Source organism: Harpia harpyja, chromosome 1 (genome assembly GCF_026419915.1).
Source record: "Harpia harpyja isolate bHarHar1 chromosome 1, bHarHar1 primary haplotype, whole genome shotgun sequence".
NCBI lineage: Eukaryota > Metazoa > Chordata > Aves > Accipitriformes > Accipitridae > Harpia > Harpia harpyja.
Genome location: NC_068940.1, coordinates 62,571,485 through 62,715,663, shown reverse-complemented (window position 1 = coordinate 62,715,663; position 144,179 = coordinate 62,571,485). Strand labels below are relative to the sequence as shown.

General features: G+C 42.0%; 2 protein-coding genes across 5 annotated transcripts; both read right to left on the bottom strand.

The window, feature by feature from the left end:
- Positions 1-59,321: 59,321 nt before the first annotated feature.
- On the bottom strand, positions 59,322-89,699 carry TCAIM (T cell activation inhibitor, mitochondrial). 4 transcript variants are annotated; one of them, XR_008236696.1, is made up of 12 exons: positions 89,579-89,699; positions 87,145-87,220; positions 83,701-83,836; positions 82,985-83,138; positions 81,542-81,788; positions 79,839-79,961; positions 77,058-77,155; positions 74,357-74,448; positions 71,953-72,185; positions 71,204-71,335; positions 66,003-67,842; positions 59,322-62,806 (listed from the first exon to the last, which is right to left on the bottom strand). XR_008236696.1 is itself a non-coding variant. In XM_052797310.1 (11 exons), the coding sequence occupies exons 2-11, from the start codon at positions 87,171-87,173 to the stop codon at positions 67,617-67,619; spliced, it is 1,470 nt and encodes a 489-aa protein (XP_052653270.1). In that variant the 5' UTR covers positions 87,174-87,220; positions 89,579-89,699; the 3' UTR covers positions 64,581-67,616. The 4 variants fall into 4 exon arrangements, 3 of the variants coding, with proteins under 3 accessions (XP_052653270.1, XP_052653291.1, XP_052653283.1); XM_052797310.1 differs by lacking the exon at positions 59,322-62,806 and having other exon boundaries at positions 64,581-67,842; XM_052797331.1 differs by lacking the exons at positions 59,322-62,806; positions 89,579-89,699 and adding an exon at positions 89,062-89,082 and having other exon boundaries at positions 64,581-67,842.
- A 2,364-nt stretch (positions 89,700-92,063) lies between these two features.
- On the bottom strand, positions 92,064-135,835 carry TOPAZ1 (testis and ovary specific TOPAZ 1). Its single transcript, XM_052797298.1, has 20 exons — positions 134,346-135,835; positions 131,520-133,980; positions 126,248-126,315; positions 123,725-123,855; positions 121,657-121,718; positions 119,208-119,320; positions 116,255-116,340; positions 115,430-115,567; positions 110,977-111,040; positions 109,699-109,850; positions 109,386-109,478; positions 108,986-109,101; positions 107,548-107,614; positions 106,317-106,491; positions 104,696-104,796; positions 100,469-100,634; positions 99,446-99,610; positions 98,118-98,321; positions 96,819-97,002; positions 92,064-95,539 (listed from the first exon to the last, which is right to left on the bottom strand). The coding sequence occupies exons 1-20, from the start codon at positions 135,517-135,519 to the stop codon at positions 95,299-95,301; spliced, it is 5,961 nt and encodes a 1,986-aa protein (XP_052653258.1). The 5' UTR covers positions 135,520-135,835; the 3' UTR covers positions 92,064-95,298.
- Between the last annotated feature and the right edge of the window lie 8,344 nt (positions 135,836-144,179).

Here is a 144,179-nt window from a genome sequence, read left to right as displayed (position 1 = left end):
GCCGGGGAGCGAGAGGGGCTGGCACGCCCCTCCTCCCTGCCGCCCCCTGCCCCGGGCTGGCCGGGGCCGCGGCAGAACCACCGCCTGGCCTGGCCTGAAGGAGCCAAGCGGGGTGGGGAACGCCCTCCGGCGGCACCGCCGATTGCCTTTGTACCGGCAAACGGCCTCCATTTTGAGGAGCTGGAGGCGTTCGGGGCAGCCCGGGGAGGCCAAGCGTCAGCGTCCAATGGCTAGGAATAAAAATGGCAGATTCGCAGCCCGCGCCTTCCAGCGCAGGCCGTCGGGAATGCCCGCCGCGTTCCCTCCCGTCGTATGCCGCTTCTGCGTATAGCGAGTATTTATCCCTCAGGTCCGCCTGCCCAGTAACCTGGGCACTGAGCCCCCCTCCCGCCCCGCCCCGCCCCACGAGAGGGCTGCTGCACGCAGAGCTATGGCCCGAGCACAGGATTTTGGCAGCCCCACCAACCCTCAAGGCGTGCTCAGTCAGAAACGCGAAATCTCTCAGTGTCTTACTAAATCTGAAGTGAAAGCGAGGGCTAATGATTTCAGTGTATTAATCCGCATCCTCCTCCCCCGCCCCCCATTTTTCTGCAGGGGAAAGGCACAGACTGTAAAACAGTACAGAGGTTTCAAAGCAAGGAGGCCTTTGGCATTAGCGGGTCATTTCAGCCAGGCAAATCCACGCTTCAAGAGCAGTCTGAAGACAAAGCTACAGTTTATTTACAAGCGCACGTTTGGACTCGGCAGGCTCCACAGCTCTTCTAGTTAAAGACAAAATCCAGCTAGTGTACGTGTCAGTTTATGCCAACGCTTAAATGCCACCAGTATAGGCACAGTTAAGCGGGCACAGCTTATTCCAGTTTGTGACCTCTTTCAGGTCTGCTGGGAATCAACAGATGTTAGACCACTAATTTTTATTAAATCAGTGAATGAAATAGAAATTTAGCCCTTCAAGTCTGGAGGAAATTGAGTCAGAGTTACTAAATTCACTTTTTGCAAATCCATTTCCCTATTTAATCCACATTTTCATAGGGAAAACACATTTTTAAAACATTCCTTTAGTTTTAGGCCTAAATGACCCCTTCTACAACAAATTCTGCAACATGTAGTAAGAGAGACTGCCTTGAGGTAGAGACTGTCCTTATTAACATATCCTAGACACACACTTCAGAAGCTTTGTTCCCCAACACAAGCCAAAGCAGCCTCAGAGCTGGGTTAGGTTGTTATACATCTCTGCACAGAATCACAAGCCAGTTTTCAGCAACACAGGAGTAACGAAAGCTAAAGCTCCTGCGAGCTACCAGGTTACTTTCTGCACCTCGTGCGCAAATACGTAGGACAACTCTGTATGGCTGGTTCAACATGCCAAATACAAGGATGTTAAAAAGCCAAATAATTGTTATCTGAAGCTCAGTGCACGTGCTGAGTTCAGTGCAAACATCCATTTTGCTCTGCCTCCCCACACAAAAGCTGGGAAAGTGGATTCCAAAGTTCAAGCACTGTTACTACAGAGGAAATGCTGAAATGAAACCCAGAGTCTCACTCCAGCTATGTTTCCACAAAATTTAAAGGACCAAGTTCTTGGACACCTCTGTCACACCAGTAACTTGCAAACTATTTAGGTTGCATCTCCTAAATTTGCATACTTACTTGTCCTTATTCCATGACTCTTTAAAACATCACAATGAACAATAAAATAGAGCTCATACATCTATAGCCATTCACTGCAACATAAGCCTATTAAAAGTGAAATGGCTAATAAGTCCTTGAACAGATAAAAGTAGTAGTAACCATTATTAAAACAAGGGGTAACATGAGTTCTTACAAGAGCTATTTCTGTGGCTGCTATTTGTTTCTCCTCTGTTCCCTGCAGTTCATTATAATACACATTAGCCAGGGTGGGGGGTGGTAAAGGGACTGCTAACCAAAAGCTAGCACCTCAGAAGAGCCAGACACACACAGGTTGTGATGTAAATGCATGAGAACATGCTGATGTTTTAAGACAGTCTCCTCTAATTTTGTGTGCAACACGATACTATCACAAGGGCAAATCCATTTCAACTATAGCTGAATTTTATGAACAGGATCAAGTCGCATTACTCCCCCCCCCCACCCCAGGCTGATTAACCTTTAAAAAACCAGAACCACCACCCCACAAGTTTATAAGATCGTTTTTGACCAGCATAGGTTGTCATTGTTCCAGCCTTCATCCTGCACTAAAGTATCAGAAAATTCCCCCCAAAATAGGAACTACACTGTCCTCTATCTGCCCCACGTAATTACTCTTTCCTTGACAGTCACCATCTTTTACACGACAATCCCCACAAAACATCAAGCACTGTTCAGACCCCAAAATCAGTTTTTAATGCTGTCCCTTCTAATTCAAGTACAAAAGCCCAATCTGCTGTCAGTGCAAACATTTTACGGAGTTGCAAACCTCCTAATTCCACCCAGAGCAACACTATCCTCTTTGAAACTTTTCCCAATGGCTGTCTCAAAGCAAGAGCCCATAAAAAGAGTTTATTTCATCAAACTGGAAGTTGTACAAGGGGAAACAGTCCTGTGAACACCACCACATTTAATTCATTAGACTTTTCAAATGTTTTGGATTTTGACCATTTCAGGGAGAGAGGGAAGAGAAGGCATTTACCAGCCCTAGCCATGATTGATTTAAAAACAGTTTAGGCAAACAGGCAGAAGCAAGTGCAGGGCTTCCTTTCAAATTTGAAAAGAAACATATCTTGTTGTTGGCCCTCCGGTCACATTCTGTGCTGTTTTTCCTTAGGACCATCTAAACAAGACAGATGTAGCCAGTATCCAGGCAGCAGCTGAAGCCTGAGCACTAGAAAGGCACTCTGGGGTGGGGGATGGAAGGGAAAAGAGGGAGAAGAGAAGGAGGAAGCCATTTGGCTATAAAAAGGATCTTTCTTTCCTGTTGAAATGCAATGGTAAAGAGTGTCAAAATGGCTTAAGGGTGGGGAGGTCAAACATGTTTTGAGATGTTAAAAACTCTTAAGCTTTGTCAAAAAGACTGAAAAAAATCTTAAAGGTAGGTTTTTGTTCTTCCATTCAAAATACTTAGCCATCATAATAGCTGCAAGCAATTCGGAAAATTCCATTATCTGTTCACTTTTATCACAAATTAGCCAGAACTATTCAGTTAATATTTTATCCTAATGAATCTGCCACTACAAAAACACTTCTGAAAATTACTGTTTTCCAGTAATTTTCAGATGCACCGTATTTGCCAATCCTTCCTCCCTCCAGCAAGCCTCCATTTTAAAAATCAGTCACTGCTGCTTATCCAGTATGACTGACTCTGCAATAATAAGGATGCTGGAAACAGACATTAAATAGCAGTTTTATTAATGACACAGCATCAGCACAATATACCTTTAATCTGTATCCCATCCAAACTGAACACAACATAGGGGGGGTTTTGCTGCTAAACAAAAATATTTTAGGAACCCCTGGGACTGTCATATTACTTGCCATTTAAATCCAAGAATGACATTTCAGAGCTCTTCTAAACCTTATGATTCACAAAGCTAGACAACTGATAGCGCTTACAAAAAGTCAAGATGTGAGAGAAGGCTTAGTAAAGCTTGTATAGTATCTTTCGCCCTTTTCTATTTCCTCACCACAAAAATCTGGAAAAAGGAAGTATATAGCTTGCACAGTGAAACCTTATTTGCTATGGCTACAATGTCTTTAAGAAACTCCAGCTTATTTTCTAGTTTGTACTGCAGTAATACAGGAGTCTGAGTCTTTTTTTGTTGTTGTTTTTTTAAATTCAGGATAAAGAATTTAGTGATATGAAATAAGAGCCACTGGAGCACAGACTGGCACCCCAGACCCCCCCCCCCCCCCCCCTGCTGATGAGGAAGCCAGGCTCATCCTTGCTCTCTTGGGCCAGTCACTCAGGTTCTGCTCTATAAAGTTGAACAGCTCCCACAAGAGACTCCAAACCACCATCCCAGAAGTTAGACTTGAAAGTTCATTCACAGGAAATTGGATTTACACCTGCCTCATCTTTGAGAGGTACATACAATAGGGATACAACAGAGCAAAGCCATTTCTCCACCGTGATCTCCCACCCCCACACTTGAAGGGGCTGGGATAGGGGATGTAAGAAGGAGATTGCCTTCAGGAAAGGGTTTTGAGCTCTAACTTCTGAACAGATGCTGGAAAACCAGATCCTCTATCCCCATCATGGAGCTTAAGTTACACATCAAGAAATTAATTCCATTTGCTAATATAGAAGTCAGGATGTCAGGGTCCTGACAATCCCACTCAACCACTGAAGTCCTCTCATGTTCTATAAGCACCTTGTCTCTGTCTCAAGTTTCTGCATTCCACTAAAACTTGCCGCTTAGGGTGGGGATTGCACTAACTGGTATTACAGCCCTTTGGGTTATGGGTGTTACTGCTTTGCACCAGAGCTGTTCTATAGGAAAAGCCCTCCAAGAAGTGGCAAGTCAGACTTCTCTCTCACTTGGGCAGGTTTTAAGCAGGAAGCCTTTCCAGCACACCGTTGGGATTGGCTTTTTAGAGTAAGAGCCAGCCTCAGGGGTGTTCCTCAAGGCTGGTTTCATATTTGGCAGGTTGACTGGGCTGAAGAAGCCACCCTTCTCTATGTGTTCTCAGGAATAAGGCTCACTGCACGACCAGACAGACACACACACACGGCCAGCACAACACTGGACATTTATAGGAAAAGACAAGGCTGCTTACAGCAAGAAAAAGCATTTGGGAAGAAGCATAACTTTCCTCTCAATTGGGAAGTCTTCTGGAATTAAGGGTTAATTATTACAACCCCACACAATATAGGTAATACTAAAGCTGCAATATTTTAAACAACTCGTCACGTCAGCTTCACTAAAACTGCTATCAGAAACATAGTCAGAACCTCACACGACCCTCTTTCCCCAACTCTGCAGAATTCAGTATTTAATCAACATTGTTCATTTGAATTTGGTCAAAACTAAGATCAGTAGGAAATATCTTGTCAAATTTTAGGGCATAAAGGCTGAATTCCCTTGTGCCAGACATTACTTTCAGGTGCCAGCACTGTTGCCAAATTGTCTGGTCAGCTGATCTAGCAAGGACAGAAGCCCATCTTCGCCTAATATATTTTCAAGTAAAGTATAGACAGAGATGGGTCAGAAAGAGTTGAGAGTCACAGAACCAAGTAGTACACCCCTCTCTTGCTTTTCTTCCAGGGTAGAATCAGTAAACGATTAAGATTTCCATACAAAATCTCAAGTCTACAGTATGTGATATTAATACTTTCACCACAAAACCACCTGATTATTCTGAAACACAGCATCAGAAAACATCACAAGAAACTAGAAGTATTTTTAAAAAGGTCAGGACAATGAATAGCCAAGAGGTGGCAGTGTTTCTATCTGGTAAATAAGAAAAATACTAATTGTTTATAGCATTCTAGTAGGGTAGGAAGTCCAGTGGCATCCAACAGTGATACACTGCAAAGGGGCACAGATTTTAAACTGCTCCTCTCTCCCTTTCAGCTACAGCCCAGTTAAACTGAATAGCCTCTTCAGGCACTACATCCAGTTCTTGGTTAAAGCAATTGCTTTTAAGTAGCAGTAGTAGTATATTACTACAAACATCCAGACTAATAGTAACTGGATGCTTCTAGACAAGGTGGCAGCAATATTTTAGTGGTTTAGTAGGCTCCAATAAATGAAAGCATTGTAAGAGATTGTCTATGCAGGTTTGTTTTTTTAACTTGACAAAGAATTCTCAGCTTCAGAATAAAGATTTTAGCTTTTCCAATTTTACTTAGATTTACAAAAGAGGAAGAGTAACTGTATAAATCAGTACTTAAATTTCACTTTGCATTTAAGCTAGCCTAAGGAAATCCCAAGACTGCCTCACCTCTGAATTTTTAACATGGTTATTGAACACTGGAAGATGAAGTTTCAGTTCACATGTTCAGTGCAAAGGTCACAAGCTCTGCAAGACCATGATCAGAAACATTCCAGGGCAGTGTTGCTTAATTCATGGCAACAGCTTTATTTAACAAAAGCACTCAAGGAATGGTTTCCCTCCGTAACTCCATATGGGATCAAACATGAAACAAGTCAGCTTACTCCAAGAAGTGGCTTCTTTGACCACATGAGAGCTGGGTGTTTTGAGAATTTGTTTGGCTGGTTTTGTTTCTTTTTGTTTGTTTAAACTTTGATTTATAAAGGTCTTTCATATTGAAAGCATTTCTACCTAGTTGTAGTGGAAAAAGAGCCATGGTATACATATTTGGCAGGAATGTCTCCCCTGCTTGGAGGAAAACAGATACATGAAATGGGGAAAAACAACCCACACACCACGATATTCTGACTCTCACTGATTTAGGAGAGTACCTTTCAACAACAGCCATTTGCTCCTAGTGCACTGCTGGCAGCAGTTTGCCTGGGTCAGACAGGGGTCTCTGAAGAAGAGTTTCCTTTCTTAGATCACAAGTATAGTATTTTAGATCTTTTCACATCATGCTGCTCAAAAGCATGTGCTACTTCATTAGAATATGGGCATCCAAAACAAGTTACTCAATTTACAGCTGTGCAAGTCACCTTGGATTACTTCCCCGTACTTCGGCTCCTTAGGGCAAGGGACTATATAGCTGTCTGTAAAAGTATCTCTGCCACAGGAGCCAAATGGAAAATTGCCAATCTATTTCCAAAATGAGAATCCACTAATACAGGTGGCAACTATTTCTTTGCACACACCTTAGGAAAATTCATACCAGCAAGCTTTGTAGTAAAATCATAAGCCACAACATAGAATGACATAATTGTTCTCAACGCAAGGAATAAACCAAATTCTGTCAGCTCCCTGAGAACAGACAACTAAAATAGGGTTACAATGAGAGTATACTAATTATCATGGGTAGTTAGTCAGATTTCCATTCCAGGGTAAGCCATATACAAATGCACTTGAATTCTGCAAGAAGGTAACACTGTTCTCGTATGCTGAGGAATACCTGGAAGGGTAAACAAGATTTCCAAGACAGCATACCATTTCAGCGAGTCTCTCACCTGCTGATAGCATATTTGGATAGTACATAGTAATCTCAGCTGGTAGGTATCACTATTTTTTTATTTTGGTGTTTGTTTTAACATGCAACACTTCCTCTTTCCAATCTATCCCCTAGCTTATGAGAAGTGTTTCCTTTTAGGTTTCCTCCTTGGATGGCATTAAAATGAATTTAAACTTCAAACAATAAAACCACTGATGAAAATACTGTAGTCTCCTCTAGCCACAATGATACTAAGTGTCATGCACTGTGTTATTTTCAGTTGAGACCATGTTGTTTTCTGTTGCTCATACTAGAAAACTAATGTTAAAGAGTGTAAGACAGGACATCTTCAAGGCTTCCCCGTGATAATTTTAGATATAAGTCAAAATGGAAGGATACCTTGTGGACCAGTTACTCCAGAACTATATACACTATACAGCTTTCCATATTTTTTTCTGAAACAGCTGTATTGAACATTGGTGAGAATAAAACAGCAGTTCTGACAGGATACTGGTTCAATACATTATTCCTAGATTGATTAACTGTCAAGATTTATCTTTCATTTAGGAAAAAATAAGTCAGTCTTACTATGCTAGCCAAACCCTCATAAATACTATATAAAAATTATGTTTATATAGGTGTACTGACAATATATAATGAAGACAAATTAATACCAACAGAAAAAGCATATTACTAAACAGCTGAGAGGAATGAACACATGCTCCATGTTTAGACAGTGACTTGCATGAGCAAAAAAAGACGACTTAGAAGCGAGATGTTTAGTCACAAGAATGCTTTATAATGAAAAGCAGAACTATGGCTTTAACCAAAAATTCATTCAAAACATCCAAGTTATTTAATTCCCTTTCAAAGTCTCGGTTGTTAGATTTAAGGCAGAGCTGGGGAAGGATTGGACAACAGAAAGGGAACTTCAGTACTTTTTCTCCTTCTTCCCTACAGCATCTTCAGCTGCAGGGTTGTCCAATTATTTCAGCCAGCCTGGCATTGGCTTCCTTCCCCTTAGATTTGAGCCAGTTCACCCTGCTACTTGTTGCTAATTGATGTGTGAAGGGATCAGATACTGAACACCGATGGTCTCAAGGAGGCTGAAGCAGAAAGGAGGTGCAGATTTAGATGACAAGGGATACCTGTGCCAAGGCTAGTGAAGCAACCAGCTGTGTTTTGTGTAAGCCACCTTGCTTTGCCTGCATATCAAACACTATGTCACTTCCCCTTCCCCGTAAGGAATGCAACTTTCTGTGCCTGGATCCCACTTGGAGTCCCCACCATTGAGGGGCTTCATCAGCTTGAGCTGCTTCACAGCCCTGTTCTTTGCTGAATGGCGTAGGGTGGCATTAAGAATAGGTTTCAGAAGTGACATATACAAAATGAAAATGCTAACCTTGAATTGTATTTACGGGGACGTTACTTGAAAGCCATAACTTCTCTGTAAGAAACTGGTTGCCAAATGAGCCAGCTGAGCAAGTCCGCCACACAAAGTTTTTGTGGCTAGATGAGCAAATCAGAAACCAATTAAAATAAAGCTAGTAAGTAGTTTAACACCCTAAATTACTTCTGTAACTATAAAAATTATGGTCTTTTCTGTAGATAAATAAAATTCAATTGCTTGCAGCATCTAAGGACTGAGATATGAAAATGAAACTATTAACTGAAAGAATGGCTCAAGGTGATGATTTTTTTGTTCCAGTTTGTAAAAGTGAGCTTCATGGTAACACCTGTGCTTTTAAATTAAGGTTCTTCCATTTCTGCTCTCATTGTAGAAAGTTTTTGGCATTGTTGCCAAGAGACCAACATACGAACACTAGTAAATACTGTCGGTAATCACGTACTACTTGAACTCACTTCACTGACTCAGAGGCATAGGAAAAGTAATGAAAGAACTGACAAGGAAGCATTCAGGTGAAAGAAGAGCCTTTGGATCTAATCCAAGCCTGAGCGTATAGTATGCCACTACAAGCTTAAGCGGCCAGCCAAAGAACCCAACTGCTCCAGTCTTTGCAAAGACATGCTGACCTTACCTATACCCGGTCAATGCCAAAGGCTCATGGAAGGCAAAATGAATGTACACACGATGTTAATTTTAATTGCAGTGCTTCAGAACTTCCAGCAGAATCTCTCTAGTAGTTTTCTGGAAGACCTATCTTCCTAGATCATAAAGAAATTTTAATTGTAACTAGCAGCATCACATGCAATCAAAGCATACAATTGCTCCCTGAAAATACTATTTCAAGAGAAAGCCACTCAGAATGGAAGCCCCACCACCACCGCTTCAGGCTCACATGAACATTGCCTTAGAGGTTTTTCCACTTGTCTTTGGTACAAAGACAAAGAAGTTAGGCTGGCTTGACACAGCTGCTACTGTTTAGAGACTAACAGTTCAGATTCATAGGTACTTACTGAACTACTTTTTGACAAGGTGCAAAGATGGGATAACATCACCTTTGCGAGAAAGGCAATAACACAAAGATAAAATGTTTGTTTTGACAAGTCACAATTGTCTAAAACTTATCCCATCAAGTATAGCAAATTTGTATGCATCTGTATGCAGTCTGTCATTGGGAAGAGCACCTCTCAAGAGCAGCCTGAGGTTTGGAGCAGACAGCCCCCAGCAGCATGCCAGCTATGCTGAGGAAGTCAGTTCAAGACCCTCCAGGCTTGCTTCCACTCACACCAACCTGCTTAGACTGCCCACTAACCTCCATACTAACCATCCCACCACGAACCACACAGGCTAACTCAAGTAAGGGAGCCATGCGTCAGCAACAGAAAGCTCAAGGGTCATACGTTAGTTATCTCTGCTCTAGTGAGAGGCTCAGAGTCCTTGAAAAAATAAGTAATGCTAGAAAAGAGCAAGAGCTACCACGAAACAGTACTGTCAATTAAAATACACATTGTCTAGAACAGAGAAAGCAGATGACACCTTCAGTCTAAGAAAGGGCACGCTGTTACCTTTTGGGACACTGTCAGCTGCCACCATTTATAACCCTAGTCTAATTCCTAATTCTAATCTTATCAATGTTTCCATGATATTGGGGAGGGATTATTACATCCACCCCCTCACTTACAATTGTATTAAGTACAAGAGGGGAAGAAGCAAGAAGAGTATTACATATTCCTCCTGTTACCATTTTATTAAGTACAAGAGCAGCACTGGGAAGACTGGGACCTCAGTGTTCCAGTAATTCTTCTGTACTTCATCCCCTCTAATTCCCTAATGTGGTGGTAGTTTGGTTATTTCTTTCAGGGTAGAATCCACTGCAGACCACTGCCTGACATTTCCACTTCTGAATTTTTTTTGTTTTGTTTTTATTTTTTCATGAATTGTCCCTCCTATCTTCCCAAAATACTTGCCCATCCATTTAAAAGCCTTTAACAGAAGTTGACACCAAATGCATTGTGTTGGGACACCACTGCGACACTACAGGTGCTTCTACAGTAACTAGAGGGGGAAAAGTTGTATTTGCCACTTGTTTAGTCTAGTGTTCAGTCAATTCAATATGATGCAATAGATAATTTAGTTATCTGCACAATAGTTTCTATAACTTGCAAGCACTTCAGTGGGAGAATCACAATTTTCCCCTAAAAATAACCATTGTTCTCTGAAGGGAGATGGTTCTTACAACAACTTTAGCTGGCTTGCTTATCAGTCATCAGTTAAAGAAAGTCTGGCTTCCAATTTGCTCATCCAGCCACAAAAACCATGTTTAGGACACACTCAGCTGGCTCATTTGGCAACGAGTTTCTTACAAAGAAGTCATGCCTTTCTCAAGTAACATCCTTGTATGGATCAAGTATTCTTGAAATTTGAGTGACTTTGTCTAGCAGCCTGCAGACCCCCTTCACGCTCCAACTTCAATGTATTAAATCTCCAGTGCCTTTGGGCACACCATATATAGCAGTGGGGGCGGGGTGTGCTGCAGGGGGGTGAAATTTAACTCTTTCCCAGCATTGCTTTTAAAGGAAAAAGAAGGCTTGGAGGCATGATTCTTTCCATTCTCTAACAAGTTTTTCCTCAAAGTAACGGACTTGCTCTGCCTCACATACACATGCACTTACTAGAATGTTTTCAAACTATATAGTTGACTTCCAAACCATAGAAAGACACAGCAACACCAAGCTCCTAGAAGCTACCTGATTGTTATCTCTTATGCCCTCAATCACCTAGCATGGCATTACTCAAGGTTACAGAAAATCAGGAATAGTAAGTACCTCTGTCAGGCGACAGGGACCAGTTCACTGGCGATGCACAGACCGCACTACCAACCCTTACATAAGACAGCAGCATTCTTTAGTCCCTTGATGCAGCACTAGGTTGGATTACGAAGCTTAAAGGCATCCATAATGCAGACAGCTTTCAAGCTCTGCTCGCACCAAAGATTTAAGGCTAGGGATTTTTATATTGTACACGTAACTGTCTGACAGTGTGAATGGCATGAGTAACAAGAAGCACTGAAGTGAAGGGGGAGGGAAAAAGGGGAGGATTTGAAGTTTGATAGCTGACATTTTCCCCTAAATAATAGTTTGCCTTTTGTTAACCAAGAGCAGCTGAACAAAAGGCTGTATAAAATTAGTCTTCTAGCACATGCCTGCCACTGTGGACAGCAAGTACCTAAACATGCAAATGGAACTCTTAAAACCCAAGACAACATGGGACAAGGGGAAGATACAACAACAAACTCTAACATTACCAGCCAAGGATCCTGTTGAAGTTCCATTTCTGAGTCACAGGTCCCTGCCAGCCTTTTAATCCAGCCAAACACGGTATTTGGTAGTTCTGTACATTTACAATACCTTAACTAGGGAAAGGAAATATTTACAGTAGATGGTAGTTTATAACAACATCAGCTATCCACAAAATGTATGGGATGGGCATGTAATACAAGCAAACAACTAGAAAAGATAAGGTTTAGCTAACTTGACAAAATACCTTTAAATATTTTGGTTATGCATGGAGACCAACATTAAAGGGAAAATGATGCAACACAAGTTTAGCTATTACCTTTAGCTCACTAAAGGACCCTTCTTCCCCCAAAGCACTGAGATCCAAGGTCAGGCAGTTGCATTCTGACAGTCCTGGAAAGTACTGGTACCGAGCGCCTTGGGGATTACTTGTGTGATCTTAGTAAAGATTATACCATAGTAACAAACAGGAGTAAGACATAACTACGGAGGTAACAACAGGGCAACAGCCTTTGATTGGATTAATCTGTCCATTTCAGAACAAGTTTAAGATATTCCACATTTCTTTGTTCAGCAAGAGACTATTTCCACTATAGCACTGAAGACATACCTCACAGTCCCCAAAATTTTAAATATTCACCTCTGAGAAGTGAGCTGCACCCACGGCTAGTGAGACAAGTTTAGAGATTGCCTCAAGTTGCCTACCTACTCCTGGAAGGTAAGCCATTTTCTCCAAGTCAGCACCAGTGCAGAGGCATATAGTACAAAGTATGCAGAATCATAGAACAATAAGCTTCTCATTTAAAGTTTCCAGTTCAAGTCTTAGTCACTTCAAAAATATTTCACCTACATATGTAGGAAAACTGCTGACCAGACATCATCCTATCCAACAAGCTCACCATCTGAGGTTTTAGAAATGCATGTTATACACTCAAGTGAAATAACAGGAATGGAGCTCTTATTTCTTACAGCTGAACATGTAGCTATGCATTAATTCTTGTGAGGAAGTGGCAGCATTGCACACATATCCAAGAGGCAGCACAGTAGGAAAACACAGAACATATAATCGTGAGCCTCTTCTGTGGGTACCGAGTTTTACCCCTTTCCATACTAAACAGCTAGAGCATTCAAAGCTGGTCAGCATTTTTAGTTCCTAAATAAGATTATTAGCTGTGGACTCCGCAGTTGAAAATTTTGTTATTTTGTTGAGGGCTGATAAAGAGAAAGAAAAGTAGCTTAGAGTCAAAAGAACTTCAGGAAAGAAGTACTACTGCTGTATTAGCCACATAAAATTTCTCTTTTTTTGGGGGGGGGGGGGAAGAGAAGGTTGTCCAAAGTAATATTGCATAGTAAAAAAGCTTTTGAACTCCAGTTCGAAACCACTTAGCAGATAGTGTTGCTCTGATTCTTTAACATGTTTTTGTTCTACTCCTGCGACTTTCAAAACTGGTTTGGATGCACGAGCAGTCTGTTAGATAAGAGGCCCAAACCCATCCCACCCACACAGCCCTTCAACAAGCACAGCCCAGGAAAGTAGAAAACAACCCGTGGAAGGAGCTGCAGCTAAGCCCATGATGAGAACAGCTAAAACAAGGACATATGCCTAATATATTTTAGGATCAAGGACATCCATTCATTACATTAACCAATACTTGCATTGCCAGGCAGTAGTCCCATTCCCATCCAGTACTTCTACACTTTAATTAAGACTTAGAATGACAGGGTAAAAGCATTACTAAAAATTACGTACTACATAATTATGATCCGAGATTATATTTGTAACTGCTCTATTGAAAGTGCTTTACAGCTAAAGACAATAAACCCCTTCTGTGAAATCTTATCTGTGGTAACATTAGTCTTGCATTTGGTGCATTGTTCGTACAGCTTAAGATCTGTGCTCTCAACACATCACGATTCTTTGTCTGATGGAAAGACACCAACAACTTTGCAGGAAGGAAGGGAGTATGGGAGGAGAACTAAGAAGAGACAGGGTCAAGACAGTATTGAAAGAGGAATGATACCTTCTTAACTTTAAAACAGAGGAACTAGGTAGTTTTCCTCTAAGGAAACATGGTCTAGCAAAAGCATGTTTACATGCTCTGAAGATTTAGCTGAAAAGAGTAACTCCTACACATGATGCAAGATTTCATGACTAAATTGAAGCAAAAATTCAGTCAGACCCTCTCTCCAAGTTATGAGATACACTTCAAGACATCGGTTTTAGCAAAGCTGAAGTTAGAGAAAATTGTCAGTATACAATAAGACTAGTTTCATGCCTATGTATTGTATGTACATCTCCAGTCCTACCTTCTCAAGGAAGTTGTTATGACCTCTTGAGGTCTATGCTGCAGCCTGCAAGTTTCTACTATATTGATGTTGTTAGTTCTTCAAAGATGTTCTCAAAGTAAAAACAGTCCAGGAAAGTTGCCTGAACAGACAAGGCATTTCTGTTTCTTCCAATTTTTACTCACTGGAAACTATCTGAAGTCATGTTTAATTAGGCCAGTAGTGTAATGGTATCAGATTATCACCAGAAAAACAAACAACAACAAAACACCCACAAAACCCCACAAAACAAAATGCCAACAACTTTGCTGTATTTACCCTAAAATGTTGAGAGTATTTGAACATCAATCACGGCAAAGCAGGGGAAAGGAGGAAAGGTTTTGATTCTGTCCAGTATGGTATTAAAGCTGTTTTAAGCCCAGCAAAGTTTTCATTCTCTTACAAAAGAGCAGTTAAATAAAATACCTTTACATACAGGGAAGAGCCAGTAGCTAAAGGTATGCTGAGGAAGGGGCATAAAAGGAAAGTAAGGCAAAGTAATCTAAGAGGTGACCTGTTTAGCACCAGATCTGAACATTATTTGTAAGTAAAAGAAAAAAGTGTGAAATTAGAGATTATTAAAACCCACCATCATTCTAAAGATGTTAAGTCCACATCACATAGACCATGTATGAACAAAACAACTCACTGCCCTTCCTTCTTTGCCAGGAAAAATTTAAAAAGGAAAACACAAACATCAGTAACTGAATCCAAAGTGCCGTCTTCAGACTGGGCACCTGCATGTGCGTTTGATATCAGAAGAAAAAAGACACAGTAAGTACAATAAATGAAGGGTGCATCAGTATAAAGAAGTATATGCAGTTTCTTACATAGACTGGAAGTATTAATTTCTCTAGGTGATGTGCACATTGTCCTCTAAAGCTGAAACTACAGCAGCAACACAATAAAGTATTACATATTAAGACCAGCACCTCCAGAATGCACTCCTACAAGTTTTAATCATTTTGTTAGGAGGTAAAAAAACCCTAGCCAATAGAAAAACAAACAGCAAGAGCCTGCATCACATTTGTATCATGTAACGCAGTTTCATATAAATAGCCCTTGAGCAAGAGACACAGAAGTGGGGACACAGGCATATTCCCTTTTTGTTAGCCAACTGTTTTGGTGAGACATGTGGGTGGACAGCGTTAAGAGCACCATGGAGTAAAGCTCAGGGTTTGGCAGCAATGGCAAGCCATTACACAAAAGGGACCATAGCTAACCTACCCTTCCTTCCTAGCCACACTATTCCTCCTTTTCCCTCATACCAGTTCAATTTGGGCCAGATTCCTCTGCAATTCAAATAAACTTACATCAATGCTAGAAGAAGGAATAAGGGAAAAAAGTTTTCCATCAAGTTAAGCAAGATAAATTGGCTCAGAGAAGCATCTCCTGAGTGCACACAACCAAGCCTGGTGAGAACAGAGGAGGAAGCGAGATCTCCTTCTTTGAGTAGCCATGAGATGTTAAGACAGCTCACTCCCTTATTGTGAAAGGAGCTTTACCCTCCTACATTAGAGCAGCTTCGGTATAAATTCAATCAGTAAATTTAGCCAAGGTACCAGACACATAGCTTTCAGTTCAGCTGACAGTTATGTGTTTGAATGCCTTCCCCTATGCATACACAAGCCTTCAAAAGTTGCATCTTTTACAGTCTGTGAGACAATAAGGAGAAGTGTAATTTTTTTGTAGTCTAAAAAGACAATAAATGCAGGAATATATGCAACTCCAGAATTCAATATAGCAATCTAATTTTAGCCAGTCTTGTCCACACGCACCGATACCCCCATGAGCCATTTCAACTCACTGATCTGGCAAGAAACTTCTGAGTTTGTGAATTAGTCTGATCAATGAAGAATCTGACCAAAGCCAGAACTGATGCAAGCAAAAGAAAGGAACGGCATGGCTAAGGGCAAGGGGGGAAAGAACTCTTAAAATCCTTTCTTGCAGTGGGGGGAGCCATGGTGCTACAGGGTTTGCCTTGTACTCTACGAATCACTTCTAAAATGGAATCTGTAAAGCAATATGAGAACTAGGGGGTCACAGACCATTAAGTTGACTGAATTTGGCAACTCTGCTCTTTCCCTAGAAAGCATCAGAAGTCTGCTATTGAACTGTTCTGACCATCCGCCACTGTCATCACCAAGTGGTACTAAAGCATGTAGCAGCTGAGAGTTGGCATAAAGGAAACCCCACATTATTTAACTCGAGACTTGTGGCCTTTTCCACTTTCTGCAACAGCAAACTCATTTGAATTCAGGTAGTTTATCTATACAAGCCAAGTATCATACAGTTGTTCCAACATTTTCTAAGCATCTGGTTTGGTTTGCAGCCTATTATTGAGAATTCTATGAAAAGAAAAACAGAGGTGCTCAGCCTGAGAGATGAGACAATCAAGCACACTTTGACGTATCAGCATATTTGATTTAATTATGGATAGACTAAGGTAAAACCTTTTTCAAGTTTACAGTCCTGTTCTAGCAGCTTTTATGACAATAACACCGCATTACTACTGTATGGACAGAATTATCAATGTTAGAACACACATGGTCACACAGAAGAAAGTTTTCAGGGTTGCAACACAAATATTGCTACATTTGTAGAATGCTTTGAAACATCTGAGATTAAGCATTTCTCTTGCTGCCCTGATAGCATTTTACCTCGGACAGAGCAGTTCCAAGAGGTAAGCAACCAGACTGGGTTTCAACAGCAGCTCTATGACAAAAAAAGATTGGCTTTTGCTCCCCCCTCTATCCCCCCCCCGGAATAGTCTACTTGCTTTCCTTTCAGGCATCACTGTAGTTATTTGCAGGCACCAGCCACCCTGAAAGCAGTGTTCAGAGTTCCACTTTCTTTAATGTTTGCCACTATAGTAACAGTCAATATTCTCTGTTGTCAGTGACTGTATGTACTCATAGCACACAACAGGTTACTGTTGTTTTACATGAGTCAACAGCTCAACTGAGACCAGAACCAGCTCAACTAAAAAGAGACTGCTCCAGACATCCCAGTAAAGAGCTGAAATCTGCATTTCTCTGCATTGAAAGGATAAGCAACCATATTGATCTTGTCTTGGAAACGCGTATCTGTAGTCTTGTTTTGCGACTTGGAACACCCAGTAAGTAACCACCCACAGTGCTATTTCCCTCCTCACTTGAGGGAGTCTCAAAATGGGGGTGGAAGGAGGGAGAGTTATGGGGAATGGACAGTGCTTCCCAGGAGGAGGGGTGGAAAGACCAGAGAGGAACAGAACCAAAAGTAACAAGTGAAGTAGTGATGTTGGAAGGACAGGAGTTATGTTGTAGGTATAGAGGTAGAAAATAAGGGAGCCAGCTGCTTTGGCCCAGAAAAGCCCCAGGGACAGGGTCAAACTCCTTATAACTGATCTCAAACAGGGTGGATACATTCTGGGGAAGGAGAACTCCACATTTGAGGGAACTACTATTCTAGCAGCTTACAGATGAGATCTGCCTGTGCTCAAACTTACCTGCATGACATTAGTCTGAGGGAATATCCTGCTCTGTCACCAGCTTTTCCCACTTACATACTGAGCAGAACCAGAGTTTATAACTACTAATATTAAGCTTCCATTCCAGCCTTGCATTTTAGGTTAGTTTTTACACTATTAGACAGCCAAAAAAAGTACTTAGTGCATCACTTAAGTACTCTCTTGGAAGGCTGCCTTTCTATTATCGTTCATTTTATGAGGCTGTAAATAGCATTCTTAGAATTAAACAAGCAATAACCCTCACAGTTTTGCAGCCACCCTTTCTCAAAAAAATTGTACACCTCGCCCACATTTTTAGTGGAAGTGAGAAAGATTTACAGTATAAACTGTTCCCAACAGTCATAGTATCTCTCAAACATTTCCCCTTGACTGAGTAATAGATACTTGCAAATGCTGATCAGGCACACCCACATTAAGGAACCACCAAAACTCACTAATCAAGAACAGCAGTAGATCATTAATTTGCAGAATAAAAGCCTTTCTCAACAGGAGCTGAAGCTTGAAAATGCTCACTTGTTTTAAAGCAATTTCTAGGTCTACAGGACGCAAGGACACCCAAAACTAATCCTAAGAGACATGTACTCTTTTCAATGCACACTGCTGAAAATAAAATTAGTTATGCAAAATAAATTAACAAGCTTTTTTAGAAGTCACTTCTAGAAAAACTGTATAGTTTAAGCAAGGCTAGAATGTCTTTTTTCCCTTTGCAATTTAAGCTTTTAAGTCTACAAAATCCCTTGGAGCTCCTGTCCCAGCTACTCTTCACCAAGTGGTGGAGAATACATCTGCTTTAGAAGCTGGATATTCTACGCTACGACCAACACCCCTCTGCTGTTTCATTTTACACACTTCAACAAGAAGTTCTGTCATACTGATAACACAAGAACTAGAAGCTTTTTAGCCCATACCACAAGTCCAAAGTTATACTCCAAAATGAATGCAGAAACATAGCTTTTTTTAGCCTATTAAGAATACCATGCTTCATTTCATTCTGGCATTCAGTATTACGTATGTTCTTTAGAAAGCCCACTAGCAGGAAGATACTTAGATACCACAAAAAACTGTAAGCAGCCCAACTGCCTTAAGATTGCTGGGGTTTTTTTTGTTTGTTTCGTTTTTATTTGGTTTTTTAAACTTCCTTGCCCCTCAAGCACACCCCACCCCCAAAAGTAATTAAGGTTTTTCTTTTTCCACAAAATTCATCCTTTGTCCTGACGATAGCAACTTTAAGAAACAGAAAAAGCTCTTCCAGAGCTTTCTAGAAAACTATTTCAGAGGTTCAACAGCATTGGAGGAGATAGGAAAAGAAGACAAAGGCATCACCACACTTCACTAGGCTAAACGCCTTCATCTATCAGTTAAGCAAGCATCCCACAGAAAACTCAGTACTATCCTGTCCTCAGGCAGGTCTTTCCCCTGAAGCGGCTTGTTGTGCTGTGGGATTTCATACTGGGAGGAAACTACCTCCAACACTGAAGTTACTGGAAAATTCCAGCAAAATCCCCCGCATTGACCCCCCAGAGCAGAAAGGGGGGGAAACAGCAGACGGCCATTTTCCAGTTCCAGATGAAAATCAAGTTTCAAACTATCACAGCAAGAAACTATGTCCCAATGAAACTTAAGACACTTCCAGCACATTTTGAAGAAGCCACAGCCTCTTTTAGATCTGTGAAACAATACTTAGGATCATCAGAAACAAAACTTGTGAGCAAAGCTTTTAAAATGAAGACTATGTAAAGCAAGTTCCCATTTTTGTGTGGGTAAAGCTCTCGTTTGCACCAGAGAGGCAGCTAAAATGCTACCCAAAAAACAGGAGACGTAGCTGGTATAGGCAAGGGTGAATGAACATCTTTGCCAACTTTCTGACTACCTTTAATAAAAAGGTCCTTTGCTCATTAGTTATCTGCCTTCCCTATTTATTCGTTTGTTGTTTTGGTTTGGGGTTTTTTTTTTTTTTTTCTTTCTTCGACATGTTACATGCCGAACACGGTACAAAACAGACTCCATGAAGTAATTTTAACTCTGCATTAGAAACATTAGGAGCTTGGGGGACTCCAGACTTCTCTCGCTTGCATCTCCACGGTCCCGCCACCCCTCGGTACGCGCCCGACAAGCTCCCTCAGAAAGGCAGCGCCCGCAGCAGCCCCACGCCCATGCCGCACGCCGCGTTACCGCCTTCCCGCCGCGCACGGGCAGCCCGAGGCTGCGACGACCGCCTCCCGGGACAGCGGCTCCCGCACCTCGCAGCGGCACACGCACACCCCCTGCTCACCTCCTTCTCCTCCTCCTCCCGGGCGGCGGCGCGGAGCGGTGCCCGGAGGGAGCGGGGCGCCCGGCGGCGCCGCCGCCGCCACCCCCCCCCCCTCCCCCGGCCCGTTAACAGCTCCCGCCGCCCCCCCCCCCCCGGCCCCCGAGCCCCGCGGGCCGGCCAAGACCCGAGGGCCCCCGCGGGCGGAGGAAGCGCCGCGGCCGCTCCCCGCCGCCGCCCGCCCCTCAGGGCCGGCCCGCCCGCCGCGAGGGTGCGAGGCCGGCGGGGGCCCTCTGGCGCCGGCGAGGGGCGGGAGCGCGGCCGCCCCCTCCCGCGCCGCGCCGCGCTCTGGCTCACCTCGTCGTCGTGGTGCTGGCAGTAGCTGGCCCGGTCGGGGAAGACGGAGAGGATGTTGTAGGGCGAGGCGGGGAAGGGCGGGCTGAGGGCGAGCGGCGCGGCGGGGCCGGCGGCGGCGGAGCCGGCGGCGGCGGCGAAGCGCTCGATGAAGTGGTCCTTGGTGAGGCGGACGCGCTGGTGCGCCCGCACGCAGTTGTCGCACAGGTGCTCCTGGCAGTCGAGGCAGCGGGAGCTGGCGGCGTTGCCCTCGTCGCAGGAGCTGCAGCGGGGCTCGCCCTGCCGGCTGTGGGGCCGCCGCAGCAGGAGCGCCGCCGAGCCGCCGCCGCCGCCCGAGGAGGAGGAGGAGGAGGACGTCGAGGAGGGCGCGGCCGAGGCGGCGGCGGCGGCGGGCGAGGAGCCGGCGGCGCGGTGCGGCGGCGGCGGCGGGCGGCCGTGGTGGCGGCTGTTGCCGCCGCCGCCCCCCGCTCCCGCGCCGGAGCCGGCGGCGGGGCCGGCCCCGGCGGCGCGGCCGTTCTTCTGCTCGTCGGCGGCGGCGGCCACGACGACGACGTCCAGCAGGTTGCTGAGGAGGAAGTTGGAGGAGGGCAGCGCGTCCATGCCCGAGGGCTCCGAGATCACCACCTTCTGGTCGCAGATGGGGCAGCGCAGCTTGAGCGCGTCCCCCGCGCCGGGGTGCCGCTGCGCCTCCAGGCACTGGCGGCAGAAGGCGTGCAGGCAGGGCAGGACGTGGAGCCGCCGCGGCGGGCCCCCGCAGGAGGAGCCGCCGCCGCCGCCCCCGGAGGAGCTGGAGGTCTGCGAGGAGGACGAGGAGGTGGAGGAGTTGGAGGAGAGGGGAGCCGGCGAGCCGCACATCTCCTTGCACAGGGGGCAGATCTGGAAGTCGGACTCGGGAAATGAAGCCATTTGCGATGGGCCTGACTCCCCGATGGGGCGGGGAGGGGGGTAAAAAAAAAGCCAAAAAAAAAAAAGTATCTCCCCTCCCTCACAAAAAAAAAAAGCCAACGGCAAGAAAAACGGGGGGGGGGGTGAAACACAGGAGGCGGGGGGCGTTTGGAGCAGCGTGGGGAGAAGGTAGTTCTGCAAGCGGCTTACAAGCAAGCTGGCATCGATCAGTCGTTTTGCCAAGTGGGATCGATTGGCCGGTTTTGCAAATACGGTGTCATCGATCCGACGGTCTGCAGGGAGCTGGATCCTCGCCTCGTACCTCGCTGCTGCCGCTGCCGGGCGGGGGGGGGGGGAGGGGGGCGTATTTTTGGTATCAAGGTGTAGCTGTCCCGTTCTCTCTCAGCAAATGGATCCTCTCTTCCCTCACATGTACTTAACCCCCGATCCCCCGTTGCATTAGACAAATTGTATCGATTCCCAGACGGGTCAATACCTCACACAGTCTTCTCATTTCCCCCTTGGGTCAGCAGTTTGACAACGTGGTTTGGTTACTTGTCTTCTTCCTAAACAGAAAGTGCATGGGCGCCAATCGCCCGATCCCCACCGCATCCAGCGGGGACCGGACTTCTGTCCGCCGGGGCTCGGCTCCGGTTCCCACGGCCGCAGGACGGGGTCGGGGTGCCGGGGCGGCAGTGCAAGTCCCTCTTGGCCGGGCGGGGAGCAGCAGGGCTTTAACTCAAGTTTCTCTCTTTCTTCTTGGGGCGTTGGGTTTTTTCTTCTTTTCCTTTAAACCTGTGCTTGTCGGGGGGGAAGGGGAAATTTCGTTTCAGTTCCCCCCTCCACTTTTGCAATCCAGAGCAGCTCTAGGAGAGAGAGAGGCACTGAAACACAGTGGCCAGGCAGACTTCTCCGGCTCCAGTCCTCCCCCGCCGACGCCTGCTCCACCACCGCATGACTGGGGGGTGGGGATGGAGGGCGGCGTTGGTGCCCACCCCACCGGCAGAGACTCGCGCTGGCGGGACGCAGAGGAGAAGGAGGAGGTGGGAAGGGAAGGGAAGAAGAAAAGGGCTCCGGGGACGGCTAAGAGCAGCAGTCCCCTCTCGGAGTCCCGGCTCCCGGCGGACGCCTTCCTTTCAGCGGGGCTCCCCGCGGAGGGCAGCGCCGAGCCCGCAGCGGCCCCGCCACACGCGGTGCCCGGCGGCTCTCCCGGCCGGCGGCGGGCCGGTCAGCGCCGCGGGCTCGGCGCGGCTCGCACACGCTGCGGCGGCCGCGGCCGGGCAGAGGAGCAGCGGCAGGTCCCCGCCGGCCGCCCTGAATTATTCATGGGGGGTGTATTATATTCGCTCGCACAAATTGGAGCCGCTGTGCAATGCTATCCGAGAGCGCTACGCTCGCTCGCCCCCTCCTCCTCCTCCTCTCCGGTTCTCGCTCGCTCTGAGCCCCTGCAGCGCCTAGGATCACATTTCCTTTGTCATCTCGCCTCTTCGCGTGGTGTTTTATTGAGAAAACAAAAATAATATAAAACCCGAAGAGGGGGAGGGAGGAGGGGAGAAAAAGCAGCAAAAACCAAGACGCCCGCCTCCCCCACGATCTGCCGAGCCGGAGCCCACCGGCCCCCGGGGGGTGAATTAGCAGGAATTACTCACTGATGCGGCAGCACCATCCCGGGCGGCGTGGGATCCGGGGAGAGCCATCGCGCCGGGCGCCTTCCCCCTGCCTGGCGGGGTGCGGAGGGGCAGAGCCGGGCGGCCCGGCCCTCGGACGGGGCGGAGGGGGGGGAAGGAAGGGAGCTCGCTCGCTCGCTCAGGGCGCGGGGCAGCGCATGGCCCGCCTCGGCGTGGCCCGCAGGGCTGGCGGCGGCGCTAGCTCCGGCCCCGCTGCGGCCGCCGGCACTAGGGCGGCGCGGCGTGCGGGAGCCTTTTAAGCTCCGACGGCGCGGGCTGACTTCCGCCCGGCTGCGGGGGGCGGCCGGGGGGCGGCGGCGGCGGGCAGGAAACATTCGCCCTCCTCCTGCCCGACCTGCCCCCATCCGCCCGCACCCGGCCCCCGGTTCTGTGATATCGCCGTTTTCGGCGCCGGCGGCTCCCCCCGCCCCGCTGTGGTTGGACGCGCGGCGGCCGCGGCGATCACCAGCCCCCCCCCCGCCCCCCCCCCCCCGCCCCTCGCCCTGCTCCGGCGTGAGATGCGAGCGGGGAAGGAGCGGGGGCTGCGGGGCCGTTCTTTGAAAGCATCGGGGCGTTAATGCAGCTTTAACCGTGCAGTGCAGCCGCTCGATGGATTGTTTTCTTACGCCCAGGCTCGGGGTGAGCGCCGGCTCCTTTCCGCGCCGTTGCGGTCGCTGCCGGGTCTGCCGTGCCCGGGAGGGCGAGCCCGAGCCTTGCTGCTAGCCAGGGGCAGACGTTTCCTCTCCCGTAAACTGACGCGATGAAGTTAGCAAAAATTAGCCGCGATGCCATTTGCACTGCTGCGAGACCAAACCTGGAGGAAAAAACGCAACAACTATTTCGTTTGAATGAAACGCCTCGCAACCAGCAACGGCTAAAAGGAAAGTTTCGGCTGCAGCACGGCTGAGCGGCCACCCTCTTCTTTCAGCGGGGCTTGTCCTAGCAAGGGAGGATGCATGGCATTTTACCCTCAACGAGGGGACTGGAAATGCTGGAAAGTTTTTTTAGAACGTGAAACTGGCTTGGGGATGGGAAAGCCAAAAAAAAAAAAAAATAGGAAAAGGAATAAAAATAGGAAAAGATATGGACAGATTTGTGAACGAAAGCATCTGTAAATAAGCAAAATAAACTCAAAACAAGTTAGTCTTAAGTAACGATCGTGAATTTTCAGAAACACCACAGAAAAGGAAAACTGGCTATTAAAATACATTGAATGATGTTCCTCCTCTGTTTAGGCCTTAGACATACAAGTAACTAATGCTATTTAGGCCTTAGACGCACCAATAACGCTAATTTAAATTGTCTACTTAAAAATAAAAATGTCTTCTGTCTTCTGCTGACAGGTACTACACACGGCGATGAGCCATGCCCGTGAGGATCTCCCGCCAAAAGCCCTTCAGAGAACTGAGAAACTCAGGAGCACTAACGTCCTTATGCAAGACCAAGCCATGGGAATTGCTGGTGAAGTCCGTGGGGCAACTAACATGCATTAAGTTGTAAACAACCATGAATATTTATTATGCCCCTCAGTAGTATATTCAGCTGAGAACTTGCCTTATGTATCACTAAAGGATTTGGTTCGGGGGCTGTGTTCTTTATATTACATATCCATATGTTCACATCTGAGCGTGCAGGTGAAACCCACCACAGCTTTGACTAGCAGAGGTTAAAAAATCATCGAGCCTTGCCTCAGCTCTGTTTGGTTGTCCTGTGGTTGCCGCAGAGGGTTACGATGCTGCGGAGGTTGTCCTTTTCCAGATGAAGCCAGTTAGCTGCGAAGAACAGTAACTCCCCGAACAACAAACGCGGGGTTGATCTGTTTGGGTTTCCCAGATAACACTTTCCACTAGCTCCCTCAGTAGAAACCATCATCTTTTGCGTTCAGAAGTATTTTAATTGGGCAGAAATTCCCAGATGCATGTCTCCAGGCATATCTGACACCCCTGCCTTCCTCAGTGACAGCTGTTTGCTTTCCAGCGAAGAAAGAAGAGGGGGAATTCTGCGCGTCCACGCTTCAAATGGCTCTAACGGGTTCACGAGGCTACCTATACGCTGTGGAAGGTCCTTTTTGCTGACAGGATCCACTGTATTTGTGCCAAAGCTCCCGAACCTCGTTTACAGCTTACACCCTCCCTGAGCTTGTAAAAGGCTATAAGCAATTCACTGTCCCTGAACAGTGGGTCCTTATTCCCCAGCTGTCATCCTTGTATTTGAGCACCTCTGTCTTTCTAAATCAAAGAAGTCCTCCTTTTCTTCTTCCTCCACCACCGCCAAAGGAATGCAACATTTTGAGGCTTCCTCTGATTATGGATGGCTTTCCGTCTTCGTTACCAGAAACGCTGAAATAAAGCTAAAGGGAATATGCCGATATTATACTCTGTTCTGAAATATTAGCTGCTGCAGCACTTGTGTGCTCAACTACACAGCAGATAGCACCGTGCATTCTTCTGCTTAGTGCATTGACTCGATGGGTTTTGATCCAATTAACTTGTTCTGCTACAAAAAAACCTCAGCTATCCTCAGATAGAGCAAGGCCTCAATATATTTCATTTGTTTTCTAAGCCGGCAAACACGTGGGTGAGAAACAGCGTGAGGGTGATAGGTAACGTACGAGAGGCTTCTGGTTCCTCCATAGACAGCAGGATGAGAACTTATTTTTGTGATTTTTCCCTGGGAAGCTAGTGCTTCACATTTACCCTTTTTGTTTCTTAAAAACAAAAGAACAATAGCTATCCTGGTTAGCAGGGCTATTGTCCCTCTGTGCCAAATAAATGAAATCTCACTGCTTACGTGAGCGTCTAAAGCATTTCTCTGCATTCTGCTCATTCTCCTTTGTGTTGCTCTGCTGAGGTTTCTCGCGTTTATTCCCTTCTCTCCAGTGTTTTTCACACCCATTTCTCTCATCTTTCTTGTGTCCTCCATTCATACGCTGTTGCTGGTCTGAATTTGAAACGGTGTCATTTGTACTAAAGGCAAGCCCATCATTTAAACTGTGTTGAAATCATAACTGTGTCAAGATCACATCAGAACTGTGTTAAAACATTAACCGTTAAAACATTCTAACAATGCTAAAATCCATGCATGACTGGCCAGATCTTCAGAGACACCTAACAAGCATCAAAATAGCTCTGAAAATACGGGCCAACTTCCACCCAGTTGGAAAATCTCTATTTGGCAACATTTGTCTGTCCTTGACTAACTGCCCAGACACTGCAGCTAAAGTATGCATTAAAAATACATTTTTTTTTCCCTTTTCCCCTTATATTTCAGTGGAAAATAGGACATCGGGGCAGAAGACTGCACCTGAGTCATTCTCTAGCATCTGCTTCCAATGTCGGGATGTGCTTTCCACTGTCTGTACTTGGAAGCTTCGTTTGCTTGAAGGAAAGCATCTGCTTTCCACCAGCAGCATGACAGGACAAACAGAATGGTGTTCCTGCCAAAAGCAATACAGCTGGAAAAGCCAGGGGTCTGGAGGTTAAAAGCTTTGTTAAATAGAACCAGGTACAGTAATTGTGGGTTTGGGGATATTTTACTGTAATTTTAGAGGCAAACATTCACATAAGGATCTCTGCCCTATACCACCTGCGTGAAATGGTCCAGCAGCCAGACACTGTTTGCCCTGCTATGTTGAGCGCTAAGGCAGTGTGCAAGCTCAAAGCTCGGCAGGGCTTGTGAACAGAAGTCGTTGAGTAGCTGGTACAGGTCCCTGAACATGCACTGGTAATAATAAACCTGTAGGACTGAACTTCTGTCGTCTTTGTTGCTGTTTTACGCCTAAGGACCCAGAAAACATTTCCATTTCTAGTATTGCTATACCAAAGAGGTCCACGGATGTAAAAAGCCAAGACAGTGGTTCATCTCTTCAAGTTCTGCATAGTATTTTCTAGGGATTATAAAGACCTAAAACTCTCCCTGTCCTGGTGCACCTGAGAATCCCCTTCCTTCTTTATTTGTTAGCAAAGAGGCAAGAGACACAGCATTGCATCCTGCTTGGATCTTTGCCTCCCATGCTCAAGAATTCTACTAGTAAATCAATGTACGAAGGGAACATTTCCAACAGGTCTATCCACAAGGAAAGGCTTCAGCAAGACCTTGATGCTGGTGTAGTCTTTAGGGATTTCACATTTGTCAAATAGTGCCAGATAAATGCTGTTGTTTTTTAGCTCACTGTTAGCAACTTATTCATTACACTCAGAGGAATATCCGTCTTTTTTTTTGGCTTTTACCATGACTGTATTCCATGGACAACTGTGCCGCGTAAGTCCAGCCACTTTAGCCCTGATTTGTGCTTTTTTTTTTTCTTTCTTCATTTTTCCTCTTGCGAGCACAAACTTCTAAATTTGCCTCAGATTCCAAATTTGCCATGCCTGCTCTTGCATACTGACTCTCGCTCAACCGTATATCTGTCATTGGATCCATTAGTAAGTACAGTAGTAAGTTCAACTTTCTGCATGTGTTGCTGAGCCTCCTGTATGGTATGTTGGATCTTGAGCAGGGTGGAGGGTTGGGGAGCAAAGTAAGTGTTGTCCCCATGGTATAAATCATTGGGAACTGGCTTGTTCAGCATATTAATTCAAGCTCTTGACACCCCCTCCTCCAGCCATCCATCTCCCCTACAACAGGGTCACCTTGAGTTTAAAGATGTGCTTGTTAGGATATGATGGGATCCAGAGGGGAACAGAGACAGCCTCCCCTATACACGTGTGCAAGTGAATTCTATAGATCTTGTTGGTGTGCATCTTTGCATCTCTCCGCCCTTCAAGGGCTGGCTTTGGGAAGCAGGGATCTTGCACTCAAACAGCTGACATTACTTTTAACCCCAGAGACGTGACTAGGTTTAGGGATTGATCCTCTACTCTCCACTCCCAGAGAGAAGTAAACCCCTACTGTCTTGCCTTACAGCACTGAGCTCTGTAAGTAACTGATGCAAAAGTGTCATTTTCACTGCTATTGATAGAGTCCCCCAGAGCACCTTTATGCTTAAGCCTTGCTCTAGCTCTCCTGCTACTTGGTATGCATCTGAGAGGAAACTAAATGACCTTTCTTTTCTTTTTTTCTTGTGCATTCTGATTCATTCCTTCTTTCTTTCAGAAATTCTGGCTGAAAATCATCCATTTCTGACCATGTAGTGGGATTTAGCATCACAAGGACTTTTAGCACCTTTATCTCCCAGTGACTGCATCTCTAAAACCAGTTTCCTCTTCCAGAAGTCTCAAGTCTCTCTCTGTTCACCATCTGTTCAATCAGATTTCTTGTTAGACTAAGTACCTGTGTTGGCTTTAATCTCTAATGGTGACAGTGAGACTATTGCCCTCCAGGATGGGCTTGACTGTTCTTTTCCCCCGACTCTACCCTTACCCTGTCACAGCTTTCAAATGTGATGCCTATCATTAAGAATGGTTTAAATCCAGGCTTTGGCCCACAAAGAAGTGACTTCACTGACTGGACGTTGGACTTATGCAAAAACTGATGCTGGAGTAGTATTAAAGGCTCTCAAACTCACCTTTACAAAACGTCCCATCAGATCACTTTTCCCTTCAGGAAAAGCTTGGCAGAATAGACATGTCTTGTAAATGTGCTCTGCAGGTCAAGAAATGCAAGCTCTGAGCAGCTGGAGGTAGAAAGCAGGTGCCAACATTATGGGCTAATAATTGCAAATGTTTTGTTATTAGCCTCCCGTTTCCTGACACTACTGCTGCTCCGACACCTCACTTCGCATTTATCCTCTCCGCACAGTTAACTAGGCTGTAACTCAAAAATCCGCCCTACCTTCGTTCTTGTTCACATCCGCAAGATCCTTTTACTCAGCTGGGGGAGTGCTTTTAACTGCAAGAGGTGGTATATGCTAACGCTTGAGGGAGAATGGCTTGTCAGCTGCTAACGCTTCCCCACAGCTGTGTAAACTCTGGGCGTGGGCAGCTGTTCCCCTCCAGATCTGGCTGCGGGAGCTGGGAAGCCTGGCACCCTCAGCTATTCATTACCAGCCCCCAGTTCAGCCCCTAAACTGGGACGCGTGACTGTCCCCTAACACGCTGCAGCACCGCGACGGCTGACCTTGTGCCTGGAAGGGGGAAGCGCTCGTGTAGCCTGTTCAGAGGGACACTGGTGCCTTCCATCTCTTTGGCTGGTTGCAAAGAGACATCAAGTCCATCTTAATGCTATCTGCGTCCAAGTGCTGCCTGTCTCCTTCTGCCTCCTCGTCGTTCCCTGGGGGACCTGGACAGACCGCTTCTCCCTCAGGGCCATGAAATGTAATTCCCTGAACATCGGCAAACCATGACCCTTGGAAAGCAGCACACGTCCTCAGATGATTTTGTGTTACAAGCAGCACTAATCCTGACCCGCATTTGGGAGCTGCTCTCTCCCGCAGCTGCTCTGATCAAGGCAGGTCAGTTCAAGAGGTATAAAGTATAAATTGAATGCTGAGAGAGAAAAGTGGACATATTTCTGCATTGTCCTTAGCAGGAAACAGGCTTTGAGCTAACCTGGACCTGAAATGTTTAGGGTTTTATATGTTGAAACCAACACTGGTCAGGGACAGTACATGCAAAAGTAATATGCACCTTTATGAGAGCGAATGAAAAAGCAAGCAGCCATGCAGGATGATAATCAAAGTTTCTGGTTCATGTGAGTATTTATTGTCATTATAATTGCATTTCCTGCAGGGAAAGCTGTAAGATGGACTCAGAGGAAGCTTTTGCTACCTTGCATCGTGCAGTTCCTCCAGACTCAGGTTACAGGATGAGGCTGTTGTGCGCTCACGGGACGTGCGAGAGGTTGGAGTCTCAGATCCTGGCTTCTCTGCAAAGGCTCTGGGAACATGAAGTGATCCATGAAGAGACCTTTCCCCTCCTCGCTGCTCCACGAGGGAGCTTTCCCTGGCAGTGGGAGCAGGCGGCTGTCTCCCCTCCTACGTGGGACCCCAACGGCACCCGTGCCGTCCTTTGTAAAAGCGGACTTGTAAAAGCGGACTTGCAAAAGCAGCCCAAAGCCCCTCTCGTGTGCTGTTGGGAAAACAGGCGGCTGAAACCCTTTGGGTGAGAGCCTCCTCCCAGAAAATGCACCCCAAGGAGCCGCGTGTTTCTCGGAGGCTATTCAAGGTCCCTTTGCAGCGTGCCTCTTCTCCATGTGCAGAAGGGCCCTGCGCCTGCTGGTGTAAATCCTCCCCAGTATACCTCCACCACGGGAGCTATAAATAGGCTGGGGGATAAGACAAAGGGAAGCTTTCTTAAAATGGAGGATACCATGGGTCCTGTTTGCAGGAGCGGGAACTTTAAAGGGAAGGCAGGGATTCAGGGACATTTTAAAGCTGTTGGTTTGGCTGGTGGTGTAGGCCTCAGAGAGGGGAATGCTGTCACTCAGAGGATCTTTTCCCTTTTTCGCTTTACTAAAGCAGGGTGTTGTTTCTCCTTTCAAATAAAACCCACGTACATTTACGATGATGGATGGCTGCTGGGAAGAGAAGTTTGTATATCTTGTTTGCTAGCCGCAGAGCAGCGGAGTTGCGTTGAGCCTGACAGCCCCTTTTGTGAACCACTGCCTGGCAGTACAGATGCTCATTTGTTTAAATAAAAGCAGCCAAGGGGCTTGTGTGGTCTCTGCAGTGCAGACCCTACCCTTCCTCGGTGTTTCACAGCTACCGGCCTTTGGATGCTACTGCAAGCTGGAGAAGTAAAAATAAGGAAGGAGGGAGCGAGCCTCAGGAAGCCAAATCAAATGGCGGTAGCAGCATCTCAGGAAGCTCGCCCAAGGTGGTGGGGTGCAGGGCAGGTGAAGAAGATCAGAAGCGTAGGAAATCAGGGAAACAGATGTGGCCATGCCAGGCTTCGGGGAGGGAGCTCCCGAGATGCGGGGCCGGCATTCCCATGCCTTCCCATCTGGCGGTGAAGGAAATTATGTAAAGTGGAGGGGCCAGGGGCCCCCTTTCTCTTTTTTTTTTTTCTTCCAATTCTTTTCTCCCCTCACTTCCCATGATGCAATTAAACAGCCATTGCTGACATCATCATGTATGCACGCTGAATGCAGCCATTGTGTCTCGGCTGCGGTGCTGTACTATATATAGATTAGTTGCCAATCTCTGCTATGTATCAGCAGGGAAGACACCCAAGGAATTAAGAGAGCAGTTGCACTGTAGGACTCCTGGCTTTTGTCCCGTGGTCTCAAGACACGATGGGCTATACAGTGGAACTAGAAATAATCAAAGATAAGTGATTTGGAGACGGAGCCAGGAAACTTTTGAAGGATTGATTTGCAGCAGTGGTAGGAAAGCAGCCTTCTAGGTTGTGATGCATGAAGCAGGAAAACAATTTGACCCACGCATGTTGCTAGCTTCTTTTACGTAAAAATAAGTGGTTAGTCAGTAATCTTCCCTCGCCAGTCTCTATGCCAGGCAACATTAGATAGCTGCAGATCCTGCTTCCTTGGCCTTAGGTAGATGGAGGAAAGACTTCTACCTGGGAATTGTGGTTTTGGCCTTCTGGGCACCTGAGGGGACACAGTCAGTGACCTCCCCTCTGCGGCCGGTAAATGCACCCCACAATCCACTGTGCAGAGACCAAGCAGAGCAGCCAGTGCCTGTCTTGGCACTGCCAGTGACATGAGAGGGTGAGCATTTGGGGAGGACTGCTGCTACATCTGCAGCCACCACGTACCCGAGAATCTCTTCCACACTGAGCCTGTTCAAGTGATCTTGCCAGCACTATGTTAGGGCAGTTTGGTTTTGTGTATTTCCAATGGCAGGATTTTCTTTTGCAGCAAGACAGCTCCCTTAGCTCCTTCTGGCTCCCTCCCACCCAGCCCTTTGGGAGGAGGTGACAGGAGGTGGCTGAGCCAATCTAACAGCTCAACGCTTCAGAAAGGGGCAAGTCCTGCTCCTTCCCACTAGCTCCTGCTCTTTGCTGCTTGTCTCTGGACACCCCCGGCAGCTGACAGCAGGGGCTGATGAGTGCTCAAGCAGAGGAGGTGGTGGGACCAGGGAGCTGGATGAGCAGGAGAGGGTTGGGGTCCTTGGAGGTAAGCAAACCCTCCCTGTTCAGCAGCGAGCTGTTAGATTGACTCAGACAACAGACAATTTGAGGGTGTAAATTGACCCTGAGAGAAAATCTTTGATGTTAGAGGCTTTTTTCTTTCTTGTTGACTTCAGGCCAAATTCCAACTAAACTGTGGCCACTAGCAGCTTTCTCAATCATTTCATGAAGTCCCATACCAAGGTGATGAGACCCACTGTTGCTGCAGCCCCAGGCACTCACCTTCCTGCCCTTACGCTGCCCTTGGGCCTGTCACAGCGTCTCTGTTCCTAAGAAGTTTTCAGGTCTTCACTCAGTAAATGGTACTTTTTGTTGCTCTGGCTCTTGCTAGGCATTTAAGAATAAGCCAGGTAAAAATGTCTATTTCTTGTAGTTCCCGCAAGAGTGTCTGTTGCATTGGTAGCAGGCAGAGAAAATGCTACCGGGGTGTTTTGAAAATCTTCAGAGATGAAGGTTCCCCAGCTTCTCTGTGCCCCTGCTCCCACCTCTCACAACAAAGGTTTTTCCTTACATCCAGATAGGATTTTCCTTCCTGCAACTCCTGACTGCTGCCTCGTGTCCTTCCAGTCTTCTCAGGCTGAATAAATCCAGTTCCCTTAGCTTTTCTTCACACATCCTGCTCCAGTCCTCTAACCATCTTAGTGACCCTCTACTGCACTTGCTCTCGTATATCCATACCTTTCTTGCACTGGCAACCCCAAACTGGACAGCATACTCCAGGTGCAGTCTTGCTACTGCTGAAAACAGGGGAAAGATCACTTCCCTTGACCTGCTGGTTACACGCTTGCTGATCCAACTCAGTCTAGAGTTAGCCTTCATCTCTGTGGGAGCACACTGCTGGCTTGTGTTCAACCCGTTGCTCCCTGGGACCCTCAGGTCCTTCTCTGCAGAGGTGCTGTCCAGGCAGTAGGTCCCCGCCTTTGCAGGGAGTTGGTCCAGATGAGGTGCAGGACATCTTTGCATCTGTCCGTGCTGAACTTCATGAGGTCCCTGTTGCCCCATTTCTCCAGCTTGTCCAGGTCTCTGAACAGCAGCCCTGCTCTCCAGGGTAATGACATCCTTCTGCTTTGACATTGTCTGTGAACTTGCTGAGGAATTGTTATCTCTCATTGTGCAGGTCGTGGGTGATACTGGTGTAAACCAGTTCTGGTCGCAGTATTGACCCCGAAACTCACTACTCATAATTGGTTGCCTGATGGACTCTGAATCCATGGCCACTCCCTCTGGAGCTTAAGCATCCAGACAGTTTTTCACCCACTTTCTGGTCCGTCCATGCAGCCCATATCACCTCAGTTTGGCTACAAGGATGTTATGGGAGACCATGGTGAAAGCCTTGCTAAAGCCAAGGAAAGTGATATCCACTGCCCTCCTCACCCCTGCAGAGTGGGTTGCTTATTCCATCAGGAGGGCAGGCAGGCTGGTCAGGCATACTTTGTCCCTGGAGAACCCATGTTGGCTATTCCTAGTCACTGCCCTGTCCTTCATGACGTGGACACAGTCCCTCAGGACTTGCTTCATAATTTTCCCAGGCACTGGATTGAGTCTGACCAGTTGGTCCTTCCCCAGATTCTCCTTCCTGCCTTTTTTTTTTGAAGGCAGGAATCTTTCTCCAGTTATCAGGGACCACTCCTGGTTGCTATGACCTTCCAGAGATGAGAAAGTGTGCCCTCGCAGCGACATTGGCCATCACCCCCAGCACCCTTATGTGCATCCCCTCTGGTCCCATGGAGTTGTGTGTACTCAGCTCTGTGGTCCCTAGCTTGCCCCTCCTGTAGCATGGGGAGTGCCTCTCTCCCCTAGTCTGTGGAACTGGGCTGAGACCTTGCCAATAAAAATGAGACAAAGGCGGCACTGAATGAGGCTTCTCCAAGTCCATTGTCAGGTGTCAGCTAGGTAGGAAGCTGTGTGCCAGGGCACATCACAACTTGGTGGGCTTGGTGCCTGCCTCATATGCAAGCCAGGAGATTAGATGTCATTTAAGTACAGAGCAGCTCATTATAGTTCTTGCATGACCAGATGAACCCTGCCTTTCTCTTGGATGGCAGCTAAAGCTGCTGCTGCGGAGTGAAAACATCTCAGTTTCTATGGACTGCAAGTTGGCATGGCACCAGGTCTCTCCCTGGCACCCAGCCCTGTCTCGCTGTGTGCACCTGGTGGTGGGGGACAGCAGAGTGGTCCCCAGCATAACTCCAAGCTATTTAGCGTGTTTCTAAGTCTGGATTTGGGACAGCTTAATGCCCTTCACCAGCAATGGTGTGTATGCATGTGTATGGCATTTTCCATCACGGCCAGGTGTGCTTTGCACTTACCCAAGCAGAGAACAGAAACAATATCATGTTTTATGTCTCACCAACCAAATCCAAACAGGATAGTACATGGGCTGACACTAACGGCAGACCTCAAGCCAGGCATCGATCACCAGATCAAACACAGAGCTGGTTGAAGCTGACGGATGTACAAAGCAGCCTTCAAGTAAGATAAAAGGAGCCAGTGAAGATCCCTGTGCAGTGTGATTGCTACTGCTGTAGAAGCCACCACTCATGGCGAGCACTGAGCAGCCTGGGAAACAGCAGCCCAGCAAAGTGCCAAATACTGCTTATGGGGGACAACACAGGACAGTGTCAGTTAATGACTGCAATTAAAATTGCAGTACTTTTGCAGTTTGACCAATGACCAATCCATGGTGTTACAGTCTATTTTTCAGACAATTGAAAAAAATCACTGTATTGGGTGTAGAGATGTTCCTCAAGCAGACAAAAAAGACACATTATCCTACACCACTGCTATAGTTAGTAGCCTGATGTGTTTCCATTTCTGGTTGTACTTGCTAGTCCTTTTAATTGCATGTGTACTGCAGAGTGAATGAGAGGCACAAATTTGGATATGTAAATCTGGTCCAGTTTAAGCCCTTCTGATGTGGCTATGTTCACCAGTAAAAACAAAGGCAGCATCGGAGCAGATGGAAAATACCATGGTATTTCTGGAGGTACAAGGGAATGGTTTGTATTTCATGGATGCAAAAAGTATTTCTACTTGGTAATACCTATGCTGGAACTGATTGTCTTTCAGTCATTGTCTTTTTAAATCCCAGATTTGGAAAACCTGTATTTTTTTAATTGATTTTGTATCTTTTCTTGATATAGCTTGATACAGCACCCTAAAAGCTTCCGCCTAACCGGGTAATTATATTTTGTTTTTGAGACAGAAATGTTTTAAACTTCCCGTAATGTTAAACACCTCCCAGAGATTCTTTGACTATTGGCCAAAAGCTTGACGGAGGGATGATTGACTACATGACTGTCAAAACAGAGCACTGAGCACCCCTAGGAAACTGGGCATCTCAGGAAAATCAAAACACCCAACCCTGACAGCAGGAGCTGAGAGTTGAGGTGGCATCTGCCCTGCCTTGACCGCCCTTGGGCACCTTGCCATGCTGGCCCTGGCACGTAGCCGCTCTGAACTGAATTCATATATTTGTCTTTTAAGAAGTTCTGTTAGACTTTTATTCTCTGACTGCGCAGATCCAAAAGTTAGGAGAAAAACTGGTAAAAACTGTAGTTCCTCAGCAGCGAAACAGAAAAGAGCTACCTTTTCGCAAAGCCCGAAGTGCTGATTCTCTCCTGACATGGTAGACCAAGGGTGTGTCCAAAAACCCGTAAATAGCTATCTGATACCGGCAACAGTGATCTGCAATGCTATGAAGCTGTCTCTGCTTTTTAGGTTTCTGATGCAAGTGCCTTGCGTAATACCTCAGGCTTCCAGGTATAGGAACCGCGGCCAGCCCATAAGGCTGAATGCATATCTTATCCACCTTGAGGCCAAAATAGCCTGACCTTTAGATGATCTTCGGAAGTTGATGAATAATGTATTGCATCTCCCAGAAGGCTGATTTCTGCTCATATAGTAACTGACAGTTTTCCTGACATCAACCAACTGTGTCAGCTTGTATCTTTTTGAAAAAGGTTCTGGGGTTATTGAGGGGAAAAATCTGTAAGGGGGAGGAAGGACCGCTTCAAAAAGAATCAAAAACTATTGCAGCCATCAAATGGGAGTGACTCTTGGGACAGCCCTGCCATCACGCAGTGCCTGCAACGTTGGGATTCTCCTGAGCACAATAAAATCTATCAAAGAAGAAACATCAGCAGGGCTGGAGAGAGACAGCAGGAACCAAGGGCTAGGAGAGCACTTCTGAGGAGTTAGTTAGTGTTGCATCGGTGTTTGTGGGTAAGCAGACCTGTGAGCAAGGGCATATATTTATGAGATCATTTAGAAATTCCCAAAGAAGCTCTCTTCGTTGGCAAATGGCAGCACCAAGCCAGCACTGACACACATACTAGCTGCTATGAGAGATAATTTAGATGCCACTCATTACGGAAAAGGCATTACAGGAGAAAGTCCAAGTCCTTTGGGTCAAAGAAATCTCCAGGACTGCTTCAGCCTAGCTGCCTGCCTGCCATCTCCAGCCATTTCCCGCTGACTGGGGCTGTCCCCAGGAGCCCAGGGGTCCCTGGGACAAGCTGGGACTTGGCAAAAGCATCTCCGTGTGAGGGGACTCCCCGCAGGTTGTGGATAAGCTCCCTCCCATGCAAGGAAAGGCTTGTCTCCCTCTGCTCTCCCTTCTCCTGCGGTTGCCATTAAAAAGGCCCAGAAACAGCAGCCTCCCGTCATGAGTCACCAAAGTGACTTTTAAGCCCAGAGGGAATTTTTAATGTGATTTAATGCTTAGAAGTTTACACCTGTTCAGGGACAGGTAAAGCTCCTAAGCCTCGCTTTGGTGCTTTTGAAAATGCTGTGCCATGCCAATTAGCTGCAGACATGTTTGCAGGGTAAGAGCGATGCTTCTTGAGTTTCCCCTGCTTTTCTGGGCTAGACCATTTCCTGGGAGGAAGCCCTGCAAAACGCCCGAGCTCTCACCCTCATAGCACAGCATGGACATTGTGGCGGCAGGAATGGGCCACGCTTCCTTCTGGTTTTTGGGCAATGAGGCTCTTTGATGCTCTGTCTTGGTCCCCTTGCCATCCTTCTTGGTGCTCACCAGCGCTCCACTGGGCTGCCTGCCTGTTTGCTCTAGCCTGGTGCTCACAGCAAGGTTGGGGTTGTCTTAAACGCTTTTAATAGCAGGGTGGCTGCTATTAAATGAAAATACACCTCTTAAATGAAAATACATATTTAGATATGGCAAATGCCTTAGCTGAAGGGCCTTTTGGGGAACAGCTAAGTTGCAGGGAACCACGTTTTCTGCCAGCATAACTTCACTGGAGCCAATGCAACCTCCTAAAAATGCCTGCGTGCAGGGGATCGTATCCATCAGCAGGATTGGATCTACCTGGAAATAAGAGCACAGACTTCTTTTAAAACATAATAAAAAACGTGCTTCTCTATGACTTATTACATATTCCTTATGCCTAAGCTGACACCACTTGTGTTCCTCATGTGCTTTGCTCAATTACAATCTTAAGCACTCGTATGATTTTAAGCACCTGGAGAGCTTGGCTGGCTTCACCGGGTGCTGTTTGTGTTTAACATGATGCTGGGGTTACGCTGCAGATACATGCTACAGTCTAACCAGGTAAAACTACTGGTTTTGACTCAAGTGTGTTTGGTCTCTTATTTCTCATGGGGTTTTATTTTCTGAGGTGGTTCTCTGAACTAAGCGTTGCTCCAAGACCTTCTCCATGCCTTTGGAAGATAACATCCACCTTGTTGAGACTTGCTGCTTAAACCACATGGGAATGAAGGGCCGTTTGACTTGCCAGCCTGCCGCAATCCTTTAGCAGCTTGGGTGACAAAGCAGGAGCTGTGGCTCCCAGGGTCTGTGCTGCTCTGCAGAGAAGCTGAATGCTTAACTGGAGGAAAGCAGGGATAAGGGAGGTGGGAATTCAGTGTCTCATCACTGAGGGCAGTGGGTAGGAGAGCGGCTCCAGAAATAGGTCTCTCAGCATACCGAACATTTACGGGAGAAGATTGCTGAATGTAGCTCGCCCTGTTCCCCTGACCAGCGGATCTGTACTTACGCCCCCCGAGGTCAGGGTGGGCTCCCATTGCTCTGCTGCAGGCTGCATCCACCTGGCTGAGCTCAGGCTGGGGCAAAGCCTGATGCCGGGGAGGGGTGAGGTGGACACAAAACCTTTCTCCGCTGCTCTTCAGCCAGCATCTTCTATCGCAAGGAAAGATGACAAATTGTTTGTTAAATTATTTAAGATATTACTGACTGGTTATGAATTATTCAAGTGTTTATTACTTACGATTTGGATGGCAACTCAGCACAGAAAATCACAAGCCTTTCAAGAAACTTGAGGCTGGCCGTGGCTTGCCAGACATGCTGGGGACTCGGGGGTGAGCCGAGGTGGTGGGCACAGCAGCATCTGCTGTGAGAAAAGGCACGGCTGGAGCCTGGAGCGTGTTGCAGCCTGCGCTGCTGCAGATGGCTTTGCCACTGGTGCTGCAGTCTCACAACCTCCTGCCACTCCTCGCAGTGCTATTTTTATTTAATATTTGCATGATGGCAGCACTAGGACCCCTTTGTACCATGTGCCATATAAGCATACCACAGAGACAATCATTGTCCCAGTGGTTTGCTCCCTATTACTGTGTTTTTCTTATTAATTAAACTATCTTTAGGCAGGAGAGGACACCACTAAAGCAAGAACACGCTAATTCTCATCAGCAAATGCATATGTTTGTTTTATGGTTTTGCTCTGTTGAAGATACTTGAAGTTTTTTATCCTGGCCCTTTTTCCCTCCTTTCCAGCCTCGCCCATGTTTGGGGTTTCTGCTTTCTGTTTTAGTTTTCCCATTCCTTGAAACTGTAATCATGTGCTGATCATCAGGACTTCTGTTCAATGCATACTTATCCTTTGTGGTCACCATTCAAGAGTTGGAGATTAGTGATCAAAGAAAGAGTGTACCTTATCTTCCAATGTTATTTTGAGAAAGACAAAGCAAGGAGATAAAAGCAGCCCGTTTGGACATGCAGCTCTGCTTAACAATACCTCCACGTCAGTGTCGAGACAGTCAGGATTGGGCATGTGGTTAAAATATAACCCTTTGGAGCAAAAATTCTGCTAGTAGTGAGTTCTGACTACATAACATGGCTGCTAAAAAATGAGAAGAGGTTCACAATTACACTTTCAGCTGATCAAGATGAGTTTGATTTGCAGGCATACATACATCATGGCATCCAGCATCCACAAGGTAGTCAGCAATTGCTGGAAATCTCTGAAAGTGTTTATGAATACAGTCAGCTGAATATGTTTGTCCTTGAAATGCACTGTTTCTTATTTAGCATCCTGTGTTCATTTTTCCTCCCTTGCAAACATTTCAGTCATTCAGCCCAGGAACTGATTAAAACACCCAGTAAACACAGTACAGATGTCAAAGTGAAAAATTCACAAGCTATTCATAACAAGCCATCTGCTGAAAATAATTTGTCTAAACTATTTGGGGAAAATTTACAAAGTAATGAAAACGCTCAGAGATATTTGGGAAGATTCTAATTACCAAAAATCAAGAGAAGGCCTAATGATATGTTTTGGATAGAACTGCAATCTTCACAGCTCATTGCAGGATTTGGGATAATAAATGCTCTTTGGCTTGCTGTGCTAAGTACTGGCTGCTCAGTTTTGAAGCATGTAAACCTGTTTCACATTCATGATTACCCTACAGGAACGAGCAGTTTGGGGGTAGTCTGTGGTCTGATTTATATTCCCAGGGCGATAAATGGCCAAACTCCCACTCAGGCTATATTTGGACTACATCGGAAATCCAACCTTCAGAAATTCAAACCACCCAAACAATAACATACAGTTTTGCTCAAGAAAAGGCATACCTAACCTTCAACAATTTTTCATTCAGGTAAGTCATTGTTTCTTTGGCCGTTCAAACTGTTTCACTAGTGCTGTATCCCAGCTTTCAGAGCTCCTGCTGAGTCCCGGAGACAGGCTCTTTCTTCTGCCGTGGCCCCAGGAGCATGTTTCTCCATTCTCTGCATCTCTTTTTTACCTTGGTTTACACACTGGTGCTTTGACAAACACCTGAGTTGGCTAAAGTGGTTTTTTTGTGTGAAATGCAGATTCAGGCCCCTGGGAGATATATTTGCCAGTAGATCAGAGATCTCGCTTTTAAACCACAAGCAATTTCCTGAAGAAGGCTTAAAGTGAAATAAGAAAGAAGGGAAAAAGATTAGTATCTTCAGGGGACATTTTCCAGCACATCACTTAAATTCTCCTCCCCAGCATACAGACTGAGTAAAGGTTAATCCTACAGTGTATAAAATCCCATACAATCCACACTCCCTCAATACACACATTTCCAGGAGGAATTCCTCTGACTGAGCATAGCTGGCAGCCACACAGAAAGGTATCTCAGAGCTTAATGCCCACAAGTCAGTGGAGATGTAGGTCCATCAATCTCCAGTGGATATAAAAGTCACACAGGGACATTCCTGCTGGGCACGTGTGGGATGGGGGCTTCCTTTGTGGGGGGACCATGTGGACCAAGAAGAAAGACCTCTCCGAAAGCCCACACCAAGAGGCGAAGAGCTTTCACTCTGGGATTAATGGGTCTGGGGTCAAAGAGATAGGTAGGTAGGTAGGTACTTAATGAATTTTTCAGTAGAAGTTACATCTGAACTCTGTACTTACTGAGTCGTTCCCATGTCCTGTTGCTGCTTTTCTTTGGAAACTGTCAGTGTAAGTATTCTAAATAGACCGAAATGTCCATGAGTGCAGCCTGTTGTTGAACTTTACCAATGATGAACCCAGGAAAATTTGTTTGATGTTTGCAGTAAGAACTTGCTTCCCATTTTTAAGTGACTTTTGATATTGTAGTCCCAATTATGTACTTTTAAATAGAGAGGAGCTAATGCATTTTCCAGCTGCTCTTGCCACTATCCTGTGTTTGTTGATAGTTGCCCATTTGCTCCTTGCCAGCTTAAAAATAAACATCCACAAGTAATATGAAAAGATGTTAATCTAGAGTATTATCCTGATGCTACTCGATTCAGTGTTTTCCACCTAAAAGTTCATTCCATTCAATAAAAACCATGAAAAAAACGCAGTAGCTCGTGTTACCAGAGGGACAAAATGAACTCCGTAAAATGTTGCTGCCAAATTAAGAGCTTCAAAACCTGCGTTAGCCTACTTCTCTTGCTCTTTTGCCTTTTATTGGCGTAATCTAACACTCGGATCCGCAAAGGTATTTGAGTGTCAAACTCTCGTTTAATCCGATGGGAGTAAAGCACCTAGGTACTGTCACAAAAGCTTGGTCTGAGGGTCTCCGGCTTTGCATCGTGCATAACCCTGAGAGGGCTTCGGCACATGGTTTGACTCTCACGCCCGGCCAGCGTTGCCCGGCGCCATAGCCTGCACTTTCGATGGGGAGACGATGGGAAATCGGGGACCACCGCTGCAGGTCTTTGGGCAGAGCCCCTGTGCCTTTCTTTCTCCGGCGGTGGGGCTGGGAGCTCACGGAGTGGAGACCAGTGGTTGCAGAGTGCTCAGCCTGGTTTAGGAGGCAGACATCAGACGGGCGAACAGAGAAGGCAAGGTGGGAGCCCGGCGATGCTCTCGGGCGGGGTGCCCGCCGCGTCGCCGGCTGGCCGGCGGGAACACCCACCCGCCGCTCTGCGCACCCCCTCGGGGAGAGGGGCTGCTTTTCTCCCCGCGTTCGCCGGTTCCCTTGCTGAGGTGGCGGAGGGCGGCCGGGCGGGATCAGCTCCCGCAGCCCGCCGGGCAGGGCGGCCCCGGCTGCCGGCGGCTCCCGCCCGCCCTCCCGCCCTCCCTCCTCGGCGGCGGTTTCGGCGGGGTTCGGCAGGACAAGAGTGGCACCCAGCGGCTGGGGACTCCATCACAGGGATGCTCCCCTCGGCCCGGCCCCGGGCCGCGGAGGAGGGCGACCGGCGGCCGGCGCTGCCCGGGCTCGGCTCCGCGGCGGAGCGGGACACGGCCGGGGCCACCGCCGGGCTGGAGGTGGGTCTCCAGCCCAGGACTCCCAGCCTTGGGAAGGACTTGTAAACTGCCTTTTTTTTTTTTTTTTTTTAATAGGAAACACACACGCGAAGGAGTGGCAGAGGCCCGAGGAAGCCGGCGGGAAGGTCTGGGCTTGCTGCTGCTGTGGTGGGGTGGGGAGAAAGGGAGCTACATGCCTTGGGACCTTTCTCTTGCTATTACAAACATCAGAGAGCAGGGTTTCTCCACCCGCCAGTCTTGTCCTGAGGTAGTCCTCCCAAGATGGCGACAGTGGTGCTCCAGGGCTGGATTGCATGAGGCAAACCTCGACTTTCTCTGCCAAAAAGAGAAATGGAAGAGAAGATGAAAATCTACCGGACTTAACTCCAATCCCAGCCAGTGGCATTTCGGTGGAGTTGCTAGGCCCACCAGAGCGCCTGGGTTGGGAGCACTGCACTGAAAAAGAGATTTTTGGCAAAAATAATACAGTCCACTGCCTTAGAGTAACAAAGACCGCATTAATCGTGCCTAGCAAGTAATGGTCTGCATGCTCATGTGAACCAGCCCCAAAGCCCACAGCAAGCATGGGTAGTCTGCTGCAATGCAGCCATGGACGCCCATGGGCCACCAAGCCCAGCCAGGAGCGAGCAAACTGGAGGGCAGGAGCCAGCCCGTCACTCACCTTCCTCCTCCGGGTCTGATCCAGAAGACAGCTCCAACAGAAACAGTGCCAGGCCCTGCCGGTTTTACTCCAGCTGAACTCCTAGAGCGAGTGGATCTTAACCCTACCCCTGTTTAGGGCATTGAACATTGCTGTCTGTAAGAAGAGGCTGTTGATAGGGATGATCCAACTGTGGCTTTGGAAATGTGATAAATAAATGGTGCTCAAGTGACTGCATTTCAATAGAAGTGGAGTTTGGTGGAAAAAATATTTTAGAAAAAAAACCTGTATTTATTATTGTTTTTAATCCTTTTAGCATGATTACAGACCAGGCAGACAATCTACTTTTCTTGTGGTGTAAAAGAATCCTCCTAAATGAATAAAATATGGGATATGTTAGAGCTCAGCTTAAAACCTAGAAAAAAAGAGAAAAGAAAAAAACAGAGAGAACACAGGCAATTCCCCGTCTCAGCTCTCACTGCCATCTGAGAATTCATGGTTGGGATCCTATGAAAGAACAACCCCTGGTGGGACAAGAATTAAAATTAGAAGAAGAAGAAGAAGAAAAAAAAAAATGAAATACAAAGTGACCCATGAAACCTAGCCCAGAAAGAAGGAGGGCCACCAGAGGAAATGAAGTTAAGGGTATGTTTGGAGGGAGTTTGTTTTCTCAAAGCCTTCTGTTTCACTGCAGCTGATTTAAAACGAGGGTTGTGTTTCAGCAGCAGCAGTTGTAGGAGTGCAAGAAGGGAGCCTGCCGCCTTGGCCTCTGCCGGCACGCTTTACATGGAGTTGTTTCTGGGCCCAGACTCAGAAGCTGTTCCTGGCACCAGACCTGGAGGAAAGGCTGCCCTTTCACTCCTGCGAACCAAACAATGCTGCACAGGGGCATCAAGGGTGTCCCTTGGACTGGCTGCAGACAAACACGCGAGTTGGTTGCCCAGCAGTTTTCCCTACTTGGAGAAATGGTCAGCAGTGATGCAGGCCAGTGCCTACCAACACAGTGATTTGAACAGTGCAAGAACCGAACCAGATTTCATGTGCTGAGGAGCTAGTGCCATGCCATTAAACCCTTTCACATGATAAACGCTTGCAGAGTCATCATTCACCCATCAGCTCAACTTCTTCCCTCTCAGATTAGGGCCTCACAAATATGCCTATTTACTTATTTTTTTACTTCTTGCCTTCATCATAAAGACAGCAAGTCACCAAAGAACAGACCCTTTTTTTCAGGAGAATTCACCTATTCAGCTCACTTACTGTCTTGAAAACATCTCTGGAGGACACCCGAGGAAGCCTTCACAGAGCAGAGCTGACCTTGAGGTCCAATACCAAAAAATTAGCCCCAAGCTGCTGTTCAGCACAGCAAATTCCCACAAGGAGATTGGGGATGGATGCAGGAGCAGAGAAGGGGTTTGCTCTGGAGGACATGGGCTCCTGGGGCAGAAAGCCAAGCATGCTGTGTGGTGGTGGTGGTGAGACAGCTCTACTCCTGGTAGTAACCTCAGTGCAGTCAAGATTTCCATGTCGTGGCTAAAGTAGTTTTTCCCTCGTGGCCAAGTGTTTGTTAAGCAATGCCCTGACTGCCTGTTGCCTGCCTCTCCTAAACACACCAGACAATGGGAGGGGCAAGACACCAAGCCAGGCTCAAAAATCATGTTTTAACAACTTCAGTGAAAATTTCACTCCTTCTGCAAGCATACCTGGCCACGCAATGCCCTCCATTCCCCCAGGCTGGCCGTTTTCTAAAGTCTGGGGAGTCACAAACTGCTAACAGCAACACTTTTCATCTCAAAGTGCTTCTCCAAGCAGGCCACATCTGGGCTGCCCTCCACCTCTGGGCATGGTCTCGATGCCCGTCACAAACCTGCTCTCCTCAGGGCAATCCCACTCCAGCCAGCAAAGCCTCGATCCTCCGCAAGCTCCCTCTTTTACCTTCTTCTTAACCACAAAATGCTTCCCTTCTCTCCCCCCATCGAGAAACTCTGGGGACCGTGGCAAAAACAAATGACACCTGGAGATTTTGTAGGTCTTTGCTGGGTCAGGAGGCTTGGACTGAGAGATGGTCCTGCAGCGGTGGCTGGATGAAGGTGCGGTGGTGCCTGCTGCTCCATCTTTCCTGGTTGATGGCAGGAACAGCCACCTTTGTTTCCTGGTGCCTCAGGCTCCAGCCCTCCTCAGGGGTGTGATGGGGGTCCATGATGTCCAGTGATGTCAGCTGGAGGTTGCTGACACCATCAAGCAAACACATTTCAAGGGATGGTTTAAATAGATAAATTAAGGGGAAGTTCCTGCTTAGCAAGGGTCTTTACGCTTGAAATACTGGTACTAACTATGTCTGAAAATAGCGGCGTGGATGGGGAAAAATAAATTACACTGCCAAAAGCTGAGCTGAGTAAATGCTGCAGCCCGGATGTTTCAAGTTCATTAGCTCTTTACAAAGCCATACTTATACCAAATTGAATAGAAAAATATCTCCAGCAAAGGGGTGTAATCCTGCCACCATGGTCCAGAGACCGAAGAGGCCGGTTGTCCCTTGCCGCGGCACAGGTGCCCAGGTGCTGAGCTGCACTTTGGAGCACAACGTCTAACTGCATGTCATGGCTGAGGACACTTTATTGCTTTCTGTCAACACCCTTGCACCGAGCTAGGAAGTAATATGTGCTTCTAGTGATGTGATCCCTCAGATGACATTTTAAATCAAGCTTCTGTCTGTGGGGAGGCATGAAAGATCCCATGACACCATTTTTATTTCAAGAAGAATAAATGCATTCATCTCCGCAACATTGGCTAGATTCACTGCCTTATCCCAATAGGGCATCTTCACATAAACAGCTGAATTAAACTGCAGTCTGGAATAGCAGTCAGGGGTAGGAAACTCAGGTCAGAAACTCAGGAACTAATTTTACTTCTTCACTGAAGCTATCCATGTTTTATTGCTCTGAAGGAGGGTAGCAGGCAGTTTGTAGTATGGCTTCCAAATAATGGCACCATTTTTCCTCGGACTCCAGAGTCATTTTTATTTGAATGCTGATGGCTGGTATTTATGTTTTCAAGCCCAGTTGTGGCCAGGAGTGTGAGAAGAAAATCAAAAGCAAGGTCCAACCCCTATTTTCAAGGAATCTGGCCAAGCCGTGGAGGTCAAATTGCAGTTTAAAGCTTTAAAATGCAGTTTTAGTTCTAAAAGGAAAAAGATTGCACTGACAGCCAAAAGACGAACGGTGATAACAATTTTAATATCAGTGGGGACAGCTGATTTGAATTAAGCCTTTTCTCTCAAGAGAGAGACAGCAGCCCTTATAAGGGCCACATCTCTGCCATGGTGGAGCTTTTCATGACCATTAATAGTCATGACCCTCCCGAAAGCCATGTAAGCTTTGAAAACATTATCCCCATTTTACAGATGTGGGACTGTGGCCCAGGACTTGGCCCAGGACCTCTCGGAGGGCACTCAGCAATCCTGCAGTTGAGCCAGTACCGAAACTCGTGGGAGTCACTCCCATGCCCTGCTCACCTTCCTTGCCCTTCACCAAAGTCCTCCAGGCTGGACCTCACCCCCTGCCCCTTGGGCTAATGAGAGCCCCTAGATGGACGTTCATGCCCTCGTGAAGACTGGCCCAGCCGCTTTGTGTGAGGGCAGAACAACCAGGAATCTTCTCTGGCCAGGCTGATTTCATTCTCAAAGCAGCAGAAAATAAAGATAAGGAGAAAAAAAAAAATCAGTGTGAAGGGTAGAAAGCAAAGTCGATGAAGGATATAGGTATGTATACTCTTTGCAGTCTATGGTGTACTTAAATAACGTAGCAAGGATTTTAAAAATCCAATCTTGATCCTTTTATTTTAAAAGTAAGCGTCACTTGTGACTATACATCTGGATGAGTTAATCATTGGTGTTATTTTTAGTTCTTTGTTTATGCATTTTGAAAGTTGCTTTAGCCTCAGTGGGTCTAACAACCCAAGAGGACAGGGAAATGTGAAACACGTTATTCTTATATCTTTTCTCTTTTTCAGGTTTTGCATCGGTTTGACTGAATTTTTTTCAGGTCAGTTTATATTTCTGTTAGTTTGGATCTGGCTGTGTGCATTGCCACATTATAAAGATCCAAAGCTGGAAAGCCACAATTTGCAGATCATTGCTACTTTATAAGCATACATTTAAGAGCCACTTAGAGTTTTTTCATCTCACCTTTTCACAGACTCAACAATTTCTTTTGTTGTTGGCAGCAGCTGGGGATAAAATGTCTAGATGAACTGCTTACAACATGATCTGCCCTATTCCCCCCATGGGATAGGACTTCTCTGCCTTCTCTCCACCTGCCCTTTACAGGATTTTCCATGCAGCATCCATGTTTCTCCTGGCCCCCAGCAGGTTGAACTACTGGGGTAGGGGGAGAGCTCTGCTCCATGCAACCACTTCTGCCTCCTCCCAAGCAACTCTACTGGAGAGACACAGAGGTTTAACATCTCCCACCTGGCACCAGAGATGTTGATGTGAAATACCCTCTCTCCTTTTGTCCAGAAAGCTGCATCCCTCCCTCCCTCCCCAGGTCTGGGGTGACTCCTGAGGAGCAGAAATCCAACCCTGGGGCATCCATCCTGCAGAAACCACACCTTGCTGGAGACAAGTACTGCAGATGGCTGCAGCTGCTCAAGCCAACTGGGATGGCAGCCGCCAGCCCCCACGCGCCAGGCCCATGGCTCAGGTGTCCTCAGGAAGGAGAGAATTAGCGAGGACTTTAATGCTGGATTAGGCTGCCCCAAGTTTTCCCTTTCTCTCCTACCACCAGCTCAGCCCGTGGAAGCGAGCGGGCGGTCTCCGGTGTGGGTTACAGCCTGGGACTGCCCCTCGGGGTGGCCACGTCCTCTCCTTGATCCGCAGCCCTGCTGCCTCTCCAAGCATCTGGAGACAGCTGATGCCTGGGGGTGTGCCCCGGGATGCCCTGGGGGCATGGGGACAAGAGCTCCTTGGGGTTATGACTGACAACCCGCCCTGTCCTCTGCCGTGCAAAACCTGGGGCCAGAATGGAGCATTTTGCAAAAGTGGTCTTCCCCACTCTGTGTCTGGGGTGGACATTAACTGGCTCCCAGGAGCCCGTCTTATTCAAAACCCGTCCACCAGACCACGGGTAGAGCCCCCTGTGCAGACAAAATGTTCTGCCCTGTGTTTTTAGGCATTTCCCTTCTCCACAAAACCTTTGGGATGTTTCACCAAGCTGCAGAGAAATCTACAGCAGTCCCGGCAGACCTTAATGGCCCTTTAGCCCTGGAGGACTGAGCAACACAACGCTGTGGCCTTGCTTTCATGCCGCAGAGGAGTACGCACCATTCCCCCTGTGGTCAGACTTGCAACCATTAATGTAACCACTAGGAAACTGGAGTTGACGTGACTTGTTGAGTGGTATTTGGTAGGCTTCCTGGCTGGATTTAGATAGCCTGGCAGGCTGCCCTTCCACAGCAGTCATGTGGAAAGCCACGGAGAAGATCTGGCTATTGCGATAATGCCATCTTTCTGAAAAGCCTGTTTAGTGGCTGAATGAGCTCATGTGGATTCAGGACAAAAATCCCATAGTCATGCATCACAGAAAGAAGAATTAAAAAAGATCTCATATATGATTTTTCCCTGGGACTTACAGATTTGTCGAAACCACTGTGTGTCTAAAGCCGGGAGGATATATAAGGAGAAGATCGCTTTGCATTTACCCTGTTTCTCATCTTTCCTTGAACATCTGCTACTCGTTGTTGCTAGAGGGAGGTTTAGGATGAGGAGTCACACCAGATTTGACCCACTGTCGTCATTCTTTTACTTTCTGCTATGTAGCGTTCATTTTTTAACTCCAGTTGACTTTGAACAGCTCAGCAAGGCTCATCTGCCACCCTTCTTGGGAGCTGCTCTGCACCTTCTAAGAACACCCAGCTGAGTAGTTTTCCTCCTGATAATTCATCAGCATTTCCCAAAGGGTAGTTAAAAAGCTTTTGTTAAAAATATGTTAGGTCTGTCTTGAACACGCCTTGGAGGCATTAGTGTGCTGCATTGTGGATTACAATATCGTGTCCGTGTCAAAAAGTCAGAGCATGATGATCTTGCTTTGGCTCTCAATTTTAGCAAAGGTACCAGGTCCTGAGGAATCATATCTTGAAAGAGCAGATTTCTCCACTGTTTTGTGGTCTCAGGTAACCAGTACTGTCCTCTGGGTGTCTGACATTAGAAGAGATAATCCCACTTCTGCAAACTGGAAGAAAGTCCCCTCATGTCTAAGTCAAAGGCAAAGCAGTAGAAAGAAACATGAGCTCCATATTTCAGAGGTATCACACTCCTCCCGTCGAGATTTGGGAAGAGTTACCCATGCAAAATGGATATTTGGCCCTGGTTCCTCTCTTAAGCATAGTTCACTACCAGATCCTTTCCAGCCTCCGACCAGTGGTCCAACATGAGGAACTAAGTGCACCAAGTCACACTTTAATTTGCTGAGCAAGGGTCTAGGTACATGAGAAAGCAAGCTGAATCGCCTTCAGAAGGGCATGAAAACATGGCCAAACTACCTGTGCAGGTTATCGCCGCTTGATAACTTCCCCTGGACATGTCATACACCCCCCTAGGGAGAAAACCAATCTAGCCAGGGACTGGGAAGAATGATACTTTATATTTTCTATGGGTAAAACCAGGCATAGAGGAATTAGCAGCATGAATGACAAACCAGGAGGAATTCCACTGGTGACCACTCTTCATATAAACACAACCTTGGAAGACAAACCTCTGGCCCCGGAGGTTTGCTTTTAATTTGCTGCTCTACAAGTACAAACAGTTCAGTAGGGAAACTGCACCCAGGCTGATGGCTCCTGACCCTCCTCCTGCTCAAGGTGCGAGGCAGCAGGAGCCCCAAAATCACGGTTGCAACACATCAACTAATTGAACTCCATCTACCACAGCAACCTCCATACCCTGTGCAGCACCACTCGGCTGCTGGGATATAAAGTTTCTCAAGGACAGCTGATGCAAACCTCATACTTTGGGAAGCTGGTGGAGCTTAAGGAGTTCATGCCAAAATGAATCAGTGTTTTTCACAAGAAATATTCTGAAGTGAGCCCAATTCTCCTTCAACCAGGGTGAGTTATCCCTCAGTATTTTCAGTCTTGTCTAAACCAGGATTCTCTCAGGAAGTTTTCATTCCCAGCACACATTTTTCTTCATAGGACGAGTAAGAGGAGGTGGGACCATCTCATGGTACAGGCCCTGGGCTGAGCTACAGGGTATGCCGAGTCAATTCATAGCTCAGGACACAGATCCTGTCTGCATGTGATTGTGCCCCTTGGAGCACAAATTCAAAGCAGATGGGGCACAAGCGTGTTTGGCTTCTGCTGAATGTGTCAGAAGCTCTGACACAGGATTTACACCAGTGCACGCTGTGGGCACGTGCTCTGTGTACCAGAACCCGCTGCACCGCATGCTGCCATGTTCTTGTTCCTCTGCCATATGCTCTGCAGTGCTGCTGCTGCTGCTTGTGGGTAAACACCTGAGGGTCTGGCCAAGGTCAGCCAACGCTGTGGAAAAAAACCTCGAGAAAGACATCCAGAGCTGGGCTCGCCCACATGGCTTTTTGTCTGCCTGAAGAGGTGACGCCGGACATCACAAGGTTTGGGTCCAGCCTCCTTGGATAAGCTTGGTGTCCCTCTTCAAGATGCTCAGCTGAGATGGATGTAGAGGCAAGTTTTCCTTGCACAAGCAAGTCAGCTTTTGGGAAAAGTTTTCATCAACTTTCAGAAGAAGTTGCCACGTATGCTCATAAAAATTCACAGAGTTTTTTTGGACTGAACACGAGGTGATCCTGTGACTCCTAGCCCTGACACAGCCCCATGCACTTTGGCAGTCACGTGGCTGACAAGACACAGTTTGGTGGATGACCCCCCCCCCCCCCCGACTCTGGTGGGAAGGGTGAGCCTGTGACAGCCCCCCCCCCAGATTGCTAAGAGCAAGATTTCGATCCCCAAAATAGCATTTCCCGCTCATCAGCTGTGTGGGGCTGCTGTGCCAAGGCGTGCTAAGCCAGTACATGCAGTGCTCAAGACCATAAAACCAGTTATCAGTCTTTGGGGCACTGCTGTCTGTGGGGGGTCCTGGGAGCCCACAGGGGTCTTGATACCAACGTTCCTATCAGCTGAGGTCCGCGCAAGCCTCATGGGAATGGCAACCCCTGAGCCCCTACATCCTTCCCTGGGGCTGCATGTGGTCTGGCACCGAGGGGTTTTATTTCTGATGTCCCAGAACCGGATCTGGGGGAGTGAGGGGGAGGTGCATTGGCATCTATAGTTCTAGCAAGAATTGATCGGTATGAAGAATAAAAAAAATAATCAATGGATCCCATTTTACAAAACGCAGGTCAAAAGGGTGCAAGTGCATTAAACCTGCAGTCTCATAACACTGCCCCGCCTTTCCTCCACCAGCTCACGTAGGATGTTTTGGAGACGATGGCCCACATACATCCTTTTGGACTGTGAGCAGGGGTGCCTGCTGCCTAGAGACACCTTACAGGCTTGAAGATACCCATGGCCATGAACTTTCTTGTGTCAGCCGGGAGTGCTAAGAGCTCATGCAACAGCCGATGTCTCCAGGTACCACTTAGCATCACCAGCTGGGCTGAGACAGTCTCCTACAGAAACTTTTTCATCAGTTTGCATGGCAGATCCCATCTGGGACAGGGAAACTTCCTACTCTAAGGGCTTGGTTTTAATTTTTTTAAAGCAGCTCTTTGATTTATTTGCCAAGCTAAAGTTTTTCAAGGATCCTGAGGCAAATCCCGCCTCGGATGGCGGATCCTGGTATTGCAGATGAAGCAAATAACCAGTAAAATGACATGTGCCAGGTTTTCCACACATCGTTACAGAGGAAGCCACATGCCAAGAATAGATTTAAAATGTACAGAAGCAGAAAAACGCAGGAGTAATGAATATTTTAAAGCAGAGAATATGCCTGTTTAGTAGGTATTTCTTCTCGTGTAAAGAAAAAGGGGTATCATTCTGAATATACCCTTTCAGAATGATTTTCTAGTATTAACATTTTGGATTTTACACAAGTATCAACAATATTGTGGATACATATTATATTTATACTGATATATTAATCTATTGTATTAATATAATAAAAAAATTTAGTTGAAAAGCAAAACAAACCGATCCTGTGCTCATCAGCTGCAAATTCAGTTCTAACTCATCAGCTTCTTCACTGTTTTTAATTCTTGTTTTCCACTGCCTCTTCTTATACAAGATTACTGTTTTATTTACTCATTTTCATGATAAACTTATGCAGAACTTCATTCAGCTTTAGCACAATGGCAGGAGAGGATGGGGGCAGCTGTGTAGGATGCAAATGTGGAGCTGAGGCCTCAGCAGGGGGAAAGGGATTTGTGTGGGGACCTGAGCCCTGGCAGGAGCAAGCAAAAGGGGAAATTTGGCAAGACCCCCCCGTGCATCCGTCTGGGACACTATCTGCTGGCAGGATGGCTAGTGCAAAGTGTGCGCACAGCTACTCACTGCTCCTGCAAAACAGTTATTTTCTGTACGACAGCCACCACCTCCCCGTGTGCCACAGTTATTTTGGGCAAGGTTGGGTGGACTGGCATGGAGACAACCTGCTTTGAAATCCTCCGCTGTTCTTTATAAGGAAGGATCCCAGGTATGCAGGATGCAGGAGGAGGACTGAGGCGCAGGCAAGTGAGAGGGCAGTGCTGGGAACGTGGCGGCTGGAGTTTTTTAGGATAGAAGCAGGGGAGAAGGACAAAGCGAGGGGACAGCAAAGCGCTGAAGACAGAGTGCTACAGTGCTGAATATTTCAAGTGGTTAAAATAACGATTCACACCTCAGAAACATTGAGGTTTATTTAATATGTCATTTTTTTTGCCCTCTTGCCCCCAGCCCTGGAGATGAGTAAGCAGCAGCCCTTTGCCTGCCCGGCAGAGAGCGAGGGGCTCTCCTCCCATGCCGATGCTGCGTGGCATCCCCAGAAACCCAGACCCCCCCTCCCCTCTGCAGAAGAAACATGTTATTGGAGCTTTGCCTGCAGCGATCACACTCCAGCAGCTCCTGCATCCACAGGCACAGCCAGCACGCGGTGCAAACTTTGTCTGCCCCTGGGATGCACAGAGCTGAAAGCACCCGAGGATCTGGTTTGCTGCACTATTACATTCTCCTGCTGCAAGAAAATCAAACTGTTGAGTAAAATGCTCCCGGTAGGAAACATGAAGACCTGCAAACGGAGAACCCAGAGTGGGTTTTTATTACTGTACCAGCCCAGTACACACTGATAAACGGTGAAATATGGTGTCTTCTGCTGCAGCTTTCGTAAATGCAGACTGCTGGGGCAGACTTGCTGCTGGCAGAGGCAGAGGATACTCAAAGTGGCTTTTTGGTTCGACCCTGAGAGTGGACATGTGCTCTTCACTGCACCAAAAGGAAAGATAAGGCAAAGCATGAATCCTGATTCATGCCTGCACAGAGCACATATGCATTAAAAACAATTATCCAACATTTTCAGAAATTATTTGAGCAGGGGAAAAGCAAAGGAGGATGGAGGGATTTCTCACCAGCTGGGAAAAATGAGACCATAATTGCGAAGACACCATTACCTCTGCCTTTCCCACTCTGGTTCTTGAGTTCTCAGCATGAAATGCACCACGTTATTCTGTTATGATTTCAACAAAATCAGACAGAGCTGCGCAGCCACGTGGGCCGGCCGTGGAAACCCAACACTTGTGGGCTCTCGAACAGAAAATGCTGCGTGCCTCCCTGCGCCCACCTGGCACAGAGCGGGGCTCAAGCACCCCCAAAATCAATGCGGCTCTGGCAGGAGCCCCGGCAGAGCGGGTCAGCCCCGTGAGGCGACCGCAGCAAGGAGCCAGGGATGGAGCCCTGGGTGCCCGCCGGTGCTTTTCTCCAGGTGAGGAAGGAGCTGGTCACAGGCGGCAGGAAGGCGGACGGGGAGCGATGCAAAGGAAGAACCCCCCGACCAGAGGCCACAGCTGATGGCCGTGCCCAGGGCGCGCACCCCAGCCGCTTCTGGTCCAGAAACGCCAGCCGGAGGCCCAGCGAAGGCGAGCCACGCTGGGAGAAAAGCAGCCTCGGAGCACATCTAAGGTCGTGACACTCGACCTTTTCATTTCTTTTCCTCTTTGAAACCTGATTACGTCTATTTTTAGGCCCATGCTTGGGGAAGGAGTGGGGGCAGGGGTGACCTGACCCTGCCCGATAGCGCAGCTCTGCTGCTTTCCCTCCCCTGCACGTGCCCCCGTTTGCACGTCGCAGCGATGGCCCCGTGTGCCCATGCACGCTCCGAGTAGCCGAGCGAGCCGGTTTGGTATCGGGGCCGCTTTCACCACCCCAAATCCCCTGCAGACCGATGTCCGCCCCGTCCGCTCGGCATGTGCGAAGAGGAGGAGCACGTGCCACAGCTGGCTCAGACAGGCAGCGGTGCTCAGCCACGAGCAGCTTCCAAGGGGATTTGCTCTTGGAAAGGCAAGGTTTGGTGCAAAGGAGTGCGGCCACTGCCAGATGTCTGTTTCCTATTGAGCTAGCCCCGTGTGCACCGCTGGTGAGCAAGGGACTGCCGGGAAGGGACCGGAGTGGAGGAGGGACTTGGGGGTGTCAGAGGCAGAACACAGAAATCATTGATTTAGAGACTGATTATTGCAAACCAACGTACGCTCTGGGTTTTTTTCCATTTAAGACGGACAAAATCACGCTTGCAGAAACAAGGAAAAGGGGTGAAATAACCGTGGGTGGTGATAGCAAAGCTGGCTCCCAAGACAACAGCCCCTTCACCAAGCATAACGTCTTATTTTATTTTACCATTTTAGCTTAGCTGAGCAATAAGAAAATAACACACCCCCCCCCCCCAACCTTCTGGCAGACTGTTCTGCCAGGTGGACACCAGTTTTCTCCCACTCCAGCTACCCAAGCGCCAGGAACGCAAAGGGGGAAAGCCAGGAGCTGAGCAGGACCTGTCGGCGTGGGGGTGTCCCCAGGCAGGGCTGGGCTCTCCCTTCCCTCCCCAGGGGCAGCAGCCGGGGCTGCCGGGACCTGGTGAGTGGGTGTTACTTTACCCAGTATGAGTTTTGCATCCTGCCTTTCCCACAGCTCTGGCCAAAAGCAAGCCGGGACCAGTGCCGGTGGGAATGAGGGGTGGGGCCGCTCTGGTGCTTTGCGCTGTTTTGTACATCAGCATTTTGAAAAAACTAATGCTGAAGGCCACTTTGGTGACAGTGGCCGGGAGAAGAGGGACTTGGATCCCCAGGAATTGGTCCCCATGACCATCAGCACACAGCTTTTCAGGGGGATGCAAGATCACACCCTAAAGGGACCTTTCAAAACCCAAGAAAGTGCTGCTTGGCCTTGCTGACATGGCAGAATATTTCTCTTTCTCCCTCTCTTTATTTTAAAGCAAGGGTTATCCTGTCCACCCAAGGCCTGACTTGTTTCAAATCACCCATGCAGCAGCATCTCACAAACACATTCAACAAAAAGAAATACTGGGGCTCTGTATGCTAATATGATATTTACACGTTATTTCATATGCCCCTAACACACACACACAGAGCTTTCTGCTCTGGGGTTTTTTTTCACTGCTGTTGTTTTTTTTTTTTAAAAGGCCCTGGGTATGGTCAACCAATTCTCTTGGCTGCTTAGCAACAGGCAATTGAGACTGCCTATCAATTCTCAGTTTATAATAACCTGAGGCAGACCTAGATTTTTGTTTTCCCTTGAGCTTTTGTCTTCCCTCTATAATAAATACCAGAAACGTAGGGGCAGCGTGTGTCAGAAATCCCCTGGTGGAATATCTTTCATCGTGCTGGCGGGGCTGCTCCTCTGGCAGGACAGAGCTCTGGGTCTCACACACACCCTCTTCCCCTTTGTTAGAACATTTTAGAGATTCATTCTGTACTAGACCACACCTCACAGTAGATTTATCTTTAAAATAGATAAGTTAAAAATAGACATTTTCTGGTTTGTGTTAAAAAGAAGACCCAAAGTGTTCACCTGGACAGACAGACTGAATGCAACCCTCAAAATACACAAATAACCTGGATATTTGTGTCTTTGAATGTGCTGTAAAAAAAGACAAAACATAATTCATTTTACCAGCTAATGGAGCCCTAAACAGCGCATCCTGCACTGCAACTTAAGGGGCTGGAGCTGAGGGGCCCAGCCATGCTCCCGGGGGGATGCGGCGGTGGCAGTGCACGAAGGCGGTGGGAGCACGGTGCTGTGCCCTGGCGAGCGCTGGGGAGCTGCTGCCTCGCATTCGAGGAGGGCGGCACGTGGCGATGATGGAGAGGTGGGGTATTCAGCCCATCCCGAGAGGTGCCTGATGGGCAGTGGAGAAGCGTGGCGGGGTCCCTACGGCCAGCCTTGCTGCTACAGCATGCTTTCTCTGAAACCCTTTTGTCCTCCACTGGGAGCACCGTCGGGATGCTGCTTGCTGACTATCACTGCTCTTACTTAGGAAGGAAAAGCAACCTGTAAAGTCTGGAGGTAAGGCAAAACTATGGAGATAAAGTGTGAGCAAATGGGGGGAGCCTGCTCTCCCCCTTCTGCCCCACAAGCAGCCCCATCCCCAGAGCTTGGGGCAGCTTCAGGCTGGTGGGTACTGCGTGGTCTTTTCAGGTGTGACCCCTCCATACTGGGACGACTACAATTCTCATAGTTACCCTGTACCAGACCTAAGCATTTCTAGTATAAGAAGCATTTCCAGGAGACTGACACATGGTTTTTACAAGCGGTGAGCAGGAGGAGCCCAGCCACCCCACATGCCTCGGATCACCCTAGCAAGGGATTCACATCCCTGGCACTGGTCCACAGCCCTCGGCGTCATCAGGGCCGCAGATCTCCCGCTCACACTGTGCGGTGCAAAGCAGCCGTCTGCAGCCCTTCTGCCGGCAGCTGCCTGCAGCCGTGCTGCGCTCCCTGCCCACGGTGGCCCTTGCCCCATCTCCAGGCAGGCTCCAGCTCTCCTGGCTGGGCTCCCTGCAGAGGACGAGCGTTTTCCCCCATGTGGGGAGAGGTTTCACACCAGCCAGCCCCTCACCCCACCAAGACATACCTGCTCACTGCAGGGCCCCGGGCTCCCCAGGCATCACTGGCCCGTGACCCTCAGCAGCAGCAGAGGTAACATCAGATACAGCATCCTAATTGCAGGTGACCAACATGACCAGCAAGCAGCACTGTCCCTCGCAGCCAGGCTGTCTGAAGGGGACCTGCAAATCAACTGCTGCAGGGACGACTGAAATGCTCTCCTTTCATTGAGATCTCCACAAATCCTGCAGGCAGACTCTGATCCTTACCTGGTCTCCACTGTATGTACATCACAGGACCAAGCACTGTTTCTCCGCAGAGCTCATGACCTGAATTGATGGTCAGAAACCGCCAGCAATGCCTTTGCTTTCTTGATCTTTCTGTGCAGATGAACGGGTCCTTCAGATGCTGGTTCATGCTGTTCCCGGAGGTGGCAGAGATGGCGGAGACTGGGAAATCCAATAGTAAGCATGAATCCCCTCCCACAAGGACCAGACTGAAGGATCATCAGAACCTTCCCCTTGCAGCAAGAACGGAGGTGGTGCCGGGGAAGAGGACTGGGCGTCCCCACGGTCCCAGCGCAGCCTGTGTACTCACTCACAGCCCTTCCCTCCGGCTCTGGGCTGCCGTATCACCCAATACCATCACTTGTCTTTCATTTGCTGGGAATTTAGCAGAAGATCCAGCTATTTAAAAATCAGAAGGTCTGGAAACAAATCATAGGCAGAGTATACGTGGGGACCGGGCTAGGTGTTCACTTAACCCAAGGGCCCTGTTGTCCCCGCGGAGACTGCGCAGCAGCTTTCCTCACCTTGAGTGATAGGAGCATGCTGCGTGCATGCATTGCCCCACTGGCATGGCTTTGTAAGGTACGATTAGCAAATAAATACACACATATTCACGCATGCCTAGAATACAAGGGCACATCTAGAAAATGTGTCTGTGGAAAAGCAGTACGTTTGATGCTCCACTTGATCTGAAAATGACGTTTTTATCTCAAAATCGGTTAATGAATTAATCACAAGTAAAGCAAGTACAGGAACTGTCATTAGCAGGACATTGACCATCCCAGGAGGTGGTAAGTGTCCCTATACAAAAGGCAGGGGCACTTCTAAAGCTGGAAGGGGCAGAGTCTGGCCGGGAAGATTAACAGGTCCTTCCCAATTTAAAAAGACGCACGTGGGAGGTGGTGGTGGGGGGTTGTCTTGCATCATACCAATGTCAAATACGAATCTGGCTTATCAAACAAAATACGGGTCCAGAAATCCAGAGCTTCTCCCAGCAAATCCACCTAAGCAAGTTAACCAGGAACCAGACCAGCATTATCTCTAGCGGCTCGAGGTCCCCGCCGGCTGCTGGGGGAGGCTGCAGCCTGCCATTGACCCAGCCCTCCCGCCTTCGCATCGATGAAGACAGCGGTTGATCAGCTCCCCTCAAGCCTGCAATACAGCCTCACCAGTCGCTCACCCTCCGGGTCACACACGTGCCACTGGGAAAGGAGGGGGGGCTGGCGCATACCCGCAGGGCTGCAGCTGAGCTTGTTTTGGAGGTATCAGCGAGCGAATACCCGGAGCAGACACAACGGGAAAGGGCTGCTTTCAGTGTTCGCCCGTTGCGAGCTCTTCTGCCACAGAATTAGCACATCACTGGGAACATGAGTGGCCGGGACCTTTCTCCAAGAGAAATCCTGCAGGAAAGCCACATCTCTGCACAATGAAAACACAGAGTCGAGTGACTGCCAAGGTTTCCAACACCAGTGCCGGCCTTCACAGCGGGAGTTTGCCAGTGTCAAGTTTGTGGTACAGTATTCTGCACCTTCTTACAGTGGGAGGGAAAAGTCACATTGCTTTTCTTGAAAGTTCAGTTATAACTGTGTTGAAAATTGTACCAATCTGTCTTCTGCCTACATACCTCTCCCTGTGCTCTGCCCTCCTGTTAGGAAAGTAAAATTACAGGAGAAAGCAAGCTCTACCGTCCAAAATAAGATGTTAAGGGAAAAAAACCATTTCTCTCAAAATCTGTGCGTTTGACCTGTTCATAGCAGTAATTAAAAATCTGCAAAAAGAAATCCAGGACACTTGGCGCACTGTTGTTTGAACAGCGATTTCTGGATGCAAAGCATCCAACAGGGATTACAGAAACATCGAACTCCAATGCAATCCTTTAGGAATGGGGAAATATTTTAAAACACATCAGCTGCGGTATAAATCAGAAACAGCTTCACTGAAGCCACGCAAGAGCTTGTCATCACAAAAGCGATAGCATTATAAGCGTACATTTAACTTATGGTAACTCTGGTGTAATTCTCCACTGGGAACTTACTTCTGGAACAGTTAATATACTTTTTAAAGTTTACTTATGGCTAAGAGTATATGTTTAAGGAAATACAACAACCAAAAAGAAAATGAAATACTGGAACAAGTATCCACACAAGAGGTTACACTATTTTAACCACCCTGAATTCAACTCTGGTTCTCAAACGTGACATTTTCCCACATACACCCTTCCCATAGAGCCTTGTACATTTGTGCAACTGTACATCTGGTGCACGAGGTAGAATGAGACCCTTTCCCAGAGCATGGAGGCAGCACTGGCAGCTCCATAATTAAGCAGTTTCTTTGAGGAAAACAGGTTTGCTTTAAAAAAAAAGAATTGGCAACAACTAGAAAGTCCAAACCAGAATAATATAGAAGATAGAAGAACAGTAACTGGGAGTGCAAACTGCTGAGAAAACGGCTCTAGTGTACAAGAAAGTTATCCATACTAATGCTGTGTAATTTGTGCGTTAAACTATTTATTATGTTCACACACATGGTGATATATTAAAATTCCTGTTGGCAAAACGTCCATTGAAAATTAAATGATGCTTTAGCCTCACCACCAGGATTTTTCACAAACCAAGTCATGTTTGTAATAAACTTTATTAAATGCGATAAATTATTACACAGTTCAAACGAGAAACCCAACAGGGAAATCATGTCCATTTCTGTTAAACTAAGTAGCAGAGCTTTGTTGCTGGCACTAGGAGAACAGCTTTGAGCTTCGCTAGAGATATGTTCTAGAAAATCCCCATAGTTCTTAATGAATAATTGAAGACAATATATAACTGAGATGCTTGTTTGCTACCTCCAGAGTTGGATCCTAGAGGACCATTAAATTAATTTTTAATAATGTATGCTATGGTTAAAGTTATGGGACACAAAATTTGACTCTAAATATGCTCATCGTATAAAGAATAATCCCAAGGTTATAGCCCGGGTAGCAGGAGGTTTAGAATGACTAATAAAGCAGAAAGGGAAACATTAGGAGAGCTTAGAGCTACTCCAAATTGTTTTTCACATATCATTTGTTTATGCCTTTTACCTAAAGACATATTCTGTGACTTTAACAGTGCACCATGATGATAATGCTCAAATTCTCCAGCGCAGTTCTCCTCACTTACAGTCAAGGGTTTTTTTCCCCTAGAAGCTAGGAATTGTGCAGGCCTTTCAAGTGTGCAGGGTCTGTGCAAGAGCCTATCCATTTTAGTTATTTGTCATACATGGTCAGTGAGGAGACAATTTCTGCTTGTGCCTCAGGGTGATGTTGAAAATGTCTCACAAATTCATTATCCAAGAAGAATTCAGTATAGTAAGTTGTCTGCAAAATAAATTTGTACGGAACAAAGTAATCATTAGGAAATCCAGCCCATTTTAAGTAATTGCTAACTGCATCTAGGCTTCCATTAATCGCTGCATAATAGTGTTTCACCTAGTATTAACTCTGTCCTCAAGAAAGGCTGGTTTATCTTTGGAATAAATGAACATTATAAAGGAAGGTAACAATGACAGAATGACAAAACCAGGACAAACTTTAAAGCAAGAAAGAACTGAGGAGTTACCAAATATCCTGTGCCATGGATGACTCAGTATTTGTACAAAATCTCTACAGACTACCACTGAGATGAGCAACATGCTAGAACATATTTGAATGCAGGCAGAGTACATATTGTAACACTATGATGGAGCATGAGGGTTTAAGACACAGAGGGACAGCCTGTACCCAGCGATGCTTTTATTTCATCGGAAGCAGAAAGCAGTTTTGGAAACCCTGGATTATTATTTCTTGCCAAACTCTTTGTCACCATCGCAGCCAATGGTCCATGTTCACTCAAGGTGGAGAAGCCCAATGGCACTAGTGCTTGAGACAACAAATGGAGGAGATGAAGGAGGAAGACAGAGATGTGCTCAACACCAAATCCCTTCATGCTCTCTTCTTAACCACTTCTGAACACAGGCATTTAGAATAAACCGGTCTGTCATTTGTATCTACCAAGAATAACCTGATGAAGGAGAAACTCAGGACATTCATACCTAGCCAGAACAGCAGTCCTTTTCTCTGAAAGAAACTTCTAGTGCCAACCAGCCACACAGACACACTACACTCACCATACAGCCTTATACAGCTTTACTTGGATGAGAGAGTATCTTTTCACAAGAGATTTTTCAAATTAAGACATAATTAAGTTTCAAGGCTTCTAAGAGAGACCTGTGAGCTGAGAACGTCTGTTAGGACTTGTTGAAGACATCTGAAGATACCTGCAAAGGCAATAAGGTCTCCAAGGCTTTCAAAGGGCTGCCACCCAGGTAGTGATATGCTACTAAATTATACCTAGAAATCTCAGTTGGAACCTGCTCTTAAGATCAGCCATTCAGTGTTGGCCACGACAAACTACATTACGAAGGAGGTAGGCAAAAACTGTAAGCGCCAAGCTGTGCAATCCTAAACCTTGTTGTTCCTTTCCGCATTTTTAGACCAGAGCATAAATTGTAGATGAAATGTGGTTCTTGCCAGAAGATTACAGTTAACAGTTTCCATACCCAGCAAAGATGGAAAGAACCATACAGTAGCAAGAAAGAGATACGTAATTTTCTTTTTTAAGTCCCAATCTTGGCCAGGAGGGGTTCAGACCTGCAGGGCCTTCTGTCCCACCCACTTTTCACCATCTCAAAATCAAGATAGGGGATCTTGGGCTTCAGCACAGATTTCTGGCTAAAACCAGAATGCATATACATCCCCCAATTTACAGCACAGCTTGTATTCCCTCCAAAGTCTGTCATACCAGGACAGCAAAGATCCGAGAAGTGAAAAAACATTTGCAACCATACAGGCTTCTAAATTCTGATTAATTAATTTGATTTTTTTGGTGGTAATAAAGAGTGCAAGAGACCCAGCTATTCCAGGCATCATACAACTACTGACCAAGACAAGATTCCCTGTTGCCAAAACCTTTGTGAACTGGTTAGTCACATTTAGGTGAACACTTTGTGACCTTTGGAGAAAGGTCTCACAAGCTCGAAGACTAAACAGAGAGGAATATGCATCTGATCACGCAATACACTAACAGCCCTGTGTTTAAATATCACCTGGCTAGAGGGATTGTCCATACTGAAGACAGCAGCATCATCCTCCAGGAATCTTCCCTTATTTGAAATGTGCAAAACTGCACCAGAGAATTGGCTTGTAACACCATGAGCTGTTACTCTCTCAACACTGCTGCAAAACCAGGTTATCAGTTTCAGAAAGGCCATTCCTCACTTGTTTTTGTGGAGGTTTTTTTGTTTGTTTGGTTTGGTTTTTGGGGTGTTTTTTCTTTTTTTAAAATGAGCAGGGCTCCTCAGGCTACCCCACTGGAGAGGCTGCTGCGATTGGATGTCCTCCCCTGGGGCTGCACAGGCAGTGCTGATGAAGACAGCACTGACTCACCCTTGGTAGCTCTGCTTCTCTGAGCCAATACTGCCTTTGCAGACCCCTGCTAGCAGGGTGAGCCCCAAATCATGCAGACTCTGTACAAGGCTGCCCTGGCTCCAGATCGGTGAGAGAAAGCAAATTAAAGTTAGATGTAGTGCTTATTGTTAAGTACTTTCTAGGAATTTTAGTTAAGTGTGAAATTGAGGGATTTGCATTTAAATTTATTTTTTTGAGCATTGTGTGATTGTGTAGAAGTTAGAGCTCTATCTCGATGGACTGTCTGAAATCAATGCAAGTTGAAAACAGGTTACCCATGCCCTTGAACTATAACACAAGTAGGACTCAAAAACTCAGTCTACAACTATGACCCACTGACTCAATGAACTTGAAACATCCCATTAAAAAAACCAACCCTGAACGAGAGGTTCCCAGGAGAATGACAAACTGATGGGTAAAATAATGTGTGGGTTGGACAAAGCACTATCAAAGAAACGCCTTGATCTTGAACTGTGGCCGCCAGATCACAGAGCAGTCTTGAAGGAGGACATCAGGTTCTCATCCGATTGCTGCTTTTAGTAAATGGTCCCAGAATATCCCATTACAGAGAGAGGGTGCACACAGCTACCACAGGCATTAGCTGACTGCTCAACTATGCCCCTGCAACATATAAAAATCAAATGACAAAGCAGATGATTAAAGAGAAATAATCAAAAAGAAATTAAAGCTGACTGGTATCTTAAGCTACATCAAATTCCCTTCTGTTCTCCTGAGCAGCTAGGCAGGGATGTTGGAACTAAATTAAGAAGAAAATTATAACCCTGCTCTTTTTATCTAAGCTCTATGTTAAACACTATTTCACATTGTCATTGCAGCCGTTACATTTGGCATAAACTCTGGCCACCCTCCCTTTTCTGAAATCTTATTCCCTGTTAAAATCCAAGAGAAGTTTACAAGGAGCTTAAGCAGCTCCATTTAAGGCACGTCTGGGCAGTCTGTAGTTAGTACAGTCCACAGCATAGATAGGGCCAATTTAAACCTATGTTCTTTTGGCAAACATGTTAGGAAAAGCAAAAAGGTTAAAAAACCCCCAACATTTAAACTTGCTAAAATATGGAGCCACACAATAGCCAACAGCTATGGAAACAGAAGATCACAGAAAAGACACTTTCAGAATATAAAAGCTGGCAAGAAATATTAAATTTCAGCTCTACTAAATAAAATATCTTCAAAAGCTTTTTTGAAGACATTACTGAGATCATAATCAATCAGTCTGGCTACTTAGACACACAGCGCCCCATCAGAGAATTTAGCAAAAATGAAGTACTAAATTATTCAGCATTTAAGCAATCGTGTAAGGAATATGTAGCTGAAAAGGACAAACTGCAAAACAAGATTATTCTTCTGTTACTTCAGTATATCCTGTAGTTTTAACAGGGCCTTCCAGGGAGGTATCTAAACATTTTTTCCATGCACAGAATCGAGATCCCAGTTTTTAATCTTGTATTTATAAGTCAAATAATTTTAGTATTTATATGCAACAGAAAAGCATGATCTCCATATCTGAACTTTTTAAATTAACATTTTTACTGTATTTACAAGCTATGTTTTCTCTTTCTCAGCTAGGTTGCCTTTTTTTTTTTTTTTTTAAACTGCCCTGCTCTATTACAAATCTATATACTGTTAAGCTTATGAAGAAATATTAGGAAAGTCTCATCTTTGGACACATGTACTACACACATACAGGACATGCATATGTCCAAGAAATCACACAGATAACTGCTCAGACAAATACTATATTCTCAGAATGACAAATTTAAATTAATAAGCTTTAGAATTTCACAGTTTCCTCAGGAAGTTTTTTTTAGCTGTAAAGTACACAAACCAGAGGGGATTTATGCTCTCCATGAAAAGTTCTGATGAATTTTGGATATGCTTTGATACATCAGCTCTAATATTCCGGAAGATCTTCCCTTTTTAAGTCTTTCTCAAGATTCTTTATCAACATTTTGAATGTCTTACAAAACATGAATACAAGCCTATTAGTCCCTAGAGACTGTATCACAGCAGTTAACAGCCAAAAGAACAATGACAAAACGGGTACTATTTCACAGAATTTCATACAATTTTCATATACAGCTCAAAGAATAAAAATCACATATCAAGCTATTAAAACACAGGCAGGAGCCCGTGGCACTGGAATTCATACAGAACTGATACTGTAAAACATTATGCCGACACCTGACAAAATGGAAATTGCTGCTTGCCAATGCATGCGTCTCAAGGTCACAGTATTAAACAGCATCAAAAATAACTCGTTAAGGTGATAAATTTTGTCTTGAGTCCCTTCTCTTTTATTCTAGCATTGAATCTAGCATTGAATTTCCTTCTGGCAGCTGCACTAAAATACTAAACCTTTCTCAGAGGCTGAATGACACGATCTGGGCATCACGGTTTATTGACTCATGACAGATGACCAGCACACATTTAGTCTTTGATCACTGGTAGAGATTCTTACTTATCTTTCAAATGTTTATTGCAAATTTCTAAACAGGACGAGAAAAACTCAAATCTAAGCCAAACAATAATGATTAAAACAGCAAGACATCAACTCCACCTTATTTAATATTAGGATTTGTTTTTAAAGAGAACACTTTTTGAAACTTCATACCAAGCATGTTTTTGGTTGTTGGCCCCAGAGCAAGCACGAATTCTGTACTGAATAAACTACAGTAGATGTTAATATTCATTCAAATCTATTTCTACAATGAGTTGATAGAACAGTCTGTTGAACAGAATTTGAGGTGTTCTGCACAGTTTAAAAAGAGACGAAAGTTTCCATCATTGTCCATTTCCACCCTGCCATTGTGACAAAAGGCCTTCAAGAGTTCTAAACCTTTTTTTTTTTTTTTTTCCCATCTCATTAAAAAGTTGGGAAGTAAAATGTAATTCTGACAGATTTAACCCATACACATCTACCTAAATGGACAATTCTCCATTACTTTTGGGACAGTCTTCAAAGTCAGTCAAACCTGTCAAAATGAATACCTACAACACAAACATTAAGTTTATCCTTTTGGTTTTTCTGCTGCTTTTCTAAATATGTTAAAAAATGTTGGGAGGCCCATATGTGTTTGTAAAGTCCACTCAACCATTCTGCAGTAAAACTAATTTACAGAAAATGCACTACAAAATAACTCTAAGACCCAGACCTATATGCAACCTTAATATTTATATTGCTTGACTTTTGAGCAGTTTTAAGAGATTTTGACACGCATCTCCTTCAGAACTCAGGAAAACAAAACCCAAAACCTAACAGAAAAGGAAAGAGCCACCCCCACAGCACCCGAGCTGACCAATTCTCTGGTGGGACAGCAGCAGGACTGGAACTCCATCTTATTGCACAGACCTGAGACCCCAGCCTGGAGGTAACCGTCAGAAAAACAGGCTGCCATGCCACATTTTTGGGGGCTGACACATTTTGCCAGATGATTTTTGCTACTTCCCCTTAGAAGGAATGGTGAGAATCTTCAGATCTATCTCAGGCTGGAAACATTTAACAGGAACTATTTTCACTGCTTCCACATTTAAACTCAGTCCTGTTCCCTCCTGCCTGCCCTTGCCTGCTGTGATCCACATTCCAAGTCAGGGTCTCCACTGCCCCATTTTACTTGCAGAAACATCCCATGCTCTATTTCATAAAGGCTCTTTAGAGCTTATGTTTCCTCCTCCAGCCAGTTCTAGTCGTCTTCTCTACGCCGCAAAGAGAAGGTCCTTAGGTCTAGTCACTGCTTTCTGCGGCATTAGCGTCAGTCCTTACAGAATTGCATCAGGCTCTTGATTTGAGTCTACTCACCTTCCCTCAGACTTTTTTTTTTATCTCCTCTACAGTCAAACTGGACAGCTGCTTCTTGCCTGAAGACCTGTAAGGAGTCATTCAATTCAAGCAGGGAAAAAAAAAATTACTACACTCAGCTTTTATTCCTGAAGACATCCTACTTCCAAAGAGCTGTCACAGGGAATATTGCTGGGCTACAACTGACAGGACTGGATCACTTGCTTAGCACAACCGGGACACAGACAGTATCCATCAATGCCAGATGGAGCGAGGGCAAGTAATGTGCAATGGAAGTTAACTACTTAGAAGAAACTATCAACTGATCTTCAGAACCTATACAGGAATTTGGCTGAATTAAAGGCCTGAGAAAGTCACAGCTTTGTCTCAATGTTTTAAAACGGACATGTTTGAGATCACAGTGGGGGGTTTTGTTTTAAGTTTGGCAACATAATAAACAACTTGACACCTAGCTTTTTAACAGGGGAAAACAGAGAACCACAACAATTTCCCTGCCTAATACAAATATAAATACAAGGCAAGTAAGCATTTGACAACTCTTTTTTTTTTTTTTTTTCTTTTTGCCAGTTGTTATAGGTGAATTCAAGTCCAGAATCGTTAAGCAGTTGGTTCTTCTCCAAGGGTATTTTGCAAAGTAGTAAACCAAACACAAAATGCATCTTGGCATGTATTACAATGAAAAAGTGTTGACATACATTCACACTTTAATTCATTTTTTTCAAGGAATAAAGTACCAGTAAAGATCCATGCATTTGCCTTACTGCAAACTCCTTGCTCTCACTGAGAAGTACTTACTCTTGTAGACAATCCCACACAAATCAATGCTTCCTTTTCCTCAGATGTCACATTAAACTACTCAGGTTTCAAGTGTTGTGAATGCAATTTGCAACCTGTTATAGTGTAGGTAAAGAGGATTGTCTGTATTTATGGAGCAAATGCCGGAAAACAAAAAGAGAACAACATCTCCTCTAAAGTAACTGCAGACAGTACAACTGGCGTATTTTGAAATTCTAAGGCAACAATATTGGACCAGCATATGAAACTCTACTGTAGAGACCAAGTTAATGAACCGCTTTCTTCTGCAAAGTAGAAATACTCTGATGTTTTTTCCTTTGTCTTTTTTTTTTTTAATTCAGTAAGAGGTAGCAATACGAAATGCCAATATTGCCACCAGGTAACTCATGTACTCAACTTCTGCATTCAGTGAATCCCTTAAGATGACATGTAACGTCTGGTTTGAGTCGTACACTCTATTTAAGAAGATCTATCTGGCAATATCCATGTATATTAAAAATACACATGCACATTTTTGCAGACTTGCAATTTAATATATTTTTGTAATTCACTACAAAAATGTGGTTTCACAACTGCTACCATACACTGGGACTCCTACAGTAGTATGGAGAATGTACAGGTATCTTTCCCAGAACTGGCAACACTGCGCATTGTGCAAATTGTCTAGGACTCCGATCCTTTTTGAGCAGCAGTTAGAAGAAAATTTGTGGGTTGAATACTGATATCAAAATACAGATTTAAATAATTTACTCTTAAAAACATTCATATTTATAGCCTCTTACAGAAAATAAACAATTCATCTGATTATCAGATATGTCCTCAGTTTTTCCAGTTCCAAGGTATACACAGGTCTCCATCCTGCAGCACAGAGTAGAAATGCGAAATGCAAAGGTGCATGCCTTGTAGGTATGGCAACGATTCTTCTAGCAGTCGCTTACAACAATCTATCATCTGTGCACTGGAAACACTGGGTTCTTTATACAGCCGATCCAAAGAAAATTTTTCAGTGGAAGTATCGATTAGCTCTTTTTCTGTAATCATCATCCTAGCAAATGAAGACAACATACAGTGACAAAATTAGAACTTAATTTCTTAAAAAAATCCTTGAAATAAGTATATTTGTAGGTTATATGCATGTAAAGAGAGGGGCCACTTCATGTACAGCTATGGTACAGCTGAGATTTTTTGTGCAGGTTGATACCCATGTCCACCTCAGAGGCTAGACTGAATGAACATGCTTCCATGACTATGGGCAACAGCATGCCTACGCAGGGTCACATTTGATAGCCTGCACCATGACATTTTTTTTGCCCACAAGGTAATGGGCAAAAATACTAAAATAATCCCATGAGGCTGCATTTTTAATGTAAGGGATGGAAGTACTTAAATAACCTTGGAAGTGTAAGCTTTAAGAATAAAACCATGTCAGTAACTACTCTGTCTTCTTAACTAAGACCAGTACTCTGCATGTCATCAAAACCAACAGATGACAGGTACAGTCACCTGATGCATATTAAATGTGTTAATAACTTACTAATTGCAGGAAGTATATGGAATATTGAATTCATAGCTCGCAGATGATTTTTTCCATTCACCCCAGACAAAGAGTGGTAAGACACCACCTGACAAACTCAAGCTACTCTGAAATAATGTGTAGAATTAATTAAGAGTTACTGGAACTGTGGATCATCTGATGCAGACACAGTTCAGGTTCAGCAAGCCTTACTACCTCAGGCACTGTGTCACATTAACATAGCTATACTTCTTCCAGAGCCAGCTTGGTTATAGAAACAGCACCATCGCTGCCCTACAACACAGACCCTGTGCTAAACAGGGAGGAGCTACAAAGCAGCAGCACATTTGCAGAGCCACTGGGATGTGAATCTACCCAAGCTAAGCACGGACACACCTACTGAGACTATATGACTCAGGTAAAAACAGTACTGAGGGGCTCAACACCACTCTTTCCAGAGGTCAGTATGGGATGTCCATGTTCTTGCATGGCACTACACTGTGCTGGGGCACTCAGATTGCTCTACAAGAGCCCAGCCCAGCTCTGGCAGTCAGGGAGTTAACCTGGAGCAAGCCTGTCCTCTCTACTGGTTGCATCCATGCCACACTCCTGAGCACATTCTCTATTACCTGAGTGCCAAGCTTTCCTGTTCTGTGAAACCTCAGGCTCCCTTGAACAATATAAAGTTAGCTGCACATAGTGAGAACTGCAGGTTTATTTTTAGTCACTTCCACAAGGAGGCTTACACCTCTATCACAATACAAAACTGCTACTTTACAGAGAAGTAGATTCATACTAAATCCTGCATTACTAGAAGACTGACATTATCCACACAGATAAGACAATTTTCTAGAGCAGCAGCGTTTGAACTCCCCAGTGCACCAGGTCATACAGAATTCCAGCTATGCTATCCTATGCTATTTACTGCATGTAAAACTTTCATCTGCATGTGCAAAGTAAATCCAGTACATCTCAAAATATTTTCCTTTATCTCAGGGCCCCTTAACAATCACAGGAGGCTAAGGAAAATCAGAAGTACAGAATGGGTTCTGTTCAAAGCAGCATTACGTGGAAAAGGATTTTTCAGCTTCAATAAAAAGACAACTAAGGGGAAATATGACATAACCACAAAAAACCCAAAAACTTGAGGTGATAAATACAGAATGACTGTTTTGTATTTTCTACAGCACAAGAGAATAACAGATGAAGTCATCAGGCCATGGGTCTAGAAAACAAAGGACAGCTCTTCCCTCCTTCATGTACACATGCTACATGTAATTCAACTGTGCAATTTGCTGCCACGGGATATTTTGGAGCCACAAAGTGTAAATCATCCCAAAAAATAACTAGACAATTAAGAGGGGAAAAAAAGAAGATCTATTGAACACTCTTAACATGAGCTAATGTTTCCAGCTTCAAATATTTTTGAGTGCAGTCAGTCAAACTGGGAAGGAGCACAGAGTAAAAAAACCCACCACATTTTTTGCCCCATTCATACAGCCTTTCTGTAAGCTAATAGATGATGGGGACAGACCTTCAATATGACCCAGTACAGTTGTTCTTTACTATTTTATACAAACCAGGACATTGTCCAACACACAACAGAAGAGCTGAGATATTTAGTTTGGGTCTTACATGCTTACAACACAGCTGTTTATACTGACGGGGGCCCCGCATTTTTCCTGGATAAGTGCCTTTATAATGTGGGGTAGCATGAGGTTTTTTGGAGAGTGAGTTACACAGATGTAAATTGATACATTTGCTACAACATCCCTCTGAACCTCTACAGACAATACTTTCCCACCTGTCACATATGGACAGCTACATAGAGAGCTATTCAGCAGTTATAACTCATATGGCAAAAAAAAAAAAAAAAAAAAAAATCTAACTTCAAAGCTGGACTAAGGTTATAAAAAAATTCTAACAAACCTCCATGTTTTACCAAAGTCCACCTCCAAAATATATTCTCCCAAGTAACCAGGTCTTAACAGAGCTAAAACCATAAAGCCTTCAGTAAGACTCATGCCTAAAATAACCTTCACAAAAAAATATCTGGATCTACACATCATGTATACACTCATGACAGTGTGATATTTCAACAATTCATTAAAAGCTTTCCCAAGCAGAAAAATAAACTTGCAGTAAGAACCTCTAAAAGGACATTAACACCCAGCTACCTATCACAGTATTTTATTCAAAATAAAACCAGTATCTCTACCTTATGCTCTTAATCCTCAAAGACATATATAGAATAGAAGGTCAAGAAGAAAATGTACAGTTCTGATGGATATTACAAGTCATGGACTTAAGTATGGTACTGTGACTTACCACTGTCATCTCATCTCACTCGCATCTGTGAAAGAGTACCAAGGAGGTATTTCTCTCATCATTCTACCCCTATTTTTTTAAGCGCTAACTAACCTTTTCCTCACCTGACAAACAACTAGAAATAATAATTCTCTAGTTCGTCTCAGTTATTTTTAGTTTAGATTTTACTGTTTTTTTGTCACAATGTAAGTAACATTAATAGAAGTTTGTTGCTTTTCTTATTCAATAAAAGGGTCTCTTCCTTAAAAAAAACCCCATCTCTCCTTTGGGGAAGTAATTGTAAAAAGATTATGTAATTTTGTCCTGTAAGCAAAGATCTTTTATTTCTGAATAAAGTACAACTGTTCCTACAAGGTGGAGGAGGGTTATTTTCCAACAATTGTGTTCACTGAACACTGAAATTTTTAACTTAGTAAAGCTGATGAGTAAAGTTCTATTTTAGAAACAGAAGTTTTTTCCACCAAAAGAACATGAATACGTTCTTCAGAGTTCCTCCTCCTCCAAATAAAACATGTCATGCAAAGATTTTCATGAGCTAAATGCATCGAGTCACAGGAATACTTACTCCTCCTTTCTTTTCAGATTCTCTCTTGCCTCCTGTGCTTTAGCAAAAATAAACCATTGAAGGGTTGCTGGATCACAGACCGTTGGGATTGTAAAGTGTCCAAATTCATGTAAGCTTGGTGCATATCTGTCACTAATGAAACATGATGAAAGTAAAAAACTAGGTATCTTTTTTTTAATGCTAGCATTTTGATGAATTACTTTCAGAATGAATTCTGAAGATAAAAGAACATCAATTAATCACAATCAGAATAATTGGTAAAAAATTAATCAAGTTCAGATCATGAGAATACAGAAGCATCATACATAAAGCTTTTTTAGAATTACATTTCAAAAGCAACTGTCAACAATACTCAGAAAATATAAACAGAAGCACCATCATACACCGCCGAGTGTTGACCTGACAGCACGAAACCTTTGATTTAACCCAGCACAACACCATAAGATAAAGACAGAACTGAGTCTAAATTGAATGAAATAAGCAGGATTTTCTTCAATCTGATTCCTTCTTAACCCATAAAAAAGCGCTTAAAACCTTTAGAAACAAAAAGACTTTGACATAATGAAAATCCAAGAAAATATTAGGTTTCTTCTTAGTGAGAGCAATAATCAGTGTAACGAAAACCCAAAAAACCTAAAAAAACAAAACAAAAAACCCGCCCAACCAAAACACTAAAAAACCCCAAACCAAACCAAACAAAAAAAGAGTAAAAGCTCTAAAAGGAAGAAACCTTTCCTGCAAATACCTACCTTTCCAGAATCATTTGCAAGCCTCGCAGACTGCGAGGATGAAAAGGTAGTCTACTGTCACGCAATTTATTATAGAAAGAGTCCAGAGTCTCATAGTACTCTTCCAGAGTCAACAGGGGTTGCAGTTCTTCAATATATATTACTTGTATGCCTCCCAGAAGTTGGCTTATCCGATCTTCCAAGAACAGCAGCCTTTTTTGAAGTTTATAATAATTTGGCAATCTCTCAAAAATCTGTGCACACACACAAACATTTCCTATGTTACAAAGCATAAAACTTAAAGAAATGAAAAAAATAACAAGAAGCTGTAAAAGAAGAGACACTTAACAATGCAAACATGGAACCCAAGGGAAAAAAAAAAAGAATTGAATACCAAAAATCAGAAATACCAAGTATATATATTTTGGGGCAAGATATAATAGTAAGTATTTTCAGTATTTATACTATAAAGGCACCAAAAGGCTGTAACAAGATTGATGGATGCCCTCTTTTCCCTATATATCCAGAAATTAATAGTCCCAGATTAAAAAAAAAGTAAAAAAATCTGACATCTACATAAAATGTTTATCACCACAGTTTGCCAGCCTAATTTATACCAATTCTCAAAAAAGAGAAGTCTCTGTTCCTGGAACTAGTTCTTTCCAAGGGTTTGGATGATAACCTAGCTCATCCTGAGTCTGAAGGGAGAGGAGAAAGGAGGAAGGTACCAGATCTCTAATTTACAAAACCTATACCAGAAAAGGTTAAAAAATGATCAGACTTGTGAGTTGAGACACAGAAGGTATGATAGGGAGACGGCTGGAACAGGGCAACAAGTGAAAGTCTGTAGTAATAGTCACTACTTACCATCTACCCAGTTATTACTAGAACACGGTTTTCCATACAAAAAAGTACTGCTGCTGGAACAAGTCAAGTGAAATCAGAATAATCTCTTCAGAAATCCAAGACAGTAGTAGAATCAGAGCAGCTTTTGGCACAATAAAATCCATTGGTTCAGCATTTCCATTTATTATAGAGAAAAATGGCAAAAATCCTCTAAACACTGTGCCTCTGACCAAGCATTCTACAGCCTGACTTGGACACTACTCTACTGCTTCCTTTTTCTATGAGTAACAAAAGTACTAGCACTTAGGACTGCTTTCTAAAATGGGTTAGAACTGGGAAAAAAATCCTGCTCTCTAAAAAAACAAGTGGTTAACCAATCTCATTAATATTTTCAGACTTTTTCTGTGTGTCACTTAACATAATCTTCGGTGCATTTTAAAATAAAAAGCCCCTGACTTCAGGCTTAAATACCTCTCCTCTGTCTTCCAAAGCAAATACCATCACCACAACCAACTCTACACATTGTTCCATTTGCACAAAGTATCCCTTCAGAAAACCCCTTGGCAAAAGCTAGAAAGAGGCAGCATTTCTCTTTTCAAGGAACTAAGTGGGGTTTTTAGTATTAATCAGAAGTACAGTTTTACTCCAATGACTATCAACACTTGCAAATCTGAGAGTAGAAAGTTTTGCATTAAATTCTAGTTTCTCAGTTTAAGTTCTTTGTAAATCATTCACATTAACAAATCACATTTTGTATTCTGCCTCAGTGAAACATATATAGGAGAAAGATTTGGATTGAGTGCTAAATTTTTGTATTATTAACTGATTGAAATATAGAATATTATGATATTCCAGCTATATTCCCAACTATGAAATTCCACTGATATTTCCTTTATAAAGAAATATTTTTTGATAGAACTATCAGTAACATTTCAGTAACCAAGATTCAAGAAAACTTCCTTAAGTGACACGCTGATATTGCTATACACTGTGTGGTTCTTTGCATATAATACTTTATCATTCAGGATGCCAGAAAGCTTGTCAACTCCAAACTTTACACAAACAGCAGCAGAATTTGCATAGTCACTAAATATAAATTTCTGCAACATCCACGTTATCTGCCTAAAAGAACAAAGTGGAGTGACGGGGTTGGTTAGCAGCCATTGACTGAAATGACCACTTCACAACTCCCTTTATGTCCCATTTTTACAAAAAAGCTGAATAAAATTCCTAAATTCTTCATGGGAATGAGCTCTTTATGGATAATGAAATATTCTGCCAGTGCTCATTGCATAGACTGGAACACTGCATAACAAATTAGTTTTCTTTGTATCTAATCAGGCGTAGGACTGATTTGTTAGTGAAAGCAGCAGTAAAGATCTGACAACGATTGTTGTTAGGAACAGTGTATCACAGGATTAAATTTAGAATGCAATGTACACAGTTATGCTAAATATAGCAGCTATGTGTTTGCTTTAAACTACTCATCAGTCATCTGCATCAATTAATATTTTGGTTATAGTTTGAAAAAGGATGTCATGAACAAGAGGCATTATCATTTACTTTGAAATCTTCTTACTTTGGTCCAGTGATGGTGAACATCCATGGTCCCCAGCATTATGTGGCCTGCTGCACTCATACCTGAACGGTCTGTAAATACCACCGTGCGTCCTAAAGGTTGAACAAAGCTCTTTACTAATCTGGGTTACTGCAATTATTCCCACAATTATTTTAGGCTGAACTATGCTACTAACATCACAAGCAACACGCTTCTGCAGCACACACACGAGTAGGTCCTTTCATTATTCTTAAAATTTGGAAGAGTGATTCTTGAAAACTCCAGGAATTTTTTTCATACAAACCTTACCTAGCATTTGCCTTCTCCTTGTTTAAACTTGATAGATTTTTAGTTAACTGGACTTTTTTCTTACAAAGGCTACTTTTAAAATAGGAGAAAATCTCAGCAGACAGCATATTCAAAGAACCTGTACAAATCACGTATACAATAGGAAATATATGCTATATGCTTAATGTATCAGTAAGGTAAAGGTTGGTCAAAGAACTATTAGCACAGCCATTCAACACTACTTCCACAGAACTCTGCAACACGCAAGCTGTGATAAACACTTTCACATTAGGTTTTTGCTCTTTTTTTAAAGAAATAGAGACAACATAAAAAGATAATACTAGGTTTACTTTTGGGGGGACAAATCAGTTTTGAGTCCAAGTATGGGTTTTTTAAGTGAAGTACAAAGATCCTCCAGAATTCTTTGGGGTAAAAGCACAGACAACTATTTATCAAAATAAGCTTCCACAAAAGTCTTCAGTGTGGTGTATTAAACTACAAGACAAGGCTTAAATAGAAGCTCTCGCTCTCAGAAATGTTTTCCAAAATCCTTAAGAAACAGTGTATTGGGTTTGTGTGGTGGGGTTTTGGTAGTGGGGGAGGGGCTGCAGGAGTGGGTTCTGTAAGAAGCTGCTAGAAGCTTCCCCGGCTCCAAGTCGGACCCGCCTCTGGCCAAGGCTGAGCCCATCAGTGACAGTGGTAGTGTCTCTGGGATAAAATATTTAAGAAGGGAAACCTGCAGCAGAGAGGGGAGTGGGATGTGAGAGAAACCCCTGTGCAGACAGCAAGGTCAGTGAAGAAGGAGGAGGAGGAGTTGTGCTGGAGGAGGGGATGCTCCTGCAGCCTGTGGTGAGATGGCAGTCTGTCCCCCCCCAGCCCGTGGAGGGGAGTGGGGGAGCAGATGCCCACCCGCAGCCAAGGGAGGGCCCCCAAGATGGCCATGATCCATGGGAAAGTCTGCGCTGGAGCAGTCTGTGACTGAAGGACTGCAGCCCGCGGGAAGGACCCTGGAACACTGGAGCAGTTCGTGAAGAACTGCAGCCTGTGGGAAGGACCCATGCAGGAAAAGTTCATGGAGGACTGTCTCCTGTGGGAGGGACCCCGCACTGGAGCAGGGGAAGAGTGAGGAGTCCTCCCTCTGAGGAGGAAGGAGCGGCAGAGACAACGTGTGATGAATTGACCCCAACCCCCATTCCCCGTCCCCCTGCACCACTGGGGGGAGGAGGGAGAGAAACTGGGAGACGAGTTGAGCCGGGAAGGAGGGAGGTGTGGGGGGAAGGTGTTTTAAGGTTTGGTTTTACTTCTCATTGTCCTGTTTTGATTTGATTGGTAACAAATTAAATTGATTTTGTGATTTTTTTTCCCCAAGTCGAGTCTGTTTTTTGCCCATGACCATAACTGGTGAGTGATCCCTCCCTGTCCTTGTCTCAACCCACCAGCTTTTCTTTGTATTTTCTTCTCCTCATCCCACCGGGGCCAGAGGGGGGAGTGAGTGAGCGGCTTCCTGGTGCTTTGTTACCAGCTGAGCTTAAACCACGACAGAGGGCAACACTGACTTTAAGGCATCTAGTCCATCCTTGTACCCCAAGGCAAGACCAACTGTACCTGTATAATTACTGACAAGTATTTGTCCAGTATATTATTGAGGATCTTCAAAGATGGAGACTACAACAAGTTCACAAAACAGACTTCTCTAGCACTTTAAGTCCTTGGTGTGCTTAGGTAAAGAAACTAATTTGAAACTTAATGCAATTTATAACTACTATTTATTGTCCCATCCCCTCTGTCGTTTGACAAAGGATTAGGTTAACCCTCAAATGAAAGCCGCTCAAAACTGAGTATCTGCAGAAAGGCATAAAATGTGGAGTTACCATTAGAGCAAAGAGGTCAAACAGCTGTACGAGAAGAATGGTAGATCACATTTACAGAATATTTTAGTTTTTCCGTAAGAAAATACAGACTTTAATACAGGTATTTTATGGAACATGCATGATAAGAGAAGACAATATGATTTTAAAGGTATTCTAGCAAGCCCTCCTTATACTGGCTCTTTAGAGAGCTACTCGCATTTTTGGCTTGAATCTACCATGGGTAACATTCTATTGCTACTTCTACCCTTTCAGAGATTCAGTATGGATTTTTTACTTTCATTCTTAGTACTAAGTCTAGCACCTTCAACTCACTCAGTTTGCACCTATTAAGAAGTAAAACAGAAACCAAGTGTAGCAAATACACTATAAGGAAATGTCACTTTAAAAAATACCCAGTAGCTTAAAATGTAAGTTCTCACCAGTTTTCAGTAGCCTGGCAGGTTTGTTTTTGCAGTTATCAAAAGCATTCATGAAAAGAGCAAGAGCTCCCTTCTCACAGAATACTCATGCTCATCTTTGAATCAATACTATATTAGGATATAAGAAACAAGCAACAGAAATACCTTTAACGTTCTTTAATACTTCAGGTCTCTGTTGGACTAAGCGACCTAGACTGTGTAGTTGGCTGCAGCGGTGAGCAATACCCCAGCTTCTCTGCCACCTAAATGAAAATATAGTTGAAAGCATTTCATTCTCAACATTATTAAAAAAAAAAAAAATCACAGAATTTGAGATGCAGCTGAAAGCCTTATAACACAAACAACTCAAAATAGCACTCCAACAGTAATAAAAGCAAAAGCCTACTGAAAAGATGTGTTATATGCTATTTAAACAGATAAAAGCCTAAATAAAATGTCAGTCTTTCTTAAAGTGAGTGCCAAAAAAAAAAAAAAAGGAATAAAACCAGATATAGGAAAAATAACTGTAAAACCTAGTAGACAGAACAGAACTTGCAAATCTCTCCCCCAATAAGAAGGAGGTTAGTAAGTAAATTGCAAGACAACCCAGTATTTCATTCAGTCATGTGGCACGCAGTTTCTGTCTGTACACTGTGTAATGTTTGTCTAGGGGAGCAAATACTGTATATAAGGACATTGCCTCTTTTTTTTTTTTCTTTTTCTCCTTTGAGTTCCGAGCCCAAAACATTACTATGATTCCAGTGGTAAGTTGCTATATATATTCATATTTCACAGTGGAATAATTTTTGTTAAACCATACAGGAGCCAGGTGTTACACTGGTGACTTTAATATACATAGTTTTGACACCTCTTCCATCACAGACAGATCAGACAAACTCCTAACTAAATTTCTAAAAGCATTTAAACTGTAAAGTTGTCCCAGTGTATTGAAAAATTGCATCCTTTTACCAACTTCTAGCTCATCTAAAACTGTCTCAAAATGGGAAGCTACCCTTCCCTCATTGTACTGGGTCTCTCTGGGATGGCGTTATTTTTCCTCACAGCACCCCTGTGTTTTGTATTTTTTACTAAAACAGTGTTGAAGACACACCACTGTTTTGGCTATTGTGCAGTGCTGGCACAGCGTCCAGGTTTTTGCTTTTTCTTCCCACTCTGCCCCCCTCGATCAGCGAGTAAGCTGGGGTGGGCAAGAAGCTGGGAGGGGACACAGTCAGAACAGGTGACTCCAACTCGCCAAGGAATATTCCAGACCATATGATGTCATGCTCATCAATAAATGCTCAGGGAAAGGAGGAGGAAGGGGGGACCCTCATAGTTATGGCATTTGTCTCCCCAAGCAAGCATTACACATACTGAGGTCCTGCTTTCCAGAATGGTCTAAACACCTGCCTGCTGATGGGGAGTAGAGGATGAATTCCTCCTTCTGCTTTGCTTGAACGCACAGCTTTGCTTCACTTCACCTACTGAGCTTCTAACTTGATCCATGAGTTTTCTTGCTTTTGCTCTTCCTATTCTCTTCCTCCCATATCACTGGGGGTGCGTGAGCGAGCAGCTGTGTGGGTACTTAGCTGCTAGCTGGGGTCAAACCACATCATCTCATTTAGGGAAACCTAACTGGCAAAACCCCACTCTTTGGGATGCAGAGAATAGATACTATGCCACAGCACTTATGAGGCAATTCAACCTATTCTAATGCAAGTCATTCTAATAACTATTTACTGTTACCTAGCAGTATCACTTTGCTTTCAGTAGCACCAGACAGGAATGTAAAAAGGTGGCTTATAGATCCTACCTTCTCTTTCACTGTCCTAAACCTAGCAATGGAATAAAGCCAATAACCCCGTTATTTTTTCAAACCTCTGTGAACACTAGCATTAGGCTGCAGGATCACAAGCAGTAGTTCCTGATTAAGATACTTGCTTGTCAGATTTCTGACACTCACATTCTTTTCTGAATTATGACAATATAACTCTTGGAAGGTTAATAACTCCTCATGGAACGCAATAGTTTTAGTGTATTTTAAAACAACAAACTACAAGAAAATTAAATAAAAGCCATGAATAAAACCAAACCTACGCATGTAATACTGAAGACTGTTTCAGAAACTTAACCCCCCCCACCACAGCACAGTTGCAGAGGATTAGAAATCGTGTTCAAAAAACCTGGTATCAGCTTAAAGGAAGCCAGGGTCTTTTACAGAGTGAAAGGAACAAAAGCATGATTTCAGAAGCTCCAACTCTCTCTTTCCTGGTTAAAAGAAGAACTTAACAGACTAGCCCTTGAAATAATCCCCAAAGTTTATTTTTCCATTGTGGAATACTCTCACTGCCATTTCCCATCCTGAATATCCCACTTCAGAATGTCCTCATTCAAAAGCACAAAATTTAAAAAAGAATCATAAATTATTTTCTGGAAAATATTCTGATGAATCAAGATTACCAACTGTACTCAGTCCTTTCAAGCAAACAAATATCATTCTCCTCTGGAGTATGGGAAACAAGACAGTAGAAAAAACAACATTTTTATTAAGCCTTCACAGGATGTCATCATGTACCACGCGCAAAGTTGCATTTCATTGCCAATCCAGTTATCTTTGTAGACATTCACCTGAATTCAAGAACAATTTTATCCAGCAAAACACCCAAACTAATGCATACACACATGTCCCATTTCAAGTGCTTATGTGTTTGCCTCAACTGGAGCCTATGTTATCAGTTACAAATACTAGGTCTTTTTAAGCAAATTGTAACAGGAAACTTTTGTCCCAATAGAATTCTTCTAGAAAAGTAGTGCAATAACACTTTTACATATATGAAACATAGCTGTTTTGCTGGAATAAGCCTTTAAAGCTCATGGTGTAGTATTACACAACACTTCCTTGCTTTGACTGTCTTAATGCTAAGTCCAACTGATCTAATTTATTACCTGATATCTGAGAGCTCAAGTTGATGAGAGAGTTCAAATTTTAAACGTTCTAGTTCTTTTCTAAGTGGCAAACTCTTTTTCAGCTTTTTTACTGCACTTGCTTCATTATCATCTAGCCAGGATCTGAAAGAAGAGGAGGAAAAAAACCCAACAGCAGAGGCATGATGTATTATTATCTTTCACGTAAACAGTACAGCTAACTGAATTCTTACTGTTAACATTAATGTTTTATGTCGAGACCAGGTAAAGGCATTTTTTAAAAGTAGAGGACAGAAACTGAAATTGCTAAATGCTTCACCTTAAGATATCGACAAAGGAAAATCTGGCACTTAATGTCTTTGAGGGGGACTAGGGAAGCAAATCAAGCCAAAAGACACTGACAGTGTTACAACTGTAAGACTTAGAGGTGTGAAAGGTGTAGAGCAGCAGATCAGTGTGATTTAGGGGGGCAGTTTCAGAGAACGTAGTGCTTTAATAAAAGAAGTTCCCACACATATGCCTTTAAAAAACAACAAAAACCAAACCACCAAAGTCATCATAGTAGACTATCAAATAAGGGAGGTGGTACCAAAGGGCTAACTTAGGTAACTCTTACAGAGCTGGAATGAACATAGATTAAGCAGGTCAAAGTTTTACAGTTCTTTTGTCAATAATCAGGCAAACATGACTCATGGAGTACATCTAAAATTTTCAATAAACAGGATCATTATTTCTAGGAAAAAGCTACTCTAAGAGATTTAGCCTTTGTTCATGGCATAAACTTATTTTCATACTCTTTGTTTTTACAAACAAGTACTTCCATTCTCATACTGTATTCTAAGCAAAACAATTCAAAGTCAGAAGCAAAAAGAGAGGCCCAACGCCAAACAGCTAGGTATTAAAACCAGACTGTTAATATGTAACTGTTCGTGGCACTTCTTGTAAATGTGTAAAAATAAGTAAAAATATTCTCTAGTATGTTAAATCTCAGTTAAGCGTTTTACAGTAGCATATAGTATAGTAGTTTTATTTGAGAGGTGCTAGGCAGGATGAGGGGTATTCTTTGCTCCAAAGACACTACCACCACAGTTCTGCATTTATTTCAAATGACACCTAAGCCTCATTGTTACAAAAAAAGTTTTTCAAGGCAGTATTTTACACCCTTCCCCAAAATGAGCACATACAGATTTTATAAACAACCAACTTCTTATACACAACATGCTGCATTGAATGCAAGTACAGTGTTTATAATTGCGTCAATTTAAGTATTAGGGTTGGTATGCTGAACAACAAATCAGAGGCACAACACTAAGACATCTGGCAAATTAAAACATTCTAACCTTAGTTTTCATGTATTATCTCCCACCCCCAACAGAATGTGATAATGAAATACTAACAATAAAGTTAAATAGTTTTGTGTTACAGAAGTCCTATAAGAGGTAAGGAGCTATCTGGAACAAGAAAAACTAGATCAACCAAAACTAGATTGACCAAATGTGAATGCTGGGCAAAGAGACAAGAATGCTTCAGCTTAGCTGGCACTATAGTTATCCCAGGAGCTCATTTGAAATCTCTTCAATTATAAAAAGCATGACAGAATTACATGTCAGACAATAAAGCTTTGTATTGTTCAGAATGTTTATTGATTGCCTTTCAAAAAACTCAGCATTAGAATAAGACCAATTTAGGTTACAAAATACCAGTTAAATAAAAGCCTTACATACATTAAAGTTGTTTCCACTCTCTGGGCTTGTTCTAGTTCCTCCTCAGGATCCTTGAATCCAGTAAATGAATAGTAAGTCTTATCCCATTTGATAGGTCTGTTCACTGCGCTTTTTGCTTCCTTGTGGGTCTGAGAGTTCACATTCAAACTCTGAATATGCTCCGTAGATAAACTGCAGGAGTTGAGAATATCTAATACTGTGCTCAGGAGATCCCTAGTATGTAATGTAAAACTGACTGCTCGAAACCCTATAAAATACAAGTCCCACAAAATTAGTATTATTTAATCAAAATTATTTAAAATGCATTTACATTTCTCTCATCTTACAAGAACCCAAACAAGGCGTACCTAGCTGGAAATTATTATGATATTGTAATTTCAACACTCACTACAAAATTCACATGCAGTTTAACCTTTAAAACTGTTATGTGTCCAAAAATATAAACAGAGCTGTTTTAAATATCTGAATCATTGGACAAACTGGAAACCTACCTACAGATGCAGCGTAACCGAAAAAAGGATGCTTTTGCTTTAGCAGTGGCAGTTTTGTCCAACGCCTCTAAAGAATTCACATCATTACTGATCATCACGTTGGATATAATTTACTGTAGAAATGCAGTACTACAACAGCTCTTCACAGGCTATGAACAGAACAAACCATTACACTTGCACACCACCTAAAACCAAGTCCCATCACTTGGCTATCGGGCCTAACTGCCCCATTAGAAACCAAGCAAGTATTAGACTCAACAGCAGAACACAGCTGCCAGTTCAACTGTTATTTTAAGTAGACTGGACATAACACTACTATTTTCTTGAAAAACAGTATGATTTTGTTTTCTAGCACTAGGGTCCCTCACAATTTTCTCAAGCGTTTTGACTAGCAGGATATAGAACATAAAACTCATCTGTTAGATAAGGCATATTGGTACACCAGAGACAAATACGTAGAATAAAATTAATCAAACCAAATATTCCAAACTTGGCAATATTTTCTGTAGTCTCAAGGCTAAGAGACAATGTGGTAAATTGAAGCTCCAGATATTATACAACTTCTGCTTCCAGACTAAATTCCTACTAATCCTACAATCACCCTGACAATGTGTACTGCACATTATCTGCAATGAAAACAAGGACCCAACTGTTGTTCCAGTTAAACATGACAACAGTATTAAAAGCAGAAAAATTATCATTTATATCAACCTATGTTTTTTACTGCCTCATACTGTAACTTGACCTCAACTTTGTTATTTCTCATTCTTTCAATACTTTTTAAAGCTTAAGATGTTTAATTACTTGGGAAGGTCCTGTCTGACCTAATACATATTTTCATGGATTGAGAGGATTTTATTCAGTTGAAAAGTCATTATGACTGCACAAGGCCAAGTAATGGTCTGAAAGAATTTAAATACAGGAAGATACATTCTGCACAATATAAAAGCACCTGAAGCACTGAAGGATTCTTGAACATTAGAAGAGTTTGGTTCTCTTTCTCTTACATAAAAAGTAAGCTGAGTTGGCTTAAAGGAGCGAAATCCTGGTTTCTGTAGATTCTCCAAGTAGCCATTTAACCTCTTCAGAGAGTTTTCATTTACTTCCTGTTTAAAAAAAAAAAGAAAAAACCCCCAAACATTACAGATGATTAATTTGGCCATTTTTCATCTAAACCTTTTTAATCTTACATGCAGAATTAGTTTTTACAAACTGCCGGCTGCTCTTAACAAGTAGTGATATAGTTCATATTCTCAGTGTAAATGAATAATTATCTTGCATGAATAAATTCTATGATGTACATACTTGTACATTCCTGTGCGTTCCAAAACACCACTTTTAAGGCTTTCAAGCTTAAAGAAATCCATTCATTCAAATATAATGCACAGCATTTCAATGTGATAAAGCAAGTAATATGTATTATAAATTAGTCTGGAAGGATTCAGCATTTTCTTTTTAACAATTAAACAGAAAATATGACTAATAAATAATGGATGTTTAAGAGACCTATGCCTGTTAAAAATAAAGAAAGTGTGTATTTTTGTCCTCTGGTAACAAACATATTCAATTCTAACACTACTTTTTTTAACATGACAGCAGGAAAACTAGAAAATTTCCATCCTTGATATAGGACACACTTACAAAGAAAGCATACTAAAAGATTTTTACCCTCTCTTTGGGATGCTGGCCAAAGAAATCTGGATGCACAGCAAAATAGAAAGGTCTGAGAGCATTGATGGCATCAGCTCCTGACAAAGTTCTTGACTGAAGAATGCACTGTAGCAATATCTTCTCCAGACATAACCTAATAAAGTAATAAAATGTTTATGTATGATGCAACCAATCAAGTGACAAACTGATATAAATTACTTTAGAATGTGACAGAATGGAGTAAACATTCACAGTTGCAAGTATAATCATTTAAAACTGGTATTAGAAGTCCGAGTTCTGGATTTTTCCCCTTGACACTCACAGAGCTGTATTTATACAGAGCAAATCCAACAGGTTCGAGAGATGGTGGACGCTAACAGCTGATTAAAGACATGTAAATAAGTACTATAACTTTTCCCTCTACTTTCTCAAAGCAGGCTCAAGTAAAAATTCCCCACTCAAGTAGTTCGAACGATGAAGACTGGCTTTAGTGGTATTTTTTGTAGCTATTGCTGAAGCTGCTCTTAAAAGCCAACTCTTACATACTTTTTGAACCTTCAAGTTAAAAAGCCAAACCCACTATTTTTCAGGCAGTGCCAAAAGAATAGTAAATTTTACCCAGGAATAATAATCACCGTTCAATCAAACGAAGTTCTGCATTAGTTTCTGAGGTCCACATACTTGTGTCCATTTAAAAAAAAACAAACCAACAACCTACTTTCCCAAACATACTCTTTTATAGAAGGCATCAAGTAAAAAGACAGTACGTTTTTGCCCTTTGATCTTCACTGAAATAGAAGAAAACAAGGACTAAAAGAAATTTCAGTGGTGGGAAAAGAAGATTGTTTCACCTAAGATCACAAGGAAAAGTTAAGTTGAAGAAGTTCTAGGAAGTTCAGAAAGTACAAAAGATGAATACCTCCAATTATGCATAAATTAAACTACAGTTCTGCAATGAGTACACTTGTGTAACAGAAGACCGAAATGGAAGGAAAAACAAGTTCTGAATTAAAGACCACCATAATTTCTTGCCATAGCTCAAAGCTGATATTCAGGTTAGCAAACTGATTACCAAGAGACAGTATATATAAAAGCAGCAAGAAACTGTGAATTGGTAAATATTTAATAATAGATTTCTCCTTCAGCTGATTTCACAGGCTAACAAATTCAAGGGGCCAACCATTTTCTCTGTGATTAATGTTCATTTTAGTTAGCAACTCAGAAGGGTAGGGATTCTGCTCTGTTAAGCAATACAATGCTGCTTCACTCCTCACAGTATCATTCAAACTGTGAGCCCCAAATAGGAAAATATATGGCAGATTGAGGCAAAGCTGCTTCCAATTCACTAATAACTTTATTAATAATAGTGAGCAAGACTGTTTTACAAAGCTATTTGTTCAGCATCCTAGACCAAATAATTGTCCTGGACACAGAAACATGTGACACTATTTCCTGGATGTTTTCATTAATTAAAAAGGAAAAAAAAAAAAAAATCCCCAAATTTCTGCTCAGACAATAAGCAGTATTTTTCATTTTGGCAAATGGTAGAGTAAATGATGACAATTGAGTTGTCAAGCAGACGCAACGACCCTTACTTTACCTTTTTTCCTGTCAACCTTTCCAGCTCTTCAATTAGAAACATGAAAGCAGTTAAAGCTAATGCATTCTGCCTAAGAGGTGGGCAAATATTTAATTAGTAGGTCTTAAAAGTCAGCGTGCTGAAAACAGGATAAGTTTTCATAGAAAAGTGGGACGGAAGACTTGTAATGGAAGATGACTGATGAAATTTCAAACCGTTATGACTAAAAACAATTTTCATGTGCATTAATTAAATGGAAGATTAAAAAACCCCCATAAAACGTATTACTGGCAAACACTTCTACCTCCTTGCTGGCTGCACCTCAGAAAGACTCTGAAGACTACTTATCACTATAGCCCATGATCCTACTCAAAATAGCAGGAAACGGTGAAGTACCACAGCAATATTATGTTTTTATGGAGAGCAAAAGCTCTCAATGACAAGAACATGCCAGAGTTGCTCAGTGACACGTGGAAAAACCCTCTACCTGACCTGGTAAGAAAGGAAGGAAAGCACACTGGATAGAAGTCCACTTGGTCATATGGTTTACCATTTTGGATCTAGAAACACCAAAATAATTGTTTTGCTGAGAAAAAAAAATAGCAGAAATTTTCTTCCCCCCCCTTTTTTTTTTTAGCAAGTGGACACAAAGCAGTGAAAAGGAAAAAAAAATTCTTTCCAACAAAGGAAAAAAAAGTAAATTAATCAGCTACCTATCTGATAGCAGTTTTGACAAACAGCCGTGCAAGAAACCCACATCCTTCTAGACCCAGCTGCTAGGAGGAAGTAAGGAGTGCAGTTCTCTCTTCCCCTTATTCGTACACCATTTCCCACATACACTCTTGAGCTACATTGCATGCCGTTTCCAGTAGTTAGGAAAAAAAAGTTCCAACATACCTGGAAACTATTAAGCATACTTCCAAGTTTATTAATCATAAACTTCCATCTGGTATTCTACAAGAAAAACGGCCAAGTATGGTTAACTTTAGTTCCCTTGTTTTGTATCTAAACAACACTGTCATGCTAGTAGGAAGGCTGAGGATTCCAGCCAAAAGTCTATTTTGAACTTGCTTAAAAGAGAAACGCTCAAAGGCCAAAATTAGTCTGTGTGACAGAAGGAAGAATTCATTCACTGAAGGTGAAAGACAGAAAACTCTGAGGCATCCTTCAAGTGACAAAATAAATTAATTAAAATGAATTTAGAGAGAGAAAAAGCAAGAAAGATGCTTATGGCTTCACTCACAAGGAGCAAGGATTGTTCCAAGAGCTTCATTCAGATTTGAAGAGCAGAGAAAGGCTTTGTGTTAAAATCAAGGTCATAGCCACTTTGAGGGCAGCCGTCTCCACTTCATGAAAGATAGGAAACACAATCTCCACTAGAACACATTACGCAACAGTACTCTAGGACTGATTTAATTTATTGATTAAATAATTCCCTTCAGCCTTCTTTTTACTTTTTCTTCAGATATCTCTGAAGTTTAACTTTTTGGCTTATAGCTTTGACACTGAAAAGCTTTGTTAAATTAAGCTCATTATTACAGATATATTCACTCATTTTGAAACACTGAGCTTTAATAACTCAATAATGCAGTAATATATTGGACATCTTATTCAGATTTAGACTACCACGTTCTCATAATTAAGCTATTTTAAAACCCTTGTTTTGTTGAGAGCTTTTTTTAGCGTCTCACTCGAGGACAGGCATATGGCTTTTGGGGATTTTCAACTGTGGATGCTTTGTTGAAAGCTTCAAGCTGTAAAGATGAGAAAGCCAAAGAAATAAGCATTAAACAAAAATACTGAACCAGTTTTACATATATGTGAGTCATAAGCAAACACTTAAACACATTCTAAAGGTAAATGAGGTCAACAACATGCCATACCTTCGCACGGCTCTCAAGCAGCAAAACATTTCAGCAACTCAATGGTCAAGCCAACTTTCAGCCATCCACTAACTCACTTAAAAAAAAGAAAAAAATATCCTGTTTAGTAAGGGACACAAGTATTTTCCCCTGTTACTTATCAGTGCATTCTCTAAATCCTAGGTGATAAAGTCTCAATTTTATATTACAGTTGTGAAATCACACATAAAACCTAAAGCTTTGCACAAGAATGTTTTCAGTTTCGTCTACTAACAGTGAGTCTTACAAACATTAATAGTTATCATATTTTGATTTGAAGATGAATAAAGATATTAGGAAAAAAAAACCTAAAAAATTATTTATTGAAAATGTTTCCCGCTCTTCCCCATGTTCAGTTTTTGTCTTGAAGTATAGAAACAAAAAAATAGAAGCTTTCTTTAAGCATTAACACATACCAGCTCGTGGAATTCCATGTAAATTTTTACTCTGCTAAGTCGAAAACTTTCAAACAAATGATAATACTTTAAAATTTATGTGCCAACTGTTTTATGCAGGCATGATATAAAACCAAAGGGAAAGACACTGTCATACAACAATGCCTGGAAATCTTTTATCAAAAGTTTGCCGGCATTCATAAAAAGAAATTAGCAATTTTTATCAGTAACTTCTGCGCTATGCAACTGTAATTACAGAGTTTTCCAACAGGAGATAAACCACTTAGCACATCAGAGTGCAAACGTATACCTAATTATTGGGGATTATGAAGGAAGGTCCCTATTCCTCATATGTTTTCATGCACTTTTTTTTAAAATATATTTTTCTTTGCACTTTTCAAAATAACATGTTCCCACTAAGTATGCCATTTTAAAGCACCTGGGATGAGCACTTATCAGAGAAATACCATCCCTGTTCCAATACAGCATGATAGTTCCTATGACTATTTTGCAAAACACTGGAAGTTTTAGAAGCGCATCTTACTAATACAAGTATACTTAACTAAGAACCTAACTTGTTTACCAAATATTTCACTAGAGGGGAATAGGGTGAGAAAAAGATGAGCTAAAATATGCTGAGCTAAAATATCCCCAAAATACTTTATAATTCTTGTCTTCTGATTTTCAACTAGGTGAGCAAGACAGTAGTAATTCCGTTTTTAGTGTCCCCAACAACAATCCTAATCATAAACTACCTTAAATACATTAACAAGCTCTCTGATAATAAAACAGTTTTCTCTCTCTGTAATTTTAGCTTCAGGGATTTGGACAGAGGATGGAAAAAAACAACAGTCTCACTAATCTGTAGTGACACTTTATATAACCAGACAAAAGCATCATTGTTTCTTGTTTTAAAAGGTCTACTAACCTCTTAGAAATTGTTACATTGCTTAGTTAAAAAATAAAATCTCCTGGTTTTGAGTAAGTTTCACCTGCACCCCACCTCAAAGACATACTTGCTAACACAAAACAAAATATTAATTACGTTGCAGTCATTTTGCAAAAGCCTTTGGAAACATGACATTGCATGCTGCTACCTCACCACTTGAGCCGAGATTATTATCTATTTCAGGTGTTTACCTACACTCGACCCCTAAGGTAGTATGCAGAAAGCAGAATGAAAATAAACAAGATGACAATGCCCAGAAAATAAACCTGGGTGAAACCGGTTCACTCGCCGCTTGAAAGAAAATGAGCTCTAGTGACCCAACCACTAACAGTTTTAACGATTTAGAGCAGACCCCTGCTTCACGTCAAAAGTCACTAAAGGTAAGGTCTTTCCCGTAGCTCCTCAGCGGCACAGCCGCTCGTGATGTGTGTCACGCCCCCCCCGCCATTAAAAAGGCGCGGAATAACGGGTAATCCCTCCCGCCGGCAGCACCTCTCGGGCACGTCGATGCTGACCGTGCGCTGCGCCCCGCCGGGCGCCTCGGGACTCGGCTACCGGAGAACGACGGCGCCCCGGCGGCGACGGGCGCTCGCACGAGCTGGCGCCTGCCACGCCGCCTCCCCAAGGCGGCCTACGGAGACTCCGCCACCGGAGGAGCCGAGCGAGCCGGCCCCGCCGGACACCTGCCGGGCCCGCCCCGCCGCCGCCGCTGCTGCTGCGGACGGCCGCCCCTCCCGTACCCGCGCGCACGGAGCCGCCACCGCCGCGCGCGCTCCGTCGCAGGCAGGCTCCGCCAGAGCGGCGGCGGGCAGCTGCCCCGCGCCCGGCCCCCACCCCGCCGGCGGCAGGAGCGACAGAGCCCGGCCCGGTTTCAGCGCAGAACACCCGCTCCCCCACCCCCCCGCCTCTCTACGCCGGGGCTCGGCCTCGCACCGTCCTCCGACGCTAGCGAGGGCCGAGCCGCCCCCCCGCGCAGGAGAGGAGCGGCGGGGTCGCGGCGCCGCTGCCTCCTCCTCCCCCCCGCATCCCCCACTCGCAGAGGAGCCGACACCCCCGGCCCGGCCCCGCTTACCGCCACGGCCGGACGGCGCCCGCCGGGGCTCGGTCCCCATCGCCTGGCGCAGCCACCCCCACCGACGGCCCCAGAGACGGCGGGAGGGGGGATTCCCGCCGGGGGCGGGGCCGGGGGCGGCGGGGACAGCGCGCGCCTGCGCTCCCGGCCCCACCGGTTTCTCCGCGAGCCGCCGCTCCGCCGCTGCCTCCCCGCGCCCCGCCCCCGGCACTCACGTGGCGGCCGCGCGCCCTCCCCCGCGCAGGCGCAGTCGGCCGCCGCCCGCAGGCCGTTCCTCGGGGCCGCGGGGGGCCGCCCCCCCTCTCCCTGGGGGGGGGCTCCGGGGCGGGGTGGGGGCCCGCGGCCGTGCGAGCGGCTTCGTAGGTGTTACGCGCTGGGGACCGGCGGATTAGGTGAAACAAACCCGTAATAGCCATAGATTTCATGCTTGAGGTGTTGCTGCTGCCCGTGGCTGCGAAGCGCACCCCATCTTGCGAAGCTGCACGGTGGCACCGCGGCCGTTTCTCAGAGGCCTGTAACACACGATGGGGAGAAGCGGCCCCTTCTCCCTCCAGCGAGAGTATGTCCGCAGTCGCTACTCGGGGACACGGAAGGGAAACGCCTCGCACAAGAAATCCCTGCTTTTTGGCAAAGAGGGTGGAAGGGGTTTCTCCAAACGCTAGCACGGGCTTCACGTTTCCTTTGTTCCGCAGAAAAGAAAAGAAACGGGCGAAGAACCAACCGTGAGCTCTGCAGTCCCAAGGGGAAAAGCAAACGCTGTTTTCCTGCAGTTGCAAACGGTCGAGGGACACGGACATTTATACGTCTGTTTTTCTTCCAAGATAGTCGGTGTCAAGGAGCAGCTGATGCAGAGACGTGCAACCTCAGAGCAAAAACGTCTATTGCTGATCGAATTTCAGAACAAAGGGAGATTAACTGTTAGGGATTGGAGTTATTTGCATACAGTCTATTGCATTTCCAGGCAGAGAAAGTTAAAAAGAGGACTGACGTGGTTTAGGAACTATCTGTAGCTCAGTGAAGCTTTAAATCAAGTTAACGCTCTCAGAGCCCTTGGGGGATTTGCATAATTTCCATAATGTGCAGCATGTTTTTCGCTTCCCAATAGAAACCATCAGTTATGTAAGCAAATTGGTTGCATAATTATGCAGATGGGAAAATAAATTTAATTGATTCAACAGAAAAGCGTGCTATTCATTTCACCTGGGATTTCTTTTAACTCTGTGAGGAATAAAATAAATTGGGAGAGGTAATCAGCAGGTGACACTGCCAGATACCAGCTCCACTGCGTCAGGTATGTATTTTGAAACAGAGCCAGAGCACCACCACCACCACCCCCCTCCAAGCACAGGAATGAATTCCTGCTTTTTAGCTAAAGGTCTCAAAACTTACTGTTCATGAATATCACCGCAATATTCCATGGGAGTAGTGTTGTGGCTTTATCTGGTCTCATTATTCCCTATCAGTTCCCAGAATACATCCCACTGGCTGAGCAAGAGCGGCACAGACATTTCCAAATGGAAAGCTTGTTTTATACCAGATAAAATTAACATCTGAAAAAGTTTGTATTTTGACTACCTCTTGTGCCCTAACAGAAGGAGAATTTTAAGCATCACAATAAAGTTGCTACAAGCGGCAACTGAGCCATTTTCTCCTTGCTCCCTTGTTTCGGTTCTGGTCCTTCGTCTGCAGATGGTCAAAAAGTGGCGTCAGTTCCTCCAGTCCCAGCACATTCGATGGCACAGGAGCTCTGAGGCCAATGATGTCAGCATTAATTTTTGATACTACTCATCATACTAGTCATTTTAGAAAAGGGTTGTGCAGAAGGGGTTAAGACTGAAAAATGTAGACCTGGGATTTGCCAAAAAAACCCTCCGCAAAGATGCAAGATGCATCTGGAGAATGAAAGGACAAAAATGTGAACTAGTAATTGCTCTTAATGTGGCCATATTTTACTAAGCTGAGTAGCATGGCATTAAGATTTTGGTAATTAAAAGTTTGATTACTACGCCAAGGACATTTAATTTTACTATTTGTCCTCATGTGAAACTCTCGCTAACATCCACTACAATTCTTCAGTGAATTGAGCACAGCCTATAGGCCTAGCTGTAGCCTCCACTCGAGTCTATAGTTAAAACTGGAAGCTGGCCACGTCCACAGCTGGGAGTGTCAGTCCAATTTATTTGTAAGCATTTGCTACATTATGTGCTATGGCGTGGTGAAAAACTGCATAGTCTGACTGTTTTCACACATTCTTAACCTCCTCGTGCAGCACACCATGCTCTAGATTCTTGTAGCAGTTATGAGATACTAAACTCTCCGTGTCTACTTTGCCATTTGCCTGTCCTCCTGCATACCTAAGAATATTAATTACAGGGATCTGAACAGAATTAAATCATTTAATGACAATAATGACTCACAGATACTTTGGATACTTCATATAAAGAATAAAAAATATTTATTAACATCTTAACAACTCCTCCAAAATGATCCCCCCAATTGCTCTTTGTAAAACATTGTAAAACTATCAAGCTTCTATTTCCAGCTTCTCACTTCCGTTCCCGATGTGGGTTAAGGAACTCTCAAAACTTTCAATGCTTTGAAATAGAATTGTGCTACGTCTTCCAAACAACATTATTCTGTTTTAGTTACAAGAGGCTGTCCATACCTAACAAAAGTAATTTTCCAAGAGCATACCTTGTAATCAGTGAAAACTGCAGAAAGATTTTCACAAAGGGAATTCCTCATGCATCTAACAACATACTGAAGGAACACAGCATTGTCTAGACCTAGCTACTCGGCGCAGCACAGGAAAGTTTTTTTGCACATTTTTCTGCCTCTCTCTGCAAACAGGTAAACATACATTTTATTTCCTATATGAAAAATTAAATATATCAAATGAGTTGCTTAATCTCAAACACAGAAGTTCTTTCAGCTACTAAGAAACAGTAACACCTGGGGAAAAGCAAAAATATGGATATTGTCCACTGAGTGGCTGGCTCTGCAAAACTGCATTGTCTCTTTTGTACTTAACTTTATCCTTTGGAACATTTTTTCATTTTTCCAGGCTCATTTCCATTTCACATTGGAGTTTTGTCCTGTTCAGCACATGGAATTTCTGTCACCAAAACGGTACTCAGAATGTTGCTTGAGAAACCTTTTTGGCATTTTGATACACATCAAAATGACCAGATTTGTGTGGTATTTCAAGTGGACCCAGACAGTACAAAAATGTGTAATACAGGACTTAACAGTCAAGTTGTTTAAATTGCCTACTTGGTTTATCATGGTGATAGGGAGAAACACTGTATTGACAAAACACCAGATGCACCAGTTGTAACAAAACTTCTGAGCAATGATGTGGGGAGTTTGCTTTGCTCGTTAATATAAACCATGAGTGAGACTGCATCCTATCAGCTGAAGATGATACTCAGGAGATGGAGCCAAAATATTGCACAAATTTTACACAGTTCCAAGTTAAGCTAGAAGGTCAATGATTAACCTCTGTCTGCAAAATAAAGCAACATTTTGGATTTTTTTCTGGGGATGATCTAAGTGAAAATTCAAGGTTGCTTATAATGGAAAAAATGATGCTGTCTCTAGAACATCCCAAGCTTTGAAGCCATACAGATTACTAAGAGAATTTTGTCCTTCTGTGTCTCTCAAACACAGTATTAGCCACATCTGGTACCGCTTACAGAAATGTGGGATTTAGCTGAGGTTCAGATAGCCTCTGTCTAATTCCAAGGGAGATTAAGCTACAAAGGAACTTACAAGAAGTAATTAGCAAAAATGACTTAGTTTCTCACTGCCAGTTTTAGTTTGTTGAAACCTTCCAAAATTGCTCTTGCCACTAATGCTGGAGTGGCTGGAAGAATATCAGTTTAGATCCCTCATTTGAAAGCTGATCACTTCTTATCCAGGCTTTCAGCTACTGGGTTTGACCAGGCGGATAGCCATACAAATGGCAGAGCCATCTCGGTGAATACCAGTGGTGGAACCCAAAGTCTGTTTGAATTAGTCCCAACTGTTCTTTAAGAGAAATTTTGAGGTAAAGGGCTTTTAAAGAAATGCCATCTGATTGTTAGTACTGAATCTACCATTTTTTAGAAGGAAAGCAGATGAGATCCCTACAGAAGAATGATACCCTGTGAAAACACAAGAGCCTGTATCCTTGCATTTTTCTGCACAGGTGGTACAGTAGGAAGGCGGTGATCGTGGTGGTCATCAGATTCTATCCTCTCTCTTCCAGTAGCAACTCCCAGACAGACTGGATGAACCATGGTATTGAAAAGGGTCAGAATCTGACCCTGAAGAGGGTCAGGAATGTAACAACTGTTGATCAGATTAATGACATCAGATTAATGGCATGAACCTCAAGACTGGAGTGGCAACCCCCCCAAACAAAAAAAACACCAACACCCCTCCAAAACCCTCCACAACCATCCAGCGCTAAGATCATGATGGCTTTCATGATTCAGAGGCACAAAGGACACCTGCAATAATGCTGCTGGAACTGGGAAGAGACTCATGCTGCCCGAAAGGAGGGAAAGATTTTTCAAACATTGAGGGCTAATGCCACCATCTTGATCTCCCTTATGATGGAACAGCCTTAAAAAACCCATAAACTACTATACCCAAGAGAGCAGGAATTTTTAGCACAAAAAGCTCTGAAGCAGATGCACAACAGGGCAAAAGAGCTGTATTATTGGCATGTTTGTGATGGTACTGGAGATCTAAACTAACACTACAGAAGTGGGGAGCTCAGGCAAGTATCAGCTTTAACAAGAGGTCTCACTGATTTGCCATGAGAGTTTCCTGATATGTAATGTTTGGTTCTTCTTACTCAGGCTGCAGATCAGTAGATGAAGTGTGACTTAAGCAATTCATACTCCAAATCTGATTCAGGATTTGCAGGTGGGAAAAAGAATTCCTGAAGAACCAGGAATGCTAGAACCAGCTTGCTAGAAGCCTCCAGCTCATCATGCAGTTGGCAGAAACTAAAAAATGGGGCAAAACCACTTCCCTCCAAGAGCACAATCAAGGGCAAAAGCAAGTTCTCCTTTTCAGTGGGAGTATGCATATATACAAATATGAAGTCATATACAAGTTACTATCAAGACACAACTAAACCTTCAGCTGTGAGCAACTTGTGTAGACCCTCTCAGTTCTGTAAAGGAAGGTATCCTAAGTCAGGCACGTCTCAAGTGATTTTGAAGTTACTTTATTCTCCGTGCTTTTTACTGGGTTTTTGGAGTAAGGAAATTAAGATCTAAGGGGCACACAGATGAGACAATACCCTCACAAGATATTGTGAGGAAGACAAAAGGAAACATATTAATTCTACAGACTATGAAGCAATGTGGAAAATGTCTCATTCAAGAACAGTAGGTACACTCAGTCAATGCACTTATATCACCTGCTGGGAGAAGAGTAACAGTGCTAGATTCTCTGTAAAAAAGGAGAATGTAGGTTCTGAGGCTGCAGCTTCCTCATTATCTAATGATGCCATTACAAAACATCTATGTAAGTCAGTGTGACAATCTACATAGTTAGGGAAAAAAATGACTCTTTCTGTGCTACTATCTGCATTATCATCAATGTAAGTATTGAAAAAAAACCCTTGAGTTTGAAGTCTCAAGTTATCAGTAAGGCACAGTCTGAACACAGTGGGAACTGCCTTTATTAATTTGTATTATTTTCAACAATAATCGCTTTAACCATTAAAAACCAAAAGTCTTTACAATTGACTGCTGAAACAGCCAGACCTTCCCAGCCCATTTCATATTCTCCTGAAGCCATTTTAGAGCAGATGTAAGCTCCAGGCTGTAAACTTCTTCCATATTGACATTCATCGTCATATGCTTAAGAAAAAGCTTTGGATCAGATAAACGAGCAGCCAGGATCAGTCTCTCCACTGCTGCTTGATACACACTGTTATTCTGAACTGTCTGATCTTCACATCTGTAAGTGAATTTTCACAAATACAAAATTAGGTACCATACAGGACCTGTGTCGCTTGCCTGACACTTTATACTGGCAACAAGATTACAAAAACATTAAAATAGTGCCTTGTGTTCACTTCACTTATAATAGATTATGTTAATTTCTAGACAAATTTTAGCTGATTATTCTGAAGAATTAAAAAGTTAGAAAAAGTGTATTTTTAACATACTTTATGGTAATGAAAAGTAATAGGATTTAATGCCAGTGCAAAGTAGGTCTGCAATATTCACAGCACGCTTCATGAAGAAATGTTCGACTCTGGGCTGGAAAATTCAGTAAAGGAATGTAAACCATTTTATGAACTGGATATAGCAAGAATTCTTGTACGTGCTCGAATCCAAAAGGATTACTCATTTTTGGCATGTAATCACTTTTGGAATAAGGATGTGACTAAGTGACATGTCTATGTTTTTGCAAGAGCAGAACTTATTCTCTGAGCAAACAAGCAGAGGTACAATACCATACACATGAAAACAAGAGATAAAAAACTTCTCATTTATCGAAAGAACAAAATTAAGAGATGTATTCCTTGGGAAGGGTAGAGGGGAAGGAAGACAGAGTACTCAAGTTTGAGATGCCCCTGTTCATACTTCTTAACAAATGTAGCTTTTCTATGCAGTTTCATATTTTGATGCTGAGCCACTCAATCTCAGAGAAAATGGGGTCTTGAAAAATAAATTTTAGGTATAATCTAGTGACAGTGGTTGGTGGTTTATGGACAAAAGGAAAAAGCAACAGAACACATTTTTATCTGAAGGTGTTAAGTCTCACAGAGAGGGGAAAACAAATTTAATATTGAGATATCCCCTATAAAGAGAATCATGAACTTCTCAAAAAACAGCCAAGAAATGTTAAAGTTGCTTTTTGAAAGGAGTAACATTTTGACTGTGCCCTTCTACTCCACTGCTTAACCACAACACAAGAATCTAAACACCAAGATATCAAGCTATCCTGTTTTTGAAAACACAGTACACTCTTAGTGTGGTAGACACGTTCAGTTAGCAAACACAGGCCAGTATCACTCTGGAACAATTACATTTCTGCTACACACATGTAAAAATAATAATAATAAAAAAACCCCAAACATGTACTGTGCTATATCCAGTTTAGAAACAAGGATTAAAAACAAGTTTAAAACCAAGCATTCTCTTTCCCAGCCAATGGAAAATAATATCTCTCATTAATTACATGATCACATGGGTAATACAATAAAAATGGTACATATCTGACAACAAACCTTTTCAGTATTATTTGAAGAGTCTGACTAGTAGCCATTGGACTTTGAATATCACTGGCATTTGAAACAAGGAACATTTCAATGGCCAACAGCATCTCAACCTCAGACAAGTAAGACGGAATTGTCAAAAGTTTGTGATACAAATTTCCTTGCAGTGGTGGGTAGCAACCCAATGATAAAGCACCTGAGAGTAAATGCAGAAACGTAAGGAGTTAGGATTACCAACACTGAACATACATCTGTTTTCTTCAGTATGTGGCTAAGAATGTGGGAAAAAAAACCCCCAAACTCATAATGGATTTTACTATTTCACCTGTGAAATGGCCTGATTTGAGAACACATCAAATAGTATTCACTCATAATATGCGCTGTTGTAAAATGTTATTTTTATCAATGAGTATTATCAATGATGATTAAAAAGCTCTGTCAGAAATCCGTGGACTCCAAGTGCGTAATAACGCCAAGTACAATTTAGGACATGTCAGAAAAAAACTTTGTTATGATCACAGTGAGAGGACATTTGAACACCATCTCCCCCTTTGCTCCACCCCCACCCCCCCCACCCCCCACCCCCCACCTTTTGCCAAGTGATCCCAGCGACTCAACCTATATAGCATTTCAGAAAAAAGAAGAGGTGAGGAAAAACAATCATTTCAATGTTAACAGAGCCAAGTATCCATCCTGGGAGGGGTGGACTCCTTAAGTAGCTTGCTAACCGCCACAATTCTAAGATGGAATCAAACAGTAAATACTGTGACAATATGGAGAAATGGCTCTTGGTGGATCCTATTAGAGTGGCACACCTGGTATTATCTTAGCTCAGAAGTGTGGAGTTGTAAACAATCACAGACTGTTAGCTTTTAGTTGAAAGGAATTTTCTTTTAGTTAGGATAAACTTCTTAGCCAGACCTCTGAAATCTTAAATTTTAGTAATTTTACCACCACAGCTCTAAACAGAACTATAAAGAAATCTAATTTGCCTAGATGAAAAAGTGAAGATGATGCACTTTTTAACTATTTCAGGGTTCACATTTTTGAAATTCTGAAATTGAATGTAAAAAATTAATTTTATCAGAATTTATTTCATGCCAGGTAGTATGCACTGATTCATATTTTCAACTGTCACTATTTCCCAATAAACATTTTGGTTACAAATAAATTCCTGCTAGTGGCACAGAAAGTACTGTTTTCTTTTTACAAAGTACACTCTTACCCGTTTCTCCCCAACATACCGAGCTGTTATGAGCATATGTTATTCAAAGAACATAAGGGAAGGATATTGTTTAAGAAGGAACTTACTTTTGTAATAGCTCCTAGCTTTAGACCACAAAGAACTTCTTCCCAAAGCTGTGATTAATCCTCTGAGTAAAAAAAAATCAATAGCTATGTTTTTTGAAAGCATGAAGTCTACTGCACAAGATGAGACCCCAAGGTTCTTGCTCTCAAAACAGGCATTTATCAGCTTGTTAAAAAGGCAGCTGTAGTGAGAAACATCTACAGTATCTGAAATGAAATGAAGAATATTAACTCCTAAATTAAGTCAAATGCAAATCTAATTGAAGAATCACTTCTCAATCAATACCTAAATCAGGACTCTTGCTTCTATTAGCAAAATGGAACAAGGTTGAGATAACTTATGATAATGCTTTATTCATCAAAAGTCTTTTCATACAGTTAGTTCATTCACTAATGTTCTAGTAAAACTCTAGTTCTAGAAACTAATGTTTCACTTTTAGTTGTGAAAGTGAAGTGTTAAGGTCCAAGTAGTCATTTACTGCCAAAACCAACAAGATCAGATAAAAACATATTCACTTGCTCAAGCCTATAAATACAATCTTCACCTGATCTCTCAGACTTAAAATTTGCACCAATCAAAATCAACTTGGTGCTTCAAGTTCTGCTTCTACCCTTACTTTGAACTGTCCACTTCCTCTCAACCGTTCCCTGCTTGGCAGGACTGAGCAGTCTTGTATCTACTTCATGACCCAAAGGACTAGATCCTTTTAGAATTCTCTAAGTAGATGGTCTTCCAACTAAGCTCTCCTAACATACCTAAAAGCACACAGTGGCAATAGGACTGACACCTACATACAGGAATTGGCTGACGTTTCCTCAGTGGAGCATAAGTAACTACGCATCGCATCTTGGAAATACACATCCAAAATTTGTCAGGTAAATTGAACCGAAAAGAGCACTCAGTTCTTAACATGGTATGCAAAAGAAGCCTCGGTTAGCTAGCTCAGTTATAGAAAACAACACATTCATCTGAAGTTAAGATAAAATGAATAGCCCCAATGATATCCCTATTTTATCTTATTGTATAGAGTATGTATGATTCTCAAAAATTTAGTGGGTCTTTCCTGCTGCCCTGTCTAACTGAGCCAACTGGAAGAAGAGGATAGGTGTATAAACTCTGTGTGTGTGCATGTACGTGCATGTGTGTGCGGCAAGAGCTGCAGAGTACAATACATATTTTATCTGACACTACACTCTGGAAAAAAAAATGGGCTTGTCTAAAACCATCTATCTTCTTCAACAAATTTTAGCCAGAAAACAAACAAAAAGAACAGTACAGAATCATCTGTTAAATTTTTAGCTCTTAACACAGTACCTTTTTCTTTACTTACCAGAATGATTTTGAAAACCTGGCAAGTTCTGCAGAACTTCAAATGCCTGCCTGTATAAACTCTTCCTCAAGTAGTTGTGCACTAGTGTGGATAATAGATTATGTCGACTGAGGATGTCCATTTTATCACAGGGCCACGATGGTGCATTTGTGGTCCACTCTGACTCTGTAGCAAACAACAGTGCAGTGTTATTTCTATGAACTGAAACTGCTGGATGCTGAGACTTTTGGCCATTGAGAATATACTGCAAACTGTAGCAGAAAACAAATTTCAGAATTTCACAGAAAATGCAGTTCTAGTTATTAATAATTCATTCCTTATCACCAATACTTCTCTGATGGATTCTCTGAACCTTTATATTGTAAATAACCCCTTTTATTAACTATCATGGTAGTAAAATGGACTATCAGTGGCATATGTATGTATAAATATGTATATATTTATGTACATATATGAAGTTGAATAGCAAATTTTAGATCCTCAGTATTAGTTTGTAGAACGCCTTCTATTGTTTATACTTCCGAGTTTCTTCTCATTTCAGCAGATCAGAATTCCAAAAAGCCAGTAATTACGTGTTATTTAATTGCAGAAATATGTTACTATTCTAGAGCTATTTTACTAAATGTGGATACTGTGAGGGGTGAAGAAACACTGCATTGACCCAAGCCTGAAATTTTTTTGACATTGAACGTCGCCTGGCTCAAAGGAAATCTACATGGGGCAGGGTCGCTTTCCATGCTGCACCCCTGCCTTGTTATGGTAGGCTTTTGAGTAGAATGGTGTTGATGGCAGACTACTGTGAAAACTTTCCTGAAAAAAAATTTAGTATTAGTCATAATATTTCTTACACATATCAAGAATAATACTAACCAGTAAGATGGATCACATTTTATTTTTGTTGTCCCAGTGTCATTAACTTTATTTAATAACACAGACCAGGTTGTGACTTTTATCTGAAATCTGTCATAGGTGGCGACTGTTCAAATTTAAGTCAAAACTTAGTTTTTTATAAGACAAGCTTACCTCTTAATACCCATGTCGCTCCATTCAAACTTCCAGTTTTAAGAAAAATTTCTGCAGCTTTATTAACAATTTGACATCTTGATGCTAACCTCTCTGCACCTGTAAGTCCTTTCAAGACTGTAAAATGTATCTGTAACTCATGCAATTTATCCAAAACCTTCCTTCCCTAGCATAAGCGGGAGAAGGGAAAGGGGGAAGGTCAGAGAAAACAATGACATCAGTGAACAGAGTATATTTACACAAAATAAGCAGATTTAATTTGGTGATACAGATTTATAGGCATCAGTTTAGTTATCCAAACTAAGTCGAGAAAAAAAATGTGTAGGCAAAAAAACCCCACCAACCCACTGTCAAACAGTTCCCAGCACACTATTCCCCATAACATTATTTCTACTATATAATGTTCCTATACAATATTTTTAAGATACTTTGTAATTAATTTGTATTTGCTTACTTTAGTATATTTTTACTCTTTTGATTCTATTCAGCACTACACAACCTATAAAATTCTAATCATACAGAGCACTTTCATTTTGCAGCAGAGGCATAATCATTAAACTGAAATAATTACTCCAACATAAGCCAAAAAACCCACTGATAGTTGTACCCAGCAGGACAGTAAGATGAAAAAAGTTGGGCCTATCTGGCCAACAGGATAACAACCAACAACTTTATCATATTCCAGGTTGATATTTAGACTGGTTTCCTACAGAAGCTTCTTCTTAACGACTTTTTGGTTGGCCTTTTCAGTCAAAGATGGAAGAGAGGTAGCAGTCTCAAAGATAATTAAGATCTGACCAATCTAGAAAAGATGATGATTGTGTCACGGTAAGATATCAAATTAATGTCCCCAGTAAGGCAAGGACAGGCAGGATTCAGCCCTTGTCCTGTCTGGCTTCATGTTGCTGGTGAAGCAACACGAACAAAACTCCAAACTAGACATGTTTCAGTTCTTGCTTAGTGGGTGCATCAATGAGGAGGTGGCTTATTAAAAATTGTGGTCAAGTGTGTGCACACATTGTGGTGGCGGAACAAGGGTTGTGGAGGTAGAGGGAAAGGGAGGTTTAGGAGAACAGAGAAGTTGACAGAAAATGAAACTTACTTATTAGGAAGCTCATTTTTTGAATATGCTTTATGCATATGCACATACATACTGTGGACTGACATATGCTCAAAACTGGAGACTTGAAGGCCTACAGGTATCTGCAATGGTTTATCTCAGCATAACCCCTAAAAGGATACTAACTACATCATTGCAGTGAACATTTAAGGTGTAAAGAACCCATTCAACTGTAGATGTATGTGGTTGAAGGGAATAAATATACACCAGAAAGACTCAGGTGAAACTTTGACAGCAAAATAGATACTTGAAGTCTAAGTGCAAACCAGAGACAAAATACAAAATTAAGGAGGATCTGCATCTATTCTATCCTTCTAGCAAAAGGAAGGGCTGCTAAGTGGGTCTTTATAGAAAGATGGAAAGCATGCAGCTATAAACACACATGATCTGTAAAGGAAGGGCACCCAATTAAAATGCAGTTGTGGCATGAGATCCTTCATTGGACAAGAACCTCTGACCAATCCTCTGAAAATAAGGCTGGGTAAAAATAAACCATAGCAAAGTTCCTCAAGATAGGAAATATTAGAAATAGGAAGTGGATGAAATAGTTGCCAAAGGAGCGTTAATGTTGCAGGATTCTCTACAAGTAAATATCCAGAAAGTAGACTAGTGTTGCTTGAAGAGCTGTCTTCATGGAAGACCTATTCACATGTTTCAAATTTGCATGTTTATTCAAAGTACATCTGTTTTATGAACTTTCCTTAGCTCTTACAAAGAATATTCTCTTCAGGACCAAGAAGCATATGTATTTTACCCCTAAGAGCCACCAAGCATCAAAGCTATGTGCTAAAGAAGTTTAATGTTCACACAGGGAAAGTGATCTGAAAAGCACATCTATAGCTTTAGGCAGTCCAACACATTCGTAAAATGGCATAGGGCATGTCCTAAAGCCAAAATTACTTTGGGCACAGCAGGAAGAACAAATCCATCACTATTTTATTTTCTGGACCACTTTCTGGAAGAAATAAGACATGGGATCAAGCAGATAATTAGCCCATAATCACAGGATTAGGGACTTACCCAATACATATAACGGAGTGATGCTGGTTGCAGAGAAGTAGGAATGACCATTCTAGTTCATCCCTGAAGCAGAGATCAATTTGGGATCCACCAGTTCTGATAAAAATCATTCAGAGCACAGCCTCATTCACACTCCCATATGGTCAACATAGGTTGTCTACAAGGCTATTTGAGGATCTTGGTGAGCAGTCTGTTCAGAGGTGGGTCTGATACCTAACACAACATTCTCAAAGAAGCAATGATCTTTTGCTCTAGACATGAAAAAAATCATAGTATCATAAGAACTGTGTACTTCTAGTAACTCTTGTTATACAAGGGAAATGTTACGCATGCTTTTGACACCTTGCACCTCTGAAATTAGGACATGAAGATGAACCTTCTTGGAATATCAGAGGTCCTGCAACTGAAATATCAGCATCTCCCTTAAGATGAATCTGGAAAATAGCTAAAATGTATGAAGGCATTTCCCTACAAACACTGAATATATATGCTGTCTCTGCTGAAGAAGACAGCCAAAACCCAAGTCAAACTAAGCTCTTTGATTGTGAGTATGTGAGCACTGACTGCTCCTCAATGCCAAAAATTTAGACTACCTCTTCTATGGCCACGAATATCTTAACTGTTCTAACTGCTGAGTTTTGTGGAACAAAAATGCTTAGAAAAGTTCTAGTGCAGTACTACAAAAGTGCTAATGCAAACACCCTCTTCTCCTTCCCTTTATTCCTAAACAGTAACACACTGTGCTGCAGCTTGATAGGGACATGCTAAAGACCATTCAACTCAACAAGGTGATGGTGCAAAATTAATGATTTATCAAAACGGGTATATTGCCTCTAGACTAAGCACCTCTATCAAATATCTCCTGGGTCTTGGGTTGACCTTGGAAACAGACTGAGCAGTGCACAGGTGTACGTAACAGAATTCCTGAAGGTTATCCCCTAGAGACAATAGTACAAAAGACATTTTAATCCTTTGATGCAAACTAGAAAGGGTTCCTCGACAATAATTCTCAAAAAAACCCCAAGAGACAAAAGGGGACAAGGAGAGTGTTTGCTTTTGTTCATAAAAATACATGCTGGAAATCATCTTGCATGGGATGAGGAACATCCCACTACAGCATACTTAGTTGAATGAATCGCCCATTGACACAAAGGTAAGTTCAGAATGTGATCACTGACAAAAATACACTCCAAAGTCATCGGTGATTTATCTTATTTCTTATGTTGTCACTGGTCATGTTGCATTGTATATGAGATCCAGCTTGGTATACACTACTTCCTTCCAGGAAGAAAAAGACAAATTTAACATTGAAATGCATCTTGCTGCAGTGAACTTATGATCAAAACTGCATGATCAGGCCTCGCACTCATGCCTAAAGAACATAAAACATCCAGTGAAATGTCTAGTCTCTTAATCCTGGCCCTTTGTAATATTTGACAGCAAAGAAAGGACTGTAAAGGGTGTTTCTTTGTGAGGTCCAAGTCTTTGCAAGATTCACAGAACTTAGAACCCTAGACTCAATGAAAGAAAACCACTTCTAGTGACGTTCTAGGGAATGAGCAGTTCACCAAGTGCAATAGCAGCCTTGCTATGCTTCTCTTCTATCTTCCTGGTGTTATCCATTCTATTTGACATGAGGTTCAGAAGGATCAGTGCAGGAAAGGGCCCACTCGAACTTCTGTAAATGTTGCTTGAGTTGGGAGGTCTCAGAATACAGCAGTATTGCCAGATGAAAGAGAGTGACGTTTCTGGGAAACCTTGCCCCTCGCCATCAGCACCTCGCCCCAGAATCTCAGGAAGACCTGTCTCCTAATCCAGATTCATCCTTAGCTCAGAAAAATCAAAAGCTGAAGTTGAACAATCAAGTTTCTAGGTTGCAAGACAAAGTTACAATGGGTTCCACAGAAGACTACTGCTCAGAGAAGCACAATAAAATGCTTTGATCCAGCCGGACAATTAAGAAGTACTAAGATGGTGGGGAGGCAGGTGGCACATCCAGCCATTCAACTACAGAAACACAGTTTAACATCTAGAAAAGAAATGACTCATTCATCTTCTTCCAGTCAGGTTCCTATAGTCCAGTATACCTTTATCCACTGCAGTGCTTTGTGGTAAGAATACATTACGCTTATCCCACTCCTTCCAATGAAAATTCTGTCTGCTTCATTATGTTGTGAATTTTTTATTACTGGAAAGAAAAAAAAATTTTTTTTTTTAAATTTTACATGTAAATGCAGTTTTAAAGAAATTACACACTTGAAAAACACAGTCATTGTGAAAAAATTAAATATACTTTCTGAAATATTTGCCATTAAATGTAGTAACTTCCTAGGTCTTAACACCAGAAGTAGGGTAAATAACTATAGTTTATTCAGACACTATTTCACAGTAGTCTAATTCATCCATAAGATGCTTGGACATGTAATGGCATAATTTAGTAACTTATTTGTAAAGTAAGGTTTGCATTTTCTGGCACCATGAAGAAATGTTGGCAATTACAGAACTGAGTAATTACAAGTTTTTCCAACCATATTATACAACCACTTTGGAAGCACTGTTGGTATTCTAGAGCTGTGGTCTCCAAAGTGGGGTGTGAGCACAACAATCCATTCAGGTGTGGGAAGAAAGTATTTTTTGTACCATTAAAAAAAAAAAAAATTGAAACATTATAAAAAGTAGTGTTAATTTAATCTTTATCTCATCTTTTTAATTTCTGTTTTTGTGTATGTTTTATAATGTACTTAATATATTAGTGCAGTAGTACATATATTAAATAAATAAATAAATAGGGGGCACGTGCTTAGAAATTTTTTACTGATAGAGGTGTCTATCAGTTTGGAGACCACTGCTCTACGTTAGACAAAGTTCCAAGCCCCGCCAAAGTCTTCTGTCTGTCACAACTGGAAACTGTGATATCTGTTTTATAACATGAAAGTCTGTGGTCAGAAAGGTCATGTCACATATCTGGAATAAATATTCATCATGTTTTAGTAGTTAATACAGGTTGAAAAAGATCTGAGTCATCCATTATAAAATGCTTTAAGAACCCACTGACACTTCACTGAGCCTCAGTTTTCTGCAAACTTACTAGGAAGAATGATACAGATATGTAAATGAAGGGGCATAGGGAGGAAAGGGGTAAGAAAACCTGCCAGAACTATTAAAAAACTAGAAGGTGTTTTGTGGACCCAGTCCTTGCAGAAATTCTTGGTTCTTTAGAAAATAAAACAATTCTGAAAATCCAAATTACTAAAAAAAAAAAGTGCAAATGATATATATGATGTAACCCTGTTCAATGGGTTTTGAAATATACGAGTATATATATAGCTGTATTTACAGCTCTAAAGTTTATTTATGCTATTAAGAGTCTGACACTTCACATGACAATACTTAAATACGTTTGCCTTTGTCCTGAGAATAGGACATTCTTATTAAAAGACCACCAATTTTGGCTTCTCTTCTTGATTTCACAAAGCTCTAATGTTCTTCCTTCAGAACTTTCTTTAAGTACAAGCACTATGGTTTTTACTTCTACTAGAAAATGGCTTCTATTGAGTGTTTTAGCTGACTGTATTTTCACCTCAAGAAATCATGAATATTGTAACATGTAAAATTAACTAATATTCAGAAAACAGTATATGAATTTGTTTTTTTACTTCTTTTAAAAACTTTACAAAGAATAGGGGTGAACAAAAATCTTAATTTTACCTGCATCAGCAAAATCACAGAAAGGAACCCCTGGTCTGTCTGTCTCTGAATCTCTGGTTAGTATTTCAACAATACATAAAGACAATTTCTGAAGATCATCAAAATGTTCACATCCAGTTCTCGCATTAACATACAAAGATCCCAGTTTGGTCCAATCACTTTTTTCCTTGCAATGCTGCGAAGAAGGCAAGGGATAAATATTAACAAACCTGCTTCCAGAACACCAAACAGAAAATATATTGAAATTCAAGAGATACACCTAGGATAGACTTAAAGCAGAAAAAAGATGCAGATGAAACACTACTGCCAAGAACTCCATGTTCAATATGGCACAGTTACATGTTGCCTAACTTGCGTGGACTGCTAATCACTTTTGTCCCTCAGGAAATTGAAATCCTTTTTCCATTTATGTCATGACCCCAACTGGGGAGGCTCATAACTTATTCATCCTATTTAAGAACTGGCATTCATCCACTATTTTACTATCTTTTTTTTTGCATGATGCATGCCAAATGGATGGTTATTTTCTATATGAATTAGTCTTTTGCTTGCCAGATCACTTGATGACTTTGGTGTTAAAGGAGTGAAAAACCAGTCCTGGTTCTTCCCTTCTTAAATTTTGGTCTCAGGAACTGTGCGGTAAGTGTGATAATATGTAAACTATATCATAATTGTGCATAATAAGTAATCTGTCCTTGAATATGAAAGATGCAAGTGTCCAATTAAAGAATTTTTTATACTATTTTCTTATTCTTTAAAATACCTGTTTAGTGTTGCCAATTACAGCATTTTATAATTGCGCCTTTTTATACTAGATATGAATTCTATCTGCTAAACAATATAATTTTAAATAATTATATAATAAATAATAATTAAATCATTTTTCAGCGAAGAATGATGTACCACTACCAATTACAAGCACAACAAATGTAAGGCATAGGAAATAATTGCTTAAACCTATAAAATCTTTGAATTAGATGCAAAACTAAGATAAAAACTGCAAGTATGTAAATTAAAATACTGACATTACAGAAAAGCCAAAGATAGTTTTCCCCTGCATATTAATCTTTCCCAAACATGGCTTTGCATAAAAATATTTTATCATAATCTCAATATGGTTAATAATAATAACCACTAATTTTAAGTTATGTAGAAATTGCTATTTCTTCTAGGTTTAAAAGAAGTCATGGTTTCAGTATTCCAACATGCTTGAAGAATGCACGTACTGTACCTGAATTTCAGCCACTGCCAAGTTAAAGTCAAAAAGCCAGTTCTTTTCAAAATGTCTTTCCTGAAACCTTCCATAAGAAAGAAATATTAATACTTAACACATCCTATTGAACTAACCTATGCACTAGCAGAAGGCGATCAACAAATCATCATATATGAATTAAAAAATGATGTGATTTTTGATCCTATTTACTACACACTATGCAAACTGGACACTGAAAACAGACATTTACAATCATGCCAAGGGAAGTCAGTACATGTATTAAGCAAATAACTGAGCAGAGCTATTTTCACAGAAAATATTCCTTTGTCTCAGAAGAAATGTAACTGAAAAGGTAGGAATAAGACTTGCAATCCATTAAGTAAATGCAGAACTGTATTGTATTTCTGACATAAAGGTAAAAAAAAAGTTAATTACATAAAAGAAAGTGCTATGCATCTTCAAATAGCTAGGAGCATAATACTTTATTCTGATGCTGCCACTGAAACAATGGATACATCCACCCAGTGCGATGCTATTGAAGTAGCACAGCTGCTCAGTCTTCATAGATACAGACTGTTTCTCAGTTTGTGCTGAAAACACATACATACTGAGGCAACCTGGAAGGGGTCATTCCTGTGATAAAAATTACCTCCAACATGTGTGGTAAGTTGCACTGGTAAAACACTGAGATCCATGGCTGAAAGGTACTCTATGGGAAAAGTATGAAAAGCAGCAAATAATTTCTACAGTGCTTTCACTTGAAACAGTGATGGCTTGTTTTCACACCGTAGATGCTGCATATTTGGTTTCCTCTAAGAATCAAAGGCTGCTTTATGAATCGCAAGTTTAGTTTCTCAACTTGCGTGTGTGAGTATGATGCAGATGAGGAGAAGGAGACATCAACAGTTTTGGAACAGATGTGGGCTGTGATTTCACATTTTGTCCAGCATAATGCAGCAGTACTTAAAAAATGACCCTCCTGCCTAGTTCTGTTGGCACAAGTGTTTATACAGTTGCACAAGAAATGAAAATAGAGAACTACTTCAGATTATAACTAATCTTCTTATTGCCTAGAAGAGTTGTTCATTGCAGAAGTACTGTTTGCTTATGCAGGCCTAAAAGATCTATTAAACTATGATGTTTCTAATTTGACTACAGTTATATAAACTTGTAGCACAGCTGGGAACAGATTATACAATGATGATCAATACGGAAAAAATTAATCATAACTGTGGTCAGAATCTAAGTTTTGACTTAACAATCCTTGATTTTTAAAGCACAACAGATTGACAGCACTTTAAAATACAATTAGGCACAATATGATAGTATTTTCATCCAAAACACTAAATTCGTATTTTCTAATTGCCTTTTAAAGTTTTAAAATAAATTTATAAAAATAGAACCTGAGGAAGGAACTAGACAGATATAATTATAAAATAGCTCCTTAAAGACATACCTGGATTTTATGTTCAAAACAGTATTTATTTCCTGACTGGAAACTTGCAATTGGTGAAGGAACTTAATAATATAGTCAAAATGTTCAAACTCAAGGAACATACCTGCATCAATGAGCTGTAATATCAAACAGGGGGAAGAAAAGTAAGCATACAAAAAATTGTGATCACTTACATGTTTCCAGAGGCAAGTGGCAATCAACAGTGGGAAAAACATGTCAGAGTGAATCTCAGTCAAAAAATAAGGGATAAATGGAAACCTGTACCACAAATTCAGCTAGTTACAATGTAACTTCTAAAACATAGTACTGAAATAATATTAAAGTGATATGTTTGAGTTTTAAAACAGGCAAGGTATTTCAGAAATTCCAACAAGTAGCAGTAGTACAATCAAACTCATACCTTACAAAAGGTACTGATTAATGTAGGCACAGCATCTCTTATATTCAAAGCAGCCACATGCTCAAAAACTTTCAGAAGAACATCTACAGCTGGCTAATTTAGACAAAAAAGCACAATCAGTTTTGCAACTCTGTTCAATTAGAAAGCTTAGAGTTTTTATAATAGGAACTTTTGAATTGCTCTCCCCCCCCCCCGCTCCCCACCCCAAGATTTGTGTACCAGAGTAAAAATGAACATATTACTACAAATGGCATAGTACTCAAAAAACTAAGAAACTACAGATCAAAGATTTAAAAAATACAAGGTCACCTACCAGTGTATTGATTCGTGCAGTTACATTCAATATCTGAAATACTTCCTGCAATAAACAGTTCTTGAGCAAAGAAATGAGAAGATCATTCAGCACTTGAGAAACAAAATCCACACCAGGAGTAACTTCTCTGTAATATTTCACAAATATTTGGACTGAAAAAAAAATTAAATTTATTTCACTTGGGGTAACTGATGCTAACTATTTAAACAAATTATTTCCTTGAATTTTAAATGCAGTGTAACAACCCTTGATTATCCAGGACATTATGGGGCAGGGATATCGAGAAAAATGGGTGAAAGGATCCAGTTTGAATACAGTGTTAAACTTACTAGACCCAGACTGACTATTCTGAAATGTCTCATGTCATGGAGCTGAACACTATAAGCCCTGTAGGTTTCAAGAAAGCTTAGCTCATTTGGTGCAGCACAAGAAAAATGCACAAAACCAGGTTAGATTTGGTAGGTGCATCAAGGTAGTAAGGCCTGACATAAAGCTCTAGTAAGTCAAGCGCAGTGTTATCATGGTAGGTGGTCTTACAACCTGTTCTAGTGCTAGCCTTGATAGACACATACTGTAGCCTGCTGGTACCCAGTCTTACCTGCATTACAATGCTCAGTATTTCAGCATGGGAACATTACTACACAGGGTGCAACTGGATCCCACGTTCACATTGTGCTACACTCTAATAAGCTTCCAAAAACTTAAGAGTGCACAGGACAGGTACAAAAGGAATGACTGCCCAGAGTAAAATTTAGCCCTTTCTGACTGAACTCAAAAGCTCAGATGTATCTGAATCAACTACAGTCCCTAAAATGTGTTAATCATAATTGTTTGCATATATGGTAATGTGAAAGGACTAAGCTAAAGCTGTTTGGGTGCTGTAACAGCACTTCATTTCAAGAGCTTAATTCTAAAATTTTTGGATTTGTGATGTTTGGCCAGGGTGTTCAAAAGTGCCTTAAGAAAATTTTGGTTCTGTTAAACCTCCCCCCTGCCCCAGTTACTCGTTTCTACTCTCAAGTCTAGTTACATTCGGGCTAAGTTCATTTTCCATGGAAGTACGATTTGTAACAACCTCCTGAGATAACTGCACATGTAAATACCTAGCCTCAATGGGAAACTACAACATGAAAACACATGGACTGAATGTATTCCTCTGAAATCAGAACTTCTTATTCACTGTTGAAGTGGCACCCATTTCTCTCCTGACAGCCCATTTAATTTGCTTTAAATAAGCTAAGTATCAAAGATACATCAAAAGCTACTACTATATCGTACCTGCACGTTTTAGAAGGCCTGATTCTTTGATACTAATGTATGCCCTAAGTATTGCCATGCAAATCTAGAAAAAGAGGAAAAAAAAGAAATCCATAGTAAAATGTTACCTCTGTTTATGCCAAACGAAAGAACTACCTACAAACGTGAATTCTAGAAGGAAACAAGCTTTACATTGCTTCTATTTAACCCATACACACTGACAAATGGTGTAAGAAGGTAACTGGGTCTGTAGGCAAAGGCTCTGTCAAAAGGACAGCAAATCAAGTAGAAAAATAATGTAGATTAAATGTTTGGGAAAGGAGCTGCTGCATGCATGTGTGTGTATATACTCATAGCAAACAAAGAATTTGAAAATACAGTTACTTTGGAATTGGTATAAATGTGGGAGACTGTAAACAGAGAAAGGGAAGCGGAAAGGTGAAAGTGAAAACATGATAAACAAAAATTACATGAATGTACCAACTAGGAAGTAAAAAAATCACCTAGAAATGAAGTTGGTAACAGTGATTATCAGAGGGAATCACTCATAAGGACATAGAAGAAAAAACTCAGAACTAATTTGATTTAATGAACCATTTCACCCCAGACCCACTTGGTTAAAAAAAAACATCCACACCCTAGATATTTTAATATGTTATTTGGTATTGGAACATTCTTGTCTTAACATCTTAAGCTGTCAGCTTTGTGATACTTACACATTTTGCTCCATCTCTGCAGATGAAGAAATAAAGACTACTGAGATTAAATCTTAGAATGCCAAGTTAGGAAAAAAACCACCCACCGTTTCAGATACCCTTTGTCACTTCTGGAACATTTACAGTCTTTCTGCACAACAATGTAAATGGGTCATATTTAATACTATTTTGTGAAATAATGAAAAAAACCAAGAGACAGAAAATGCCCTAAATTAGTAGTCGCGTTATTACAGAATTGAGTTGGATTTATTTTTACATGCAACTTCAAAATTAGACAAGATCCACTCATGGAGTTTGTTACACAGCAAATGAATTATCATGAAAGCAGAACATACTGGCTTGTGGCCAAGATATCTTTCTTTTTTTAAAACCATTAACCTGTGCAGATCATCAGTCAAAGAAGCCAAAAATTGTACATGTAAGTATGTTGAACATAAATAAAGCTTATTGTTTTTATTTTGAAACAGTGTCATAATGTTGTTGAACTATAGTCTAAGATATACCTTTCAGAAAATCATGGAGAATCTTTGATCGTTAATATATATGCAGTGTCACTTGGCATTGGGTTAACTTATTTAATCCAAATCTACAATCCCAGGTGGCTGAGGGCATTTCCAAAACAAACTTTAGCACATGCTTACAGTATGTAAATTAGTTTGCTTTCTTTTAGAATCTGTTTTCCTCCTTCTTTGGACTGACTCCCAAAAAAAGCCAAGACTGCATCTGGAGCTCTGACTGTTCCAACTATTAGTGAAATTGCTTGGAAAATCCAGTTGTAGTAGTATTTAATCATGGGACATGTTACATTACATTCATAAAAGAAACTAAATGTGTTACTCATTTACAGCTTCTAGGAGGCTTCAGCTGATTTAGTTGTACAGACCACGTAAAAATGTGAGAATCTCTAAATTTTGAGTTAACCACAATAGATTTCAAATGAAGGTACATGAAAGAGACAATTCCCATTTTTCTGTCACCTAATAGTTGATTCCACAACTCATTTAACATGACAGTTTAATAAAAATCATAACAAAGGGTTGTGTATCTTATACAAGCAACCGACTGTCCAGTAAAACACAGTTGTACTACAGTTACACAGAGGTGCTTAAATCAGAAGAACAAGCACCAGAATTTATGAAATCTTTCAGCATCTCCCAGTCACTGTGCACTCTGATGTTTAACAAGGGGGAAAACCCCATACTGCAGCTCTCTGCTCAGTAAGATCAAAATGAGGATCCTTTTTACAGGAGGTTCCATTTATGAAACCTGTGGCATGTTTGAGACACACACTCCATATTAAATGTGGCTGAAACTGACCAATGGGTTAAAAAATCATTTAAAGGAGGTTAGAGACAGTAATAAAAGGACAGTGCAACTTTAAGTCTCATTTCTTTAGGAAGCCAGATTTAAAAAAAAACAACAAAACATAACAGAAGCATACACCCAAGACCCTGAAGTTGCAAGACAACATTAACGAAGACAGAAACCTTCCTACTTTATACCCTGTTTGTTTCCAGTTAGAGGTTCATAGGATCAAGGAAAAAGACAGTAAGAAGTCATAAGAAGTAAATATTTCTTTAGTGCATATGAGTCCAAAAAAGTTAATAAGTAAGGTGCAGAAAGCTAAAATAAAATCAGAGAAATACAGTTTGCATAAAGACATGTTTTCAAACCACTTATGTAACTGTGCAGTTATTATCTATGCTACAGTCTGAAGTGTCATTCAAGCCACACTGAATTTCCTGTAATTTCAATTTATGCCCACTGTCTCTTGTCCTTTCACTGGGCACCACTAAGAAGAGTCCGGCTTCATCTTCTTACCCTGCCCCCCCCCAATCAGATACGGATACACATTGTTAAGATCCCCCCACCCCTTTAAATACTTTGGGGAGTATTTAAAACACAGTCTTAATAGTTTTGTTTACTTTGCCTAATGCAAAAGAGATTTCACTGTTTGAAATTAAAGGCATCTTTTAAAAAAAAGAAAAACTGGTAACTTGTAGAACTTGCTGAGCTCAAGAGTATGCTGATTTTCAAAACATATGATGTTTTTATGAATTAAATTACTGCTGTGTTGTATGATCAACGACAACTGTGAAGAGTGTTAAATCCTAGTCAGTTATGCCTTAAAGCATGTCCATGAATGAAAAGGAAGGAATATCCATTATGGCGAAAGGTATTTCTCTTCAAAAAATCTGGTAACGATCAACACTGAAAACATAGTACTAAGCAAGTGGACTACCAGTCTGCGTAACAGTTTCTAAAGAGATTTACTTCCTCTGTATTTGACTAGATTACTTTGTTGCTGCTTTACCTGTCTTCCATTCATGTACTTTGGTGCCACCATGAGGTGCTCGGCCTATTATCATTTTTAAAAGGGACAGTTCTAAAAAAAAAATAATAAATACACAAACAAACAAGCCCCAAAGTATACTTCCAGACTACCAAGAAAGTTAGACTAGGTTTGGCAGACAGAACAGTAAGTGTGCTGGAGTGCTGCGCCTCAAGTAAAATCAAATGGAATTTTTTTTAATAGTTTTACGCAAATAATTTAATTCTTTAATATGTCTGTATACAATGAAGCACTACAAACCATGATAATTCATACAAATGAGCTGAAAATTACTGATATTCACTACAGTATGCCAAAGATATTTCACAACTGAGGAAAAGGGAAAATGTCCCATACAAAATTACTCTCAAATGATTTTAGTATTTTTAAGCTGTCATATAAACTTTCAAAGGTGTTACAAAGCATTAGAAAAAAAACCCAGTTCTTTTTTGAGACATAAAAAGGAAAGGAGAAAACACTAAGAAAAATAAAATCAAATTACACTGATGTATTTTAAAAATTCTGACACAGTATATTTAAGATATCAAGGAGATGGATAAGCTCCTTTAGATGCTACCTTTTTTTATTTTATTTATGTCTCACAGGTTCATCAAAAGTTATTTTTTTACATTTTGATTCTGTAATTTCTTTCTGACTGACACAAACGATAAAACTGTACTCATACCAATGAGATGGCAGATAAGAAATAAATCTTTTAAGACCCAACGAGGACAAGTTTAGGCATTTGTCTTTGTTGAGTTGTTTTAATGTTTTTGTCTGCTTCCAAGTGACTTACAGAACCACGTAAGTCTTGCTTTCATACAGCCAATTCCAAAATCTTATTACATGACAGCACAATTAGCTTGCCTTGTACAGTTCTTAGAAGTATTACAGACTCATAATTTCTTTGTTAAATGGTTTGAAAACTCATCTACTTTGCCCACCACTGGAAAAGTATTTTTGCTTGCAAATATTATGAGAATTGTTGCTCCATTTAAGGACATTACAGCATCTTTAAATAAACATGCCCCCGTTGCACAAAACTTGCAGAAAGTAATATACCACAGATGGCATTGCAATTTAAGAATACATATGAAGTCTGGGTTTGCTTACAGGTCTCTGATGCTTGGGATAAAAATGTCTCGGAATGTCCCCATTCTACTACTCTATATTCATACAGCCTAATTCTTGCTCTTTTTGCTGATGTCTGTTCTCTTAAAAAGTCTACTAGTTCAAAATTCTACCATTTTTTAAAAAAGAACATTAAAAGACCTTGAGAGGAGGAATTTCTGAACATTTTTTTTTGATCCATCAATCTCTGAAATTTACTGCCTTTCCATATATAGATGAATAAAAGAGATGTCATTTTGCATTTAAGAAGTGTTCACACTTACAATCTGTTCCTTTGTTCAATAAATCTCTTTACCTTTTCATCCCCTTGTTCAGGAACATGCCAAAACCAACATTTTGCTCTTTCACACCCACGCAAAGTCGTGAAATAAAATCTGCAATATTTACGGGGCAACTCAATCATCTCGAGGATCCGCTGGACTGAATAAGAAGCCTAAAATAAAATGAAATTAAAAGAAGCAGAAAAAACCCAACAGGTAATGTTTTTTGAAAGCAAACAGGCTCATTTTTTTGAGAATTTCAAAATACCTACAAATTATAAACAAAAGCAAAAAATATGTGATCTACAACTAAACCTTTGAAACAACCCTCATCTCTATACTGTATTTGCAGCATTTCAAAGCAGACCAAGATCAGTCCCTTGCCATGTCATGTTAGTGTCTAACACAACAAAAATCTGTCTTGAAGACCACAGAGAGAATGCAAGAACTGCTAAATGAGACGGACAATGAGTAGAGAGGAGGAAGAAAGGTGACGAACTCCTGCACGGCTCTGGATAACAGTCTGAGAATTCTGGGGCATCAATTTCCTTTACACTTTTTTAGTGCCCAGCACAATGGATAATGCTGTCTTAAACATGTGAAACCGTGCCTGCTTTTCAGTTCTACAAAAACAATAAAGCAAAAAGCATTATTTGATTTTGCTTAAGCTGGAAATAGAAATCAACAAAGTTCCACTGTAATAGCTGTCCCCTTGCCATTGATTTTGTTCTCAGAAATTGTATTTACTCAGTGATAACATCTTTAGAGGAGCAGAAACATAAATATGCATAGATTCATAATTTCTGACTAACAAAATTAGTGCCAAAGGATCAGAAATCAGTAAAGATTTAACAACTCACAATTGCATTTTTTTCCATCTTCCATGGCTCAAAACCTCCAGAATTCTGCAAAGGAAGTAAAGGACTTTTTCCTGAAAATCTGTAATCTAAAAATTAGGATGAGGGCAATAAATGGATCATGTAATAAAACAAATCATACTGAAACCACTCTCATTTATCTTATTTCCCTTTATATTTATAGTTCCTTCAAGTCACAGCAATGATTAATGAAAATTTGATTAATACAATCTAAAGCCAGTAATTTAAGTTAGTTTTCTAAATTATCCTAAAACTGAGACTTCACACAAACTTCAAGAGTAGGCACATTTAAATTAAAAGCTTCACTACTTTATCCAAGGTTTCTAATCTAATTTACAGAGATAAGAAAAGAAATGGAATAAAAATATCCAGAAGTTTTAATTTAAAGAGGAAAAAACCCCCCACTTTATCAGTAATCTGCATTCCCACATCACTAGCTATAAATTTACACTATTTTTCCAGAACTGAAATAAAACCTTTGATGCTCTGTGTTTTAAGCAGTGCAATATCAAGCTTAAGCCCAATGTAAGTTACTGGTTTCTTAACCATGAAACTTAGGTTTAGAACTTTAATTACTACTGATAACAGATTTCCTTCTCTGAAAAATGAATAATGTTAATGGAAGATAAAAGTTCAAATTTTCAACTCCATATCTAAAGAGAAATAAGAGCTTTGGAATGCCTTGCTTTCTAGGGTTCCCATCTGGCGCCTTGAAAGAACTGGGTATTCAAAAGGCAGGGTGCTTAGCCATTTCTGACAAACTATAGCTACTGAAGAGCATCCAATAATGACACGTTTGTCCTGGTTTCAGCTGGGATAGAGTTAACTGTCTTCCTAGTAGCTGGTACGGTGCTATGTTTTGAGTTCAGTATGCAAAGAATGTTGATAACACTGGTGTTTTCAGTTGTTGCTCAGTAGTGTTTAGACTAAAGTCAAGGATTTTTCAGCTTCTCATGCCCAGCCAGCGAGAAAGCTGGAGGGGCACAAGAAGTTGGCACAGGACACAGCCAGGGCACCTGACCCAAACTGGCCAACAGGGTATTCCATACCATGTGGCGTCCCATCTAGTATAGGAACTGGGAAGTGGGGGTGGGGAATCGCCGCTCGGGGACTAGCTGGGTGTTGGTCGGCGGGTGGTGAGCAATTGCACTGCGCACCATTTGTACATTCCAATCCTTCTATTATTGCTGTTGTTATTTTATTAGTGTTATCATTATCATTATTAGTTTCTTCTTTTCTGTCCTATTAAACCGTTCTTATCTCAACTCACGGGTTTTGTTTCTTTTCCCGATTTCCTCCCCCATCCCACTGGGTGGGGGGGAGTGAGTGAGCGGCTGCGTGGTGCTTAGCTGCTGGCTGGGGTTAAACCACGACAATGTTCTACTAGAGACTTGCACTAGGTACATGGTTCTTAATCTGCATGTCTTTCTAAACAGATAGGACTATCACAGGATAGGAAGGAGAAATGTAATGTAGAACAATTAAATATCTAAATGTTACGTACTATCACAGCTGCATAATTTTGTGCAGTGATGGTGGACAATTTGGTAAATTCAGGATTGGATAAATTTTGTGACAGGAAAAAGACTGAGAAAATGGTCAACCACTAGCTGCAGAAAAATGCCACTGGGAACTTTAGCTCAGAAGTCTTTCCTCCAGATTCTTGCCATCCCCACAGCACAGAATTTCTGACCAGCTCCTTTCAAGAGTTTGTACTCTCCCTGTTGACTGTATGTCAAATTTGTAGCAGAGCAGGCACTAAAATGAAATAGCCAATCTCGCCTGCACAGTTCTGAGGAAAAAAAGGCTGGTTTGCCCTCTCCTAGCAAAGAAACTCTTGCTTTGGCAACCATTTCAAATGATTTTAAGAAGATAGATTTAGAAGAACTCTTCAGAAGGTGTATATACTTTTAAGGCCAAAGACGCGAGCAACTTCAAACTACTGTAGTCTAGAGACATATTTCGCAGTTGCTTTTTATAGCATCTATGTTTCTTGCACTTCCTGAAAATACTGTTAAATGACTTGGTGGTAAAATCATTTTGCAAGCTCAGACTGGCAGTATAATTTGAAACTAAGCAAGAACCTCTGCCACTGATCTCAATTCAGGAAATCCATGCTTATAAACGTCCATATTAACCAATAACTGTAAAAATATTAATTCCCAAAACAGCTGTTGCAAAGAAACAGAATGCAGTATCTATCCGTAAGTAATCAATTCCTGTTTTTGCTGTATCTTGTACGCCAAAAACCCCTATGCATTTATATAAGGCTAAATGTCAGGGTTGTTATGTGCAGAGAAAAAGAGAAGGAAACTTTGACTACAGTTCCATTACATTATGATTTCTCTGGTGGTAGAGACACTTATGAGGTACCTGTCCCAGGTGTGACATACACCAGGTCAAAACAAAGTGCTGCTTTTTAAATCCAGATAATTTCCTTGATCCAGTCTAGTGAATGCCTCACAAACATTTGAATTGGCATAAACAAAAAAGTTCTGACCTTCGGCAAGGTAGGAAGTCCCTAGCCAAGTTTTGCTGACAGGTAACAACCAACCAAGAAAATCTGCAGTCACATTCTCTGACCACAAATAAAGAAAAACAAGTTACTTGCCAATAACATGGCTTAAACACAATGTGTCAAAATACTAAGAATGCAGGCATTGTACCATTGAAGTATCTGAGAACCATAAATACCAAGATAGAATGATTGCTATTTGACCCTACCAAATAGGATTCTGCTAAAAAACCCCACCCAACCCCAAAACCCTCACTAACCTATCACATGAGAGCTTGCATTTTTGCTTCTGTGTATGCAAACTAAAACAAATTCCAGCCAATGCCTTCAGGAATTGAAGAAATTCCTTAAGATTTTATAGGTAAATAAAACAAACGTAAAAATAAATTCTGGAGGGTTTGCCAATACAGCATACAATACCATTTGTCCGGGGTTTCATCACTGTAGCTTCACTGAGGGCATTTACTTTCGGGGCATGCAATGGCAATCCTGATAGCAATTCACAGTTCACAAGATCTTTGTATATACAGTCACTGTTGAGTATTAAAAAACAAAAATTTGTTTAACTAAATTAAACAGGTGCTTCTCCCATATACTAAACACCTAAAAAGGGAGATAAAAGTGTATAAAAGATGAGAATTTCAACAATTTACACAACATTTGAAAACTTGCTGTAAATTTAAAGAGCTAGCAGTCCCAACAACTTTACTTTCATTACTCTCATTGCCTGGTCCAATCTGATCATGATTTTAGCTGAGATTATTCTGTCCTAAAGTGTAACTATATGAAATTCAATAAATAAGTAGAAAAGGCACCTGTGAACCACTTCTATTTTTTTTCACTATGCTGACAGGTAGACTGAGACGATTTCTGTCACCTCTGAAGAAGCATCTACTTTTCAGTAGTCTGTTATGTAGTATCTGCCAGAGAAGTAATCCTCAAAGCTTTTGAAATTACATTTGAAGAGCCAACTGTTTTCTTTCATAATAACTGACTCTACTTGGCAAAAGATTCAGGTGATTTCAAAGGGAACTCCAATTAAAGACTGTTCTGCCTTTAACTATTCCCAAATATGTACATTCCAGATAATTAAGCTACTAAAATGTGACATTTTCCAAAATAAGCTACAAATATTGCTAGCAAAATACTTAGTGATCTCTTTCTTATTTGTAAATAAAGCCACAGAAAAAAAAAATCCCCTTTTATGAGATCTTCCTCCCCTCCCCCCTTCAATTAAGAATCTAAGTTCAGTACAAAGGACATTTCAGCCTGCTTGCTGTTTGGAGACAGAAATAGACTTGCTATCCCCTATGAGGGGCACATTCTAGCTATTTAGTACTTTTCATAGCCAGGATAATTCAAATCTTTCCTAAATTGCAGGCTGTTTTTAATACAGTTTGAAATAAAAATGCTACAGCAAATAAGAATAAATTCTAGCTAATAAACCCAAACTCCTCAATATCAATCTTTGTTTTTATTCTAGTCAATGTATTGTATTGGTCTCCAGAGAAAAAAAGTCTGCAGATCTAGTTACTCAGAATTTTCAAATTACCATGTAGAATTTTTTTATGCTTTGTGATGCCAGCCTGACACAACAGGATTTTCATAGCAGCTTATCTTCAGGATAACAAATCTCAGCTCTCTTTTTAATCTAGACATGAAACTACACACAATTTTGTCAGGAACTGTAAACTATATAGCTCTACAATAAATTTCTTTTTTTAAGTAACAGCACCACTAGAAGCAGAGTTTGCTAAATAAGAACAGTAACTATGTTTTCTTCTAGATGAAACTTTGCAATGGTAACATTTTTGAGTAAATTAGAGAAAACAGTTTGACTCCAAATGAAGGAATAAATGCCTCTTCTCTAACTGCAGAGTGTGCTGCATTTCAACTAAGGAAGTGAAGTAATGCGGTATTACTTGCACATATTTTATCCAGCATAATCTACTTATTCTAGAGCATAAAGAACTATTTATGCTACTAAGGTAAATTTAAATGGGTATTTTACCAGAAGGAGGAGCTTGGAGCTTTCTAGTTGATTAATGAAAAGATGCAATATTCTTCATTTAACAGACTTCTGGTGCACTTCAAGTCTGTCACAGAACTGTGACTGGTGCTGGAAAAAAGCAACCCCTTCTTCTATGCCAGCTAAGGTTTCTTGATTATTGTGAAAATGACTCTGAAATATCTGTTATTTCTCTTCTAATTACTTAAGTATTCCATCAGTTAAGCATACTTTTTCTACAAAGTCTTATTCTGCTTCATTTTTGGGCTGATGTTGAATGGAAGTTTCTTAGTCTGACGCTTGAAGTCATATGTACTATAAACACTGTAAGCATAGCTTGAAGCTAACAGAACAGTAAAGCACGTGCTTAGCTCCACATGCCATGTTTTTAAGTGCCTTTTTGTATTGCTGTTCAAGTATTTGTCAGCCTGAATGTGAATGAGATCTTTCACTTCTTTTATCAGTTTAGAAAGTCCCAAGAGGCAGAAAAGAAAGCTGAAAGTTTCATTGATTTTTTTTTTTTTAAAAGTTCTGGTAACTGCTATTGCAGCTGGAAATGTATCTTATGCTATACTCACATTGAGATGTCAAGATGAGACACAGGCATAAAGTGGATATATTTCATCACCAGCCAGAGGACAAAATAGCCTCTATTGTCCTGTCAGGCTATGACTATACTTGTCTTGTACTTTGCACAGTGAAATTATATTATTTCACATTCTTATTTTCTTAATCACATAGTCACAATAACATAGAAAAATTGAATTAAAATGCTGATGGTGTTTCAGTAAAAACATCACATTTCATTAGTACAATAACTGGGGAACATCACAGGTTGCATGAAGGACACAGTATATATACCTTTTTTCAGCTTCACCCTTTTTTTCTTGTTTAACATCAGGGACTTCATCTGCAAACCTGGACTGTGAAGATATTTAAAATGTACTTTCAGATACAGCAAAGCACTACTAAGCCTGTTACACTTTACACTACAGACTTAAAACTGTTAGTGGTTGTTGGAAGGTGTGATAATACAGTCTTGACTGTAAAAACTGTAATTTGGACGGCAGGGTTACTCTTACACCATCTTTTAAAATGGACACACTGCCATTATATTCTGTGATCTTTAAAATAGGGATTTTTAATTGGAAAAAAAGGTAACATGATTGTCTTCACTTCTCTTTGCTCCCACCGATAATCCCAGCAATTTTTAGACCCACTGCCCAATTTTAACTGCGCCTGACAGATGTGTAGAAACCCACAAAAGACATTCAATCAAGTTCAATGAAAATTTAAAGCTGTATTGAGGAGAAATCTAAGGCTTCTGCTCAGCTGTGCACCATGGTGTGTAGGTAAAAAATCCCCAAAGATATGGAGAAAAAAGACAGCACCTAACATATTTGGGGATGAGAATTTAAAGGACTGATATAGAACAAAGTCATGGAATCCTGGCTTTGTTTTGGCTGTTATTCATGAAGTAATTTGAACTTCACATTACATCACAAATTTATGATAGCCAAAGAATTAGAGATGGATATGCTCTCATCAGACTTCCAAACTTCATTTTACCAGTTCCCCAAATATTTTTAGGGTTTTCTCCATGGTCTCTCACATCATTATTAGTTGGAAAAGCCATCAAAAAAACCAAACGCCCCAAATCACCCCAAATGGTAGATACTTGCAACGTGTTCTGCCATTCCACTCCCTCCCCAGGTCTGCACAGCTAGTTTTCCATCCACAAACAGGAATAGGTTTAGGGCTGTAGCATGTATTTTACAGTATAAGTTTGGTTAAGTTTGAAGTTTGGGTGAGATTAGTTATACATATTTACTGTTGTCCAACACAGCAAAGAAAAGCAAACATTAGGACACTGATTTTATAAAGCTACAACACTACAAAGTAGTCCAACTGGGATTGACCTGGCAATGTTGCAACAAGTACTACACCTCCAGCAACCTATATGATTTGACAGACCCTTTTATTTTCTCTAAGAAGTCAGGGAACAAAATGGCACTGTTCACTTTACGAATCAGATGTTAGCAGCCCCAATTCCATTGCTAAAGGAAATGTTTCTATTCTGCTTTTAAATAATGATTTTGCCAAGGAAACTGATTCCCTACTGTTTGATTAACTTACCAATTACCTACCAGTTTTTAGCCATGTGAATCTTACAGTTTAATCAGTTAAAACCATTATCCACTCTTGAAGTAGTGGAAAATAGTAAATGCTATCAGCAGCTATGTCTGAGTGGCAGTGAGGTATAAATTCCAATCCATTATCAAAGAAGTAAATAGTATAAAACTTCAAGTCTTAAAAGACCTAGACTTACAATCTAGAGGAAGGAGGACAGAGAGAGTAGAAAGGTCAGATAAAGTCAGTGAGCATGAAAATGGTTTAACGTTCCCTCTGAACTGCCAGGAAGTCAGTATGTTAATGTAATGGCCCTTCTGCCCAAGTAATGAGCCACAGAATGATCCTCCTGGGATGCATGATGGCTGTGCAGCTCCCCAACTTTCCAACACCACCCATCCTTCTGAGACTGTGTGGTTACAAGCACTTAATACCGACTCTTAAAACTAGGTGTGTTATGTAAAAATGTCACATACGCACAGTAGTACACTTAGGTGTTCACTGGAACAGTAATTTTCATACAGTTGGTAATACAGAGTTACTGTAAGAACTGATATAAAAATATTTTAATTCATGTTCAAATCTGAAATGAAACATTAGCGGCAAGGTAAAAAAAACAAGTTCTGTCAAGCAAAACTTAGGCTGTCAATAGTACAGTAATCTATGAAACGCTAATATTCTTTTTATTACAGGAAATTGAAAATTTTGTTGACAAAACAGCATTAGTAATTAAAATTATCCAATTATATAGACTAATTTCTTAAACTATTTAGTGACAGAAAGCATGATTTCTGAGTACCTTTTCATCCACGTCAAAACTCTTTAAAAGTTCATCTAGTTCTCTCAGTTGCCCATCTTCAAGAAAGTCTTCAGTAACACCTCCCAAAGGACTGCTTCCTCTGGAGGAGTTGTGGGCTTTAATATCTTTAGCTGAAAATGTATAAACACATTACTTTATGTGTTTCCCATGCTACCAGACAACAAAGTTTTTATTTCCAAAATATTACAAAGCCTTAATACTAATGTCATTTAAGAACTCCTAGGACTTACTAAATGTGAAATTTATATGTAAAATTATTTCACCTTTAAAGCACAAACCATTTCAAATAAATATTAAACTGAATCTGCAATTAAAATTCTATCCAAACTGTATGTTCTGTAATAGTCCCTGTAGAACAGTACAACAGGTTTATTTATGTAATTCAATATTCTAGAAATAAATTCAGTTAAACTTTGTTATTAAAACAGAGCCAAAGATATGTATGGTAATTTGCTATGCAAATAAAGACTTAGTCTTTTCTGGAGAAGGAAGTAAGTTGATTGTAATGACATGATGCAACCCTGAACTAAATACAGATAGCTCTGAGAAACTCCAAATTCCTATAATACAGCAAACTCAATGAGCATGCAGTGTCAAGAAATTTCAACACCTTTTGCAGATGCCACGGGAAATGAACAGAACACCTGACTGGAGCTCTCTGAAGCAGCTGTTTATGTACAAGAGAACGGCTCTGCATAGAAAAGAAACTCACTGTTTCATTGGATCACATGAATGAATTTCAACTGCATTGTGTTGTCTAGATACACGAAGAAAGAATCAGATTATGATTGGAAAGGCTTTTATCTTATAGTCACTGGTGTCCGTATCATCATCAGTACAAGACACATCTGCTTGAAGACAATGTACACAAGATTTCCACTTGAAAGGTGAAGTGGATTGATATCATCCAGAATACCTTAACTGTAGTATTTGTCACCCTTCTTAGACTGTGAAGCCACTGAGATGAGCAGCCATGACCTCACTACATAACACAAGACACCAAAGCAGTAATACATATTTCTAAATAAATACACAAATTGTCAGTAATTACCAAAACCAGACACCTTTCTTGATCTGTACAGATCTTTTTAAAAAGTCATACAATCAAACATAAGTTACCATGTGCATATTAATCTAAGAGTGTGATGTGATCCTAAGCTTCTCAGATCTGGGAAGAAGGACGTACTTAAACCTTTTTCTTTATTTTAAGCACCACAAAAAGACCCCAAAAGACCCAAAGACTTTTAGCCTCAAACTTCATTAGAACATGAAGTAAAACAAGAAACAGTCTAAGAAAATGCAGAAGTTACTAAATAGTACAGGACTTGTTCCCAGGTTTGGCTGCAGTCACCTCAGTAGTGCAGATGCCATGGCACAGGCCCCTCTGGCTCTTTACATCACCAGAGCCCTAACTGTGTACTTACTCCCTATTTCTCCTCAGGGAACTTATGTCTATTTCTTGGTGTCTGAGCTCTTAAACCCTCATTACCTTTTATTCTGCCTTCTAATCACTGAAGCCTGAAACTGTCTCCCGCAAATAGTCACTATTCAATCCTTTTTCTCCAGGAGGCTACATCTGTCCAAACCACTCTACATGAACACAACATATTAATATGAAAAAACAGCACAAGAGCTACTGTCACAGACACTTTTCAAGCCTGCAACGAAATCAATACATAATGGCAGAGTGTCAGATTAACAGCAAGCTGACAAATTGACAACAGAAAGGGAAACACCAAGAACCTTCAAAACCAGCCTCAGCACTCTGTGCCTTCTCCAGTGTGTCAGTAATGGGACTTCTGTTTAAAGTCAAAATCCTGTTTCTCCAACCTAAGAGAAACTTCCACATCAGACATACCTTGCATAGTAGGTCTGTATACAAGCTGTAGAAAACAGAACAAATCACATTCAGATGCTGCCTAGTTGGGACTGTTCTGCTTAAAATAGGAAGAAAAAACCATTAAGTCGGAAGTATCCTTCTCTAAAAAAAATAAGCATTCTTAAAAACCAAAACAGTTTGTCAGAGCAATGGGCATAGCATCTGCAAAAAACAGAAGTACAACCTGGAAAAAAACCTATTATAAAATTCTGTCTGCTGATGAACACAAGAGAACAACCAAGTGACATTATGAGTCAGACTCCAAAGCAGCATCACAGTACTCGGTGTCTTACTATCACCTCATCAACTAACAGAATTCCTTGCCTTGTATCAGAGAGATGTCAAAAAACACACAACCAAAACAAAAAAAACCCCCAGTACTACCAACAGACAAATACAACAGAGAAGTAGATGTTCCCTATAAGGCTCAAGTTTGTACCATTTCAAAAGACATCCATTTTATATGCATTAGGAAACAAATCGCTGTTACAATAAGAAGTATTACTGAACTGACAAGTTCTCATTTTATGTGGAAAGTAGAAAGCCTAGGTTCTCCCACTGAACATTTTTGTGGTTACTTTCTTCTCTTGATCACACATTCAAAAATCTCCAAAGACTCTTACCTTTCAGCACCCAATCACAGGAATTTTCAGTATCATTTGACATTCCAGATTCTTGTATGGTAATGTGTCTGTTTTGAATAAAAAGTGTATTTAAGATTTCCATCTTGCACAAAAGCAGAATTAATCTAACCAGTTACATAAAATTAAAGTTCTCAGTAATACTTTTAGCTATGGACAGAATCCTTACACACAACACACTGTTCTAAGACTGTTCTTAATTCTTCTTTTGGCTTTCTTATGTCCATCCCTACGGATACACACCTAAACACAGTAAGTAAAACCAAGATATTTCAAATCCCAAAATTCATCAGTAAATGCTCATTATCTCAATTCACCTTTCCCTAAAATACTGAGAGGGAAAATCTCTGTACAGCAAATTATGGAAATACTGTGCTAATGAGCCAATTCATCAGTTTCTACAAAATGTGATTTATAGTAATTTTATATTCAAGACGATTTGCATAAAAATGAATCTCAAAAGAGAGTAACAAAAACATTTGTTCATAGAAAGATACTTCACCTCTTTTAAAGATAAGTTGGGAAAAAAAAATATTTCTCCTTATAAAAGCTCAGAAGGTAAAAATACATATTAAAATATTATATATAGAATATATAAATCAACAATGTTATCACCAAAGATTTTGGAAGCTCACACCTGGTGAATGACACCAAGTATAATGACAGCAAGCTGCCTAGTAACATGGAGCGATGAAAATCTGCAACAACCTAGTGGAAATTAAAGTTCCCCAGCATGTGTAACTTGGAACTATACAAACGTTCAGGCACAGGTATCTATGTATATATGCGAGATACATTAAGAAGCAGAGTTTAATAAGCTACAGAAAGTTTGCAGAGATGAGAGGGATTTTTATTAGAGGCAGGCTCTCTGTAGGCTCATTTCCGCTCTCCCCAACATTTTATGTGAAATGCAAAGTTTGAGTGATTTTGCCTACAACAACAATTGACTTTCTTTTTTGTAAAACTGCAGTGCAGACAGTTCCAGAAAGCTGTCATCTTCATAAACATTGCTTAAAACTGGAAATATTTAACAGCATGAAGAGACTGAAATCTTCATGTTAGGGTCAAAAGCCACTTCCAAATCTTTACCAGATTCTGCTAATTGTGTAGTGTGAAATAGTTACAGAAACACTTTATAAGTTCTTGTAAAGAAGGTGCCTAAAACACATACAGAAAACTACATTTATTACAGTACTTGGCATTTGCTCACCAGCTGACAAGTCTAGGAGCAGTGACACGAACCAGAAGTCAGCCCATTTTAGAGATGTAGAAATGGAGACAGACTAGACCATCTCAGAACGCAGGATGCTCTTGCATGCTGCTGCTAAGTTTAAACAAATCTGTCTTTACAGCACAAGTTACAGAAACCACAGTGTTCAGTTTGCTATTTTGGATATGAAAAATGGATTCAAGTTTAGGTTTTCTATTCAAAAGGAAAACAGTAAAATACAGAAGTCTCCTAAGAGCAAGAATGGCTGCTGATGCGCTTTCAAAGGTATCCACTGAACCTACTAATTCTGTTGGGATGAAAAGACATACTGGATGCCACTTAAGAGTAAACGTCTAGATACCCTACATGAGAGGAAAGAATGATGATTGATTAAAAAACCTGCACTGTTGGGAGTCACATAAGGGTAGGCAATAGAAAATGGCAAACAGAAGTGAATGTGAAAACTGAGTTTCACTGCCCCACTCAGGCTGCAGGGCCAGAATCCTTTCCTGATGACTGGCAATTAATGCCTGGAAGTGACCAGCACTCTTCTTAAAACGCAACCACCAGAGGAGTAACCAGTCCTACTTATCCTAAAGGTCAGAGCATGCTAACTGAATCAAACCATTCAGGACATACACACACAGAGCCTTTTCTGAATCTTCCTGGGGATTAAAAGACAGTACCTGCTTGTCCTACTTAAATCTACTTGTTCAGAGACATCAGTTCTCGGCACATGCACAAGCACAATTACAGTAGTTAGGAAACTTTAAGTTAGAGATGTGTAGCAATGTTAGGTGCCTCTTTGGCAACCAACCAAAGAAAAAAGCCTTATTTGAATTTTGGACCTCAGTCACTGTTGTGTCCTGTATGTTCTGCTTTTGAAAGACACATGCTCTCATTATCTGAAATTTGGAAGCCAAAAATTATTATCCTTGAATTTTCATAACTAAAAATACCCCTCCAGCTTTTAAGGTCACGAACAGTCAAAGATGAAAAGTGTCATTGGCTAAACACATCTTGTGTTTAAATTCAAAGCTCAAACAAAATGGATCCACAGTGGCTAATAGTTACACATCCACAGTGGCTAAGAGTTGCCACTGAACACTTGTCAGTTGCTCAGTCAACCTGGTACATCCTTCACACAGTTTCAGTGCTTTGGTTTCACAATGAAACTTGAATAAAAAGTATTACTTCATTATAGCAACTGTCATTTTGGCAAGCTGCTAGATCTCAGACTTTTGTAGCTAGAAGAACACCACAAATTAAGGCACCAATCGTTTCCTTTACAATTACAATTTAAATGCTATTAAACTCTTAAGTAACACTCAACACATTTTAAAAAGCTTTTTAACAACCCAGCTATACTTTCAGAATAACTTGCTGCTAGCAGAAATACAGTTCTTACTGCTCCATACCAATGCCAGACTAAAATATCAGTACACAAGAAGTAACGTACTGAAGTCCATCCCCACACATACATGCACTAAAATAGTTTTAGCAAAGATCCAGATTCTCTCATCATGTGCCTGCTCTTACTAATCTGAAGGGAAATTATAACAAAAGCTATGTACTGATACAGTTAAAACATTCAGCAACAACCACCATGTGCAGGCATTAAGTGCTTGCATTGCTCTTCTACCTAAAATCACCTAGATTACATTCATCTAGAGTGTAATGGCTAACATTAACCAAATATTAAACAAAACATGAATATAAATTAATATTTATACAAGTTAGAGATAGTTTACAGCAGCGCAGTTCTGACTCGCTGTTCTACGTGGACAGACTAAAGTGGCATTACAAACTAATACTGCAATGAAGCAAAACTGAGTATACATAAAATAAGAAGCCAAACAAGAAAACATTGGCAATACTCTAGAATATCTCTAAAGAAAAAAAAAAAAGACATTAACAGAAACAATATTTTATTTTAAAATATGTAGTATGATGTGAGCGTAACTCTACCAGCATAATCACCTTTTCGGGTTCACCAAACAAAGTTGAAGTTCCAGTTGTATCTGGTAAATACTAACAAAATAAAAACCAACAGTATGAACTAGCCATTATCTGGTATTATCTGGTGATATCATAAGCTACCTGATAAAACTGTGGTAAGGTCTATTGCCTTATTTTAATATTCTCATATTCAGTTCATAAGTATGCTCCTGACTGTTACCATGTATAATTAGTCACCGTCTAATGATCTTTGCATCAAACTATGGAAGGTAAAAAGCAAAACCAGACAATTTTGCTTGCTTCTTTAGTAAATTAAGGGGAAATTCTAAGAAATAAGAACCATGCATTTTTATTTTCCTTGGCTGATGGCAAGCAAATTCAGTAGATACCAGGAAGAAAGTTGAAATATGACTTCAAACAAGTTCAGTTTTCATCTATCTAATGGTTGTGATAAATGTTACTCTAACTCAATGTCATTACTAATTAAAGGGAATATTTGTCCTCCCTACAAAGTACTTACAAGATCCAATAAATTTTTCAGTTAGTATTTATGTAAATAACAAACTTTACTACCATAACCAACACATAAGTGTAAAGGGCTCAGAAGTTCTGGTCTTCCACTCTGGGCAACAGCTGTCTGGACTGTCAGCTGGAAACTGTCTCTGAAGAGCCACTATTCCCCTGGGGTAATATACAGTGAATACTCACTCTGTTAAACAGTGTATATAACACACTGTACACAAAATGAATACTCATTCTAATAAACTTACTATGATACAGTCTAGCTGCTTCTTAAGAAGTTGGATGCTCCTACTAAAGACTTGCCCTGTTCTCCAGAGGCTTGTTTTGGCAGAAGTTTTATTCTATTAACATCTGCAAGTTTTATATTCTCATGTCTAAAAAACTGTTCAGCACCTTAGCAAAGATTCCTTCCTCTTGCACATTGGTTTAATGAAGAAGAAAGATAAGGAGAGCAAAGAGTAAAAAAAAAAGAATGCAGTTATAAGATGGTCCAATGTTGAAAATAATTAAAACATTATTTAAAATAAGGATAACATAAAGCCACACAGAAAGAGCAGAGGAAGAAAATTAAAACACTCCTCCCAATAAAAAAACCTAATCTTCAGAGGAAAATCTTGTATTATCTCTACCTAAGCTTTATGTTTTATTCGTAAGCTAAAAAGTTTCATCTTAAAACTCATTTATTGAATACAAGTATCGAAGCTTAGAGAGAAAACAGACTAGACAGTTGATGAGTTCCATCTATCCCACGAAGGACTACTACCTCTTTCACAAAAGTCTGTTTCTACTTCAAACTTCTCTTCCCCCTTCAGTGACTTTTATCATCTCAAAACCCAGAAAAACATAAATGCCTAATAATTTACACCAGGAACATGCTGAATGAAGATGCAAGATCATAAACATCTACAACATGTTAGTCAAATTACAGATTTGAAAACTATTCACATGTCTGGGGATAGCAGAAAAGCAGGGAAAGAGAATGGCAGAATGGAATACTACTGTAGAGATAACCATTTACTCATACAGATCCAGCAAAAGAATAAGCTACACCTAGAAAGCAAAAAGTATTTCTAAGTATTATCACAGAATCGTAGAATGGTTTGGGCTGGAAGGGACCTTAAAGATCATCTAGTTCCAACCCCCTTGCCATGGGCAGGGACCCCTTCCACTAGACCAGGTTGCTCACTTTACAACTAAAAACTACCCTTAAAGAGATATCTGCTATCTCAAATCAAGTCAGATACTTAAAAATATTAAGTTATTTATTAAGAATATTACTCTTAATTAGCTTTGTTGATACTTTTGTATTTCACTTCACTTGGTCTAAATCAGTTCTTCAGGACTATGTTTTCCTTTGATTCAGAGCTTATCCTAGTTCTTATGAAAAACAAATTAATTTATTTGCATTCAGCATACTGTCATACCTCAGTCAAATTCTGACAATTAACATCAACCCAGAAATTAGTGAAATTTTGTAAGGAAGCCTGACCACTACAACCAACGTATACTTGTACGAGAACAAAGTACTGAGGATTATTGTAATAAAAAGAATGATATGCATACCTAAAATTATCCTCTACTGAATCTCCATTTTCTGAGGCAACAGGATACTCAGGCTTAAGATCCTGCTTTTCATCTTTAATGCAGGTGCTAGTACCGGATGCTTTCACAGGACAATTTTCACAGTCTGCAGGTGCGAGCTCCTCTTTGTTATTGGTTCCAAAAAGGTCAGGGTCATCCTGAATCACATCAATGACAAGAACATCTTCTTTGTAAGCTTCAAGAATATCCGGAAAATTTTGACTTTTGTGTTGTGAAAGATTCCCTCTTGATTTGCTATCATCATTTATTTCTAATGCAACAGGGTGGCCAACTGCATTCCAAGAATCATCAGGAAAATGAGATTTTAGTACACATTCAGTACCATGGAAATCAGGCACAGATGACTCTAGTTGTCCATCAAGAAAAGGATGTGGATATAAAGAAAAATGTTCAGGGAGCGCAGACATCTCATCTGAAACGTTTTCAGAGCTATCATGCTGAAAGTCCTTACTGTTGATCTCATCTGCTTTTTTCCTCATGGAAGCTGTAGACATAGCATCACTCGCAACAGGAAGAGGCTGCTGCTCGGAATTTACCAAAAAAGTCTCTTCGCCTGTTTTCTGCCTTCTTGAAACACTAGTGCTGTCAAGAAGCTCTAGTGGACTACAGGATTTTCTTTCAAATGAACGGACAGATTCCAATTTCCTGGATCCAGGTTTGTTTCTGCATAAAGGAATTTTGAATTTTGTCAGGTTTCCAGTGTTTAATACTTTCATTAGCTTTAAATCAGAAAATGTCTGGTTCACTACTGATGCTTCACGGCTGAAGTTTATTCTGTTTCTGTTACTTGTAGATGTACCATTCTGGACTGTCACAGACAGGTTTCTTTTCATTACAGCTCCTTTATCTTTTTGTTTTGTTGTAAAATTCAAGGTTGCTTTAACTTCTTGCACATCATCATGGTTAAGCGCCACAGCTCTATCCATATTAAGTGGTAATTCCGCATTTTCATTGCTCTTTCTTGGTGTCTCATAAATATCCATGGAAGAGGATTCTGGTGTTTCAAGTGAAGTCAGACATTCAGTATTTGGATCTATTATTTTATGTGTAGATTCTTTGTTAACTTCTACTGATGATGTATGCAAATCCAACTGTCTCAAATTCCCAGTCACGGCACTGTCTGCTACAGCTTTAACACTGCTTTTATCAGAGGATTCCTTGACAGCAGCCCTTAAAAGTCCTTTTTCTTCTGAGATGGACCCATGATTTTTACGAACCCTTTCAGAAGTCCTGGCACAAGATTTGAAAGGCCAAACATTTTTACCAGTCATGGGTACTGCTCTTTGACAGGTAAACTGCTGCATTTTTTTATGAACTTTCTTCAATTTTTCATCTGTCTTGCTTCTGTGACAATTAGAAACGTCATGGACCTCAGCTAGCACTCTCAGGCTACCTGAGGCAGCAGAATGATGTGCCACGCTGTCTGAATTTTCTCCTTTTGCTATTACAGAGAGCTCAGATGTCTTCTTAAAGCCATCTTCAAATGCAAGTAATTTGGTACTATTCTTTCTCCAGACTGATATAGTTTGTGCTTCATGACTATTTTTTCCTATATGAAGATTTGATGTGTGATCACATGAAGCTGACAGAGTAATTTCTTTATGATTTAGTCCTAATTCTGCAAAGGAACTTGACATGGGAACTGCCGCTTCTGTTTGTAACTCAGACTTGCTGCATTCATTAGCCATGTCTGCGAAAATATTCTCTACTGCTGATTTCTCAGTGATTTTCATCTTTTTTCTAGGCTTTCTACCAATATTCCACTTTTTTCCCCTTAAACACTTATTGTTTTCACTCTGACAGCATGAAAAACACCCTTCTCCATTTTGACTTTTTTCTTTATTGAACAATAAACCACCTCTTATGGGCAATCTCTCATTTTGCATTCTATTAGTGCTGCAATTCCTATCACTCTGTTCTACAGTACCATGAGGAAAAACATGCTTTCTTTTATCCTGGGCTACATGGAAGAATCCACTTAATTTATAACTGCTGGCAGTTCCACTAGCTGAAGACTTCACAAATGTATTGATGTAACTACAGGCCTCTAATCTCACAAATGGATTCTTTTCTGTTGCACAGAGCAAGCCATTACAATGGTTTAGGGCATTTCTGCAACGTTCAGCATCACATTTTGCAGACACATTTCTCATTTTTTCAGCTGTAGTCACACTAAAACTTTGCAAGTACTTGATTTGATCAATTCTGGGTTTACTTTTTTTATACTGCACACCAGACTTCTTTGTTACAGGATGGCATAGAAAGCTCTTGCTTTGAGTCCCACCTGAAGTAGCAACCATGAGAGATTTAGAGTAGTGAGGTTCCTTTTCCTTGGAATCTTCTGATCTGTTTCGATTTGTCTTAAGCTTCTTCACAGCCTGTGTACCAGGGTCCTGCTCAATTGCTTTCCGTTTTTCCTTTGCTGATTGAAAAACAAAGAAGTGTCATTATTGCAATATTTTATAAAGAGAGCAAAAAACATTCAAGGCTACAGAAGAACGTGGCACTGTATAAGGCTAAAACATTTCTGTAAAGCTAGCAGACCCTAGCTCTTATCTCTAGATTTCTTAAGTTAACTTAGCAGCCAGCCACACTAAGAGTCACTTTGAGATAGGGTACAGGCCACTCTTTCCTGCCCCCGTGACTTTGTCCCACACAGACACATCTGCAGAAGAAAAATTATCTTGTTTTTTCACTTTTTAATGAGGTCTTACTGCAGCACCAGTCCCTTGTCCTGGAAGCCCAAATTCTGCACCTGTACTTCTACAATGGGGCACAAGTGCTTACCACTTTCCCCCAGGCTGTCTGCTCCTTTCTGAGGGTTTGAGCTCTGCTGCTCTTCTTTCATGCAACCCTTGTGCATTTTTCCTCTGGCTGTTGGTTGTTCTTGGAGACTTATGCCCTGTAGCTGCTGTGACATCAGTGCGTTTCTGTCCCTCTTCCTCAGAATCACAGCTCCTTTCTTGGACTCTGGATACTGTGTATGCAGTTCTAGCAAGGCAGATCTACCCCTCTCTTTGGGACCTTGTAGTTTTGCTTTCATCAAAGATGTACCGCCTTTCTTGCTCAAGCATCTCTTTCCTTTCTCCTCTGTCCCTGGCTTTCTTGATCCAATTAAAGAACACCCATCCAACTTCTCTGGTGTATCTAGCTCTTCCTGAGGTTTTGGTTCAGACAAGGATTCCTGAATCCCCAAATTCTTCTTAAGACCTGGGATTTGCATCTTCAGCATCATTATGGAGTCAGTCCTTTTCATTTCATTACATGTGCCCTTTCTGGGTTGCAGCACCCCTGGTTCTGGCAAACAGGAAATGCCATGTCTCTCTGTGCTCTCAATTTCCTCTTCTGAGGATGGGATTTGTAATTTTATTTCCATAAAGGAATATTTGCCTTTTTTTCCTGAGCTCCCTGAACTCTCCTGGAAACCTGAGAGGTTCAGTCCTTCTGAGCTATGTTCTTTCCTTTCAATCCCTGCCGAGAGTTTATTTTGCAAAGTAGTTCCTGAGAAAAATAGCTGTTGACCTTGTCCTGTCCCTCTCCTTACAGTCTCTTCTCGGCAGGTTGCTGCAGCCATGGTCACTGCCTGCCAACCTTCACACACAGCAGTGTCTGAAATTGGCAGAGCTACAGCCTTGTTGCTTCTGGCAGCCCTCCTGCACTGTATCCCCTTGGTTTTTTTACCTGGGAGTCTCCGGCTACTCTCACCTTGCTCCTTCTGCATGGGCACAAGAAGAGCAAACTGCTCACAGGAATTGCTGGGGAGCATGGCAGGTTGCAGACAGGAGGATAAGGGCTGCTCAGGTTTTCTCTTTGGTGCCAGGTGAGGACTATGCTTGACTAACAACTTTTTCCCTGGCTCACGTCCCACCCCTGCACCCAGAGAGCTTGGGCTGGTGACCATCCCGTCAGCTGACTTCACCTCGCTGGCAGTTACCACTTTCCCTGACCTTAACCGCGGCATCACAGGAGCCTAGAGACAGCAACAAAATCCACAAAATCCACTCACCAGCGCACCTTCAACAGCACCCCAGCTAGCCCAGCACCCAAGGCGGGCACAGGCCCGGCCAAGGGGGGAGCACAACCTCCCTCAGGCCAGCGCCGCAGGGGTCACCCCGGGGGAGCCCAGCATGACAGAAAGCAAGCCCAGGCCGCCTGGGGAAAGCCCACGGCCACCAGCGAGCCCCCACCGCAGCCCTCCCCCAGCCCAGAGCAGCCCCTCACCGCGGAGGGGGGAGGAGGAAGCAGCCCCGCACCTCCCCCGCCTCAAGGACCGCGCCGCGGCCGTCCGTGCGACGCAGCCCGCCGCCTCCCTCCCGCGCAACCCTCCCTCTCCCCTCGCCCCGTCTGTCGGTCACCGATCCGTCCCTCGACGCTTCGTCTAAACCCCGCCAGCGCCGCCTGCCCGCAACGAGCCGCTCGCAGAGAGGCGGGCGCCCGCCGCGGGGGGTAATGGCGGCGCGGCCAGTGGAGGAGCAGGGCGGGAGGCGCCGAGGGCGGCGGCGTGAGGGAGGCTCCGAGGCGGGCCCGTGCGCGGCCGACACTCACGAGCTGGAGGAGAGGAGGCGCCGCCGCCTCGCCCTGCTCGTCCCCTTGCCGGGTCAACGGTGCCGCCTTCATGGCGGAAACCCCTTTCCTGAGGCGTGGCCGAGCACGGGGGTGGCAAACGCTGCCTCTCTGGGCGGCGGAGCTCGGCCCGGCGGTGGTTTCTTGGTTTCGGCTGGGGAGCCTTTGTGCTGCTCCCTTGTCGCCTGAAGCCCCGTGTCGCAGCGGCCGTGGCGTGAGAGGCCGCCAGGCCCTGCCACGGCCGCAGCCGCGGGCTCGGGGGTGGCCCAAGGTACTGGGGTCCTGTGTGGAACAACCACATGCTGCAAAGTGCCAAATGGCGGCAAACGTTCAGCTTGCCCAGAGCTGAGAGTCAGGTAGACAAAACCCAGAGTGCCCGGCTTGCCGGTTTCTTCAGGTGTTTTACCCACCTGAATGAAGCAGCATTACGTCGTTTGCCACAGCGCTTCAGAAGCTCTCCAAAATTGAGGGGTGATAATGCTTGGTTCCATAACTGTAGCTTATGTAAACTTTGTATTTCAAATAACGCAGTTTCTCAGGACTGGAGTTAGGAAAAAATAGCTCAAATAGTTAGACTGTGTAGTCAGAAAACAGCAAAAATTGGTGTTTGGGCTTCAAATGTGGTGATAGTTTCAACCCAAATGGAGGACACCAAAGCTTCAGGACCATTCACTGCATGATAATGTGAACAGCTAGAAGTTAGCTTACAAAAACAATATGTTGTACAAAGATTGAATCTAAATGGTGAGTGCTATGAAAATCATAAATGATTAAACTTAATAAGGTGATACTTTAATGCCAACAGTGTGATCAGCAAAGCTGCACGTGGTTGGTAAATGACTGTGTCCTTACAAGCAGACCCTTTCTGTTCACAGGTGGTCTCTGAGGGATGAAGTGCCCTATTCAAATTCATTTCACCCTGACTTAGTACTTGGTGGTGTTCACGTTTCATGCATCCTAGTTTGAGACCCGTGCACAGAAATAAAGCTTTTTGTGCCACTATTTTCTGGAAGTGCAGTACTGTGGATGCAAAAGAGTAGTTGAAGAGTAAAGGCATATTTTACCATCTGACGTTGGCTCATTATGTGACCTTAGCTCGTGTTACTCACTTTCTCTCTGTTTATCTATAGGTAGAGATAATACATTGCTGTCCAAATAAAGACAGAGAACACTGGATTTTCAGCAAAAGCTCTCCATAGATGAGGAAAGAACAGGCAGGCTGGGAAGCCGTTAACTTTCTTTTGCTTGTCATCTTCTTAGGTTGCATGTACGTGCTTAAGCACAACAAAAAAGTCAGTGAGCGGCTAACTAAAGCTAATCAAAGCAGAAAATACAGATTTCTTAGGCAGTTTCTCCCTTGGCTCAGTATTGTACTTCAGGTCCTTGGGACAGAAAGGACCCAATAAAAGGGAGTTAACTGCACAGCATTTATCATCGTCAGTGTTCTGCAAGGCTAGTATTACATAAAACATTCAGCTCTAGCAAAATTTAACCTTCTCCAGTTCAAATATAACCTTCTCCAGTGTGTAACATAGTCTTTCAAGTTTGACAGCAAGACCAGAAGGAAAAAAGATATGCCAAAAAGCAGTAGTAAAGGAAATCTGGAAGAACAGCATATGAATTATCTTACTGGTCTTCGGTATCATTTTCAAGATTTGAGTATTTAGTCAGCTATTTACAATGATGAGAACTCTGCTCAGACCAGATTTGTATGAAATGAATAAAAAATGTACTTGAAATGAATACTAATTAAAGACATTCTTTATGAAAGTCCTTTGAAAAAAGGGCTAGAGCCTCAGAAAGGACATTTTAAAGCAGCTGTGGATTATGTTAAAAAAGAGATTGCATTCAGTTTACAATACTGCTAAAAAGAGGTAGTATAAACATTGTCTTGTAAAGTGGATCAATTTAACCATCTTTTAAAAATACTTGAAAGAAGAGAGAATTTTAATACACAGACATATTATTTAAAGAAATTCTGTGTCAAGTGTTTATTAAAACTGTGGGTTATTAAAGTGGAAATAACTCTAAAAAATCATATAAACAGCTTAAGGGGGAAAAATGAGTTATTTTCACATTCCAACAACATTTGAATTAGTAATACTACAAGGAAATGTTTAAACTTTATTTTAAAATTATATGTTGTTTGGAAATAAAGACAAATGCTTGTTTCTTTTGAGTTTTGTAAGTCCTGTATCTCAATGCCATATCTAAATTTTAGAACTAATTCAGCTTTTGCTGATCTGTTGTTTTGTTTCACTGGTTTCTTGTTCATCCTAGACACTTAGACACAATAGAAATATGAGGTACCAAGTAAAAAGGGAATCCTGGTGCCTAAAAACATTTTTTTTCCAGAATAATCAGTACACTCAGTGATGTCTGGCAATTTCCAAGAAGGAAAAAGGAGCTTGTGTGACTACATTTGTGTAAAGTCCATGAAATTACTATTTCTTTCTTCTCTCAGATGAGTGAGTGTGTGCGCTTAGCCCCCCAGCTAATGTAGTTCACATTACTAGTGTGGAGAAATCGTGGCTGCAGATCTAACAATGATACATTTGAGTAACCTTCCAAAAGTTTTTGAAGGATTGAAATTTATAAACACATAAACCAGCTACATAGGTGAGCAAATCATATAAATTTTTTACTGGGCTGTATTTTAGGCTTTGCTAATACACTCACCTAGCAACAGGAATTAGTTCTTTTTTAGCTAGGGAACTGAAAAGAATTAACTTGAAAATGAATTGGTTTTTTTGTGAGGCAATGTGAAAAATGTCCCCCTGGACCACTTCTTTTTGCACTGCTTACATCTTCATGCTTGGCTGAGGGATAGATTTGTTATCTCTAGCAAACCATAGTGGAAAGAGTTTGGCTGTGCTGTAATAACTGAGACTGAGCTCTGAAGAATATGTGTAGTCTGTTACATTCTTAAAATGCGCCAAATTAATCCCTTACGTAATACAACTAAAATAAAACAGGGAAGAGTTTTAGTCCAGTCTAGGTCTAAGAAAGTATCCTTTTATAACCCCAAGGATTTATTTATTAACAGTTCTGAGCTATTGGTTTTGCAAAGGTAGCACCCAAAGATAGTAAACACAGATATGATTTTTAAGTAACTTCTTTACCCCCTGCCTTCTGTTCAAATACATGGATGTTTTGGAAATGGGTGTATTGCTAATCTGTTGAACTAAGGCATTTTGTCTCAAGCCATTCACGTATATCCTTCTAAAACTGCCTTTGCTTTCCATTCCCAGGCACTTAATGCAGGAGCCACCTTTGACATGACATCTAATGAGAATCATGCTAACTGCCCTTGTTAGGCTTGAGGTACAATGTACGCATTCAACTCATGTCCTTGGTAGCTCAGCTGTATAGGTGTTGATCCATTTTATACTAACAGCTGTTTGTCTGCTTGTCTATCCTGACACTACGAACTCTGTTAGACAGGGGCCAGTATGGTGCTGAGAGCAGAGGTACCTCAGTGGAAGTGTATGATCTGTTTTGTGAAGTAGCTGGGTGATTACACTACATGGCATCATGATGATAGACTAGGTGAATCCATTGAGTAGCTGGATATTTCAACCTTCATTTTGGTGTCTGTTTTTATTATAGGGCTGTACAGGGTAGATTAAAGTAACTTCATTTTCCACCAGTTTAAAATGAGACATTGGAGGGAAAAGGACAGCTGGTGTATTTCATAATGAACCATCTGGCATTTCTTGGTAGTTCCTCTGATTCCTAATTTACTACTGAATTGTGACAGCGTGAAAATCAAAATTATTGATTGTGTGGAATCAGTGTTTCCCTCTGGCACATTTTGTGCTCCTTCAGTTTCTGTCAAAGGATGGTCATAGGAGGGATAAGGACCTCTCACATGGAGCTTTGCAAAGCTTGAAAGTCATCTATACCATTTGCCTTTTTTTTGGTAATCATGCTGCTTGATGTTTATTCTGGAAGACCAGCTTTCCAGATGATCACATCTGATCTGAACCTTACAGAAAGTGGCACTAATCGGTTTTAAGGTTCCACGAGGGAACTCCTGTGTTAGGTTCATATTCTGTTTTAGTCTCTTTCATTTATGGCTCTTCTTTAAACCTCCACTGCTAGGAGTTTAAGAAACAAACTAACTAGCTAGCTGGAATTTGAGATTAAAAAAATACAGATGCAGTAGAGGATTAACTAGTCAAATAGGAGACTACATATTCAGTCTCAATTTATTTTAAAATTCTCTAAATAAAGCATATCTTTGCTTTAACTAGATAGTACATAGCCATGTACCTACCACTAAATCTGCCTTTAGAATCAACTTCTTTTAGTGGCTGGATGAAAAAGATGTTGGACTTATGAGTAAAGCATCTGCACACCAGCAAGTACATGACACCTCCATCTCGCTGCCAAAAGGGATTATGAAATGTGGTTCCTAAATGAGAATATTAAAAAAGAAAGGAAAAGAGGAAATGGAAGTTGAGTAAATCAGAGCTAGAACAGGCATAGGATTAGAAACGGAAGGGATGGGGTAGGGTATAGGCAGAATGTAATAAAACAGTAGATAAACAGGGAAAAAAGTGACAGAAATCAGACAAAAAAAATGGCAAATTGCTTCAGAAAATCACCCTTAAGAAAAGAAAGGAGAGGTGAAGACAAAACACAGTAATGGGAAACTTCTCTGTGGTTCAGGCTGACTGAAGAAACAGTGGAGGATCATCTTCAGCAGTGCTCCTAGGAAAAGTAAATAGAGCCTTGAACTTTGAATGGTGACAGTGATCAATCACAAACTAGAATCCAAATCTGAATCCTAATTAATCTTGCTGTTGGGCATTGAACAGTGACTGGCTCCTAGGTTCAATTTCTTGTGCTATGGTCATCCATTAATGCCTTACATCTCTGTCTGCTTAATAGTGTCAAGGTGGCTGACATACAAAGTGTGGAGCCTCAGAATAACTTGCTGTGTCTTTTCTTCCTCGGGTGATTCATCCATAAGCATCAGATCACTCCACATCCCCCAATATATTATATAGTTTGTATATATAGTTTTGAACCTGAGGAGTGCATTTGCAGTTACTTATTTTCAGAACTTGAATGTGAGTTTTTTAGAGCTGCAGACTTAGGAAATGGCTGCTGCTTCCCTCTTTTTTTTTTTTTTTTTTTTGAGACGGTATTATTCTCTAGCAATGAAACGAGCTTTTGTAATTGATGAAACATAATTGTTTCAGCCATGGTGACTGTATTGAGCACTGGACTGACTATAAAGCTTCTCCTAACCAAAGCAGCATACAACCATTTTAAAACGTGCTGACTTTACCACTGAACATTTTCCCACTGGCATATCCAGGGTACTCTATGGGAAGAGTTGCATGAAGGTTGACATTATTGGTGCATGTGTGCAACAAATTGCTGTTTAGGAAAGGGGAGAGGAGACCAGAGATTTACCTACTTTTGCATTCATCTGCTTACTTCTTCATATGTAATTAATTATGCTATTTGAAAACAACAGAAAATGATCTTCAGATAAACCAGGCACATACTAGGTGCTGTAGTGAGGGTTTGAGGTAAAATTCATTGATGCTGAGTCAAAGCAAGGCACCGTTCAGCAGGGAGTTGCATCCAGCATAAATTCTTCAGTTAATATCGACATCACTTGCATATTTTCATACTTTGATGAGTTGAGTGGCTGGGTCACAACCTCTAAGTGGTATCTCAGCTGTTTGTATTCTGCATATGAGAAGATAGGTTCATTTAAAATCTAAATACTCCTTGCCTGTACACTCTGCTGCTTAACCAGCATTTGCGGATGCATAATTTCTTTTTCATCTCTTCACCTAGATAAATATTTTTCTAATCAGCAAGAGTATTGTTGATGTGCTTGTGATGGCCCAGGTTCCATACTGTGTTAACTGCAAGAGTGTGCACTATTGTGCTTGGCTGTTATCCAGTGGGTCAGACTGAGCATGTAAGTAATTATGGAAAGTGTTATTTCTGGAGTCCATGTCCCACAAACAGCAACTCTGTGACTGACTGCAGAGAGCTGATCAGAATGTCTCTGTACCTGTCAGGTGTAGACAAATAGGTAATTACTGAAGAAATTAGATGTTTCACTGTTAAAGAAGGAATTATCTGCTGGACTGCCCTTCAGCCATGCCACTTTCTAGAACAATTCCTTTGGCTCTAAATAAAGAAAAACTCCTTTAATGATATAATACTCACAACAGCTCTAAAACCCCATTATAAGTCATGACTCTACTGTAGGCTTTCTGCACAAGTAGAATCCTAAAACGAGTAATTATATTCCTGGTGCCCAGGCCAGTCAGCTGAGGATGGTTGAATGAGCCATCTCAAGTGCTGTTTTCATGAAGACTTTCTGAGCAGAGACTGTACATGGATGGTTTAAAGACTTTTATTCATGATGATAATTAAAACTATAGTTTCACTGCTTTTTTGGCATGCTGCTCGACATAAGAATTGGAGTGCTTTGCATTAATCATATTGTGATGATTGGGTGAGAAGTGAGGGTACACATTTGCACGGCGTAGGGTACAGAAATCAAGAAGAGTAGGTGTCCTCTGATGTTACTGTATCTATGCAGAAGTACCTTCCTTGCAGCTTGGGAGCCTCTCTTTAAAAAGCTGTAATAAGGCTGGCAGTAAGTGATAATTCTCAACTAATAGCAATGTTGTTGTCATCGTTCAACAGACAAGTCAGAACAGCAAGGCGGTCTATTTCCTTCTTGGCTGCAATGATGGTGTTGCACTCACTGTTTGTGTGCCTGCTTATGTCAGTCATTCCTTCCTGGCCTCTGAGTAAGTATCAAACATTGGGCAATTTTGTCTAAATTTGACTGTGATGGGACACAGACCACAGAGCTATTAAGTTCCTGCGTATTTCCTGAAGATGGACATCCACATAGATGAGAAATCGTCCATGGAAAGAAAGGCTCACCCTTTATTAAACATCAGAGAATCCACAGAAAAAAGAGATGTTGGATACCAGGTCTTGTCCTACTGCTTACGGAGCTACTGATAACAGCATTTCAGGCAGGACTTGCCGTCAGGGGACATGTTGCTTATGAGAAGACCTGCTGGAGGGGAGAGAGCTTCCATGGGAATTACACTCACTAGCAGAGCTTCATGACCAGAAGGCCCTAAATGTTGTTCTTGAGGGTTTCCTAAAGCTGGGGCACACAGGCTAGTAGCTGCAAAGCAGTATTAATCCATACGTGGATTAATATGTTTCCATATGTGATGCATCTGAATGATTTTTCAGGACTGTTCCAGTAAATGAGCCTCTTCCTTGGTCCATGTGAATTTACAGCAAAATCGTTTTTATATATAGTTTATGTTGTGTAATAGAACTGTAAACAATGTAAATAAATGATATCTTTATTTACACTAAAAGTATATAAGTTGCTCTTGTAAATATGCAAATAGTTATTTATCTTTGCAGCCTATGCTTGCATTTCCTATTCTGTTTTGAACCTTGAAAAGAGACAGGTAATAATTTGTATTCATTTTGCATCCTCAACGGTCTGAAAAGAGACAAGTGAAATCAGTCAGTTGCCTTCTGTGGGCTAAGAATGATGCCTTCAGGGGTTCAGGTGATCAGGGCTAAGCAAATGCTGAACTGAAACCTCTACCTGTGGCGCAGCATACACTTGGTACCTTGTCTTTTCCCCACCATCCCATAATGTTAACATTTCATCTTCAGGTAGTGGTTTGTCACATGAACCTACATTGTGGTCTTCCTTGGGGGTTACCTTGTTGTTCCTGGCCATTGAGGAAATTAAAAGATGTAACCAAAGACAAATAATTATTTCTAACCAGGAATCTGTTTGGATATTTTTAACTAACAACTTCCCTTTGGTGTAGTTACAGACTTCTGTGAATGCAATATGTTCCCTTACTTTATAGGCTGTATTTATTAAAACAAAAAGATGAATTAATAAATTACTGCCTCATTAAAAAAGTCAGGCACTATGCACAGCATTTATTTTTGATGCTGCTTTTTCAGAGATCTGTTTTCTGATACCCTCATCCTCCTCTTCTCTTTGCCTAAATAAATGTTTTC

Excerpts from the sequence above, each read along its gene's own strand:
- TCAIM (XM_052797310.1), bottom strand. The coding sequence starts at position 87,173 with ATGTTTTGCTGCTTGAGAGCCGTGCGAAG. Across the intron at positions 74,449-77,057 it reads AGTATTAAAGAACGTTAAAG|GACGCACGGTGGTATTTACA; the intron begins GTATTTCTGTTG and ends TTCAACCTTTAG. Across the intron at positions 72,186-74,356 it reads TTCACCATCACTGGACCAAA|ATTTTTGAGAGATTGCCAAA; the intron begins GTAAGAAGATTT and ends GTGTGTGCACAG.
- TOPAZ1 (XM_052797298.1), bottom strand. The coding sequence starts at position 135,519 with ATGCCGCGGTTAAGGTCAGGGAAAGTGGTAACTGCCAGCGAGGTGAAG. Across the intron at positions 115,568-116,254 it reads AGATGGAAAAAAATGCAATT|GCTTCTTATTCAGTCCAGCG; the intron begins GTGAGTTGTTAA and ends ATTTTATTTTAG. Across the intron at positions 99,611-100,468 it reads AGCGACATGGGTATTAAGAG|AGTCAGAGTGGACCACAAAT; the intron begins GTAAGCTTGTCT and ends TGTTTGCTACAG.